General features: G+C 42.6%; 1 protein-coding gene and 1 long non-coding RNA gene across 3 annotated transcripts; one reads left to right on the plus strand and one right to left on the minus strand.

Annotated features, from left to right (window-relative positions):
- Window positions 1–4,037: 4,037 nt before the first annotated feature.
- VCAN (versican) lies at window positions 4,038–100,785 on the minus strand. Of its 2 annotated transcripts, XM_083151839.1 has the most exons (15): window positions 100,444–100,785; window positions 89,626–89,701; window positions 69,551–69,928; window positions 68,964–69,138; window positions 65,620–65,747; window positions 58,611–58,904; window positions 51,770–54,052; window positions 34,490–40,360; window positions 32,692–32,808; window positions 31,314–31,427; window positions 27,504–27,662; window positions 27,337–27,419; window positions 11,764–11,908; window positions 9,786–9,968; window positions 4,038–6,772 (listed from the first exon to the last, which is right to left on the minus strand). In XM_083151839.1, the coding sequence occupies exons 2-15, from the start codon at window positions 89,693–89,695 to the stop codon at window positions 6,639–6,641; spliced, it is 10,134 nt and encodes a 3,377-aa protein (XP_083007965.1). In that variant the 5' UTR covers window positions 89,696–89,701; window positions 100,444–100,785; the 3' UTR covers window positions 4,038–6,638. The 2 variants fall into 2 exon arrangements, with proteins under 2 accessions (XP_083007965.1, XP_083007966.1); XM_083151840.1 differs by lacking the exon at window positions 34,490–40,360 and having other exon boundaries at window positions 100,444–100,783.
- On the plus strand, window positions 98,923–113,062 carry LOC146017978 (uncharacterized). The gene is made up of 3 exons (XR_014450521.1): window positions 98,923–99,420; window positions 103,655–104,070; window positions 111,544–113,062. It is a non-coding gene; the product is annotated as an uncharacterized LOC146017978 (long non-coding RNA).
- Window positions 113,063–144,179: the final 31,117 nt, after the last annotated feature.

Consider the following 144,179-nt stretch of genomic DNA (forward strand, 5'->3'; position numbering starts at 1 on the left):
GTAACTATGTAACATTCCATCACAAAGAGATTTGACTGCACATCTTTGTGTTCTGAAATACAGTATGGATGCACCCATGGCCATGCACTAAACCAGTGGTTCCCAAACTTTTTTGATTCACGGCACCCTACAGTATCAGAGTTTGTTACCAAGAATAAAAAATAATAATAAGTTAAATAAGTTGTGCCTAAATGTCATCCTTAGGTTATGTGTGGTGAGGAACATGATTCACTTCTGTTTATCCACATATTTGCCCATTACATTGACCATAAACAATTTGAATTGGTTCTGGACCACCAACCTGAGGCACCCCTGCAAGTGCTCCGAGGCACCCCAGGGAGCATAGGCGCACAGTTTGGGAACCAGTGCACTAAACATATTTTTACTCAGAACTACAGTATATGATTCCTATACAGAACGGCTCAGTACTTTGCATTCTGTCACTTGGTTTTTGCCAGGTTATTGCATAAACTTGCAAATTGTTATGCTAAGTATAACTTTTCGCTTTAACCATTGCCGTAACAAGGCTCTACGCTGTCCCCTCCCTCTAAATAATGACATAATTACATCATAAAGCAAGGGTGGGTCACCAAGGACCCAGATGTGCAGCACCACTAATAGCAACTGGAGGATCCTTTGAGACATTGTACAGATGACAAAATGCCAGCCTTGAGCGTCCAAAGGATTATTCAGAGGGCACTGCCATAGATACTGACTGCATCTCCTGATTTGCTGCCAGTCTGCCAGTTCCAATTGGGTCACAGCCACTGTGGCTCTGTCCTTTCATGGCTATTTGCCGGTGCACAGCTGATCCGATCTAAGCTGCACCCAGACCCACTCTCAACGGTAAGCTTCGGTCCTGCAGGGGGAGTGAAAGTAGAGGCTTGCAGCTTACCTAGTCCCAGAGTGACCGCCCCGTCGCCCCAACGAATCACTTCCCCCCTCACCCCCACCCTTGCCTTATCCCCCTGCAACCATGCGAGGCGATGTGTTAGGAAAACACGGCATGTGCTCGCTGCTGAAGAAATCATTCGATGATGGCCGACCACGGAATGATTTATCCAGGGAACACAAATATAAGTGAGTGGAGACTGATTTATATTTGCGGGCTTCTGGCCGAAGACATCATGTGACATCAGCCGCCCGACCCCGGCACCCCGCGTCATGCCGCAATTTACATAGGAATGCCCAGCATTTGCATGGGACCGCCCATGAAATGCTGGGCATTCCCATATCGGAGCACTGCACCGCCCCCATCCAGCCCACGTTCCCTATGCAAGCGCCACACCGACAGTGCAGGTCAGCAAGGGCGCTCGCACAGAAGTTCCGCCCGTGCGCATCTGACAATATGCACATGTGCAGAACTTCACCTTCGGTTATTAGAACGAGTGCCTGTGTGTGTCTATGGAGCATTGTATAGTAGCTAACTGGAGTGTGAGGGGGAGGGGGGGGGGCTACCTAATTTGTCTGTCCTCGGTCCCATAATTTCCAACTGCATGACAGGGTCTAGCTAAAGCACTGTTTCTCTAAGGTTTTGCAGCTGCTTTGAGCATGGTAAATTAGTGGTGTACAATCCTGGCAGAAGAATGATGTAATGCCACCGAAGCGGTTGTTTAGTAAATTTCCCACTTTCTGTCATTCTGCATTGAACGGCATATATATATATATATATATATATATATATATATATATATATATATATAGGTATAAACCTGAAACTCGTACTTGGCACAGTGACAGGTTTCTTTTTCTTTTGCAGACAGTTAAAAAAGAATCTGACAGTTTATGCTTTTATAATAATTCTTGCAAATGACTGACGTACTTTTAAACTTTGCAAACACGTTAGACTCTAAAAATAGTATTGAAGTTTTGTTTTTCTTTATTTAAAGCTTTAGTGACACCTAAAGTAATTTTTTTACTAACATTAAAGCCAGCTTAAGAGTACAAGGGACCCTAGGCAACATTTTGTGTTGGGTCCCAATTTGGGTCCCAGGTAGTGCTGTGCTGCTGTCAGTGAGGCAGGGATGTGCTGCTGTCAGTGAGGCAGGGATGTGCTGCTGTCAGTGAGGCAGGGATGTGCTTCTGTCAGTGAGGCAGGAATGTGCTGCTGTCAGTGAGGCTGTTATGGGCTGCTGTCAGTGAAGGGTGATGTGTTGCTGTCAGAGAGACAGTAATGTGCTGTTGTCAGTGATATGCTGCTGTCAGTGAAGAGTGATGTGCTGCTGTCAGTGAAGGGTGATAATGCGCTGTTGTCAGTGATGTGCTTCTGTCAGTAAAGGGGATGTGCTGCTGTCAGATAGGCAGTAATGTGCTGTTGTCAGTGATGTGCTGCTGTCAGTGAAGAGTGATGTGCTGCTGTCAGTGAAGGGTGATAATGTGCTGTTGTCAGTGATGTGCTGCTGACAGTAAAGGGGGATGTGCTGCTTTCAGATAGGCAGTAATGTGCTGTTGTAAGTGATGTGCTGCTGTCAGTGCGGCAGGGATACACTGCTGTCAGTGAGGCAGCAATGTATGATTACACTACCCAAACCCACCGACTGGGGCTGAGGAGATGTCTAGATGCTCCATAATGGCATTTGAGTACCTGCTGCAACTGGACATGCACAGCCATCTTCAGGGCTGCAGTGAAAGGGGAAAGCGGGTACTAAATACGCAGGGTATCCCGTCCATGTAAGGCGCTGAGGTGGAGGGCTGGAGGAGGACCCTAGGAGAGACCAGCCGCAGTTTCGAGTTCGCAGCCCCACACACAGACAGAGACTTTGTCAACTAGAAGGTACAGACTGGATGAGACGTTGGCAGTGTGTATTTTTTTTAAACCTAGACTTAGTTCTGTCTCCTTTTCTCCCCCTCCCTATATATATATATATATATATATATATATATAAAGTCCATAGGTACCGGCTCTCCTTCTGCGTCCTGTAATGCGCCGGGTGTCAGAACCAAACACTTGTTACACAAGTGTATATAAATATATATTACAGCCCTAACTAGCTAAGCACCCCATTTCCCCCCTTTGGTCAGTCCCGGGCCCTACAAATTGTGATGGCAGCCCTGGCAGTAGCAACCAATTTGTAGCAGTTGTATGATGCTGTCATACAGGAACATTTTAGAACTGATGTTGGGTCTGTGTGCAGATATACCTGGGCCCCTTCCACCTGAAGGAATATTATGCCAAGTCTTCTGTGCCTGCAGCATATTCCGGTCACTGTCTCCAGAGGCAGCACCATATTTCTGGTGATAACTTCAAAAGTATGGCACTATGGGGGAGAATCTTGAAGAGAAACAAACTGGAGAGAGACAAAGGACAAAGTACCAACCAACAATCAACTCCTCACTGCCATGGTACAGATTGTGTGTGAAGAATGACAGTTGGGAGCTGATTGGATGGCGCCTTATCTCTCTCCACTGTATCTCTCTATAAGCTATGAAAAATCTCCCCTAATATGTCTAAACAAATCTCTAAACTAATATCCCAGAGGACTGACAGAAACTAAATGTAACTGGGGCAGTGTTTGTCACGTGTGTGACCACAGGGACTTAGTTCAGCTTTGGCTACACCTCATGATTTCATACAATTGCTTTTAATTAGCCGGGAACAGACTATGGAACACATCAAGCAGCCATATAAGGACACCATAACTTAAAAAAAATGGATGTTTCCTCGAATTCTATCTTTACGATAAGACAACTACAGTCTAAATGCTAAATAATGTTAAGGTATATATTTAACCATTGTGTAACTAGACAGAGGCAGCCATTTTGTGTACCGGCCATTATACACAGAAGACATCTTAGAAACTCATTACAAATCTATGCCATTAGGGATGTATTCAGCAGATGGAGAGGCATGAGGCATTTTTGAGAGCTGTCACTCCAAAACACGCAGATATGAGATACGTTTACAGGCTTATGCTACCTGCATGAGACATTTGGACATTTGAGTGTTTATTGATGATTTTTTTTTAACTAGAATTATACATTTTTCTATTTAAAAAATAATAAAAAAATCGAATAAATAAAAACACTGTAAACCATAGTCTAGCAAACAAACAAAGTTTCTTTGGTGAAACAGAAGCAGATATAAAAGTTACAAAGATTTAGACTTTCATTCACAAATACCCAAAGGTTCACATTATATACTATACAAGTTATAATATAAATACAGGGAAAAAAAGTATTATGTGCATTGTAATAGTAGAAAAAAACATACAGGTCAACACTGTTGTGCATTGCTGTCAAGTACAAGTATGATAATAACACAAGGTGCAGCAGTCATAGGAATGCATCAATCACACTAGTAATAATAATGAGGACTGTTTGTTGAGAAGCTATACTAAAGATGTTTTACTTTACAGAGTGGCTATCCTTCAGCCTCAAAATAATCCCCAAATGTTCACCTTAATTGGCTGATTGTTATAAAATCTTCAACAATCGTGCCAGAGGAGCTTCCAGTGGGTCAAAGCGCCCTCTAGCGGTGACATTTTGAATTTCTAACATTTCGCTTAACAACCGTAATGGCTAACTAATACATTTACAATATATAACATATTTCCATTTTCATTTTGAATTCTACCTCATAACATCTCATTTTAATGATTATTCAGTGAAAGTATATAAATGTTTTTACATTTGTTCATTTGCTTGATAATATCAACAATATCTTCCTTTATTGATAAAATGAGACAATTACGATTTCTATAGATGATGCTGGTGTAGTTCCCCTAATTTAAAGTGCACCTGCCACCTACAGACTGTGGAGCCATGTTGTCGGCAATTATTAAGGAGAATATATAATGTCCAGAGTTATTTGGTGATGTCGCTGGTATCTCGTGAATTGGCTGCAGTCACCTAAATATTGGTTCAGTTCCCAAAATGTCTTCTTCCAGTGTGTGCAGGTGACAGGTCCACTCACTTTCAAACAGATTAATGCTTTGTTTCGATATAAAATCAAATTTCTAAGAGATGCTAAAACTTATTATGTGGATAACTTAAAGGATTCTCAAACAAAGCAAATACAATTATACTTAAAGATTGTTGGGTAGATTTACTGACACTCCCAAAAAAAAAGGTAAAATGTAGGTGTTGAGTTGCCCAGAGCAACCACACTGATTATAGCCATTATTTTCTAGAATGCTCAAGATAAATAAGAGGTAGAATCTGATTGGTCACTTTGGGCAAAACCTCCATTGTTTAGAAGTTTCTGTAAATCTGTCCCTGCTGTATGTGTCCTTCCAGGACTGCCCAGAAGCGCAAGGGATAATGTATAACCTATACTTAGTTCAAGTGAGCAGATATCCTGACTTTTTACATTTGTAAACCTACAGTATTTTCCACATAGTCATAGAACAAGAGGTGACATACTGTAGCCTCATGGACGGCATGTATGGCACAGAAGCACCCTATAAGCTAAAACGGTATGGCTTCCTACATTTATATCTGTACGCTTCACAGCTGCCGCATTCATCAATAAACATTCAGAATTTCATTAAAAAAGACCTAGAAAATGATTATATATACAAAATTATTTACTGTTTTTTTTATTTTTTTTACAAAAAAATTGTATAATGCACCTTCAAGATACACTATGTAGTGTTTTTGAAGACACTGAACAAAGCTCCCCCTCTATGTGAAAAGAAGGGGAGTGGTTTACCAGGTGCGAGTAGTATGACGCAAAATCAAAACTGACTCAGTTTGTATAACCTGTGTTGCATCTAATTGTGCAGCAGTTTTGACGTCATTTAAAAACTTGCATCAAAAAAACGATGCAACTTTATACATAATCTGATGCAAAAAAACAAAAAAGTGTGCATATACCGTATGTCAGGTGTGAGTTTGCATCAATGACCCTTACACATAGCTCTTTCCATGGATTTGCAGTATAATATTCTAAAAAGCTACACACTTAAACAATGAACGATCATTCATCCAACAAGTCCATTTTGTAGAGTGGTCGTGGATGAACAACATCGGAATTTTATTGCAGTCAACATTAAAAAAAAACTCCTTGATCCCAGTGGCGTGGAAATTTTGTTCCCCAAAAATCTTTTTTTTCCCGAAATCTCCCCCCCCCTCCCAAAAAAAAAAACAATAAAATATTATATGGCACAAGTGTCTTTATAATGCGCCAATGAAAAATTCTCTTCATCTGGCACTAACAGTATTCACATCAAGGTCTCACGGCTTATTTGCGTCCTTGATCAACTAATATCTTTTTAGTTAGTGATGTAACATTTATGCTGTATAGCAGTTATTAAATACGCCTGACTTTAGTTTAACTAGTTAAATTTTATATACATGATTAGAAAACATATTAAATCATCTTATTTACAAAAGTCAACTGAGCTAGGGTCAAGCCGCTTAAATATTAAAGTAAGCTTGCATTAATACAATATATTTGTTTGCCTTGGTGACACAATCTACTTTTTTCTAGTAGAAATCCATTTTATGCTTACATCTGGTTTAGTTCCCTATAACTTCTAACACTTAAATTAAAAATGAATTGTCATTTTCTGTATAACGCTATTGTCCAGAGTCCAAGAGCTGACCAGATAGGTAATATTTCTTATAACGCAAATAAAAGGCACTGTAATTTAGAAATTTGGCCGATGTGGTGTCCGTTGAAGAAAATGAGGGTACATTCAGCGTGGTGAATCCTGCCAGTTCCTGCTCCAGCGGTGTTGGTGGTGTTTAGAAGTGTTCAGAGGAGCCCTCATCTCAGGTGGACTGAATTTGTAGTAATATTTCTTGGAATAAGTCCGTTGGTAGAAAGAAGCTGAAAAAAAAGAGATTTATGTTGATTTATGATCAGGTCACAGTTTTACATAAAAAGATAGACACTAAAATGATTGTCGGATTGAAATAAATAGCCCATATTTACAGAAAAAAAATTTAAGCATTGCATGCATTTTTAATGTTCTGCTTTATAAACGTTTTCAACTGTTCAAATTGTAAATTTATGCAGTATTTGAATGTTGCATCAGTGTCATCCACTTGTTATACAGGAAGTGTTTGCTATATTGAGAGTGTTTATCATACAGGAGGAGTTTGTTACATGGGAAGTGTTTGTTAGACAGGAAGTATTTATTATAAAGGAAGTGTTTATAATATTGGAAGTGTGGAAGTATTTGTTACATCGGAAGTGTTTGTTACATCGGAAGTGTTTGTTAGACAGGAAGTATTTGATATATTGGAAGTGTTTATCATACAGGAGGAGTTTGTTACATGGGAAGTGTTTGGTAGACTGTAAGTATTTATTATACAGGAAGTGTTTATAATACTGGAATTGTGGAAGTGTTTGTTACATTGGAAGTGTTTGTTAGACAGGAAGTGTTTGATATATTGGAAGTGTTTATCATACAGGAGGAGTTTGTTACATGGGAAGTGTTTGTTAGACTGGAAGTGATTATTATACAGGAAGTGTTTATTATACTGGAAGTGTGAAAGTTTTTGTTACATAGGAAGTGTTTGTTAGACAGGAAGTGTTTGAAATACATGAAGGGTTTGTTACATAGGAAGTGTTTTGTTATACAGGAAGTGTTTATACATACAAAGTGTCAATTTGCACACAGACCACTTTACAAAAAATATTTGACACAAATAGGTCCAGTAATAAATGAATAGATATAACTACAATGTTATATGCCTTATAATTAAGGCAGATTCAAATTACAGACCCATTATTAACCTGAGAGCACCCCAGAGGCAGCAGTTACTCTAACACTCATTTCTGATTGCATCTTCGGATAGTACAGGCGTTACAGGCGTTAATTGCTGGTCATATGTATATAGTGGATCTCTAAATTAATAGCACTGGGCATTTTTCGTTGGAGAACATACCATGCCATTGAACACTGTGGCCAGAACTAGTTAGGCACTTTGATTGGCAGATTGTGGGTTGAGCTGCAGTCTGAGGCTGATAGGTGCTGTTCCATTGATTGTGCATAGAGTATACCATTTGTGGGTGTATAATTTAATGAATTTGTAGCTACTCTAATTTCATAAGCAATATTATACCTGCTGTACTATGCACTTTTTTCTTTTTACAATGCACTTTTTAGTTAATTAAATCTAATAGTAAATGTGTTTTTCACTAGCAAAGAAACTAGTAATAACATCTCTGTATGACCTGGGTGAGTGTGAGGGTGCCTGGGTGAATGTGATCCTCTTGTGATGCATCTGACTTATTTATTAGAGGTAAAATGCTTAGAATAAGAGATGTGCAGGTTTGGATTTACCCAGATCTCAAAATGGGATCTTATTGGCTCTCCGGCTTACACATGTTTCGGAGCCAAAACATGTGACAACCAATAGCAGTTTGGCTCCAAAACACTGCCATCTGTTGGCAGCAAGTGAATCGAGTGGGCTTACTTGTATTATATAAATAATATGAAAAAAAATATTATAAATACCAGAATGAATTATATTTTATACATTTTCTGTTTGCCCCATCAGCATATCACTTTAAATATTTGGGGCAACATTTAAGATAAAGAATGACCAATACATTTTATGGGTTTTGGGTGCAGTCTGAATGATTCTACAATAAAAAACAAATCTCATTATATTTTATAGGTCATTTACTTATAACAAAAACACAATTGTGGAGATTTGGCAAACCATGGCCGTCTTTTGTGAAGAGCAGAATCCAAGCAGGATCCCACCTTAAGCTGCTGCATGCATGGTGGCATTATCTCTGTGATTTCTATATTATGCGTGCACATATCTCCAGGGAAATGGTGCTGGGGCATTTTCCCAGATATTTATCCGTGGGTGGCTGCAACGTAAGTATATTTAAAGGGGTGCAGGGTGTGCACTTTGAGCCCATGGACCTTATTCTGGTTGACACACAAAGCTGCAAAACATTGCACTGGGGAGTGATCAAACAAGAATAAAGGTCCATGTGTACTTCAAACCTTGGGCCAGATGCACTAAGCTTCAAAAGTGATAAAATGGAGAATGATAAACAGCCAGCCAATCAGTTCTTACCTGCCATGTCACAGACTGTGTTTGAAAAATGTCAGGTAGGAGCTGAGTGGTTGGTTGTTTATATTTCTCCATTTTATAACTTTTGAAGCTTAGTGCATCTGGCCCCTTGTGCCCATGAAGATACACAAAGAAAAAGAAGTCTTGCGTTGGGGGCACTAATTAAGTGAAAATGGATGTATTGAAATTAAAACTTAACTTTTAATAGATTGATTAGAAAAAAGTCTTATATTTCCCCTACAGTAATAGACTGATCTGGGTGTAGGAACTAGACAAGGTGGTGTGTTCACAAATACATTAACCACTAAACAAGATACAGATACACCAGTATATGAAACCTTCTGATGAGGTTGCCCAGATCAGTCTATCTGATTCAAGCTCTCATTTTGCACTAGATAAGTGCTGTGATGTCCTGCTGTCCAGTGGTGGAACTTGTGGGTTGTGGGCCCTGGTGCAAAAATATAAATTGGGCCCTCCCTCCTCCACCCTAACCGACGTTAACAATATGTAATACGGCAGAGGATGACAGGGAGAGGCAGAGGGAGGCAAAGTGTGACAGGAAAAAACAGGAAGAGGGTGACAAGGGTAGCAGTGGGCCTCTGAGTCCTCAGGTGCCCCAGTGCACTGCACCTGCTACATCAATGGTAGTTCCACCCCTGCTGCTGTCAGTGAGTCAAGGATGTGCTGCTGTCAGTGAGTCAGGGATGTGCTGCTGTCAGTGAGTCAGGGATGGGTTTCTCTCAGTGAGGCAGAGATGGCAGCAGTAACATTATGATATATCTACAAAGTTGGTTTATACTTACGTTGCATGCATGTGACTTTAGGAAGATCCCACCTCCCATCACCCCGGCATCGTATAGTTGGCATATGTCGTTGAACGAAACCATCTTTGCAGTGGTAGCGGATCATGGAGTTTATTTCATATCGTGGTTTAGACTTCCCAAAGGTCTTCGCATTTTGAACAAGAGGAGGTTGTCCGCAAGCAACTAAAACAACAAAACCAAATGGCAAATATTATGCATTATATTTTGCTTACATTGATTACACTGATACACTTATAATTTTCAAAATTAATGAATTCTGGCAGGAAATGTATCAGGCTTTGGACAGAGAAAAGTAACTCAAAGCAACCAATCAGCTTCTGTCATTTATCTAACACTCCCACTATTATTAGTGGAGAAACAGGTTGGGAACATGTACTGTATGTTTGCTGGTCATTTTCGGTAAAGTTTAACTTATTGAATGTCAACCAAACTGATATGTTTAGATTTGGGTGGATTTCGTCTTTAAAGTAAGTTTATTTTTTTCATGCAGGTGCTTATAATGTTTAGGCATTAATAAATATTTTTCAGTTTAATACATAATTAAGTGAGTAAGTAAGGGGCTTATTCAGAGCACACAACAGCTGTGCTAGAACATGTAACAACTGTAGGTGTATTAAGTAAAAAGATGCCCATTGCCAGCTTCTTGGATCACTGGATCAACTGTTTGATCATCGGACATTCTATGCTGCAGCCACTGGCTTCAGCAAGCTCGGAAAAGGAGGCAGACATGCCACTGTGTTCTGGAATGCTTCTTGTCATTGCTCCAAATTGGCAGCACCATTTCAGTCATGCTGTGGCTTTGGGGTTCTGCGAGAAACAGGGCTGCAAGTGGTCCTGGAAAGGTGGTGCAACTCATTTCCCCTACCTCCTCATATTACACCACATATTAGTACTCCTTACTATGGCCCTTATTCTGTTCGGTGCGACCGGATCCGAATATGCGGCCAGGACCGTGCGTCCTAAACCCTGCCTTCCATACGGATCGCCAACTCCGTCCGAACGCGGTAAGAAGCTGTCCGAACGGACCGTACGTGTATTTCTCATGAATACACCTCATCCATCTCAGGGAACCTCCCCCATCATTTGATGGTCGCAGACCATCGAATGCAGGACCGAGTGGCCAGGCAGCTCCCGCAACCTCAGACCACACGGGCATTTCTCCGTGCAAAAGCAGGGATCTGGGCTGGCAGCTGACATCCGGCAATGTCATATGTCCGCCCCCTACACGTGCGTCACGGCCGCATTACCATACGTACACCCAGCGTTTTCATGGGAACGCCCATGAAATGCGGGGTGTAAACATATGGTAATGAGCCCAAACAGCCCTTCACACCCTTCTCCACCCCCTGTTCGTAGTGTATACATTTCATGCGGAATTTGGCCGTGCGTCCCGCTCGCACATGCGCAGAGACGCCTCTGCACATGCGCAGACACAAAACATCGGCAGCACGAACGCACACGGATATTACCGCACCAACCAGAATAAGGGCCTATGTTATGACACACAGTAGTGCCCCTTATTAACATTACATTGCTCAGTAGTGTCCCTTGTTTATGTTATGCTGCACAGTAGTCCTCCTCAACCATGTATGGGATGCAGTAGTGTTGCTTAGTACACAATACCCACTGTAGTAGTGCCCCTTACACATAATGACCACAGCAATAGTACCTTGTGATGGCATGACATCACATAAACTATGCCAGAAATGGAAGCTGCTGGGACAGGCTTACTGTTGGAATTGCTGTGTAGGGCTGTGGTGGAGGGTCAACTAGTTCCCCCTACCATTAAAGGTGGTGGAACTCAGTTCCACCCCATTACCGCCCACTTTAATCCCAGACATCGAATCCTAGATCTGTCACGTGTGCAATGCGGCCTCTGCACACGTGCAGATCTATGGATTCAGCGCCCACCTCTGAATCAGCCCTATAATTTATAAGAAGACTAGTGTGAAGGTACCTGTTCCCTTCTTGCAGGTGTAGGTGAGATGATAATTGCACGGCACATCATTCCATTGGCCATCCTCATGCCAAATGGTTACAACACAATCTTCTCCAGCAGAAAAGAAACTATCCGGTTGGTTTGGTCTCCAGTTTTCATATTGCTGAAAAAAAATATTTAAAAAGTTTATATTCCAGTTAATAAAAAGGTTCTAAAAATCGTATTCAGTTTTTATTATGATTCATGATGATGATTATTCAGAGGTGATAGCATCTATACCCTTTTAATCGCTATTGATGATACACTGACCTCTTATCAAAAGTTCAAATACAAATGAATAGTCAGCTCTATGGGGGGGGGGTCAATTGTTTTGCACACCAGTGGCCACTATGTGGCGCCTGACAGCAATTCACGCATTGCTCCATTTGGGGGGGTGCACAGCCGACATTACTGTTATGTTATTTCGTCATTTTGAAAGGCAGGTAAACAGTAATTAATATGACATATTATTTATTTTTGTATTTTACTTATACGGTTAAAAAAGTTCCAAAGTTCATGTTTTTTTCTGCACCTTCATCAGTGACATTGTGTTACCTCAGCTGATTACATCACCAAACACCTTTATCTTTCCTTAAGTTTTTCTCAAGGTTAATGCCAAAAAGCTTTTAAAGAACAAGTTCAGTTTATATCCCGTTGTTTTTGCATATTCTCTTAGCTCCTTGGCAGCTTTCCCGATACTTAGCCACGATCTTATAGATTCAAAAGCCCTCCCTCTCCCCTTCCCAAGACTTGGTGATTACATGCATGTTAGTTTTGTGACTCATGCTGAAGTTTAAGAGGTTTGTTATTTTTAATCATAATTTGCTTGTGAATTGCAAATATATTATGGTGGCTTAAAAATAAATGAACAAGCCCTCAAATTAGAAGACGTTTTCTCAGCCCTCAGAATGAATAATCGTGCATAATTACATTGTGCTTCTAGGTCTAATATAAGCAAATTGGTTCACATGGACAACTTCTCCAATATTTTCATTAATGATACATCAACCCTATAATGGAAGAGTGATATATGAAATATATAACATGCCAATAAAAATAAGGTGGGCTTTCAAATGTGTGTAGTCATTCTACGTTCAATAGCAGAAGTAGAATTAGTTTAGGCCAAGAGCAATTTGATGAGTGAAGACTTCTGTGCAGTGGCGGTTTTTACATATGAGCAGCCCCCCCACCCCAGACTGCATTGGCTTCACTGTGACTGACAATGACTTCCTATTGGAAGTCCAACCCGCCATTCACTCAAGACAGTCCCATCGGGAGTTGTCCCCTACCTCCGGGATGCCTCATTAAGTGCAGCTGCAGGGCAGCCCCTAAAAATGGTAATGTGCAGTACCGCAGACGATACTACACATGCGCCAGACCTGGGACCATCAATACAATTCTACAGGTCTGCTCCTGAAGCAGCCCCATTGAGGCTGGGGCCAGCGCATGCCCAGTAACGAAGAGGCTACTGCGCATATACCGGTCCCACGACAGTGATCAGGACAAAAAGATGGAGACAGGGACCAGCAGCGGCGGTACAGGAGGGGGTGGGGGCGGCATCTCAGCAGCCCCTCTCCTTCGACGAGGTAAGAGCCGCCACTGCTTCTGTAACATATATGGTTGCATGTATCAGATGCCGCTCTCCCGGGCCTCCCCGTTCCCTTATCTTCTTGGCACTACCAGTAGTTGCCTACATGTACCACTCACTAGTCCCTTTAAGCCTTCAAGTGGATGTTGTTTTAACATAAACAATATAACTTATGATTATTTGCAAGTTGCGCACTATTTAAAATTCCCTGGGCCTGTGTTTTACAATAATATTGAATATGGCACTTTTATGGATTCAGCTGTTTTATCAGCATATATTCTCCAATTTAAGCACGTAGCACACAGAAATCTCCTTGACACAGCATTTTTGGTTTTCGGCATAAAGTTATTTGAGTTTGTTAAATGTCAGCGCAGTCACTCTGCTTCAGAAAAAAGTTATATTTCATCAAATGGCAGAAAAATGTAATATTGAGCTGTTGAGGCCTTATTCTTTTTTTAACCAGTGTGTTCAAGATTAAATGGCACTCTTAGCATTTATTGTTAGAGATTAGATGTCAGGCAGCCGAAAGCATTGATCGGGATTCTGGGCGAGCTCCAGGAACTGTTTCATTTGATCATATTTGCCCTTGAATTTACTTTACAAAATTGTTTGTTACTAGGTGTTAACTTGGAAAAAAAAAATTCCAAGACCAGCAAATGTGGCAAGAAGCTTGTGGCTGGGTTTACGCAGATAACTCTACGGCATGCATCCTTTCACTAAAAAAATGGCACCAAGCAAGCAAACACATAAGATACAGTACCGGTGAATGTAGAGCTGAATGGCATTTAATATTAGATTAAGGTGGTATTCAATGTGGGATTCCAACTGTCGGAATGTCCCGACAGTTGGAATCCCGGGCCATTTTCGGTCAGCTCTCCTGCAACTCACTGGTGGAATGTTCATCGTTAGGCCTCTCGGGTGACGAAAATGGCCTTGGATTGTCGATAAACGGCCGTGAATTCGACAATCCACATTCGTTTCCGACAAAACAGGTCCGACTTGTTTTAAAGTTGGACCAGTTTTGTCTAAATTGTCCTTCAATGCTGTCGGGAACGGCAGCATTGAATACAGTAGGTGGTGGCAGCTTTTTCCCCTGTGGGAAATATCACCCGACATTGAATACCACCCTAAATTTTAGACGTGTTGGGATAAATTTACTAAAGCTTCTAAAAACAAAAGAGCAACCAATTACATTCTGCCTATCGTTTTCTAAGATTCAGTAGAGAAATGGTAGACCGAATCTTCTTGGTTGGTATGGGCAACATCACATAAATTTTTATTTTTAGAAACTTTCGTGGAAATATTGGCCATGTCAATCAATTAGCTTCTAAGTGGCATTAATCAAGCACAATGATAGGTAGTAGCTAATTGGTTTGTATAGGCAACTTCTCCACCTTTTAGGAGGTTTGATACATCTCTCCCTATATTACTGTTGCCTCCACTGACTGGTAGCTGTAATGATAATGTCACTCGGTAGCTGTAACTCTGTAACTTTTTTATACAAGTACAAAACCTTTTCTCTTAATGTCAGCTATTGTACAAGTGTGATGTATAAACATATATCTGTTAAAAATAACAGTTTAATGTACTTGGGGTTATCTCAGCCGAAATGCCCTGTTCTGCCAACCCAATCCTCCAATCTGATTATTGTGCAACAACGATCATCGCCCATTCATCAGGAAAACCGGTAAAGCCACATGGACCCACCGATTGAGATTTCAAAAATCCAAAACATGTTTTGGTTGGAATCGGCAAATTAAGAATTGTCAACATGTTGGATTTTCCCAATCCCCCAACTCTAGCCATCGCATAACTTGGAGTTGCCCTGATACTAGCCAGATGTATGTATTAGATGTATCAAACCTTGTAAAGAGCAAAGGTGGATATGTTGCCCATACAGAAACCACCATATTCTAGCTATCATTTGTATAATGCAATAGATACACGATAGGCAGAGACTTATTGGTTGCTTGAGCGCCTTCTCCACAACTTATTTTTTTAGAAGGTTTGGCTAAATCTCCCCCTTCATCGCTGACTATGCAGATAGCATCAATGTCTGCAGGACCAGATGTTTAACCTCCATTATCTGATGCATGTGTCATGGCAACAGGCACTTCTAAATACATTTATCATTTCCTAAAGCATAACTATTTAATTATAGAAGTTAATTAAGAAAGCACCATGCTTTCTCATTTACAATCCCTGCTAGTGCTGATCTTCGCTGCCTAATTTCTAGGTCTCTTGAAAGGTCCCTATATTATTTTTATATTATACACCTGCACGGTACAATTTCTGGTAATCTATAAGCTGAACACAACTGTCATATACAACATAGATATGGTCATATCTCTTTCCATTTACTTAATATCTATTGAATCAGAGCACGTTTCTGTTGAGGATTGTAGTATACAGAGGTCAATTTAGATAGCACCAGATGTAAAATAATTCAATAAAATGTGGACAAACCCAGGACCCAAAAGTTGACATTCCTCATCACCATATTTTATACCATAAAATATTCCATATTGTAGCAATATGGTATATTTCATGTCACCCATTTATCAATCCTGTGATCCTTTTGAATCCACTGTGAAAACCTATGAAATGTGGTTTATTAGAAAATATGTGCGATTGGGCCAATCCTGTGCCTAGGCTGCCAGGGAGGGATCTTAAGGATCCCCCCCCCCCCCCTGAAAAAAATGCTACATTTGTAGTCCGCAGGGCTTTATAAAGCAATTTTCTATTATTATAAGAAGCCATTTATTTGTGTGATAGGTTTTAAAATCATTATCTTTATTTAATTTCTTTACATCTGGATGTAAGTTCTCAGAGCTGATGGAAACATTGCTGTAGTTTCTTGCTATGCACAGATCACTTTGTCTGCTGCCACAATACTGCCACCTTGTGGCCTCACAATGCAGGACACTATAGTACTCATTTTATGCTTCTATAACTAAAGTTTTCGTTGATTATATTGATGATAACAATTATAATAATAATAATAATAATAATATGAACTGACAAGTACCTATTGTTGTGTGCAGTGCTATTTTTCAGCAGGAACCAGCAGGAACTCAGTTCCTGAACCTCTAATTAAATATGACATCATCAGGAACTGAAAATTTACTTTCCGTAAGATAAGTTTTATTTTAAAATCACCTGTGAGTAAATACAATATATACATCTATCTCTCCCTCTCTCTATTACATATATTTTTTTTATTTATTTAATTGATCCACCCCCAGATCTGGAGTTCCTGGACCTATTTTTCCAGAAAACTAGTACTGCTTGTGTGTATGTGTATTATATAGAATGCATCACTAACACTTTATATGTAGTCATAAATTGTATACCTTCTTGTCTTATAATATCTTTAGATGTCACAGTACAGAAAGTGTTTATCATATCACAGATTTATTACATTGGTGCATTCTGACAACAATACATTGCGTGGCTGTCACATTGTGTTTGGGAATCAATACTTATGTAGGCTGGTCCGAGTCAGTTCATGACCGTGGGAAAAGCTTTGTTGGAAAGTTTTGCACATCATATTATTAATGTTGTGGAGGAAAACATGACAAATAACAAAATAAATTGTTAGCCGTCAATGCCACCGCTTTTCCCATCTATGTTGTGCCACTTTTTGATTGGATATGTCTTGGGATTTGTTAACCTGATTATGGGAGTTATTCTGGATGATTAATTCGGATGCGCATTCACATCCTCCTTGCAAGTCAACCAAACCCCACCTTGCGAATGGGGGCCTGGCCGCCACCCATTCGCAGCATGTGTTCACACGCACTGGCTGCGACTGGATGTTTTACATAAACATTAATTCGCAGCCTGCGGTGGAACACCCACATCATTCGATGATTGCCGACCATCGAATGATGTGGAATGTGCACGCATATCTAAGGTTGCTCTGAGCGTGCACAGTGGTTCTCAACCTCGGTCCTCAGGACCCCCCAACAGTGCACATTTTCCAGGTCTCCACACAGAGGGCCTTATTCTAGTTCACTCTTAGAGGCAAATTCCTTGTCAAATGGACAAAACCATGTGCACTGCAGGTGGGGCAGATGTAACATGTGCAGAGAGAATTAGATTTGGGTGGGGTTTTTCTTCCAAGTGAGATCTATATTGCAGTGTAGATATAAAGCAGCCAGTATTTACCCTGCACAGAAACAAAATAACTCACCCAAATCTAATTCTATCTGCACCTGTTACATCTGCCTCTCCTGCAGTGCACATGGTTTTGTCCATCTGAGAAGGATTTTGCCTTTAACAGTGAACTAGAATAAGGCCCAGAATTGCAGGTGAAATAATTAGCTCCACATGTGATCTTTTAAAATGTGTCAGTGAATAATGTGTGCACCTGTGCACTTGCTGAGTGACCTGGAAAACGTGCACTGTTGGGGGGGGGTAATGAGGACCAAGGTTGAGAACCACTGTTCTAAATGATTTGGGGCATGTATTCTTACACTGAATGAAACCCCGCTGATCAGGAATTATTCTGTAAGCCATAAATAGACGCTATCTGGGTCAAACGTACCGGTTTCTCCGTACATCACAAATAAAACTCTTACATTTAGACAAGAGACACCTTTTATGAGGATTGCTCCCTGTGTACACAGATCTCTTGCCGGCTTTTAAACTGTTATATAAATACTATGTTAGACTTGGTTATAGTAAAAATGCCATATAAGGCCGGGGAGTCTCAACAGAAGAAATGACTCTAACAGATTACTCCTTTACACCTCCGAAACAAAATAAAGAAATGCCCAAGCAAAAGAACATGATTCTAAATCTAAAAGCTAGCTAATATCAATTTGTGTCTTTCATTTCTGGGGTAAATACAACACAAATAGGATTTGTTGATTTTCACAGAATGGTGTGATATAAATATAGATGTTTATGAGATTGCATTATTAACCCCTTCCCGACATATGACGTACATTTACGTCATATGTCGGTTGCGGGGGAATCAAGCCAGCTCACGGAGTGAGCTGGCTTGAAAGAGAGCAGGTAATGGCTGTATATTACAGCCAGGTACCTGCTCTCACGGCCACGAGCGGCGAGTTCGCCGATCGTGGCCGTTTAACCCTTTAAGCACCGCGGGCAAAGTGCCCGCAGTGCTTAAATAGCTGATCGGAGGGGGGGCGCCCCCCTCCGGCGCCGATCGGGGCCCCCCGCGGCGAGATCGGAGGGTGCCGATCGGTTGCCATGGTAGCCAGGGGTCTAATGTAGACCCCTGTGCTGGCCGTGTCAGCATTCCTATTACATCCTGCCTGAAGCAGGATGTAATAGAAAGTGCTGAAAATCACTATGTTCAGCCATAGAGCTCTATGGCTGAACCTAGTACAGGCGATCGCGCCCCCTAGTGGTCAAGTACACTAGGGGGCCTTGTAGTAAAAGTAAAAAAAAAAAAAATAAGTTTAAAAATAAAAAAAAATAAAAAAATATTAAAAGTTCAAATCACCCCCCTTTCCCCATTTCACAAATAAAAATAAATAAAAAATAAAAAAAAAACATATTTGGTATCGCCGCGTTCCTAAAAGTCCGATCTATTAAAATATAACATTAGTTATCCCGCACGGTTAAAGGCGTAAACGGAAAATAATTCCCAACGCCAAAACTACGTTTTTTGGTCGCATCGCCTACCCAAAAAAAAATAACTAAAAGAGATCAGAAAGTCGCCCATATCCCATAATGGTATTAATTAAAAAGTACACTTCAGCCCGCAAAAAATGAGCCCTCACCCAGGTCCGTAGGTGGAAAAATAAAAAAGTTATAAGCCGCAGAACATGGCGACGCGACGCAAATTAGAAAAAACGTAAAATTTTCTATTTTTTTTTAGTGGTAAAACATAACGAAAACTATATAAGTTTGGTATCACCGGAATCGTAACGACCCATAGAATAAAGATAACCCATCATTTTAAACGAACTATGAACTCCAAAAAAACCGTAACCAGCGCAAAATTGTGGAATTGCGTTTTTTTTCTTTTTTACCCCACATTGAATTATTTCCTGATTCCCCAGAATATTATACGGTATAGTAAATATATTATACGGTATAGTAAATAGTACCATTAGAAAGTACAACTTGTCCCGCAAAAAAAAAGCCCTCATGTGTCTATATAGCCGGAAAATTAAAAAAGTTACGCTTATTTGAACGCGAGGAGGAAAAAAAAAAAATTAACAAAAAAGGCCTCGTCGGGAAGGGGTTAATTTATATAGTGCAAACATAGTCCACTGTGTGTTAAAGAGAATGATTCATACAATCATCTCAATCTCTGCCCCAGTGGAGCTACTGTAACCATATAAATTCCTATTACATCGCCACAAAGATACACACTGGGGTTCATTTTGTGTCACAAGCCAGTTGTCATAAACTGGAGCACCCTGATTTTCTACACTCGCGGAAGATGCAGCAGGCTCCCGATTTTTGGGGTAGTCCGCTGCAGACTTGGAAGAGTAGTGAAGCACCAGGAATGTATATTACTCTCTGCAATCGTGGGAGCCATGGGAATTGGTATAAATGAGGCTTAATGACCAGATCACTCCCTCACCGGAGACCTGTAAAATGTGGGTGTTTCCCTGTTTTGGGGACGGAGCCCAATGAGGAGACCATTTAGCCTTGCTCCCTGAAGTGCGCTGCAGTATCTACTCTCCATGCTTCAGTAGGCATACTTACCTATAAAGTAGTACAAAGTAGGTAAGTATGCCCTGAGGAAACCTACACAAGCACTGTGAGAACGTGTAAACTCCACACAGATAGGACAAGACTGTAAATTAAATTTATGACCTAAGTGCTGGAGGCAGTAATGCTAACCCCTATGATCCATTCTCTTGTCATTCCCTACTGTGAACACAAACTTGATCTGCCCCCAACAGTCATCATATTTATAAGACAAAGGTCAGCCTCCAAAACTGGCCACAGCCATGGAGGACTAGAGGTCCTCCTGCTACCAAGAAATGCAAATTCTGGGAGCACTGTCACACTGTGCATCTACCCCTGGCAATGAGCATGTAACCCCTTGGGCAATCAGCATGTCATCTTCACAGGGCAACAAGCATGTAATTCCTCCTGGGCAATGAGCATGTAATCCCCCATAGCAACAAGCATTTAATCCCCCCATGGCAAGAAGCATGTAACCCCCTCTCCCTGACAACGAGCATGTAATCCCCCCTGGGAAACAATAATGTAATCCCCACTGGCAATGAACATGTAATCCCTCTTGGCAATGAGCATGTAATCTCCCTTGACAACTATCATGTAACTACCCATGGCAACAAGTATAAAACCCCTGGCAAGGAGCATCTAACCCCTGGTATCGAGCAAGAAACCCCTGGCAGGAGCATTTAACCACCAGCAAGGAGCATGTAACTCCTAGTAACACGCATGTGGATAAGCGGCACTTATGTGGAATAATATGTATTAGGCGTGTGGTATAATGTGTGATGGGCAATACGGCGTGTGGCATAATGTGTAATGAGCATTACGGTGTGTGGCATGATGTGGAATGGGCATTAACGTGTGTGGCATAATGTGTAATAGGCATTATGGTGGGGTATGAGTCATAGGGTCCACTGTATGAAGATCGACATACAATAGGTCAAGCACTAAAGGTTGACAGGGCTTAGGTTGACACACACATAAAATAGGTCGACATGGCTAAGGCCAACAGGGTAGGAAGGTCAACACAAGCATTAGGTCAACAATGGGAAGTTCTACATGAGTTTTACGCATTTTTATGTTCTGAACTTTGACGTAATTCGACATGGACACCATATCAGTGTACCGCATCCCCATGCTTCACCATGCATCGGGCACTCTATTATATTCTCCCGCCACACCCTAGGGGATGGTAGGGTATGAAATACCTCTGTCGGCACATGTCGGCTCAAAAAATGTGAAAAACTCATATTGACCTTTTGACTGTCGACCTACCCATTGTCAACCTAATGCTTATGTCGACCTTACAACCCCGTTGACCTTAGCCATTTTGACCTATTGCATGTGTCGACCTAAGCTCTGTGCCGACCTTTCATGGTCGACTTAATGTATGTTGACATTCATAGTGTTGACCTAGGGCCATATCCTTTACGGTGTGTGTGGTATAATATGCAATGGGTATTAAGGTGTGGGGCATAATGTGTAATAGGGAATACTGTGTGTGGCATGATGTGTACTGGGCATTATGGTGACATAATGTGTAATGGGCATTACGGTGTAAATTTTTTGAAGCGTGCCTTTCCTGCACTGTCCATGTTTTTAGTGGGGGTGGGGCACCAATTCCTTTTCTGGCACAGGACTAAAAAATATCTAGTTACAGCACTGCTGCTACTGTGCATATTATGTGTATGAGGCATGACTACAATAGGCATTATACATCCTATTTTTTTAGCGTGTGCCTTCGGCATGCGCTGCCTCTGTAAAGTATGGGAGAGCAATAATTTATAGTTCGTAAGTGGGCGCCAACACTGTGTGTAGGTATTCCATATTTACAGTAACAAGGGATACAGCAAAGATTTTTATTTGTCACTAATGTAAAAGTCCTACATTGTATTTTTTTATTAAGGCTTAACCAAATCATAACAAACAAATTAAACCTAATACCGGACAAATCCCATAAATGCAGAACTTTATCTTTTTATTTAATTATCTGTACATTGCACAATTATTGTATATTAAAAAAGGGCATTAGCCATTAACTCTACTTACAAAAATAGTTTTCCTGACTGTAATACAATAATGTCTCACAGCCACATGGTGGCGCTGTTTAATAATGACAGCATTCATGCTTGGGAAGTAGTTCTTTCACATTTATTTATAAAGTTGAAACATATTATTAGCCATTTATTTTAGAACCTGCTTTATCTATGTTATTTCGGAAATGTAGGTTCTAAGAATAGCATTGTTTTTTCTGCTAGACTAAAAAACATGGTATTTATACATAACCCTTATCTCTATTGTCCTATTTCTGACAGCTTATGGAATCATTTAAAGAAAAATCAAGAAAAACACTTTAATATGGTGTTTAAAATACACTCTGATTAATTTAAAACAAGGGACTAAACTAAGCAAATAATAAAAAGAAAGTGTAAAAGTTTAATGTGATGAAGAAGTAGCTATAAGAGTTGATTTGACAATTCAGCTGGGCAAACACGGTCTGAGAAAATATCTTTCATCTTAAGACATTTGACCTTATTCTTGTTGACTCGCAAGGCCGCCCCCCCCCAAGCCACCCCCCCACCCCCCCATTCGCACACCGTGCTCCTTTGCCCGGCAATACAAATAGATGTTTTACATAAACATTCATTCACAGGCCAGAGGGAAACTCTCACATATTTCGATGATCGGTGACCATCAAAAGATTTGGTGAGAGCACGTATATCAAAAGTGACTCTCAGATCACTCAGATATGCATGCACATTTGGGAGGAAATGGGAGGGCAGCTGACATTCAGTGTCAGTCAGCTGACCACTACTGGTGCCTACGTAACCGGGCGATTTCCATGGGAACCCCGGAATACCCCGACCCGCCGACATTTGTGTCCCCCCTCCGCCCACCACCAGGGGCGTAACTAAGTTTTTAGCGCCCCCCCGCCGGATGGTTTTTCAGCGCCCCCCTCCCCCCTCGAACACCCCCACCCCCCGCCCGCCACCCCCCCACCTAACCTGACCCCCCCTTCTTACACTTACCTGTCCCCGCAGTCTGCATCTCGCCCGGCTCTCTGCCGGGACCTGCCTGACGTCACGGTCCCGGCCGGCTCCTGCTGCTGCAATGAAAACTGACTCTTAGAAAATGGCTGCCCCCATACTGCAGACAGAAAACTGTCTGCAGTATGGGGGCAGCCATTTTATAATAGTCAGTTTTCATTGCAGCAGGAGCCGGCCGGGACCGTGACGTCAGGCAGGTCCCGGCAGAGAGCCGGGCGAGACGAAGACCACAGGTAACTATACCTCCGCAGCCCCCCGGCGGCGCCCCCAATTTCTCTGCGCCCCCCCGCCACCGCGGGGGCTGCGGAGGTATAGTTACGCCACTGCCCACCACCCGCAAAGTTGGGTGCGTGCACTCGGTGACCAGTCGGTTTGCCATGGATGCACGCACCCGGCGCATGCACAAGCGCAGAAATGCGCATTTGGAAAATATCAAGCTCGCATGCGAATTCTCATGCAAGCAAACTGACCTAAATGAGGTCCATAATGTACAAAACTGAAAGCAGCTCAGTTTTACTGTTTGAGAAGCTTTCAGATCAAAAGCCGCCCAGTGTGTACGACATGAGCATTGAGCGCTGATTCGTCTTTCTGCATCATCCCCGGCCACCGCCGCTCATCTGGAGAAAGTCTCAATCATCTAAAAATAGAGAAGTGTGGATCTGAAAACTGCTCCCCTCTGTCATCAATGCGTTTCAATCCTGCTGGATCTTCCACGGGGCAAGATCCAGCAGGATTGAAACATGTTGGAAAAGAGGGGAGCAGTTTCCAGATCCACATTTCCCCTCTATTTTTAGATGATTGAGACTTTTTCCCAACAAGGACTTATGGTAATTCCAGCACATGAGCGGCGGTGGTCAGGGATGATGCGGGAGCGCGCACAGAAACTGCCATCCAGTACTGCTGCCATGACTAAACAGCATGTTATTCCTCTGGTGCTGCCCACGTCAGACCACTTCTACAACATTTTCCAGGGCCACTGTAAAGCCCCCCATATACTTTTTCTGATTTGGTCAATTTTCACCTCTTTTCACCGCGGCCAAAACTTTGGGGGCATGACATATATGCGCTATACTCCCATGAGGCCACGGAAAGCGGGACAGTTGGGAGTTATGAAGGTTTAATGCTGAGAACTCTCAGAAAGACACACACACACACACACACTGCAGATGAAAGTGATCTCAGCGTAGGCTGCTGTTTACTGGAATTAAACGCTGTCACACAACTGAGAAGTTGCTCAAGCTATAACTTGCTAAAGGAGGTTCTGCAGCTCCCAGTGAAGTTGCCGCAGCCAGCTAATCATCAGCCTGCACACTTCCTTCCTATGGGCATTCTTTCAGCTATAGACAATGTGATGCAGGACAGAAACCAGCCCCCTGATAGGAGACTAATCTGACAATATACCAGTGACTTCACTGCTATACAAAGTGGCAATTATCAACAGCATTTTTCCAGGGCATTTGAATAGTTCTTTGTGTGACCTCTGGTAGCATGTTACACTTATATAATCATTACACAATATAGCGTACATGGGGTAATTATACGGCTAAAACAATTATGCACTAACTACAAGTTAAGTTGACTACTCGTAATATAATATTTAAATTCCAGTTATTGTTATTAAAATGATTCAGTGGGTAAATATTTAAATATAATATTATGCAAATAACATTATTTATTCTAGGTCTTTTGTATGCCCAGTACTTCAGACTGAGGGAACGTCTGATCTAACTATTTCCTTAATTCCTATAGATTGTAAGCTTGCGAGCAGGGCCCTCATACCTTCTACGGTCTGTACATACTCAGTTTGTTGTATAACTGTTGTAAAGCGCAACAGAACATGCTGCGCTTTATTAGAAACTGTTAATAAATAAACAAATCTGTGGTATCTACTGTACTTATAGACATGGCAGAGGCGGGGCTGCCGAGAGGGTGGGGGTGGGTACTAATTTCTGGAGGCGCCCGGCGGGGGCCCTTGTTCCAACCCCCCCTTCCCCCTCCGTCCCTCCTGGGCGGGAGCAGGAGCACACACCTACAGTATATGCTGTGCAGTGCATTGCTGACAGCAGGCTCAGCATGAGCGTCTCACTGACAGCTTAAGAGCTCATGCTGAGCCTGCTGTCAGCACATGCTATAGATGTGTGCTGCTACCGCTGCTGCTGCTGAGGGGAGGGGGGGACACACAATAACACTGCACCCTCAACTTTAGTGTTTTTTCACCCTCCCCTAAACATTTTGGGGGTGTGACCTAATCATGGGAGGTGGCCACGCCCCAGCAATTAGGCCATGCCCCCCCTTTTTTTACCGGGGCCCGGCATACCTCTTGGCTGCACTGGGCAGAGGGCAGGATGCGCATTAACTAATGCTGTACAAGGGAGTACGGCAGAGACTGACAGACATGTTAGCATAATAATGTAACTTGTTAAGCTGTAGGTGACATAACGAAAAGCAAAGAAAAGAATGTAGGAGTTGAACAATAACAACCATGCAACATCGTCTAAAAGCTGATTGGTTGCTTTGGACAACTGTTCCACTGGTCCACTTCGCCATTCTTTTCACTGCCTGAAACATCAACCCCTCGGCATTAAATGTGTATGATGGCAATGTGGTGTAACACTGCCAAAATACATCCCGTAAAATAAAAAAATGAGGTGGCTAATGAATTAATTTTGCATTAAATGTCATTTTTTTGTAAAGAAAATATTTAATTTATCTTTCCAGTTCTAATCTCAGGTATCTGGGCCTCGTGTTGGACGGAATCATCTGTTATGTAGTGAAGTTGAGCAACTTTAGCTGTAGCTAGGCAAGTAATTAAAATGAACTATTTCCAAACCTCAAGTTTGCCTTGTTTCCAAATATCTCGAGTTTGGTTTCTAAGTGAGTCTGACAGAATGGCAGCGTGCCTGTGCGTAATACATGTACAAAATGCTGAGCTGTGAGGACCAGCTAGTCTGGTGCAATGCATTCCCTGTGCCAGGTATCCTGGCATCACATATACTAAGTCCTGTAAAATGTTAGGATAATTAAATATTAGGATATGCTGTTTATGGAAAAGTGGCACTTGGCGCACCACGGCTATAACCTCAGTACAGATTAAGTGATCTCACTAAACAATTTTATGGCTTGCCTCTTGAGGTTTTACAGCTGCGACTTTGTCTGTTTTTGCCGTCCATTTATTTACTGGCAATAATCAATTTTGCCCGGCAAATAATGCAGTTATCTGATATATTGATATTCGGCATTTAAAATATAATGCAATAAGTCATTAGAAATCCATTTAAAATATACTGTTTAAGTGCAATGAAATGAAAACTAATTTCCCTGCTTCCTTTGTTGATTTTCCTGCTGTTACTAATACTTAGAAAGTTATTTTAAAAGAGTTTACAAAGTTAGTTTAGCAAAACGGTCCAAGGTTATACTGCAGATCCAATCACACTTAGAAATTCAAAGTAAAGAAAAGCAATTCCAAACTCCATATACATAAATTAGGTACTACTATTTGGTTTGTTTAACAATTGTACTTGGTCTGTTGATTTTTCTTCGTATATTCACATCATCTGTGCCTTAGATTCATTAAAAGTGATATTAATGTCACAAATGACTTTTCATTCACATAATAAAGGCTGAAACATACCAAGGTGCGTAGTACAAGTCAAACTGAAAACCATGCCAATGGCATGGCCAAGCTTAAAACACTATTATTCTCAATTTATATTGAACTATTTTCTTTGTATATTCTGTATGACTGATATTACCTTGACAAGGATGCAAATTTGTAAATCACAGGAGTCAAGGCCCAGTTTATTAGTATAACTAGATCCAGTGTAGAATACTGTAGAAACTGACAATAGCCATGATCAGCAGTGTCTATCTGTCATTACTGGAGTAGATGACCTGGTGATGTCATCTGTGTGACATCACCATGTCATGTGAGAGAACACACCTCCCCCAGGGAACACCTCTCCAGCTTTGATTAGCAGGAAGCGCCTCCATTAGGAAGCCACTGCCACTGTCTGTCACTGGGGTGTAGAATTTTATAGCCCAGGTAAAAATCTGGACCAGATAATGTGATATTATTTATTAATGATGATTTACATGGATGGGTCAAGTGAGGGAAGGGTCCGTGTGCAGCCTTTATGCACCCTCCCCATTCAGTGTCTAAAGCCTACTGGTGTATTTTTGTTCTCTGCTAATAGGATAACATATTTGAATGGCAAGTAAGCATGTACATAGGAGCAGGCTTACCAGTGTGGTCCCATCAGTCCAGCGGAAATCATTCTCAAACATCTTATCATTCAGACCAATCCATTGGTAGTCGTGGCCCAAGCCTTTCAGAGAGATGAGAGAAGGATGTAATAAATAGAGTTTGAAAAGTAATTGTGCCTGATATCCAACCATTCCAGTGTACTTACGGTTGACAAATTGCTGCTCGTCCTGTGACAAGATGCTGGTCAGGTGACCTCCCTGTACGCGGCACTCTCTCTCTGCAGCATCCCAGGTGCGTCGGTGAGCAAAGTACTTGTAGCACTGGCCTTGAAATTTGTGCCAACCGTAATCACAGACTTCCGTGTCTAAAATGGATTAAGACAAATGGCAAGATTATATTACCACGTGATATATTTATATAGTAAATAAAGCATCAGTCTAATTTCTATAACCTTTTAATAGTCTGTCTAATTTAATTTGAATGTTTGAATCACAGAAGAAGATGCCACCGAGGCCATTTTTTTCGTACATGTTCAGTAGGAAAATCAATGGGAAAATGGCAGTCACGCCATTTTCCCAGAGACTAGACTCTGGCAGAATGCCAGTGTCACCTAATGACCCTAGTGCTCTGAGTTTATTGGGTGCTAATAGGGAGGAGGGGGCCTGGACGGAGACTGCACATGGGCCCCCTTCTCTCTTAACACACCCCTGACCTGACGCCAAGGCATCTTAGGCATTACTACTTCTTTGAATTGACATTAAAGCTGTACCGTCTTCCCTATGTGCGTATACGATAAACATTCTATGCATTCTGCTACAAGTACATTCTAAATTTGGAAACAGATATGAGCGGCTTGTGTATTATCTGCTGTATTTAATATCTCACATTTGGCTTGTCAACCTGCTTCTTAGACCAATATGGTTATAGCGTGTTATATCATGTCTATTAATGTATGTCCATCCAAATACATAACCATTAAAGGAAGTTCTAGGTATTGAAAGAAGTTCTATTTTTTACGTATGTGTGTAATTTTTTTGCTCTCTTAAGGTAACTGATGGCTTAAGCAATATCATTGTGCAACTGTAGCATTTAAATCAGCAAACACAGCGACCATCTGCAGCAGTGCGCTCAGCTGGCAATGTGTGATTACATTCTGCAAGCGTGCAAATCTTTTTAAAAACACATTAAATATATAGCAAAAAAAAAAAAGGTTGTCATGCCCCGGCATATTTATCCTGCAGTAAGTATAACTTCATGAAATAATATCACAAACGGGCAACATAATATTTTTTAAAATAGACGTAAATAGCGGGAATTATTCACTGTTTTATAGAGCAGATCATTAAAAGGGAGTTTTCAAGGCAGGAGTGCATTCTACAAGCTTAAAGCCTATATTGTTATAGGTGAAAGACAGAATTTGACAAACTGCGAGCAGTAAAACTTAATCTCCGCATTAACCCACACCCATCCTGTGGTACAACGTGGTACATGATCAATCTACTTGGCAGCTCTTTAAGTCCAGTGAATTTAAGTCTGACGCGGCAAATTTTAGTCTCCTGCCAGACGCAAGTGTCTACATCGCTAATACGGTTTTATTTTGTCTGGCAGAATGGAAATTTGGCTGGGGATACTTTTTCCCAGCTCCCAAACCACTGCATAGCCCTCAGCTAAGGGGGGAAATGAAATCCAGAGAGGAGGAACCAAAAAATCTGTTACTTACTGATATAACAGAAAACTTTTAACCACTTGCGGAAGCAGCCTGGCTGATATTGGCTATCTGCTTACCGGCAGGCGGGAGTTAGTAATATTGCTATTATGATGATTGCCAAATCAAATCTGCTTTAGCAACCCAGCAACCAATCAGCAAGTTCGGCATAAAACAAGTGGCTACGGATTTGGTACAGAATTTATACCTTTGAACAATGTTAGTAATTAATAGTATGAGGGCTTTATCCACAACATTGCTGGGCTTTGTACTCTTTCAGTTGCTATTGGTGCATGTTACCATCAGAGATTCTCATGTGACAGCACTTATACTTCAAACAGAACATGTCTAAAACAAGTTTGCATTAAAGTCTGCTTCCTTAATCAAGTGTAATTATCCATTAAGTGAAACATTGCAAATTAAATTAAGATGTTCTTTCTTTTCAGCAGAGCCGCTAAAGTATACAAAGTTGTCTGCTTACTGTGGCTTTCACCCTCTAACCATATGGTATGACTATAATTATGGATTGTGTACAAGACCTAAGGCACAACGCCTGTGTTAGAAAATGCACTTTGAAATAAACACAGGGTTAAGAACCAAAGTGTCCTGAGTGCAAGGCTGAAGCTAAGTAGTGTAACGCAATATCACCAAGACAGCGCAGATGTTCAGCAGAAAACAATGGCAGAAAGTGGCTTTTTTACAAAACAACATTTTGTAATATACACAAAGATTTCACCTTTTGATAAATGTTATAAAAATGTTAAGTAACGGGGTCCTGAGTTTTCAGCTAAATAGCTTTTCTTAAAATGATATCCTACTTTCAGAATTAAATGTATTGGCTAGTAATATACATACCCATCCCATAAAACCTTTACTGTATTCAATACACTTGTCTGACTTGCTGTGTGCTTCAGACATTACTTTATATCATCAAGCAGAATGTTTTGTTGTAATAGCTCTGAGATATGGGGCCAAATGTAATAGGGTGAGAGTTTCAGAAAGTGAGAGATTTTGGGAGAGTTTTCCCCTGTTTTTTAAAGCAGCAATCATTTACATGGCAAAATCAACCTGGTTTTGCAGTATAATTGATTGCTGCTTTAAAAAACATGGGAAAACTCTCCCAAAATCTCTTACTTTCTGAAACTCTCACCCTATTACATTTGGCCCATGGTGCCTAATTCAGAACTGACGAAGGGCAATTTGATCTCAAAATGGGAAAAACTATGTGCACTTCGACATACCCTTCAATATCTGATGAGCAAGGAGCGGTACAAATTCAGAATGGGGGTGTGGCCACAGGTTAAATGTGCATGGCCACACCCCCTTTCTTAAACTTACAATGGGCACCTAAATCTAACACTCTGTGCACATGTTGCATCTGCCCCACCTGCAGTGCACATGGTTTTTCCCATTTTAAAAACACATTTGCCTTGCGATCAGATCTGAATTAGGCCTATGATGTACTGATCTTCTCATTATTTATAATTTATGTAAACTGATATAAGTAATGTACAATATGAAAATATAACATATACAGAATATTCATGCATATACACACAAACCCCCCCCCCCCCCCAAAAAATAATATATATTTAATTACATATATTTAATTAGTATCCTAAATAATTTGGTTCAGGACAATCTGCCCATGTTAAAAAGGTTCAAATGAGATGAAAAGTGTCTCTATGGGGTCAAGGCACTGAAACATTGGGCGGCTCCAGCACAACTCCACACAGTTAGGGCCATGGTGGGAATCGAACCCATGACCTCAGTGCTGTGAGGCAGTAATGTTATCCATTGCACCATCCGTGCTGCCCGTTGAGGCATCTCTGGCGGTTTAAGCCCATGTACATTGTGCCTTTACCTTCCTATGATTTTGAAATCCACCAATTGTAAGCTGTTTAGGATATGTGCATTTATATGGCAATATTGTTACATTCAAACTAAGCATGTTTTGCATTTTTGCGTTTTAAACCCTGCTGCCAGAATTACCAAGAACTGGTGCCTTTAAAATGCTGCCACTTAGTAAATACGTCCCTGTGTTTCTTTACTCACAAATAAGTAATCAATGGAAAAGCATCTGCTGCTTCCACCTCAAGCTGACATAAGCTGTACTCCAGCAGTTGCTGACCTGTCACCCCTGATACTCAGGCACATGGGAAAAGCTGTCCACACCTGCACATACACATCAGCTGTCTAATGGCATCTCAGTAATACTTCAAAAGACAGTGGGTCAAACTTTGTGACCCTTTCAGGTCAAGTGACCTGTCTCACCTGTGAAATAATTGCATTGCCATTTTGTTATTTTACCTTGTTCACAAACGGCGCCTGAGTAACTGGGCAGACAGATGCACATGAATGAATTGATGCCATCAACACAAGCAGCTCCATTCCTACACGGGTTTGATTGGCATTCATCAATATCTGCAGAAAAGATGCTGAGTTAGGGTTTGGGCATAAAAACAGTATAATGAAAACGGCAAAACTTGCTCATGTTATTAAGGTGCATAAAACATAAGGTAAATCCATTCATTGTTCAATTATGAACAAGGATTCAACTGTCAATTCTCAACTTGCAACTAGAACACATTTTTGGTTTCATTGGCAGGGGTCAGGGAACTATTTTCCATTTTTACCCCAAAATATATTTAGATATGCCGACGTTACCCCATTGATTTGGAAGGAAATCATATAAATGTGAAACACACACTGTACCCCCAGAACTTGATGATATATCCTTCTAGTATGGTACACAGCCTGGTAGCAATTAATGATGATGATTATTACTATGTATAGCTGCGTGTGGTACAAGATTTGTACCACATGCAGCCATACATGGTCATCATCCTCATCATCATCATCAATGGATGCCAGGCTGTGTGTGGTATAGCCATTGATAATGTGACATCCAGGTAGCTATTAATGTCAGTATTTAATGATGATATAGTGACAGTCTGTGCAATGTTTTTCCCTAGACTAGAGATAGGTATACCTTGACAGGTGCCTATAACCAGGCAAAGTAACTTGGCGCCACAGCGGCAGTACAGATTGCGCACTGCCAAAATGGCGCATCAACTAGTCGACTCTACTGAAGAAGCTGGCGGACTTGGAGGCAGGGCCTGGGGCATCATGCAGTGTGTTATACACAAGGTCTGACGCACTGCACTGTGTCAGGTCCTTGAACACTACAGTACTGTAACACACACAGCTGAGCATGCAGATAGAATCTACTGTATATATAGATTCTATATGCAATTAAATGAAATTTCTGGGGGGGGTAATGGACAGTCACGCTGCCAAGACACAGCTGGGCCACATGTATATAGATCCATATGTATGCCCGGCTGTGTCTCGGCAGCGCGACAGTCCATTACCCCTAGGAATTTCATTTTTACCCCATTCGGCGTACACAAGTGTGATTTGGTCACTTTTTATCCAATTACGACAGATCGGTCAGATAGATCAGATGAAAAAGTGTCAAAATCACATGTTTCTCTTCTCCGATTCCAATCTGATGCGCAGCATCGGATAGGAACCAGAGATAGCGAGGCCTGTGCTATAGATTTAGGAAGACATTCAGGAATACATGAATAAGGCATAATGCACAACTGGCACAGAAAAGATATAGTACTTGGAAAAGTTACAGATGATGGAGATTTGACAAAAAGCGTTTGTTTATTTAACTTACCGAATTCACAGAGTTCTCCGCTGAAGCCGGGCATACATGTGCAGACGTAGGAAGAGGCACCACGTGCATAGCACGTACCTCCCTGCTGACAGGGATTTACCCGGCATGGATCCTGGGCTGAAATAGAGCAAATATATAGTCGATAAGATAACATATTAACATTATTTAAACTCTATCTAACCATTCAGTATACTTATATTAGCATTTACTGTATATTCCTATATGGATAGTTGGTACAAACATGTTGAAAGTAACACTTCGATATATATGTTATTTTAGGAACACCTGTTTTCAAGAACAGATATGTTTCTTGATATTTATGACTAGGGGCGTGATTCAGAAGTGGACTCAGTGCCGATGTTTGTGCGGTTGAGCAATTATTAGCATGCATGAAAAGTTCTGAAAACTGTCCAAACCAATAGTGTTCCTGGGTGTCGAACGGGACATGAGAGCAAAATGGCCGACTCATGGGAATGTTACGGGAGTATCGCAGACATGTCAATGCAAGCAGTTGCGTTCTCACATGCAGTACTGCAGCTACGGAGGCCATGTTTAGCTTAAATTAAAAAAGAAACACTGAGCCTGCCACAGGCTAATGCAAGTGACCATGATAGGAACATAGAATTTGATGGCAAATAAGAACCACTTGGTCCATCGAGTCTACCCTTAGTCTACTCTATGATGACTGCAATGATGTACTGATGGTGGATACTGAAGTACCACCGGTGGAATGACACTATCCATGACCAATAAAAGTGGGCATCGCAGGGCTTGCACATAGCCCAATCAAGCATGTGCATATTACCACAGCCGCAAAACCAGTGATTAATCACAATTACTGCTGCATTTGTGTCCACCTCTGAAGCAGACCCTATGGGTTTTTTATTTTTATTTTACATATGCATACTTTTATATCTGCGGTTGACCAAAACATTTGAGAACTGATCAACAAAAAGTCATCCTATACCAAGGTATGACTTATTATTAAGCACATAAGGAGATAACCATGTGGGAAAGATTTCTCAATTTGCAGTTAACAAACGTCTGTGTGGTAGACCAATATTGGACCAATCCCCTTAAACCATGGACAATCTAAGTCCATGTCCAGGAAACAAGCACACTATAGTTTGTCCTTAGGTCTATAAAGGAATAGTGAGGCCAGTCCGTGACTGCATTGCATTCTATTCAGTGGCTGACTATGGTAAAGAATACATTTCTTGCCTGTACTGGCCGTAAATTGTACACCAGTGTGTAATTTTATTTACTAAAGGTTCTAAAAGCGAAAAGAGGTGATTTTTAGCTATAATTTGGGGACTAACATAGTAATACAATAAGACATTATTATTATTATAATTATTAATATTAGGACAAATCAGTGAGTGGGCTGTGCTCATTTTAGCCTAAGGTGTGAGAAATTTTTAAAACATCAAATTTTATGAAACACATTGAGCAAACAGGAATAATGGAGAACATTGTGACAAACTGCTGACAGTGCCATGCAGACATCAACATGTGACTTTAGGATTAAAACCATTAGAACAAACTAGAAGAATACATTATATTGACAGCTAAACAGGTAAGGACAGGCACACATTATGATGGTAATGAGTGATGAACACATTATATATATATATATATATATATATATATATATATATATATATACTTTATACTGTGTGTGTATATATATATATATATATATATATATATATATATATATATATACACACGCACACACACATAATATATATCACTAAATGATTTAATAAATGAGGACAGCAGCATGCTTATGCCTTACTTGGTATTTGTAGCTCGGCTTCATCGACGTTATTGCTAGTGGAAATGTGGATATCAATATCTGGCAGTGGTGTGATGCCTTCAGCAACGCTTCCTTTTCCTTCCCTTTCACTTTCCCTTATTGGATCAAAAACATAGCCTGGTGCAACCGATGCCTCTTTCTGTATAATTATAGCCACTTGAGTTTCGGCAGGCTCGTCAACTGACTGAGTGGGTTCTGGCGTCTCAGGCTGAGGAACAGCAGGAGCATCTGTTGCAGCTGGTATTTCCACCACACTTGAACCTTCTGTTGAGACACCTAGTAGTAAAGGACCAACAGTGGTATCTGTCTCACCGGCTATTTCCTCTGTGGCTTCAGATTCCACTGAAACTATTTCCCCTTCAGTAACCTGTGGTGTGGTAGTGGATTCCAGGATTGCATCTTCTGTACTAACTGGGATTTGCTCGGTAAAATCTTCTTCTTTATCAGTGGGTTCTAGTGAATCTGTTGCATCGATTGATTCAATACCTGTTGGCTTGTATGTGGCTGTAATGTCTGCACTAGCTTCTTGTCCGGTGATAACATGATGAGTTCCAGAACCAGTGGATGGCAAAGTACTGGGAATAATTCTTCCTGTGTAGTCAATTGCACCATTGACAAGAATAACAGTCACGGGAGCTTTAGGTTCCTCAGTAACTACTGCAACACTTTCCTGCTCTGTTAGATCAATACCTAAATATGCGGTCTTATCTTCATAACTTGGGCTGCTTGGATCAGAATAAACTATTTCACTTGCACCTTCAGTTACGTATTCTTGTGCCTGGCTAGATATTTCAACTGGGGTATTGGTAGCTTCTGGTGAGTATTCAGTGCTAATTAGTCCACCTTCGAGTTTCTCAGTGGTGTCTTTGGGACTGGGGGAAGATACCGATGCCAAACTAGGCTGATCTGTGACTAATTTCTCCTGTGAGGATACAGACAAATCAAACTCTGAGTCTGCGCTTGAGGTAGACCCTTCCTGTGGTTTATAAGTATCTGCAAGGATGGTTGATGCAAGATACAGCTCTGTGTCTGTTGTTTCTTGAGCTGCTTTAGACGTATCTACATCTATGATGTTTGCTGCATCAGATGTGCTTACTGTTCCAGAAGACTTGATTATTGTTATGTCAGTTGTTACTGTGTCACCCAAATCCTTGACATCAATTATAGGCACTGTTGTCGTTTGTTGTTCATCAATTACTTTTCCTGTGATTTCATCATATTGAAGCCTATCTACACTTGTTACACTTGTCTCTTCCATGTCTTCCTGGGTGGGAACAGTAACCACTGGAACAGAGGCACTTGGTTCAACTTGTGGCTGCAAAGGTTCTATTGTTGTATCAGCAGATGTTTCTAGTCCAGAGCCCTCTGCTGAAGCCTCAACTATGTCAATGAAGGATGTTGTAGATGTCTTTTTGACAGAGGAACTAAGAGTTTCAGCCGTTGTGAATGGGATGACAATAGTTTCCCTTGCTGGTGCTTCTGTGGTCTCTTGCAGGAAAATATTTTCACTTGTGACTGTTTCGGATTCTGTCACAGTGACACCATCCTCAGTTACTTCTGTTAATTTAGAAGCTTCAGAACCTATGACATCAGTTTCTGAATGTACCTCAGTTTCCTGTGGAGTAGAAAGCTCAGTTACAGTCAATGGTTCTGGTGTCTCTCGAGCTATTGTTGTTGAGTCAGCATCTGTTGTAATAGAAATCACAGCAGGGATTGTAGTAAAAGTAGAATCATCAGTAATTTCTTCCCCAGAACCCTGTCCCGAAAACAACTCTGTAAAATCTTTTATGTCTGGTTTGGTTGTGGATTTTATTATTCTGTAGGTATCTAAAACAGTGGTTTGTGCAATGGACTCAAAATCACTGCTGTCTGTTTCTGCAATAATGAAAGTATCTGCTGCCCCAGAGGAAACTTCTTGGGGGGCCAGTGACAAATCATCTGTTTGTTGTGAAGTTGATGTAGATTCAGGGAGCAGTGTTTGTGGGCTCTCAGTAGACTGCACATCTACAAAATGGGCAAAGTCAGATGCACTAACATCTTCTGTATATTTTCTAGAAGTTGCAGTAGATTCAACAAAGATTTGATCTACTGGTTCAGAAGTGTGGACTTTTATTGTACTTGTAGTGCTGATATCATCAAATCCTTCTCCAGATCCTTCCATATATGCTTTCTCTGTGGGCACAACTTTCTCTGTCTCTCGAGGGGTAGCAAAAGTTGACTTTAATGCCAATCCCTCCTCTGGTTCCTGAGTTAATGACTGAAGCTCTTCTGCAATTATTGTGCTAGATTTCTTATCCAGAATAAATTCAGAAGTGATGGTTGTGGGACTAATAACTTCACTTATGGTGTCATTTGTTTGAGACAGATCCCAAATGCTGCTGATAGTGCTTTCCTCGATGACTTCCAACGCAGGTGTTTCAGTACCAATTAAGTCATCTTTTTCATCTACAACACTTATAGGAGAAGCTGTTATCACTTTTGGTTGCAAAACTTCTTCTGTAAATGACTTTGTTTCATCTGTCAATAACTGTGATGAGCTAGAGCTAAAACTAATGTCTGTTTTTTGGGTCAAGCTTTCTAAATCACTAACAATGTCAATCTTTTCTGTAGATGAAATGACAGTACTGATGTGTTCTTCTAACTGATCTCTTGACATAGTAATGCTAATAGGGGAATCTGTGTATGGCTTATCAGTCTCACCTGAACCTTCTTCAATGATTGTCAGTGCTGGTATGACAGTGCTGATAAGCTCTTGGGGTATAAAAGCTGAACTTTCCACTGGCAATATGCTGTCGTCAGATTTTAGTGTTTCAGATTCTTCAGATATAAACTGACTTACGTGTATGGTTTCAGTACTAATATCATAGCTTACTGTAGATGCTTGTTCAGATTTAATCTCTGATGGTGGTCCTGGGCTTGTAATTAAACTATCAATGGAAATGTCAGCTTCTGCTGTATCTACAGACTCAGTAGTTGGCAGGTCAACAACATGTGACAGTACTGTTTTTTGTGTTTCGGTTAGTGAAATAGGTGTACTGAACAAAGGTTCTTGGTCTGTACCATCACCTGAGCTTTCATCAACAAATGGTGACTGAGTACTGATTTGTTCTGTTAACAGTAGAGGACCTGTTTGAGTTTCCACACTTCCCACAGATTCTTCAACTAAGGATATGGTAGTCAGATCTTCACTGGGTTCTTTTGACTCTATCTCAGGTTTTATTGTAGAAGTTGTAAAAAGGTCTTCTGTGTCTCCTGAGCCTTGATCAGTAAATGAAGAAATAGTGCTGATTTCTTCCTTTAATTCTGCCTGGCTGGTCTCTGTTTTTAAGCTTAATATAGATTCTTCAGTTATAGAAGGACTAACATATCTGTCATAGGGTTTAGATGTTACTACAGTTTTTGTTTCAGTTGAAGAAGTTGTAAATAATCCATCTTGATCTCCTGAACCTTGTTCTGGAAAAGAGGTGTCACTGATGACAGCTTGTTGAGAAGTGACCTCTGTGATTGGTTCCTCCGTGCTGATGGAGGTCGCCTCTGTTACTTCTGAGTCTACAGTTTCAAGGATAATTTCTTCAGGCTCCTCTGTGCTTAAAATTGCAGATTCTGTTGTCGCTGTGAAAGATATTTCCAGTTCAGATTTTATTTCAGTTGTCAATACTTCTATACTCTCTGAGACTTTTATAGTTGGTAAAACTGTAGTAATATCCACATATTTTGGATCTGTTTGGGATTCAGAGCTCATAACAACTGAGTCTGTTGTCAATTTACCTTCATCGCCTGAGCCTTCCTCAACAAATTGTATCTGAGTGCTAGGATGGATAGGAAGAGCTGTGACCTGTTTAAGTTCAGATTCAGTTGATGATGGTAATGGTGAACTGGTACCTGCTTCACTCAGTTTGTCTGCATCAGTTAGAAACAGGAGAGGTTTCGCAGTGATGGATGTAACAGGATCAGCTGTAGACTCATAGTCACCAGAGCCAAAAATATCATCTTTTTTATCAGGTGAAAGTGTTTTTGCTTCTTCTACAGAAATTGAAGAAGTAGCTGTGATGAGTTCACTTTCTGCATATTCAAAAGACTTAGAAGTAACTAGGATCTCACTTCCTGAGCCTTCCTCCACGATAGGTGATAAAGTGCTTATTTTTTCTGAGGATCCGGGTAAAGAGCTCTGGTCAACTGATGTGAGTTGTGCCGCTGAGGTACTAAGATCTTTGGTGTCTTCTATGCTCTCTGAAGAAATAGCAGCAGTAGAAAAGACTGAAGATGAAATAGTTGGCTCAGTCTTTTCCTCTTGCTCTGTTGTTCTTTCTTTTTCTGGCAATTCAGACTTGATGCCTGATGGTGGCAGTTGGGATGTAATTACTAGATCAGGACTTGTGCTGACCAGGTCTCCGGAGCCTTCATAAATCAGAGGTGTTTCAACACTAGTCAGTTTTTTAGGTGGAGAGTCCGTTGTTTCCTCTGTAATTATGATAAGTTCTTCTGTGGTTTCTTGTATCTCAGATATTTCTTCTTTTATTTCTTCAACACTCTCTGGAGTTATAACTGGAGCACTCGTTTTCCCAGCTATATGTTCCTCTTCCTTTGAGCTGTAAGGTGCAGTGGCAGGTTCTACTGTAACAGTATACTTTAATTCAGGCACATCTGTCTTGGAATCTGTGTGGATCTGTTCAAGGTCTACTTGGGTTTGTGTGCTTTCTTCAGCTGTATCTTCTGAATCAGTTTGTAGTAACTGGGTACCTGTGGAGACTGGGGTCTCTGTTGACACATATGATTTTGTTGTTGTCTGTATTGCTCCTGTAGAATATAACTTAGAAGTAGTTAGTTCGCTAGTAATATCTGCTGTACCTGACCCTTCAACCTCCTCAATCACCAGTTTTTCTGCTGGCTTTTCAGTTATTTCAGGTTGTAAAGTAGTGGTTTCTGTCCCCTCTGCAAAGAATGATGGAATAGATGGAGATTGAGATTCTGATGGTGCAACAGTCCTATCAAACACAATGGTTTGTGTTGACTCTTCAACAGTAGCTGTTGCATTAATAATGGCTTCTGTTTCAGGTTCCCCAGAGCCTTCTGGGAGAAAAAATGCAGTTGATCCGAGTGCAAGCATCAACGGACCAGTTGTTGTTACTCCAAGTTCCACTTGAGAATCAAAAATTGATGAATCCTCTTCTGTTAAGGCTAGTTTTGTTGTAGGTAGTACGGTCACTCTGCTGGAATCTTGGGTAATCGTTTCAAGCAGTACATGGGTTGGAATGGACTGACTAGCTTCTGTTGCTGTGTCAGGATCAGAGATGTTAGTAATTATAATAGTTGGTTTAGGAGTGCCTGTAATATGAACAGCATAAGCTGCATCTCCAGAGGATTCTATTGTAGTCAAGTGTTCTTCTGTTTCAGCAGCACTGGGTTCTTGTGTTGTTGACTTTTCAGCTTCTAGTGATGTCTGGGTCATATGAAGGTCTGTATCACCACTTGATTCTGGTTCTTGTACTTCAATAGGAGTATGGTACGATACTTCTGTTAGCAGTGTGCCTTGCTCAGTAACCTCAGTAACCTCACTCAACTGAGTAACTGATGCATTTTCTGATGGTGTTACACTTTCGACCAAGTCCCCCTTAGCCTCCTCAGCTTTTATATCCTTTGGTTCTGGAGTAATTTCTTGTTTCCCATTAATAAACTGTAAGGACGGTGATGTCGCCACAGCAGTAGAAGTGTCACAATCGGTTTCCTCCTCTGAAGAGCTCGAAACTGGGGGTAAAATTTCAAAAATGTCTAGTGGGTGACCTTCTCCAGCCTCATCAGTTGTATCATTCGAATGTATACCCAACCTAATTAGAAGTTGTTCCACTGGGCCTGATAAGAAACAAATAATGATTTTTTTAGCTTGTGAATGTGTTAACATTTACACACAAATGACAGCATTCAGTAATATATGATTGCAATATTGGTAACGATCTGTAACTATTACTAATATAGTGACTACAAAAATGATTTTTCTTTTATGAATGAACATGATAGACAAAGACAAGTAGCAAAGCAGACAACGTCATCAAACAATGAAGTGGAATGTCTGGTGCAAGCAACATGGTTTGCTCTTACAGCAGCTTTCATAGCAAAGTATATTGTGTTTTTCTTTTCTTTTATTATTTTTAATTTAGAGGAAAGGGGCACAGGAAAATACATACAAACAGGTTCAACACATTATTTTAATTTTCTAATCAAAATCACCACTACAAAATGTGGTTTCTATGTGGCCATAGAAATCTCATTTTGGTATTTCTAATTCTTGTGTTCTCTGGTACAAATTTACCGATCTTATGAATCAAAATGATGCCTCCATGCAAATTACTGAGCAGGATCCAGAGGGGAAGATGTATGAAGCAGTGATAAGGGAGGAGAAGTGAGCCAGAGGAGAAGTGGCCCATGGCAACCAATCAGCACTGAAGTAACCTTTATAATTTGCATAACATAGAATTATACAGAGCAGCTGATTGGTTGACATGGGCCACATCTTCTCTGGCTCGCTTCTCCTCCCTTATCACTGCTTCATACAACTGGATTGTGATTTAGATACTATGATCAGGCTTCCATAAGGCAATGTATCATTTTTTAGAGTGATGTATTGTGTTATGATATATTTACGCAATTGTTAATACACATTGTTTTAGAATCCTATGAAATTATAAACATTTATCACACTATAACAATAGTTTGCACATCAGGAAACCTGCTTATCTAATCCCTTTACACAATTTTCTCATGAGCGGAGAACTCCATAGACCTTGGTATGTTTGCAGTATGTTTGCAGATTATGACTTGTGGACTGTAAACTTAGACAATAGCTGAGTACGGTGATCAGACAACAGCTGAATATCACACACAGTGGGTGGGCATCCCCCTTATTATTTCTCAGTTGCTCGGCTAATCCACTAGAGTGTCTCTATTAAACAGAGTAACCCTTACTCTCTTCTTGCAGAATGTTTTTTAAATTACACTCTTCCCACAGGCACCGGACTGAGCAGATTATTGGCACGGAAGGGAAAAAAGACACCTGTGTGAGTAGATATAACACATGCAGACATCTGTTTTCCATAGGGGTTTTTATAACCTGGGAAACACTTTATTTAGTAGATGGACAGGCTAGCGCTATTTTATGAAGTGGGATTTTGCATTCAAGAGATCACATTACTAATTGTTCAGTGTATGCTCATGTCTCTTAGGAAGGTCTACTTGTCAGGTAACCACCGCCCCAAATGTTGACAGAGACCTCTGGGAGATACAGCGCTCAGAAACTGCATATAACACTCATACAGACTTAGACACCACCTAGTATATCCCTGGAGCCCCGGCAATGCCAGCAGGCAGGACACTGAGAGAAAGGCACCTTCTTGATCTGCACAGCATGTTTTTATTTTGAGCCAGGGGTGGCTTTAGGGTTTATTCACTGACTTTAAGTTGCTGGGAGACTAGTATTGTATTCTGAAGACCTTTGGATAAGTTCCTGAGTACCAAAATTACAGACCCTCCATCATGACCCCTTTTTTTATAGTACAAAATGCTCTGCTTCCAAAACATCCCACTTAATTTCCTACTTCAGTAACCAGGGCTGAATTAATTAATCGCAGAGAAGAGTGTTTTAAAACATGAATTAATTAGTCCGGCACAAGTAGCTGCAGTAAGAAATCAAGTGGGAAGTTCAGCAGCGGAACATTTTGTAATAGGCAGAAGGGGTCAGGTTGGAGAGACTGAAATTAGAGTGTAAGCTTGACTGGGCAGGGACATGACTTAGATGAGTGTCCAGTGATAAATAAAGCAGTATAGTATTAAATGATATAGTATCAAATGTATAACATTATTTGGACTCTTTCCTTAGCACATCAAATACTGTATCAGTGCGGACAAGTATCCTCATAAATGTATATAATATTGTCATTACACAGACACCCAGGAGGTGGCGCTGCTGCAACTTGAAAACGATGACAGCATTCCGAAGTCACATTCACCCGCTATCTTGAATCAGACTAAACTATAAGGGGTCAATTTACTAAGATGGGAGTTCTATTGAAGATGGGATGTTGCCCATAGCAACCAATCAGATTCTACTTTTTATTTATATAGCACCTTTTAGAAGATAATAGATCTATTATCTTCTGAAAGGTGCTAAATTAATAAAAAGTAGAATCTGATTGGTTGCTATGGGTAACATCCCATCTTCAATAAAACTCCCATCTTAGTAAACTTACCCCTATCCCTCCATAGCAGCAAATGATCTAGGACAACAAATATTACTAGGAAGTGGGTGGGGTGGTGACCAGCTCTCCCACTAGTCTGTTAGGGCACTCCGAAATTCAAAAGTCTCCCAGACATTCCAAAAAGAGCAGACAAACAAATACTTGCACTCTCGGAATGGTTGGGAGGCTCCCAAAAATCCTGTGGCACTACTGGCCCCCTTCGAAAGTAGGCAAGGCCCCACAAATCCAAATCCTCCCACACACCCCATTCAATCCATACCTCCCAACTTCTGTGTCCCTCATACTCGTGAGGCCACACTCCCGTGAGCTGGGCTATGCCCCCAGCCCCTCCAGCTGCAGGAATAGCGTCTATTTCATAGTGACAGGGGGAACTTCCAACTGCCCCCCCCCCGCCCCCCCAAGGGACACTGCCGGCCCGCGGGAACGTCCCAAAGAACCGGGACGTTCCTGCAAAAAGCGGGACAGTTGGGAGATATGGCCAATCAACCCTGTCTCCATCCACTCAGGCGGAAGAAGGGAGGGAGCGATGAAAGAAATTGCGCTGTCGCATCATCGTGTCCCAGCCCCCTGCTTTACAATGCCAGTAATGTGGGCATGAATGTGCCCCCTCCCCTCCACCGAGCACCTAGTCCATGCCCCCTCCTGTGAAACATGGCTGCTCCCTCACAGAACAACATCGGGCAAGCATGATACGTATACAAACTCAAGCTCTATAAACAGTTTAGCTGTTGAGTTTCTCAGCTTCAGAGGGCTGCTAGCCGCACAAATCACTTCTAACAGCCACAAGCAGCTGGTTTTCTATCACTTTCATGTTTTCTTTTTAATTTTGTCTCTATTTGCTTATAATAGTAGCATACTTTCTGTTGACAAGCTGATAGTAAGTGTAAAGTACAGACTAATAGTGCATTTGCACTGTAATGACTTGTAAAAAACAAGGTCTATCTCTAAAAAAACGATGTTACACCAAGCAAACAGCAGTTAAACATATGTAATAGCTCTCTGATTTCAAAGGAAAACTCACATCTGTATTTCCCATCCTCCAGGCTAAAGGCTGGGACATGGTAATTGCTTTTGAGAAGCTTACCTCAGAGTTATCACCTGAACATGAATATTAAAAGAAGTATCTCAAGCATGAAAAGCTGTGGGAAAATGTGAGATGAAAGCCAGCACTGTGTACTCCCAGGAAGACCCTCACCCTAGGCATGACTTCATCCACGTTTACTATAAATTTACCCTAAAGTAGATAAATATTTCCTAATGAACAAAGTAGTAACCTCCTAGTAACAAAAAGCACGTCATTCAAAATGTGCTCCATAGGTTGCATAGATCAGGGGTCCTCAAACTATTTTGCTCTGGGACCCCATGAGACAATAAAAATAATTATGGGACCCCAGCAAGTGACTGCAGGTGGTCATCACATCACATGTGTAGTCAGCAGACAGCACATACATGGCAGCATTGTGGAGGCACAAAATGATGGGAGGAGTCTAAATAACAGATAATGCAACAGATTTCTCAGACTCCTTGAATCCCTGACTGAGATTTGAAAAGTCATCAGCCTGATGGTCAGCAACATGGAGTCGCGACCCCATGATGAAGGTCAGGACTCACTTTGGGGTCCGGACTCACAGTTTGAGAACCACTTGTTTAGATGAACGATTTCTCTACGTTTGTGCTGCAAGGACAATGCTGACTGCTGGGACATGTAGTGTCACAACAGCTACACAGGCATAGGTTGCTTCAACTTTCTGTAAAATAATGATGATTCGTATAGGCATTTGGTGTACGAGGAACTAAAGAATACTTCAAGTGTGTAATCATTGTGTCAAAGTGAGATGTTTCCTTGGCGACAAACAAAAGACTGGAAGGATTGTGTATGTTTCCTAAGAACTGTATGTTATAGAACAGCTACACATCCTTGTATCTAAGGAAGTGTACAAAAGACGTTAAAATATGGGAAACCATCAAAATTGAAAAACCCCTAAATTGTGAATGGAGACGGGTGATCTAATAAAAGGAGATTCAGCTTGTTAAGCATTCTCAATACTGCTGAGAAGAGAATAGAATTAGTCTATTCAAACCATTTTATGAAAGATTTTTTCTAAGCTGTAAATCCACTCTGGTGTCCTAGTGAAATCTATTCTGTTGTGGGAGAGTCAGTAAAATCCAGTAGTGACAAGTTTCTAAATACCCCTCAGACGCCAAGACTACATGAAGTATGCCAGCAACATAACTCCCAGCCATGTAAAACCTTTTTTCACTTTAACAGTTATTTCAAAGGTTTATTAGTTCTTATATTCTTAAATGGAGCACTTAACAGAACAAGTAAAAATCTAATGTGCAATTTGGGCAGACTAACTTTTAATACTCAGTTACCACCAGGAGGCATATTCAACTGAACGTCATATTGGAACGGCACGTGTATCTATGCACATGACCGTTAATTATGGTTGCCCAGCATCACTTATTTTACTGAGCACCCCTACAAGGTAAAATGAGCTGTGATACAGGGGTGCACTAGGGCATTATAAAGGCACTACGCAAATGATTGACCCCAGACTATGTTATCCACAGCAGTAAGACTTACTCTAGGCCAGTGATTTTCAACCTTTTTACCTTGCGGCACACTAAATAAGATTTTAAAATTGCCAAGGCACACCATGAGATCCCCACAGGGCAAAACACATTGGCCCCCACAGGAAAAAAACAAACCTATTGCCCCCCATATAAAAAAAAAACAATCACACTGGTCCCCACAGGTAACACAAATAAAATACATTGGCCCTTTAAATGAAAAGAAGAGACCAGTAAATAACATTTGAACTGGTGGTGGCTGTAAACTAGTTTGGGCATCTCTAGATCTGGAGGCACACTTGAGAACAGCTCAAGGCACACTAGTGTGCCACGGCACAGTGGTTGAAAAACACTTCTCTAGGCAGTCTTACATCTCGGGTATGCGGCAGAAGTAACCTGCTACATATGGTAAGGTCCATATACAGTATATTTGGACACTGACACTAGTAAATTCCATACTGAATTAAGAAGAGGATTATTCACCATTAGAGCAGTAAAATTCTGGAACTCATTGCCGGTGGGGTTGGATACAGCAACTACTGTTAGTGATTTTAAATCAAAACTGGATGCATTTTTGGCCACTAAGGGAATCCTATAGATATGACTTATTCAAGTCAGTAGTTACAAGTTAGATAGGTTGAACTCGATGGACTAACGTCTTTTTTCAGCCTTAATTACTATATTACTATGCAGAGTAAGGTTAGACTTAAGGTGACCATACACTAGTACGATTTGGACCTTTTCTACATGAATTCCACACATCAAGCTGATAAATCATGTGAAAACTGTTGAATCATATGCCATATATGATCCGATTCTGAGCGCCGTATGTCATCTACAGAGACTGCCACCGCTGCATCAAGGATTTATCGTACCCAGAGATGTGATTGATCAATGGTTATTATGTTCCTCTTATAATGTGATCGCATTCCAGTTTCATGCGATCCTGCATTTTCACTGCTTATGGATTGCATAGGCTACGCTGCAGCAAACAGCTTATCATATGCGATTCTTACTGAATTAGGCCCTTAGTCTTCTGAGATATTTTGCCCTTTAAACCTTTTTGATCTTTGAAATCAATGTAAAAGTCATCATACAACATCTCAGTCTTTGAACATTGACTCGTAGAACAATCAAACTGATTTGTAAGTGACTCAGCCATTGACTGGATCTCTCAGACGTTCAGCAGATGTTCTCTCAGAGCTACTTGTAAAGCAGAGATAGGAAGCTGTGACTCTTCAGCTGTTGTGGAGCTACAAATGTTCCACATATTGCCTGGTAGGGCATGCTGGGACATATCTATATGTATAAAAGTCAAAGTTGTGTTTGTTCTTTATAGTTTTCTACATGCTTGATGGATCTGTACCATATTTTTGGTACACATAACCTTCATTATCCAACTTATAATACTTGTGGGGTTTCTAGTGAAAAAATCTTGCAGGGCCCCAATCACAAAAATGTATATAGAAAATGTATTGGTCTGTCTGTAACGGTGTCCATACACAAGTGCGATTTCTCACAGCAGTGTATGGGCATCCAATCTCCTGTGAGCCGCTCAGGACCTTCCCCGGCAGCAGGATCACATGCGGTACATCGCATGGGGTCCATCTGCATGTGATGTATAGCATGCGATTCCGCTACCTGCTGCCTGGGAGATGGGGGCCGAGTCGGAGGTTGGACGTGCAACAGGTCCGACCTCCAACTCTGATACGATGCGCATCGGATGGGATCGGATGTCAACACCAATCCCCGATTGGGATGAAATTACTATAATGTGTTGATGTTAGATACTGACCAGGTTTAAGGGGGTTAGGGACTCAATAGGACTTCATGGAGGAATGCGCCTTGGCGAAATTTCACCCAGCAAGCCTGTTAATGGCCTTCCACTGGATGAATTTGGAAGAAAACTTCACAAAGTGGTAACATTGCATCCAAATGATGACATAGTAAGGGGTTGGGGTCCTTAGGTATTGTAGTCAGTCAGACCTCATGGCAAAATGCGCTGGGTGTTCCAGGCTTTCTACTGGATGGCTTTGAAAGAAAACTTGACAAAGGGATAACTTTGGATCCCAGATAAAATATTAGGGGGTTGGGACCCAGGAGGTCCATGGGGATACTAGCTCATCCCCCCAAACCAAGACATGGGTGTGTGGTAAGAGCTACTAAGCTACTAATTATTTTTAATATGTTGACAGTTACAGATAGAGCCATCCTCATCTAGCCCTTTAATAGGATTAAGTGACCCAGAGCTGACAGACCTAATCCTCTGCTAATCTCCTTCTGTATTGTTCTGTGTATTGTATTGCAGCTGAGAAAAATAGATGATAATAAGCGTTGGTGAGCCATGGCTCACCATGGCTCTCCAGAGAAGGCTAGATGAAGAAGGCTCCATCTGTACATCCAACTCATTGATAACTCAATAACTGGAAAATATAAACTCGGGCAACATAGTTCTATAAACACCAGGAAGGTACAATATGATAACTGTTTTATATTGTAGAGCTAGCAGGTTCCTGTGGTAGGTTTGATATTTTGTTATTTGACCAGTTTCTGGATCAGTGTTCTAGTAGCATCAGAGTCATACTTGCTTTTTCTAACAGAAGATTCTGAGGACTCCCTATTTTTTGAGAGTCCCCAGAGATTCCAGGGAAAGTATGTAACACTTGAATGTAGACGGGCCTGGGACATGAATCTATGATTCTCAGAGAACTACTTCATCATAGATCTGCCCGCTCTTCTTCAACCCATAATTTCTGGCAATATGCCACTAGGGATGGGGTTTAAAGATGTAAATCACCAAGCCCTGTCCTCATAGTAATCAAATACATCAGAGAGGGTATTATTAAAAGGTGCCAAGTATGCCACTGCAAAGTAATCTACATTTTCAAACGCTATTTTTCCCCTACAGGTAGTAAAGAGGCAAATTGTTGGATTCACTGGGCCTGATGCAACCTTGATGCATCCTGTGGCTGGCTCGTCTTCTCACAAACACTCAGTTTTATACATATTATCATCATCAATGAGCAATTACATGCTTACATAAACTGCATTGTCCTCCCTTCTACCACCAAGGTTGGAACATTGCCTGCAAAGAATAGCCAATTTACAATCCAGTTCCAATTCTCTGGTCACAAATGAGGATGCAACTAATGTGATGAATCTGTATCACCTGTACTTGTACCAGCAAATCATCAGTTCTGGGACATTAATATGTTCTACAGTCATTATAGGGTCCTTTTACTAAGCCTTGGAAAGAGATTAAGTACCAACAAATCAGCTTCTAACTTCCATGTCGAGGCTGTGTTTGCAAAATTACAGTTAGTTGCTGGATGATGGGTACATTATTTCTCTCCACCTTTTCACTCTCCAATTGTTAATAAATAGTTTTCCGGTGCTTTTACTAGTCCTGCTATAATGCCCATCCTAGTCATCCATGTTTACATGCACTGCACTTGCATTAAGAACGTTAGCAAAATAAGTCTAAAAAATATCAGAGGTTTCGAGGCCTTAAATTACATGGCAAAAAGTTCTGCTTAGTATGGAAGGACCTGTTTGCTAAGGAATCAAGGGCGTAACTACCATAGGCGCAAGGGGTGCAGCTGCTATGGGGCCCAGAGCTGAAGGGGGACCATCTTTTCTGCCTAAGTCAGTGATTCCCAAACTGTGCTCCTAGGCTCCCTGGGGTGCCTCGGGAGACTTGCAGGGGTGCCTCGGGTTGGTTGTCTAGGACCAATTCAAATTATTTATGATCAATTATTTATGGACTGGTATTTACAGTGCTGGTTGATGCCAATCTTAAAATATATGTACAATCAGAAGCACATCCTATCCTTTAACACATAACTGAACCTAAGAAGCACATTTAAACACAATCTACTTAATTTAATATACATTTTTTGGGGCCTAGGGGTGCCTTGGAAAAATTCTGATACTCTAGGGTGCCGTGATTAGAAAAAGATTGGGAACCCTGGCCTAAGTAATATGTTTTACATACATTTATCACCATCGGTCGCTAAATAGGGGGCCCTTACAAACTTTTGCTATGGTGCCTACAAATATCTAGTTACGCCCGTGCCAAGGACTTTCAATTGTTTTGAATCTGAGTGATCTGATTATTTCCTTTCATTTTTCTATTATTGTTTTTATTTTATTTGTGTTAACTATACATGAATTATATAATGCAGGGCACTTTGTGACTTCGTGTTAGCAAAGCATTTTTTTTTTTTATATTTGTACACCTGCATTAAACCTGCTCCTGCCACACTGGAAAATGTGTGTCATTTATTTGGCTTATTAATATATGCACCTGCACCCACTGCCAGGTTTTATACTGAGACTATAAATGTACACATAAAAAAATATATAATTTATAGGAGCAGATTAACATGCACTCACTTTCAGATGTGTTCTGTTCTATGTGTTCCATTTTTTCGTCTAATTAATAATAACATCCTAAAGTCTAGCACATTTGAAGTCATACAACAATACTGCCATTAAAAAAAAAAACAAAAAAAAACGAATAACTCTCAGGACTGCTAATGCCAAAATTCTTCAAAAAATGTCATTAACAAAGTTTAAAGGTTTGAATGAAAAGCAACGTAGGGTTATAGCGACTTTGGTTTAGGTTAACAATATACAGTAGGTTCCTGTATTTGTTTATCATAACCAGGGTCGTCCTAACAGAATTGTAGGAAAAGCAGTGCATTGGGATACCTACACACCCGATAATGAGATAGCATGCACCTCCTGCAGTCATGTGACATCTCTCCACATGCTTCCATATAGTGAATGGCTGTCAGCACTATGAGTGGTGTATAGCTCCAGTCACCCACCAATAAGGAGGCTGAGAGCCATTCACTATTTGGCTGCTGACTGAGAGGCAAGTAGAGAAGCTGCCTCATCGCCCTGATTGTGTGACCTCCACTCACCCCTGCTTGGAGTTCCCTAGAATTGAGACACTGGGTAGCTGCCTAGTTTTCTTTTATATTAAGATGGTCCTAACCATAACTAAGGAACACTCAGACAAGGATGCTTGGAGCCTAAAGGCCCATATACAATAGGCTGACTTCTCCTAAGGACAAGTCGGACCTGATTTCCCCTAAACTTACCCAGCAGCTGCCCGGGAGGGCTCACATACAATTTGCCACTTGATGTGCCATTTTTACATCCGATAATTTGCATGCGATTAATCACATGTAAAAAGTGCCCCCAGGGGAGCTGCCGGGGAAGATGAATGTTCAAATGAATGGGTGGCATCTGATTGGCTGAGAGAGCTCTTTCAGCCAATCAGCAGCCACCCATTCATTTAATTGAGAGTTTTGAAATCTCATGTCCGCCCACCGCTAACGCTATGCAGTTTGTTACCCGGAGGATGCAGAGTGGGGAGAGTGCCTCTCCTGCCTGGTGCTTCCCTGTTCTGCAGACTATAGATGTGTGCCAGGGGTGGCTACCTATGGACCTCATTGGGTGTGATACATCGTGGGTGCTAAAAAGTACCGCTGATAGGATTGATTACTACCCATCTTATGGACTGCCCATCTGACCTCCGGCTCTGATGCGCATGGTACCGCTCATTGGATCGGTTGTCAAACATATCCAATTTGGGAAGATTTCTGTCAGAACTGGTTGAAATCGGGACCAAATTAGACAAGTGTATGGGAGCCTGCTGCAGAGATTAATGTATGTTAGTTGTAATTATTCTTCATTATGTGGATGCAGCTAATTGTATGTTTACAACCATATGCAGATTTATAAACAACTACGTGGCCAGTCCACTCCAATCCCTAGTTTTGGTGCAAAAGATATGTCTGAAACAGTCATACTGTGTATATAGGTGTATGCACAGCTGGACCAACCCTCGCAATGCACTATGATCACTTATTGCAGGCAGAAGGCCAGAGATAAGGCTTTGCACTAGATCAGTGGTTTCCATTCCCGGTCCTCAAGTACCAACAGTTCACATTTTCCAGGTCACCCGTGGATCTTAAAGAAGTACAAAGCTTGTATAGTCGGTTGCAGATGAGGGAGTTAGAGGGACAACAGGAAATTATTACTCAAGTAGAGGTGGTTGAGAGATGAGCTACAAGGGGGTAGGAGAGAGTACTAGAGAAAGGGACCAAATTGCACAGTTGGGGTGAAATTAAGTACAGTCAAGAGGTATTTTTTGGTGTCCAATGTTTTACAAGGGAGATTGGAGGTACCACTTGGTTACAGTCTCAGTCACTCCAGACTAACCATGCCCCTTTTCCCTAACTTATTTATCCTGGTGCATAGCCATTCCCTTTCAAATACAAATGAAGAACTATAGACAGGCCCTAAATGTTCTAGATAACCCTCTGTTGGGTGGAGGTGTTCAACAATACATTTTCCCAATCACATAAGTACAGTGATTGGTTATAGCATATACAGAAAATAACGAGAGAAGGTAAAAGTGTACCTGTTTCATTTTCTGGAATGTTGACAATAATAACATTGATAACTGAAGAATCAGTTGGAGACACACTTGTGTTATCGCAGGGTTCTTTTGCTTGTTCTTCTGTACTTCCACTTGTGATGAACTCCGAATCAATTTCCCCCTCTGATTTTTGACTTGTCATATCATATTCAGTTGTGGATTTTATAGGAGAAACAGATTCATCGATGACTATTGTTCCTGTACTAGTTTCCTCGCCAGGTTCCACATCAATTAAGACTGCTTTCTGAGTAGAAATGGGTGGTGGCAATAGTGTTTTAAGCACTTGTACAGTCTCTTTTGGGATTATAGTTATGTCTCCTGGAGTCTCCTGTTTGTCTGTCACCGCAGATAATTCAACATCCGTTACTTGTTGGGCTTCAGTTATGCCAGAGCTTTCAGTGACCTCTCTGGCTTGAGTTGTAGCTGCTAGTGTGGCAACAGGAGGTGAATACAGCACAGAATCAGTCACAGGTTCCAGAGGACTGGGTTGACGTTCTGTTACTGCTACCGTTACTTCGGCTTCTGCTGATCCTTCAATTTCTAAATCTGTAATAGCTTTTTTGGTTTCTGAAGTCTCCCCCAATGAAGAGCTGATGGTAATGGCAGATGCTGGAGAGGCTATATCTACAATGGGTCGAGTTACATAATCTGTGTCTTGCGGAGTAATAGTTGCTACTTGCTCCTGTTCCTCTGTCACATCTCTGGTTGGCAAGTCAGTCCCAGTAATCAGTTTAAATCCCTCTTGTGTTTCACCTTCTCCAGTAGGGACAGCAGTAATTGCACTGTCTGTCCTTCCTGTAACATCCTGAACAGCACCCATTATAGTTGATGTGATTTCTGTTTCCTGGTCTATTCCACTTTTATCAGAAACCAATGGATGACTTGATACCAAGGCTTCTTCTGTAACTGATATGGAAGTCTCAGATGCTGTAGGTGAAACAGGATATAATTCTGTGCTCTCTGATACTTTGTCTGCCTCACTCTCTTGTGCAGATTCAGTTGCAATTGTGATCTGTTTTTCTATTTCAGAATCTTCAGGAGCTACAGAGATATCACCTGATGTTTTATCAAAATATGCTTGTGTAGTCAGATCTTTTGGAGCCAATGAAAATGGTTCGTCAGTTTTGTCCAAAGCAGTCACTTTAGACTGAATATATTCTTGAGACACCCCTGAGCCCTCTGATGTATCAACAGGATAAAAAGTAGATGTCAGAACATCTCCGGTCACTATATCTTTCAATTGTGATGATGATGTTGTCTTATCAGTGCCCTCAACTGATATATCAGGTACATCTGGTATCGAAGTAGGACCTGTCACAGCTAATGTGACACTTTCTACACCTGGGGTTTCCACAGCTTTATCTGCAGATGTCACTATCTTGTCTGTTGCTGTGATCTCATCTAGTAAGGATGGACTGCTGGTGTCCAGAGCAGGTTTGAATACGGTGAACACATCCAATTCGGGCTGGAGACTTGAAGCCTCCTCTTTTAGCGAGGTGAGTGATTCGCTGGTAGTCACGACAGCCTGTTCAACACTTTCTCTTGGTGCACTGTAAGACTCTGGACTGCTGGAAAAGACTGGAGCTGATATATCTTGAGTAAGGTCTTGTGGAATAATTACTGTTGGAATAATTTCTGCACTTTTGGCTTCCATGGATTCTTTGGGAGACTGAGAACTTTGATATAATACTTCTTTAGTCAGAGTAACAGAACTGATTGTTTCCGGCAACTCTTGTTCTGGTTGGAGAGTTGGAACTTGAGAATCTGTTGAGATTGCTGTTGTTATATCATAGGATACTGACCCATCTTTTATATCATCACTTGGTTGAGTACTTTTACTGTCAGTAATATCCTCTGCAGAAGGGCCCTGTGAAGGAACCGGTTTATCCGTGGCACCTGAAGATTCATCTGTTAAAGGAGGAAGAGAAGTGTCTTGGACGGTGACCCTTGAAGTTGAACTTACGCCGCTGTCCTCTGGAGCTCCAGCCTCTTCTGATGTGATAGCCACAGGATCCAGTGTAGTTTCTGCTTGTACTAACAATACTGGTCCCCTTTCTGTTGCAGACTCTGTTGGTTGGCCACTTTCCACCTGTATATCAATCTCTTGTACAACAGTTTCTTGTACAGTTGGCAGCGTTGTAGGTAGACTTGGTTTTGGGGTGACTTTCACAGGTTGAATTTCCAATGTCTTTATGCTGCTTTCAGTAACAGCTTCTGTGGGTATTATCAGTTTGACAGAAACGGATTCTGTTATATTTTTTTTGCCTGAAAAGCAAAAATAAAAATGTAATTAAAAGCAAATCAAACTCGTACTGTTTATTGTGTTTTATTTTCCAGTCATATAGTCCTTTTTAGGAATAAAAAAATCTGTATGTGGAAAGTTTTGCAATAGATGCTAAATAAAATCAGATTTTATTATGTTGTTTCAGTAGCTTGTAAAGGCCTCATGCCAAATTATTACTCAAAAAAATATACAATTTTCAATGGTTTCCTTCTTCTCAGGCGTTATTGCCAAACAATTATAGTTTTATACTACATTTCTTAGTTTTAAACAGTAATTTCCTGTTCTTGTAAATTGTCTCAAATCATGTGGTAAATACCTGTGCCACTTACGGATAGACTTATTTTGTTTTTGCTTCAATATCTGTTGGCTGATTTTTTTTTTATGCACAATAAATTAGTTGTACCATAAATGTTGTGGATGTTATTTCAGGTTTCAGCTTAACATACAATTCAAATGCAGTAGATTTGGTAAGAAAATATTACTTTAATATATACACAGTGAGCACAGAAATTCTTTTTAGACAGGCAAGTTTTGAAAGGAACAGAAGCTTTTAGAGGTGTGAAATTATATATATATATATATATATATATATATATATATATATATATATATATATATATATATATATATATATATATATATATATATATAAAGATCTCATGCAATATTAGGCCTCACTTGGGTGGTTAAACACGGAAATGTCTGGTGCCATTTGGTCCTTGTGTTCTGCTACAAAATTAGGTTTGTGCAGGATTCCACCAAGAACCCTTTCATCTGCATACCTTCCAACTGTCCCGATTACAGCAGGATAGTCCCGCTAATTGCAAATGATGCCGCTGTCCCTCCTGCAGGTCACATGGAAAGATTTGGGGGTGTCCAGCACCCCGGTAAGCACTGGACCCCCCCCCCCCCCAAATTAATGTAAATAGGTGCTGTGGTGCTAGGCTATGCCCCCTCTACTGGAGGTCACGCCCAGTAGGTTTGAAGCCCTACCTCCTTTTCGCGTCAGTCACTTCTTTGGCATGGCTGGTCCCGATACAGGAATGAATAAAGTTGGGAGGTATGCATTTGTGCTATCCCTGTATCAGTATCTAGTATAAATGCCCAATGTGCTAATTCATTGGTTCCCAAAAAAGGTTTTCACCCATGGATAGGGTATGCTAAGCGTTTGTATGGGCATGCCCAGTGTTCCCCTGCATCTGCCCCATGCCTGCCCCCTTCCCAACCACCATTGAGCGAGCGGCTCAGAGAGGCGTTCGCTCCCAGAGTATGTACATGTGCAGTTTTGTGTATGCGCAAGCCCCGGCCATTGGATAGGGGAGTGAATTTGGCCCCGAGCAAATGGGTCTGAATCTCCCCCTACACTGTTCATCACTCTCACTGTTTCCCTGCTGGTACCCTGGTGTGAGTTATGTCATCCCGTTACTGCAATGCTCTAACTAAAGCTAGGTGTGTATGTACAATTTATTGCTAAAGAGTCAGACTATAGATAAATGATTAATCTCCTCAGCAATAACGCAATTATACATTATGATTATTATTTGGGATAACTACTTAGTTCTGGGAAATAAATCACAAAAGATACATTTAAATTAATTGCAGGTGTTGTTGCTGAGATAAATGAGCACATGCTACCTGCGACAGGCAGGCCTCATATCTATATCCCAGACAGGAAGTGATGCGGTCAGAGGAATGTAGGCGACATGAGGTCAAAGAGATTTATCTGTTTTTCTATGTAAAACTGCTCAACACTTATTTTTTAGTCTGTGGGAAATTAATCTCAATTGTCTTCCAAACATATTTTTGTAATTATGCAGTCATGCTTGTCCTTATGTGGAAGTAATATGTAACAAGAAAAAAGGCTAGACGTAGCTATGATGACACGTAGAGCAGGGCCAGATTGACAATGGGGAGGATGGAGCTATAGCTCCAAGCCTTTACATAAAAATAGGCCCATCAACATGGCAGAATGATAAGAACAGCTGGCCTAGCTGGCCACACAGTCGGCCATAAATCATAAGTATTCAAATAGTTTTTCCCACAGATCACTTTTTATTTTTAAGTATTTAGCATGGCATTGGGGTTGATAGTGTAGGGGGTGCACATACATATTTGGCTTCAGCCACACCCACACAGCATTGGTCACAGCTCCACCCCTTCTAAGTATAAGTCCTTATTTTCAGTAAAGGCCCATGTGGCCTCTTTTGAAACCCCTGATGTAGAGACCCTTGGGTTTATTTTATAAAGTCATTTGAGTATAATACAACTTCACTTGACTTATTCTAGTGAGCAGTGCTCAGTTTCCCCACAGCGGTCCTAATGTCTCCCTCAGAATAGTCAATGGTTGAGTGGAAGAGACCTTGTTTGGGTGTGGCATATTGTTGCCTAGACTACTGGAGTTTTTAGTGAACTGTGAGAATACTCTACCTAAGGTGGTACAGGGACTTAGGGGGTTATTTTGGTTCACTCTTTCTGACAAAATCCTTCTTAGATGGACAAAACTATGTGCACTGCAGGGGGGCAGATGTCAAATGTGCAGAGATAATTAGATTTGGGTGTTATTTTGTTTCTATGCAGGGAAAATATGGACTGCTTTATTTTTACACTGCAATATAGATCTCACTTTGAAGTAAAACCCCACCCAAATCTAATTCTATCTGCACAAGTTACATCTGCCCCACCTGCAGAGCACATGGTTTTGTCCATCTAAGAAGGAATTTGTCAGAAAGAGTGAACCAAAATAACCCACTTAATGACGTTATTTGTGGCACTGTGGTCGCCCCAGCTATACAATGCCAAAATATCAGCACTGTACATCAGTGGGATCAAGGCAAAAATAATGCCTATTACAGCACCGCATACCTCCCTCCTAGTCTACCCCATCCGGCGCCTCCCTGCAAGTATGATGTAACTTTCTATTTCATGATAATGAAAACCAAAAACCTAATAATGATTGTTCTGGGGAGTTGGTTTGATGATTTAATGGAGTCAGGAAGAGATAATTATGTTTACCTCTGTTATGTTTAATTGAAAATTGTCTCATAGCGGAGTTTGTTTTGCCTTTGTTTATATCGATGCAATTAGACATTATAAAACATGATGGGTCTATATAAATCCCTTCCCTTCATTATAATAGCAATACATGAATTGGGCCTTCGTTGTATCTGATCTAGGCAATATTCTACAGGTGGAACATCATTTTTACAATTTATATTTTTGCAATTTGCAAATGACCCTTTTAATATGTATCCGAGCATAAAAGTTATGACTTGGAAAATGAGAAGTCCTTGAAAACGGTGCGGATTAGTGTCTGTAACTAATATTTCAGCTGAACAGAATTTCAAATACTAAAATTAAAGGTCACAGGGATCCGTTTATTCATCAAGGGAGGAGTAGAGGAGTTTTACTGTTAACAGCTGCAAAAGGTGACATCATCTTGTTAACATCTGGATCACAGACCTTAAGTATAACTTGTGTAACTTATAGCATGAAATCGCATTTTTATGCCATTGTTCTATCCATGTACTGTACTGTAAACAAGAATACAAATTCTGATCTTATCAATATTCAAGTATGAAAATATTTTACTAAAACCCTGATGAAAGCAATACCGATGGTTTAGATATTTTCCAATCAAAGTGAAACTGACAAAGTATGGATATAAATTAAGTTGACTATGGGACAATGGAATAGATTTATTAAAACTTCTAAAAATGAAAAGTGGTGATGTTACCCAAAAGACAGTGACAGTTGGGAGCTGATTGGCTGGTGCTATATCTCCTTTTACCTTATCTCCACTTTATCTCCAGTTTATCTCTTCTCCAGGCTTAATATATCTGCCCCATTGATTCTAAAAGCAAATTACCTACTGTATGCTATGTGCCAAGGCTCTATGTTAGCTTGGAGCCCTGCTGAACAATTTATAAACTTTATATATGGGGTGCAAACATTTACCGACATTGAATATAAATTGATTTTTATAAAGAGAAGATTGGGAACAGGGCCACCAATAGGGGGGTGCTGTGGGTACAGCTGTCCTGGGCCCCAGCCTCTGGAAGGGCCCAGGCAGCTCATTTTGCCCGCCACCCCCGACTGCCTCTGCTGCGCTCAGTGAGCTGAACAAAGCAGGTCCTGGAGCACAGGCTTATTCAACTCTGGACCTGGGCGGCCAATTAAAATGCTGCACCAGCTTTTGAGCCAATCAGAGCTCGCATACCGGCAGCCAATCAGAGCAGTTGATGGTATGCGAGCTCTTATTGGCTCACCAGCTGGTGCTGCATTTTAATTGGCCACCAGCATCCTGAGTTGAACAAGTCTGCGCTCCGGGACCTCCAGGCTGCAGCTCAGCGGAAGAGGAGATGGGGAGCAGGAGCCAGGTTACGGTAAGTCAAGTAAGGAAGGGGGGGCTGGGGCCCGTACTGGATATGCTTCCCAGGCCCCAGAATTCCTGATGGCAGCCCTGAGTAGGAACAGCTGAAAAGATTGAAGCTGTAAAGAGAGCAAACTTAAAACTTGATATGGTGATTATATCTTACTTACTTTGTACGCAGTATGCATCATATTTCTCTTTTGGCTGTGGGAAGAAAGTCTGATTGCTAAAACGATATTTAGTCCGCACACCAAGTAGTCCTCCTCCACACTGCGGCCTCGCCAGAGACACCGGATAACGAACACTGCCATCTGCCAGCCAGCCATAATCACACTGGTCAAAACCTTTCCTCCATGCAGAATACAAGTCACCAACAGTTGCAAGCACTGCGTTCCTGTCCTCGCACTCTTTTTTAGCCTCTTCAAATGTCAACTTTTTGGGAAGAGACAGATGGAATAGGTCACCTGAAGAACAAAATGTAATTATTGGAACATTCCGTCTCACTACTAAGCAAGTGGGCAATAAAAACAAATAGAATTTGTCATTTTGTGCTGCAACTTTACATGACATTTTAAGTTGAAAACATAAAAGATAAATAAGATTACTTAGCAGTTTGCTGAGAACAAACATGACCTCAGAATTGTACCTCATGTACAAACCATCGATAATTTATGAAAATATGTATTCCCATTTGGTAACCATCAGTCTAGGTGACACAGATATCAGGCTGTTTCCTAGGGTAACATAACGATCTGAGCAATGCAGAGAAACAACCAAAAAGTCATTTTTCCTTTTGCTTGCTCTGCTGCCTCACTCACAGCTTTAATCATCGAATAAACCACCGCTTCTAAGCTTTTCTGAAACCACCGGCCCACCACACAAATACCAACAATGAGGTATTTTGCTTCTGAGGGATTCTCTCCAGGAACTGTTGGTAACTGTGACTGGTGCACTCATGTGTAAACACACGGTTACACCTTCATCTTCTGAAATAAGATTCAGACAAAAAGAAGCAGTAAAAAGAAAACAATAATTAAAGAATCAGCTCGATTCTTATTTTTATTAGAGTCTGCAGCATTATGCTACCTCTGTAAAACAAGGAATGGCCCCCTCTAAGTCCAGTTTTTAATGGATTAATTTAGAGGTGTCAAGCATTTACTGCCTCTGAGACAAAAGCAATACGGCTTGTTAAAACGCCAAGACATTTAGCGAATTTCCATAGACGATTTTTTTTCTTCCACTGAAATGTGATGGCACTAAACCTGCCAATAACCTAATATTAATCAATATGTCACTTACATACTGTATCACTATGCTAAAGTGTTTTAATAAGGAAAATAATTACATTGTGCTACTGTATGCCATTTGAAAATAAATAATTTAGCTGTGTCTTCTTAAGGTTAGATTGTGATAGATAATAGTAATGCACTTGTTACATTATTGAAAGGTATGCGACACTGAATTTGTTTTGTGTGGTTTTATTGTATTAGTATTGTACACTATTGTAGGTAGAGGGAAGCATCATGCTGTTTTGTTTGTTTTCAATAAAGTTAGTTCACTTAAAAGAGAAAAAAAACAGCTAGACTGACCAAGAAATCTGTATTAGTATAAGTGTGTACAGTTCTGTGTAAAACATAATATAAATATAATTTTCCTTTCTTTCTCTCTTGGGAAAATTTTTAGTTGATATGACATCACATCACTGTTTTAGCTACTGGGACCATACACACAACTTTCTACAGTAGTATATGCTAGCCATGAACAGGTACCATACATGTTTGAAAGAGTTACAGATGTCAGTAGCATGATAAAAAACAGCCACCTTCTAGAAGCAATTCAGGTTTACAGACCTCTGCACCTCTCTATTGTACCCCCATATGAGTGAAACCTACCCATTTTTTAAATGCAGGAGCTGCTGTGGCCAAGTGCAATGTGACGATGCTCCATAGAATAAGAGAAACATGTAACTTCCTCTCTGTTGGAAGGCCCAGTGTAGAGACTACCCTATTTCCCACAACCAGATTTGTGCGTGTGTATGCGTGTGTGTGTGTGTGTGTGTGTGTGTGTGTGTGTGTGTGTGTGTGTGTGTGTGTGTGTGGTGGGGGGTTAGAAATTCATTGGGTCACTATCATTAAAGTGTATGCTTTCATATGTACTGGTCATTGTTAATTAGCCATACTTCTTTTTCTTTGGCAATTAGTAAACCCCAACTCTGGTCATTTAAGAATAAAATAATAATCAGCTGACAATACAATCATCAAATACCAATGATTTGGCCAATAACTCTAATATTGCTTTCTCTGTGTGGACCCCCCCCCAAAAAAAAAAAAAAAAAAAAGTTCTACACTGAATAATAACTGCAATATATTGGATCATTATTGGGAATATTCAAAGATGTGGTCATAAAATTGTCTGTGTGTGTGTGTGGTCTATACCCAACAGCATTAATGGGACCTGGTATTTTCTAGAAACCCTTCAGTGCTGGGGCCGACTTGGCCACCCACGTGTATGTCAAAGCTAGATTCTCAAGCTGTCACTTTGCAGATGTTGCAACCCAGGTACATTTCCTCAACCACATATATGGGCAGATGTATTATGCCTGGCAAAGTGGAGATATAGTGAAAGGAGATAGCGCATAAGCCAATGAGCTGTGTTTGAAATATGACAGTTGGGAGTTGATTGGCTGGTGCATTACCTCCTTCCACTTTATCTCTTTGCCAGGCTTAATACCTCTGCCCCATAATGAGATGTGGTATTACTTCCTGTAAGTGGAATATAGGCTTACTACGGCTGTGATGTCATCTCATATCTGACGGCTGTTGTGGATTGTAATCCAATAAGCAGACACCATGTTAACACATGGTGTAAAAAAAAAAGCCGTGGAGGGAATGTTTTTTATTTTCTTTTTTTAAATGTAATCACTGCTTTTAGCAGAATGAGCACGGTACAACAAAGCTTGGAGCACAGATGCAATGGAACCTCACGTTGTAACTCTGTCATTGCAGGCCAGAAAATGGAAACCATGAGTGTGTTTATGTTACAGACAATAATGCAGTGTGTGTTAACCTTGGCAGCCTTTTCCAACCAGGTTGAAGTCAGCGCTCAAAGAATTGACAGGATTTTCCTGTTCTGTGTATATGTCTATGCGCTATAGAACTGAAAAAAAAAAAACACCTGACTATTTAAGGTTTCTATTTTATGGCTGCTACATACCACAGACTAGACGTATGAGCCAGGCTCTCTACTCCAGACAAAGGCTGATTCAGAATCATCTCTGGAAATCACTAGACGCTGTCTTATTAGCCTGTTCTTCAAAAGTATGTCAAGTCATAAGCTCCCGGTGTTCCATTCTACTTTCATGTTTCCTATTAATATTATCCCACCTGTTTAGCTTGCCACTTTATTTATCCCCAAGCATATATATATGCATTTTATGAAGCCAAGAGAATATTAAGTAGACGGCTTGCAAAATGGCACATGCCCCACAGTTTATAATATCAGTGCTAGTTTCTGTGCATTTTCCACTTCCCTTTAGTAAAACGTATGACACGAGATGAGCTAAAAAACAGAAAAATTCATCTTATTACACATTTAACTGTGAAATTCAGGGTCAGACTGGTCGACGTCTGTACAGGAGAAACCTCGGGCAGGCCCTACTGCTTGAGCGCCCATCGTCTCCTCTAAGGAACAGGTTCCAGATTTTGGTTTTCAATTTTACATTTTATATATATATATATATATATATATATATATAACAGTATACTGCTCATAAAGTAGTTCAACATTACACATGTTATATAATACAGGCCTATGGTGTATTTCCTACAGTGTGTTGCTGTTATTAAACTGATACATTATTATGACTGGACTAGCAGTATTTGCTACTGTATATATATATATATATATATATATATATATATATATATATATATATATATATTTATCTAAGAACCTAGACCAGTGGTTCACAAGCTCAGTCTTCAAGGACCTCCATCAGTGCACGCATTCCAGGTCTCCCCACAGAGTCGCAAGTGAAATAATTAGTTCCGCCTGTGGATCTTTTAAAATGTGTCAGTGAGTAACAAGTACACCTGTGCACCTGCCGGTTGACCTGGAAACCATGAACTGTAAGGGTCCATGAAGACTGAGTCTGGGAACCACTGGCGTAGACCACGCACTTTCTAATTGTTATTAAAGTCTCTGTTGGGATTGTCCACACACCCTACAGAGGCTGGCCCAACCATTAAGCATGGGTCCTATCACTGCTTTACCCTATTGGGCCCTTCATGACTCATGTCATATATTGCATTGCGTGTTCCCAGTCCTACCCACGTTGTCACCTCAGATTTAATCATAGGGAGTAATTACTACAAAATAGGAATTACACTGTAAAATGACTTTGCAGAATAACTTTCCATGCAAAGTAGAACCCAAAGATTGTACCTTTGGAACATCACACCTCTGTCCGTGCCCTTGTTTTGTCAGGACAATTGATTCCCGCAACATGTAACAAACTAGTCACTCATCTCTACTATATCCAGTTTTTGTGGATTGGAACCTTATTTGGGATCTTAAGATCAGTTTCTGGGATCCCATCATTTTCAGGTATATAATATATTATTTTGAGAATAGCCTTTTCAGGTATCCAGAACTATGGAAAACCATTGATTTAGACTATAAGGCATAGTTATAATTATTAAGTCCTAAATTCAATAATTACATTTTCTTTTCACTGCTATTCACAGCAATAAGAAATCGATGATAGCCTGGATGTATAGTTGAAAACACCAGCATGGTAGTAGAAGTGCAGTTACCACTACTGCTCTGTAGTAAAGTAGGTGGAGCCATGATGATTACATGCTCATGCACCCTCCCTTCCCCGCCCCCTTTCATCCCCTACACTGAAATCGGTACTTATGTAGTAACTGGGCTGCCGATTTTGAAATCGGGTCCATCGCATCGCATCGCACCCGACCAAATCGCATGCGATGCGATGCGATGCGATGCGATGGACCCGATTTTTCCATAGGATTCAATGTTAAAATGGACTGAGTCCATTTTAACATGGAATTCAATGGGAAAAAGGGGTCCTTTTCATACCCCTACTATCCAAGTGGGCATGGAGTTGGATATAAACCTGTGGCGAGCGTAGCGAGCCACCGAGCCCGAAGCGTGGCGAGCGTAGCGAGCCCCGCGAGGGGACACAGAATACCGTCCCCTCGCGGGGCTCGCTTCGCTCGCCACGCTTCGGGCTCGGTGGCTCGCTACGCTCGCCACAGGTTTATATCCAACTCCATGCCCACTTGGATAGTAGGGGTATGAAAAGGACCCCTTTTTCCCATTGAATTCCATGTTAAAATGGACTCAGTCCATTTTAACATTGAATCCTATGGAAAAATCGGGTCATCGCATCGCATCGCATCTGATTGTATGCCTTAACTTAAGGCATACAATCAAAAAATCGGCAGCCCAGATACTACATAAGTACCCTGAAATCTGAATTGTGCAGCAGGAGTTCATACTGATGTAATTGTTAAGGACAATCCTTGGAAAGTCGGACATGTAGAAATCCTGTGTTTTTCAAATAAACAGATGTATTAATTTTAACAATGCAATTTAGTAGGTGCTTGTTTCAAAAGTTTAGTTGAACCAGCTTTTAGCTGTCAAATGTAATGTAAACTCCAATTTCCTTCTGCCAGGTTCTTGAGGCCTTTTTCAATAAAGGTTTTAGTTAGCTTTTAAAACCTTACTTGACCTCCCACATTGGGTTAGACGAACCTAGCTTTAAATAGTGTTGTGTACATTGAATGCTAGTATTATGGGCCTGATTCATATTTGTACAAAAACTTGATAGTTTGCATACAAATACGATGTTTGTCCCATGCAGCCTTGTCAACCACAGCAAAATTGACATGCTATGGCTGATGTACCCCCGTTTGTAGGGCAGAATGGGGATAGCACCTAACGCCATTCTTCAAAAAGCCAACGTGTCGTCTCCTCCTCATACCCAGTCCTGAGAACATTCTGTAGAGCTCTCTGTTGCAACCACTCTGCGACCGCGGTTTGTGCTTAGAACGAGACACAACGGTCTCTGTCAAAATAAATAACACTTTCTTTCACATGCTGAGGGCCTGCGATCATAATCTAATTGCAATTGCATCACAGAAATCACTGCTGTCAGAGTAATTAGGTTTGCCTCCTGCCTTCGCACTGACACCTTGTTTCAAGTCGCAGCAGCGGCTACTTGTGACATCATGCAGTCACCCACAAAATGGTCTGGACAAGCCAGCGTTGTCCGGACAGCACCCCCTAAATATTGCTGCCTCCTTATTGGCCACCTATGTCACTCAAACTGCGATCGCGCTTCAACACTCGCACACACGCTCTGCAGATGCTGAGCATGCACTGAAGTGCAAAAAATTTTGTTTACAATGTTCGCACTTCTGCATTCAATACTGAATTAGCCACATCGTTTTCTAATACAGGTAGTTAACACTTTTATCTGGTACACTGCAACACATTTTGGCCACAAGAAACCCTATGTGTCATTGGTACTGTTAACCATGATGAATAAAGAAGCGGTTCTTAATTCTGGAGATGTTCGTTGCCCACTTAAGTGGACGTAACAGAATTCTGTGGTTGTTTGGATTTCCCCTTTAAGAGGAAATGTCAAATTTCACGGTTCAATTAAACATAGTCATACTGGACCATGGTCAGTGGAAAGTGGAGGTAACAGATTTAGGAAATGCTATTTAGGTTGGTTGCCTTTTATAGCTTGGGAGGAGAGACAAACTGGTCATTACTGTATGAGAGTCATATTGCATGACGGGCACTGGGGATCAGTACATACTGTAAGCAATGCACATACTACTGATTAATTTGCCTGCTCTCTGATAAGTATACTACATATAATAATACGTATAATAAAATGTACAAATGCAGCAAACAAGGGGTCTAGTAATTCCCCTTTACTTTAAAAGCATCAAACCTGAATGGTCTTTTCTAAATCCACTACCTCCACATTGTGCTGTAATTGAGACCTAGCGAACCACATAACTATAGGGTTGGGTCAGCTGTTGTTTTTCATGTCATATAAATGTAATGCACTAAAATGCAAGGACTTCCTGACCTTCATATAACATTGGGGTGAAAATAACGCACGCTATTTTAGAATCTCACCTTCTAGTTCATCCGCAAAGCAGTACACATCATATTTCTCCTCCGCTGGACGTCTCCCGTAGGTTCGTATTCCTTCTTTTCCCTTTTTGTCACCATAGCAGCCAGCTCTTGGGTTGCGGATTGGATATCTTTAAAAAAAAGCACCAACAGTAAAACATTATTTATACTGGCAAACATCCACAGACTGGAACCAGTGTGAGATTAATATTTATACTGCTACTTAATAATATGCAACTATATGGGTTATTATAATTCAGACCTAAGCAGCCCACCTGCTGTTGGCCTATAACTCCAAGTATCATGTGCCAGTAAGTTTGTTTAACTGTCGAAACAGCATGTGTGCCGATTACAAAATGGCTAGAAATAGCTGCTGTACCACTATCTTAAATCAAAAGTAGGGCAAGTAATTAATTTCCTTCAAAGCAATACAGTATGGCTTAGGTGTTGCAGAAATGCGCTGCACTGGGCAGCTTATGTATAAAGTGATTAGCAGTAACGGGTTACCGAGACTGAAAACTTTATGGAGCTTAATACATTTCCCACTACCCATCCAATCACGTGCAACTACCCATCCAATCACGTGCAACTACCCATCCAATCACTTGCAACTACCCATCCACTCACGTGCAATCTTATTTAGAATTCTGCTGAAAATCCCATGAAAAAAGATGTGTACTGTAACTACAAAAACTAAAGGAGGGAATGTGATGTATTCTAAGGATTGTCCTGTGCATGTTACAGTAGTCAAATGTAAATACTCCACTAGCTCCATCATCAAACAAAAATTGTCAGATTATATTGCTCATTCATAGATATTATACCAAAAATATACCAAAAAAGAATAAACACATTTAGGGATAATCAATTAGGGTTTACCCCACGGCTAATTGCTGTAAAAAATCCCCATGGCACAGGAAAAGGCTATTCAACTAAATAACTTTTTTCCCCACACCAGTAAATCAGTATTCAAGCAAGGAAACAAACTGGTTCCATCTAAACTCTAGAATCAGTGGAGTGACGCTAGTCCATTAGCTGCAAGGATCAGTGTGACTATGGGAACTTTATTAATTCTCCACTCAATGGATATCTTCAGCATGGAAAAAAATGTATATTGCCTCTAATATAATTAACATTGTGGTGTATAAGAACAAATTAATTTTGATATAGTATATATGAGCAAAAAAAAAAAAAGAGAAGGACCCCATCATCCCTACTAATACCTAGACCATAAGGTCCCTTATAAGGAAAGGGTCTTCAGGTCTCCATTTCCTAAAGCTAATGTACAGCACTGTAACAAGCACTCCCGGTGCCCTGTGCTGGCCCCACCTCTCTAACGTGTGATGTTAACCAATGGGTCCATGTCACCGGTAGGGTGGCCAATCCATTGATCAGGATCAGCAGGTTTCTGGGATTTTGTCCTAAAATTGCTGGGATTCTAATCCCAAGAAACTCTAATCCTGGGATTTCAGGATTAGTCTAATGCTGGGCAGCATCTGAGTACCCCGCACTGCTGCCTTCTGCTCCACTCCCGACCGCTCATGTAAGTAAATGTGTTGGGCAGCCAGTTTGGGGGAAGGGGGGTCTTTTTTTTATTAGGGAGGCCATTCCTGGAAATCTCTCAATCCCGAATCCTGATATTAAATAAAAATGCCCCGGGATTGGCATCATTATTCACAGGCATCTGGAAACTATAGAAGTCTATGGAGTCTGGTCTGGGCTGCTGTAGGTGCACTACTGCTGTGCTACTGACTGCAGGGTGCCATTCCATGCACCCTGCAAACCAGAAGCGACGGCAATGGGGCGGGAGACAGTGCACCTACAAAGCCTCTGCACTTAGTGCGGCGCCGCTAGTTACGGCACTGCTCATGTAGGACAAATCAACTAAAACTTAAAGTACGTGAGATACAGTGGAGTCTATGTTTCTAGATACAAAATATACCAAGCCAGGAGAAAGTAAAATGGGGAGCCTAAAACAATTACCAAAATTACATTTGTAGTGCACATGCCCCACATTCCATGAGCTGCTAAGGGTTGCCAATACTCACACTTTGTAGGCATGTTATACTTAATGATTGCAATTAGAACAAAACTTTGTTAAACAAAGGCAGAAAAGTTCAGTTTCCTTGTTTTATGTTGTTTTGTTAAAAGTGCTTAACTTGCATATCTGAGACTCATGGTACATCCAGCAATGTGTTATTATATGGAATTTTTTGTGATGCCACAGATGATGCTAAAACTATTTGCATCTTAGTTCTTTGTGTCAGTAGAAGTCCAGGTCATGCTCTGAGCAAGTGATGGTGCTTTTTTATGTAAGTGCCATTTTCTGGAAGTCCATCCTCCATTTGTAGGTTTTTATTCAATATTTATTCTAATTTACATAAAGTTAGCTCCACTTCTAGTGTGGTTGCTACTATGGGTCTTCATACTGCTACACAGAACAACCATGTCACTGCTCTAATAAGATGGACGTGTCTGTACTTAGACTGGGTGTTCTATGTAATGACTAATGGGAGGGCCATTTACCTATAGGAGTGTGAATTGCATTTTTTATGGCCTACTCATTTCCAAAAGGCTTATTTGAATACATTAAAATTAACATGATGCAACATATTAGCTTTCTATAACTGAAACCTCTATGGGACTTACAAATACGTTTTTGGTGGATTCTTGGAACCACATCAGGTCATGTACATTTTACAATTTGTCTTTAGGAATAATAATAGCTATTAATAGCCAATAGTAAAACATGTTTAAAAACATAATAACAAACTGTAATAAACAATTCACCATATTGCCTACAAAGAATGGAGGAAGCTATTTTGACTATAGGTTTACAAGAAACCACTGCCTTGTGAATATTGGTCATGACCCATGAAAACTGGTCATACGGACTATGCTTCTTGCATACTGGCCATGATGTTCCTGAGAAATGTAGCTAGATCCTAGAGAATTTATAGGCTACGTTTCATGAATACTGATTCAGCCTACTAAATGAATGAATCACTCAATGTTCATAGGTGAAAGGTGTTCTTGAAAACAATGGTGGTGTTCAAAAGTTGTTTTAAACTTTGACTTAAAGTGTCAGAGTTCCATTGTTATGGCTTGTGTCAGTTACAAGTAGAATGGATTGAATTTCCGACAGTCAGGGAAAAAAATTGATCCTAGAAACTCAACTTGATGTACAGAGTGCAGATTTCTGCTAGAAAGTATAAAAAGCACATAGAACTCACCAATTTCATTATTTAGTGTTAAATGCTAGCTTGAACTTTATATCAATAGAGGTCTATGTATGCTAGATAAAGACAATGACAAAGTAAAAGTAGTCACAATTACTAGCAGTTTACCTAACACTTTGATCAGATAGCCAACCAGCATCACACTGCTCAAAACCATCTTCATAGGCAGCTCTCAATTGTCCAGGAGTTGCGATTTTGGCACCATTGTCTATGCAAGCCTTCTGGGCACTTTCATAATCTAAGATGTACTTGTCTACTGATGCTCGATAGTGAAACACGACTCCTACAAAATCAGGAAATCCATATCAATACAGTCTAATATCACTTACATTTGCTGGGTTCATTAGATACAATACTTTAACATTAATCATCCTTAAACTCTGTGTCAAAACTCAAACACTTGTGTCCATGTAAAAAAAGCTACAACAATGTGAAGTCATGGCTGGTTATTACTCTCAATGTTGACTACCAGTGTTTTACGTTGACTATGTTCAATCTGTATGGGCAGCCAAATTGACCCAATGTATTAACATTCCTAATAATATCCTTACTAAAAATTAGCAATGAGTAACACAAAAAGAAAGAGTAGTTAGCGGTACATGTGGGCCACAATTTCTAAAGGCTAAAAACAATAATGAAGTACTGTATAACAAATTAATTCTGAGTCACCACCTGAGATAAAACTTAGATCTTACCTGAAACATCCAATGAAATGGTATCTTGAGTATCTTCAATGCCAAATAGTACCTCGCAACGGTAAACACCACCATCACTGGCACGGAGTTTGACCATTGTTAATGAAGCATCACCAATGTCCTCTGGGTGGCTGGGCACAGACACTCTACCCCTGTAATTTGGTCCAATTTTGATACCACCACTTTGGGCAACTAGAACTGTAGTTTCCTTTGGATCTTTCCCATCTCGGCTTTTCTCGATTTTTGTCCATTTTATCCTCAAAAATTCAGTTGTAATGTTGTAACTAGGTGGTAATGTAGGTATTGTTGAGAAATAGCATGGTAACGTCACTCTTCCAGCCAGGGATCCTTTAACTGGAGGACTTTTTTCCAATTTAACTGAAAAGAAAAGAGAAAAAAATATCAATGTCACGCCTTCATTTCTATATATTATGTATGTAATATATATATGTGCCATGAATATGCTTATCAGAAGGTGAAGGTCGGATTTGGAGCTCTAAATCCAGAATATGTAGAACTTTTACATATTGCCACAAACTGTTTTACATAAAGAATCAAAATGATCATCTGCAAATTGCTTTGTATACTTTTTTTTTTACATTTTAGATGTTTTTAGACATTCTGTAATTTCCATGAGCTTACTCCAATTCTTTCATTGAATTAAGTTATTATTGAGCAGTTTGGGACTCCGCTTTTAAAAGTGATAAAGTGGAGAGTAATTAATCACCAACCAATCAGCCCAAACTGTCATTTTCCAAACACAGTCCATTTCATGACAGTTAGGGGCTGATTGGGTAGTACTTTATCACTCACCATTTTATCAAGGATTAGTAATTCTGGCCCATAATGCGATATTGCCAGCTTAATGAATTACCCTAAATAGTCCAGTATTCAAATAGGTATTAGTGACAAATACTCTACTTGAGAACATGCAAAACAAAAAGCCCCTGAACTTTGCACTATGGCCGTTATTCTGGTTGACTCGCTCGGGTGCGAATCCGCACCCTTATGAGTCATCCAGAACCCGCCCGGGGAATGGTGGTACACCCACCCCAATTCGCATGCGGGGTTCGTTCGTCCGGCACGCGAATGGATGTTTTGCATAAACCATTGAATGATGGGAAAGGCACACGCATATGTACGGGTGGTCCAGACCATTCGTACATATGAACAAAGAAAAGCAGTAATATGGGCGGGCAGCTGACATCCGGTTACGACCGCATTACCATATGTACGCCCAGGGTTTTCTTGGGAACGCCCATGAAATGCTGGGCGTATTCTAATGCCCCTGGCCAGAACCCCACACCCCTCTCCGCCCCTGCTCGAAAAGGCAAGTTTGCATGCTCCCAGCGTATGCACATGCGCAGAAATGCAGCTGCCCATGCACATACGCAAAAATCGGTCCTGGTGCAAATTCGCGGATGACCGAATCAATCTGAATAAGGGCCTATGTACTGTAACTTGTGCAGTGCCCATTTTCAATGACCCCAAGTATACATGCAGTACATTTAAAATCCTTTTACACTGCATAAATCAAAAGAAAGCAGTTCCTTTATTTTACCACTTTGCTTCAACAAATGACATCATATTTGTCTGGAATGTATAGGAAGTAAGAAAGAGTTGCCAAGTGATTTGGATAATGGTTTAACTACTCTGCACAGTGTAATCGCATGAAACAATAATCCTTATTGTCGTCTACCAAAATCTTTGTGAAAATTATTTCCTCTATAGCCTCAGGACTCAAAGTAGTCCACAAGGAGAACAACGGTACTGCAAATGGTTCATGTGGACGATCTATCCTGCTTCAGCTGAAACGTGTGTCTACAAGACTTTTTATCCATGTCTGCAAATACAGCCAGCTGCAGATCTGCTATCCTTATGCGAACTCTGTATAATTCATGTACTTTTTCCATACCACAGAAAGTTCATATAGGCGGAGGTAGCGGCTCCAAATATGATTTTCAGTTTGTGAAATACATGAAATATGAACTATACAAAGATGAACTATACGAATATATTTCCATAAGAGAAACCTTTGTTACTAATGCCCCTCTTTCAACCAAAATCCAGGGTCTGAGCTGGGATTTGGAATATAATTAGCCAAGTCAGTTCTGCGATAGGGAATGCATTGTTTTTTCTATAAACATATTGTATTCATTCATAGACTCAATGCAGAAAATCATAGCCAGATACAAACCTCCCAACTGTCCTGATTTTTGCGGGACTGTCCCTTTAATTTCCTGTGCGCATGTAAATGGGATGGGAGCATGGCCAGTAGGTCACACAGTATTGGCCATGCCCCCCCCCCCTCCCAGCGGCAAAAAATGGGGGGGGTGGCATCACGGGAGTTATGGCATTTGTAGACCACGCCCCATGGTCATTAGGCCATGACCCCAAATTTCGGAGGAGTACCTTTGGCACATACGGAGGTCATGGTCTGACCATTTCGAAAGTTGGGAGGTATCCAGATATGCACAGGTTAGGTCATGAAGTATAAATACGGTATATTCTGTCCAAAGCATCATTGTTTTCCCATCATACTCATGGCTGGAAATAAACCTTGATAAAGTAACTGAAGATAGTCTGTATATAAGAGGAGTTGTATCCAACCTTTTAAAAAGGACAAGTAAAGGTGTTCTCACAGAAACCAATCATTTTGTAGCTATCAAAATAGCTGATTGTTGCTATGCCCTCTTCCGATGATACTTAATCTCAATTATTTTTATTTCAACATCTCCTAACTTCCCATAATCTATCCCATGCACTACCTCACTAAGAGGCCTATTCGTAATCGAGAGACAACTAGACCCGATAATTAAGTATCTAACTCACTATGAGCTGTACAGTGGTTTTGGAGTTTAGTGAATGCTAATTAAAAACCCTGTCAAAATGAGTCCTTTTCTGCTCCTACCACCAATCTCTGTCTTCACAGCTCCCTCTCTCCATATACAGCAAGTTTGAAACAGATCATTTTGCTTTCACTTTCTGTTAAGCAGTAATTTGGTCCAGCAAATTGCCTGCAGTGGTCACTGGTGGTACTTCACCTCAGAGGTGAGGAGTATTTAGCCTTTTATATAAAGAGATACAGCACTCATATCAGGTTCCTAATGGTGAATGGGCGCGTTACATATGGAAACATGTGGAAACTAATGCTTCCGTATGTGTAAAAGAACCATTGAGCTTAGTTAATAGGCCTGTACATAATATTTGATGATCCCCAAACACTACACACATCTTTGTAGATGTGCATTCAACACCTGTTATTGATGGTGTATGTAAATACATCATATGCAAAGGATCATTTATGACAGGGGTGGCCAAACCCCTGTCATATACGATCAAGATCTACCTCAAGTTCATGTTTTCAGGCAACCTGTGGATCTATAGTAGGAATGAATGCAGCAGGTTTGAAAATGTGACAGTTAGTAATGACTACAACTGTGCGCAACCTTGGTGATTTAGAAAATGTGGACTGTAGGTACAGCTTGAGGGCCAGTTTGGCCGCCCCTGGTATACAATGTTTAATATGCGATCCTGCGGCCCAGAAAGCTGCCAGGCAGTTCAAAGGAAATCTAATTTGACTTCTACATCCGAGAAGTCGCATAAGTGTATGGGGTCCCTTCCCCTACTCATTAGTGATCTATCTACTAATAGGATGCATAGTCCATTTAGCTTGTGTCATGTTTCTCCACTTACATTTGAAGCCAGAACACAAATGTTTATGTTGAGTAAAACATCTGAATTTACACAAGCAGGAGCTTGGTACTTACACCAAATGCGCATATGTATTACAGCACATAATCCAACAATCCAACTGCCACATGTGTTTTTTATTCTGCAATATACTTAATGATGTAGTATCTTTAAAAAAAAATGTAAGACAGAGCTGAGAGAATCATTAGCAAAACCCACAATTTTATGTTCACATTACACTTCTATTCCTTAAAGCCCTAAAATAGTTGATTCTCAGACAAAAGACAAATACTGTTTCCACAACAAATGCTACACATATTTAATATAATTGAATTAGTGACTCGGCTTATTCTTTCATTTTTAAACTAGCCTCCTAGTTTCTTTTCAACTCAACATTAGCAGATGTATAAACAGTAATTTAAACAATAATACCGCATTTTCTTTAAGTAGCAAGTTAAGCAGCATCTGATAATAATTGTTTCATGGCTATCTTCCTGCAAATCATTACCTCCTTTTATTACCTCTCTGGAGGGCAACCAAATATGGCTGCCACTCCATCACAGCTCTACTGTGATGGCAGAGGAGTAAGCATAAGTAGGCAGATATTACAGTACATATTGTAGACATAAACCATTCCCTTGGCTCCAGACACAGAAAATATATACTACACGGATAATGATTTACAGCTCTCAGCAAATCAATGCCAGAGATGGAGAAGAATGGGCAAGATGTTGCAGTAAGTTCAGAGGGGCATTCCAAAGTATCTCTGCTCACTATATCATGTGCCATATGACTGTCATTGGTAGTTACATAACACTGTAAAAAAACATTAATCATTTGAATAATTCTTTAACATTATAGACCATTGTTGTGATCTCATTAATAATTCATTATTCCATTTTCAACTTTTTCAAGCTGAAGGAAAACGTTTGTTAGTACCCACTGGATTTATATAAATGTATGTTTGTGGTTTAATACATCTGCATTCCAAAGGACTTTCTACCAGTGGCTGGCGTGTCCCCATCATATGTATTTCTCAGCCAACCATTCTGATTTGTGCCAACTGTTAGGAATTACACAATGTTGCCAATAATTCAATGTTACGTAAAATAATCATAATGAGGTATTGGCAGAGGGTTGGATGGAAGTACAGAACCATCATCTTAAAGGGGCAGATGTACTAAGCCTAAAGTACCACCACCTTTCATTTTTAAAACACTGGGGGGATGCTCTAACATCGGCGCCCCCTTACCACCGCACATCGCCTACATAATTATCGCATATGCGCTAACATATGCAATAATTATGGCAAAGGACAGCTCTTGTGTTAAGAGCTGTCCATTGTGGTGAGAGACAGTGGGTCGCATCGGGACCCGGCGGCTCTCCCCTCCCTCCCTTACCCGGCGCTGCTGCTGCCCCGGGCTCTCCTCCTCCCTGCACCCGGAAAAGGATCATAGTGCAGGGAGGAGGAGGTCACAGGTCCGGGCAGCACAGCACTGTGCTGCCCGGACACAGGTGAGGGGGGGGTCGATGAGGGGGGGGTCGATGCAGGGCGGCGATGAGTTGGTGCGGGGTGGCGGTGGGTCGCGGTAGAAGCCCACAGGCTTCTATGGGGCATCACCAGATTATTGTGATGCCACCCGTTGCAATAACCCGGCGGGGGATGCTTAGAGCATCCCAAAATGCGGTAAAAACCCTGATAACGGGGTTTTTACGCATTTTTTAGTTTAGAGAATCTCCCCCACAGCCTGTAGCATGGCAGTTAGGATCTGATTGGCTAGCACTTTATCTTTCTCCATTTATCTCTCTAAGGGGAAAATTCTAACAATCAATCAGATTCTGTCTATAATTTATTTATTGCATCCTAGAAAATAATAGACAGAATCTGATTGGTTGCTATGGGCAACTTCTCCATTTATCTCTCTAAGGGGAAAATTCTAACAATCAATCAGATTCTGTCTATAATTTATTTATTGCATCCTAGAAAATAATAGACAGAATCTGATTGGTTGCTATGGGCAACTTCTCCATTTATCTCTCTAAGGGGAAAATTCTAACAATCAATCAGATTCTGTCTATAATTTATTTATTGCATCCTAGAAAATAATAGACAGAATCTGATTGGTTGCTATGGGCAACATCACCTCTTTCATTTGAGTTTTAGTAAATTTACCCCTAAATGCTTAGTACATCTCCCCTAAATCTGTTACCTAAACACAGTGGAAACAGACATCATGGCAAAGAATATGTAGTCAATTGGGTATAAAAAACTTGTTGCCCTTGGCAAACCACAACCAATAAATACATGTGGAGCGATAGCTAAAATCTGATTGGTTTGCAATGACAACACCTTTAATTTTGTTTCTTAAGGCCACCATATATTACTGCAACTTTTCAGAGGGAAGAAGTCACATCCGATCCCCTTTCAGGCGTCCGGGACCTTCCCCGGGGGCAGGATCGCATGCGATATATCACATGCAGTCCTTTTGCATGCAATACATCACATGTGATCCCATTTTCAGCTGCTGGGAGGCTGTCCAAATTAGAGGTCAGATGTGCATGCAGGTCCGATCCCCAACTTCCATCGATTTCACACTGGACCGCAAATCGGATCGGATCTAATGTCAAACATATGCAATGTGGCCACTTTTCAACTGATTTCTCATCCCGATCCGTCAGAATCAGGTGAAAAGTGGTCAAATTACACAAGTGTATGGCCAGCATTAGATATGTTACTCCTAGGGAGTCAGACGTGATAGCTATCATCTCCCTAGGTCAATTCTCCTAGAGATAAAGAAGAGTACAAACATGCCTTCATGTAACCAGGGACATAACTAGATATTCATAGGCCCCCTCAGCAAAAGGGGCCCCTATTTAGCAACTGATGGTGAAAAATGTATATAAAGCATTAATTAGACAGTAAAGATGGCCCCCATAGCATCTGCACCCCTTGCACCTATGGTAGTTACGCCCTTGCCTGTAAAAGTTGTAAATTGTCCAAAATATGGTTTTTTTTTTTCACATAACTAGGTAGGATTATGGAGTGGCGAGACTTGCTTGAGTTAGCTGAGTTTAAAGGAACAAATGGTATGTATGTACTCTATAACACAAATGGCGAGAAAGTATACAAGAATTTGCAACCTATCCAATCAAATCATTTCCCTAGAACGATGAAGGTGATGTAATCTACTCATGATCGCCGATAATAGAGACATAATAGTGGTAGTATCCATGGAATGAAATATTGTGCCCTCAGTTCACCTTTACTTCTGTAACCAAACTCGGCAACGAAACAAACCTTTTAAAAAATGATCTTCAGTATAGAAGACAAACCATCAAAAGAACCATTTGTTCTCTGTTATTATCATAAATGATCTGCAAAGCAATTCCAATTTTTAGGGGGGGGGGGGGGGAGTTAGCAAAAGTTTAGTGCAACAGAAATGTTTTAAGCTTCGTCTTAATGTTTAAAATACTTTGGCAACAAAAGCTTGCTATTGTTAGATAGAGCTGATGAAATACTAAATTCTTTATAAGTGAGTGGGGTTTTTTTTTCTAACAAAACCAGCTTATAAATCACTTTCGGTCTGCTAGTGAGCCTGTTCGAGATTTCCAAGCATTAATAGCACTCACTGGCAAAGTAGAAGCCTCCCATAATAGCACTTCCCTAGAGACTGCAAACAAATGTTGGTATGGACTGCTGCAATAGCTGAAGTTATTTCCATAAAAAGTAACATAGGGGCTTGTGGTATCTATGTGGAGACAACCTAGAGATTCAGTGTTTGTCTATAATCACAATATCACACATGGGCAACAGGGAAATAGCTGTCAAACTGTTTAGTGTTTAGAATAATGGGGCAGATGAACTGGGGGAATTAAGTTATTTTTTTTAAATGTGTTAACAATGCACCTTACATGCGCTAGGGACAGCCCGTCGAGTAGCGCTCAGTGGGGTTGTCCCCTGTAATTCCCCCAGCAATCAGCGGCCGGGGCGATGTATTGACAGCCACCTAGGCGTTAAACCGTCCCGGTCACTTCGCCAGCCCAGGGTTAGTGTTGTCCACTGCAGGGGCAATGCTAGCCCTGCTCCTGGCTCCGGGCTGCACTTGAGGGCTTGCAATAATAGAGAGATGCCCAGAGAGCCGGCCGGAGCTATGAGGCTTGGTGAAGAGTTTGTAATATTAACTGCAGATTAACATTGGACCAGGGACCTACCCAGCCTCAGCCTTTGGAGCCTAGCAGGATGCATGCTTACTCCAGAGGCACTCTGCATATATCCGACCTGTGGCTCCATTCCTAGGTCTGGGTAAGGCATACCCCTTTTTAACCCATTCTGACTTCATTCATTGTCAGTCCATAGTTGATGTTTTTCATCTGTCCAGTTTGGTGTTTTTATACAAAATAAATTGTTTTTATATGTGCGATTAGCCGAGTGCCTGTGGTCGCAACTTATACAGGATCTAGCAGATGATCTGGTGAATACTTCTACAGGATCGAGCAGATGATCTGGTGAATACTACCACAGGATCTAGTAGATGATCTGGTGTATATTTCTGGTGAATACTACTACAGGATCTAGCAGATGATCTGGTGAATACTACCACAGGATCTAGTAGATGATCTGGTGTATATTTCTGGTGAATACTACCACAGGATCTAGTAGATGATCTGGTGTATATTTCTGGTGAATACTACTACAGGATCTAGCAGATGATCTGGTGAACACTTCTACAGCATCTAGCAGATCATCCGGTGAATACTCATATAGCAGATAATCTGGTAATCGCTTCTACACAATTTAGCAGATGATCTGGTGAATATTTTTACAGGTGTTATCACAGTGATGAGAATATGAAAGTACTAATAGTTAAGGCTCTTATACAGTTATCTGAGATATCACATGCAGGCTTGCAACTGCCAAGGTATTGCATGCCTCTGAGCTCCCCGGTGGCTGAACCGCATATGATACACTTTATGTGGTCCTTTAGCACAACATGTATCAAGTGCTGCTGGATCCAATAAATCTTGCGATCACTTGCGATCTCTGGATCCATTCTGATGCTCATGAGACCATGAATCGGACGTTAGGCACATACGGATTTGCCACTTTTCACCTGATTTCTCAGCCCGATCGGGTGAAAGGGGCACCTTTACTTTGATATTTTGATATCATTCCACAATAAGTTTATTGCAATTATTACATGAATGAAACACAACTAGATTGGGAATGTGGATTTTTTTTCTGCATTTGGCAACATACAAGTAAAAAAAAAAAAATTACATAAAAAATAACATAAGCTTTTTTTGCCTCTGGAAAATGGAAGACAATCACTCGTTGCTTACTTGATGTTCCATATGCAAGTAAGATGGGACAGAGCAGCCCCACCCACTCAAACAGGCTGGGCCAAAATGAATGAATCAAAATATGTACAGGAGGTTTTACTTCATATAAACAACTTATTTATAAAATGACCTAAGAAACCACTCTGTTTCTGATGAAAAGCATACACTGCTGTTATTTCTTGGAAGCCCACTGCAGATGGAGCCCTTTTTCAAACAGCTTGATTTAAATCAAAGTTTTTGTTACTTAACAAAATAACTTAATAGGTGGAATAACCTAAAGTTGTTCCACCTGTTTTGAATTCACAAAGTAGTGTCCCCACCACCACCACCACCACCACCACCACCACCACCACCACCACCACCACCACCGTTACCTTACAGCTGTGACATATTGAGAACCTGTAACTTTATTAACATCTGCTCGAAACAAACTTGGTGTCATAACTGATCCTGCTTCAAGCTCACTATTGTAAGGGTTCTGGCAGGAATCATTACTCTCCTTTATTACCAACATTGGATTCTATTGGGTTTATGTACTAAGATGGGAGTTCTATTGAAGATGGGATGTTGCTATGCGCAACCAATCAGATGCTATCTATTATCTTCTAGAAGGCTATAAATAAACAAGAAGTAGATTTTGATTGGTTGCTATGGGCATCATCCCATCTTCAAGAGAACTCCCACTTTAGTAAATAAACCCATATCACACCATATTTTATGCTGTTAGTAAAATTTTAATTTTTTTTTTATCTAACTAATGACTGGCCAATGGACCTTTATTTTTTGCCCTAATTCTTATTTATTTTGCACCTTCTAGAAGATAATAGAGAGGATCTGTTGGTTGCCCATAGCAACATCCCATGTGAAATAGAACTCTAATCTTAGTACATTCCCCCTAAGATTGGTCAGGAAGATAGGAAAGTGAGATACACTTTATTTATGCATTTGGAGAAAGCCTTGTAATTACACTGCCAGGAACACTGTCGGAGTAATTGCTGAATGACGGGAGGAGAATGGGAGGAGCCACCCGCAGGGACTGATAGGAACAGATCCTTTTGCACCTGTAGTTTTCAGCTGAGTTTCCTCTTATGACACCATTATCAGATGGATACCAGAAAATGTTCAGTGTGGAGAGCAACGACTGGAAGATAATTGTGTCCTCTTCTCTGCTGACCCATTCCTACATAGCTGTGATACTTAAATCATACAGAATTGTTTCACTTGCCAAAAAGACATCTTTGACCCATCACTAGTCAGTTATATAGACATGGCTAGTAGGTTCCTTCCTCTCTACTGCTCAACGTCCGCGTTCTGTTGCTCCCCTCCGCCTTTCCCCAGCCATGAACTTGCCCCAGTCATCACAACAGCAATACACATTCCTTTTAAAAATCTGGGTATTAGAATGTGATGCCCTGTACTGGCACAAATAGTACTCTGGGTTCTGGGCATACCGGGCCTGGTTTAGATGTGGTTGGAGCTGTACCCATCATTGAAAAGTACTGATATTCGGTACTTTGTGCATGCTCAGAACCTAAGAGCAGAGTGGCATCTGACTACTAGTGACTGACAAACTGCTGCTATCTGGTAGGCGGGAGGGGGGCGGTGACAGCCACCATTTGTGAAAACGGAGTCATGTCATTGCCAAGAGAAGGCCAGGGCCTCTGTGACTGGCGCCGTAAGCCGCATGCTGACAGAGCCAATCCTGTGCAGCAGGAGGTGTCTGTTTGTAATAGGCGCCTCCTGCTGCATCACCTGACATGGCTATCACTGTGGCTTCCCACTAAGCAGCATTGATAGCAACTCCAACTTTATCTGAATTAGGCCAGTTGTACCGTCAAGTAAGATATTTGTGCCATGGTCTGCTGATGGCTACGCTTGTACCCCCGCTCTTCAGAATTGACCTCTACACTGTAAAAATAAATCATCTACAAAAAGAAAATGGCCAGCTCCTTTCCAGAGTTTCCCCAAGCTCTATAACATAACCCCGCAGTGACTAACCTCTGCTTAAATCCGGCATTACTCAGTTATAGTTTGCATGAACATGTCTGACTAATCTCTACTCTGTTTTAATCAAATATCCTTTTCACGCACATATTTATTGCTTCATGAAAATAAGAAATGACGCCAGTAACGTGTTCTTTCTGGAAATGGTTCAATCCCGCCAGCTAAATACACAGCCGTTCACTATTTTCAAATAATGGGGAATTGAATTTTCACACTTCAGAATGTAACAATTTGTCAATTGCGTTGGGAGAGAGAGCACATAACTGGGGTTTGGTCTTGTAGGTAATAAATAGTTATCAGAACAAAAGCCTCAGTGTTTTCACCAGATGGATTGTGGCGCAGGTACTATACTGTAAGGGGGAGAATGTTAAACAGGTATTAGGTGCTGAGGGATCAATTACTTGATGTAGACTCTCTATAAATCATTGAAAACCAAGCTAATTGAAATTCCATCTGCACACTTCATTCTACCTTTAGACCATTAACTAGTCCTAGAAAGACACAGCCGTGTACTGCTACTGGATGGATAATCTACAGCCTAATTTATGCACGTCATTTTACCACCAACTCTGAAACTTGGATAGGGCTTTACAAACTGTGAACTTTATGTTATGTTACAAAAACATTGTGTGAAACTTTTCATGTGTTCGTGACTTTACACTGCATAGAAAATAAAAGGTTTAGAATGGTATTGCCCTACATCCCCCAGAAGCCTTTGCCAGCCAGTGGGTGGTCTTTCTGTGGGACCAGAATTGCCTTTTCTGGAGTTGTAGTTTAATATCTGCTCAAAAGATTAGGGTTGCAGTAAACGATTCATTTACAATTCTTTCAACTGTTATTATTGAAATCATTAGTACATATTATAGAATAATATATGGGACTCGAACAGTTAAGGAAAGGTCATAATTGTTTTGAATACAGTAAATCTAAGCTAGAGAATGATGTAAAATGAATATTGTAAATGATTTATTTTGATAGTTCTCCTTAATCCTTTCATTTGTTGGTGCTAACTACAGAAATGTGTTAAAAACGTAGCAATATTTTCTCACTTGACTGCAAGTACAGTACAAAAATGTATAGACATTAAATGACACTATATCAAATAGTATTAGACTCAACGGGATACGCTCATTTGGTCTACAGTATGTTGGTCGACAAGTATTGGGTCAACACCATTAGGTCGACATGGTTCTAGGTCAACATGGGTCAACTCAAGGTCGACATGAGTCTAGGTCGACATGGGTTTAGGTTGACAGGACATTAGGTCGACACAAGCATTAGGTCAACAGTCAACATGGGGTTTTTCACAGTGTTTTTGAGCCGACATGTGCCGACAGGCGGTATTTCATGCCCTACCATCCACTAGGGCATGGTAGGAGAATAAAATAGTGTGCCGAGTGCAGCGAGGCACCGTGCACGAAGCATTGCGAGTGAAGCAAGCGATGTGAGGGGATGTGGTGCACTTCAAACTGTGTCGACATTCGGGTAAAAAAAACAACAGTTAAAAACCCCATGTCGACCTTTTGACTGTCGACCTAGACACTGTCAACCTAATGCTTGTGTCGACCCAGACCCATGTCTAAGTCTCTGCACATGTTACATCTGCCCCACCTGCAGTGCACATGGGTTTGTCCATCTAAGAAGGAATCTTTCAGAAAGAGTGAACCAAAATAATCCCCATAGTAACATAGTAATCAACCTATCTAACTTGTAACTACTGACTTGAATAAGTCATATCTATAGGATTCCCTTTTTTTATTCATTAACAGTAGTTGCTGTAATCACCCCCACCGGCAATGAGTTCCAGAATTGTACTGCTCTAATGATGAAGAATCCTCTTCTTAATTCAGTACGGAATTTATTTTCCTCGAGCCTCGTGTCCTAAGTATAGGCCTGTTAGTGAACAAATCATCTCCTAGTTCCATATGATTCCCAATCCGGTATTTGAACATACCAATCATATCACCTCTCAACCTCCGTTTCTCCAGTGAAAACATATTCAGCCTGGTTAACCTATCTTTGTATTCTAGTGATTCAAGACCTTTTACTAGCTTAGTCGCCCTTCTCTGTACCTGTTCCAAATCATTTATGTCCTTTTTACGGTGCGGTGCCCAGAATTGAACACAATACTCCAAGTGGTCTCACCAATGCCTTGTAGAGAGGCACTATCACATTGGCACCCCTTGAATCCATACCCCTTTTAATGAATGCCAGTGTCCGGTTTGCTTTTGCTGCTGCACTTCAGCTGTGTGCACTATTACGCAATATTTCATCTATGATGACCCCCAAGTCCTTCTCTAAGGCAGAATTTCCTATAATAACTCCATTTAGCCTATAAGTAGCTTGTTCATTTTTTGCTTCCCATAATGAATTACTTTACATTTTTCAACGTTAAACTGCATTTTCCACCTTTCCGCCCACCTTTCCAGTTTATTTAAGTCACTTGTAGTGTTGCCACATCCTCTCCTGAGATAATTTCCTTACTCAATTTCGTGTCATTTGCAAATATTGAAATTTTAATATGTCACTTCCATTATCATTAATGAATATATTAAAACAAATTTTTTTATATTATTTATTTATTTACTGTTAAAAACTGAGCAAACAAAGAAGATCATTCATGTACTAACGCGAGGGATTACAATCACTTTTCACTAAGGACTGTCGTTCAGGATAATGACACCTGCCACAAATTAAGTGGAGAAGGAAATCCACCGCCATAAGGCAATGAATTGTTTAGACATAAGAGATAGTAATTGTGGCAAAAGAGAGATAAGACTCCTGATAATGAACAGACAGAGTCTGGTGAACACAAAGAAACATGCTTACTGGGAGTGCTTCCTACGATTAGCCCTTAATGTCCATGACCATAGGCCCTTATTATGCCTTTTAAAGGGACAATAATTTCAATTACATTTTAGATGAAACACTCAAACAGATGTTACACTATTTACAAAACACAAGTGATTTGTGAAGCAACAATTAGATTATACAGTATCTCCAATATGAGAATTTAAATGAAGACAAACTGAGCCAGAATACAACAGATTTACATTACACTTGGAGCCAAAACATTAACATTTTATGTTAAAGTTCAGGTCCATCAGACCAATTATTCTGATTGGCAGTTGGATATTGTCTTGAAAACCATAGCTGTACAAATTTAAAACTAACAATAAATTGTAATTACTGTAAGGTACTGATAACACATCAAATCGGATATCATAATAAATAATAAGTATGTTGCAAATATATATTGAAATAAGTTAACTGGACAGGTTGAGGTGTGAGATCCAATATGCTAATTAGATGGATTGTAATTTTTGTAATAGTTAATTAGCTCTTGCTTAGTGCAACAGAATCGATAGTGTAAGTTGTATCCTGTACTGCGCCTCTGTGCTGGATATTGCCACTAGCCAAGTGATTGTATTGTATTATCTGGCTCAAAAGGACACAGAGGAGGATTCTGGGAGAAGTCCAAGAATGGCAACTGTACTGAAATGTAGTCAATGGCGAGAATCCTTATTAGCCATCACTGAAAATAGGCAAACCTGTATAACAAGAATCTATTTATATAAACAGCACTTCAGAAAGTGTTGTAAATTTGCAGGCTAACCCTAACCCTTTGCAGGCTAACCCTAACCCAACCAGAGACAAACCCTAACCCACCGCATTAGTGCCTGGCCCTAACTGAAACCACACACAGCCTTACCCTAACTATACCCATTTAGTGACTAACCCTATCCCTCCCTCCTTAGAGAATAAGCCTAACCCTCCCTCCAATGTGTCAATGAATAATAAGTGCATCTGATAAGTCTCAACTCACCTCACAAGTCACAGAGAGTGACATTTACAGACACCTTTCCCTAGAACAGGAGAAGGTCCAAACCTGTCCTCAAGATCTACCAACAGTTTATGTTTGTCAGGCAACCTGTGGATCTATAGTAGGAATGAATGCAGCAGGTTTGAAAATGTGACAGCAATGACTACAGCTGTGCACCAGCTAGGTGATATGGAAAACGTGGATCGTTGGTAGATCTTGAGGACCGGTTTGGCCATCCCTGCCCTTAATGACTGTCAGGGGCTGTAGTCTCATTCCATTACTCTGCAGAGTACAGATATGTGCCCGTTATTGCTCTTTGCAGGCTAACATTCCATGTTCTGCGACTGGCCTTATCCTACGGGGGCATATCTCCAGTGCCCATCTCCACACATTTAAAAAGCATTATAAGCATGTTTATTCAGCAACAACCCAGAATTATGACAAAATATCCTGTAGCGACATAAGGGGATTAAAATGACATGGCTTTTGTGTTAGCTAATACTCAGACTAATACTGGGCGTAACCTTATTTTATTCAGTAAGAAGAGATGTAGTGCTGCCTGTTTATAACAGCACTGGAAACTCAGGGCAAAAACGGCTTTTACTGTGATTTTACAGAAAATGTGCCTTACAATGTAATGAATGCAATACTTAAAAGCAAACACACAGCAGAGGGTGTGGTGGTGTAAGAAGGGTTGGTGCAATTGTAATTGGAAAAATCATATTTTTTAAAAACAGTTGACATTACCCTCTTAATATCTTACCCCAAGTGTAACAAATAGTTGGTTTTGTCCTTATGGCTGAGTACACACAATACCAATGAATTCTAACCTGCCGTTCCACCAAAATAGCATCCTACTTGGTAGCGCTGAGGTAGCGCTTGGTAAACTGAGGAAGCCGCCGAGCGTGTTTACAGGCGGAGAAACGCGTTTTTGGAGTGAGTCCCATATTGCCTGATCCTGCATCTTTGTTTTCAAAGTCACCAGCGCTATATGTGGATTACAAATACCCGTATTGGGTGCCTGGAAGCAGGAATAAAACTCCCACTGGAAAACATATCTGGATACATATCTGGTAATTGGAAAGACTGATCCTGTCCTATACCCCACAAGCGTCTGACCCAATAAAAGGGTCTCTATCCAAGTGCAGGACTGGTAACTATTAATGCTTCTTAGCCTCAAGTACTGTGAATTGCAGATACAGCCTCAAAGCAAAAATATATGCAAAACTGCAGTTTATATATGTTATTTGTTGTATGTCTAGTCTGTCTATGTTAATATTGTGCACAATTCTACAATGAAATAATAATATATCCTTCTGATATTTTAATAAATATTTTTCATTTTTTATTAAATCTCACTGTGTCATAATTACTGAGCAGAACTGCGCTTCTTAAAGCAACATACACCTAGGTGTCGGTTGCTTATTCTCTGTTTGTTTCTTTTAAAAAAAAAAGGCCACACACCTTTTGATAAGAAGCTGCAAACCTGTCTCAGTAATTAACAATTGATGTGTAAACATTACACTGTGAATTCTTTTAAGAGTATATATTAATTCGGTGTGACTCTGTGACCCTGCTTAGCTAGCGCTCTTCAGTAGCCCTAGAGCTACTAATCTTTTCCTTTTACCAGGGAGCTCACTCGTTAATTGGCAGCTAGCTATGTCTGTGCAGACATCACAACTACCCGCCCAGTTGTGATGTCAGTCCCAGCATCCAAATCTATCTGTGTGTACCCGGTCAGTCCCTGCAGCCATATCTATCAAAAGTGAAATGTTCCACCCTGCCCACTGTAATAAAGATGGCACTTTTAAAAAACAAAAGTAAAATAGCACTTGATTACCGAGACTGAGTTGGACAATGAAAGAACTTAAACAATGACATCCTCTTGCGTTCTATTGGGAATGTGATAAAGCAGCCTCTCTTCTCTTGCAACTAATTAAGATATATTTTTTCCGACAGCCTTCCCAATTTCTCAGTCTCTTACTGGCTTTTCTTAAGAAATATCTTTTGCTTTTCTTGATCAGTACTAAAGACTCTTTTTTGGAAAAGATTTTCCCATTTATTTCCAGTGTGCACTGGCTTTTTTTAATCTATTTCTCTGTTATTGTTTAATTATGGATCGGATTGTGTGTTTTGTTTTCTGGCAAATGGAATTATACTCACAATCCAGAAACTGAGGAACTATTGTAGTTTATTCCATTGATGTGGTTAAACTGCTATGTTAAGTGTCTTTTACAAGGCCTCTGCATATTATTATATTCCAAAATTGGTCCTCATTCATTATTCAGTCAGTTACAAATATGACGAGATTCTTGTTTCACTCAATTGCACTACTAACGTTTATTTCTTAGCTAACTAAATAATTTTAAATACAGAGATGATTTTAGGAAAGTGCTGCAAATGGAGCGCCTGTCAGCCAGCCTGAAATATCGCCAGATCTCCTGAGCTGGCGCAGGCAGGCGGACAGGAGGACCATCTGACTGGGATGCGTGAGCGCCTCACAAGCTTGCGTGTCCCAGCATGGTGGCGGGGAGCGGATTCCCTGCCCGTCTCCGCTTCAGGGAGTCGAGCGCAAAGAAGCCCCTTGCAGGCTTGCTGCGCTCGCCATGCTGCGGGCTCGGTGGTACGCTTCGCTCGCCACATGTTCTATTCTCCCTCTTTGGTGGTCGTGGACCCCCACAAGGGAGAATAGTCCCTATCAGTCAGGATCCCGACTGTCGGGCATTTCAACAGTCAGGATTCCAATGTCAGAGTACTGACCGTCGGAATCCCAACTGTCGGACAGTCATCCGGCACCTTCTGGTGGAAATCCTATTCTTTTATCGAGAGAATAAAACAGAATTGATTATTATATCCTGTATTGTTATGTCCTCCGAACATATTTTCAATTACAAGGGCTAATCCTCTCCAATCCTCTTTTCTTTGTGTTGTTTCAAAGTTTTCATCCACATTTATATAAAATAAATAATAAAGCTCTCTACCTAATTTCCCCTTCGCCACTTCTTGCTCTTACATATGCGGCTTGTTTAAGCCTTGTGATCTGCTGTGTGTAATGCGAGGTGGAAAAATATAAAACATATAAAACTGGAAATAGTGTGTCTGCTACTGTACCGTTTGCTCAAACAATCAATTTATTTTTCCAGATACCAAGAGAGAATTTTTTTATTTCCCCTGGCATGAACTTGAAAAACTTTCTGTATTTGCCAGGGCTCAAGCCATGGAATAGTTTACTAATTGTACATTCTCATAGAATTATAACATTTTAATCCTGTTCCAAGTGTCACACTAGATCACAATTACTGTATAAGCCATACTGAAGGTACAAAAAATTCTGGGAATATAAAGTTGTAAATGCATAAAATTCTGCAGACGGGTGACCTCTGTCATTGTTTTTCAAGTATCGCCTCAAAAGCCTCAAAGTTACCATTATTTTAAAGAACCACTAAACTGAATACACAGGTTTGGTTAGAAAAAAAAACAGCAGTGACAGTTGTACAGTACATTTATCTCAGTACGGCAGGGCTGTGCTGTGCTGCTGTCAGTGAGGCGGTAATGTGCTGCTGTCAGTGAGGAAGGGATGTGCTGCTGTCAGTGAGGTGGTAATGGGCTGCTGTCAGTGAGGAAGGGATGTGCTGCTGTCAGTGAGGTGGTAACATGCTGCTGTCGTGGGCTGCTGTCATTGAGGAAGGGCTGATGTCATTAAAGCTGGCCATACTCTTGTCCGACTTGGTCAGTTTTCACCTGGTTCCAATGGATTAGGCTGGTCAAGTAGCCAAATTGAACGTGTTTAACATCTGATCTGATCCAATGCGCACGATCAGTGTTGGAGGTTTGTCCTGCTTGCACGTCTGACCTCCGACTTGGCCAGCCTCCCGGCAGCAGGGGGAAGGGATAGCATGCGATATATCACATGCAAAAATGTAATATAGCACATGCAATCCTGCCGCCCGTGAAGGCCCCAGGTGGTTTAAGGGTGATCGGCAGTGACTTCTCCAAGGGGAGAAGTTGCAGTAATGTATGGGCACCATAAGGCAGGGATGTGCTGCTGTCAGTGAGGCAGGAATGCATTGCTGTCAGTGAGGCAGGGATGTACTGCTGTCAGTGAGACAGGGATGTGCTGCTGTCAGTGAGGCAGAGATGTGCTGTTGTCAGTGAGGCAGGTATGTGCTGCTGTCAGTGAGGCAGAGATGTGCTGCTGTCAGTGAGGCAGGGATGTGCTGCTGTCAGTGAGGCAGGGATGCGCTACTGTCAGTAAGGCAGTGATAACACACTATTTCTCCCAACAATTTCAGGAAAATTGCTGTTTTTCTGGTGTAATTTAAAATGTAACACCACCGTGGGTACAGCACCTTCTTGTAGCTACATCTGCATATGTTTGCATATACCCCATTAACATCGCAAAGCCGGGTTGCCCATTAAACAGATGATGACAGAGTTAAACCATTCTTATAACATAAATTGAATTGCTGGGTTGGTTGACCCAGGTTATAAACTGTGATGCTTTCAGACCACACCTTGACCCGTGTCCATACATCACCAATCCCGCAAAAACGTGGGCCTGAGGTGCGATGTGAAAGGAGTAATAGTTTTCCCCCAAGGTGTTTATTTAAAATTGTTTTAAAATTGCAATGTTAGCAACAGTTCTACAGAACATCACCCAGAATCCCCCAAGCAATACTTGTTCTAAAAGCAGGCACAGCTGAGCTGTAAATTACCCCAGGACCAAGATAAGCCATACTTTTATATCAGGAGAGTAGACCAACCTCCCCGATCCTGCCCACTTCTACAATGAAATGGATGGTATAAGGGGGCTTTATGGTGCAATTATGGCCACGTCTCCACCATGGATGGTGCAAATCACCAGCATTGTAAAAGCAAGAAGATAGGCATCGCTCCATAGCTATGCATCTTCCACCTGGACCTCCCCTCTGAGACCTCCCAAAAGTTAGGATTAAAACAGAATTAAGGATGGATAAAGCATGTCTGAAACACCCAGGAGGGGGATAATGGGAGAAGCCATGTATTGAGTACATTTAAGAAAATGTGAAAACTAATACATTTACATTATTAAACTTTTTCCCAAATCCTTTAATACCTTAATGCCTACTCTGCGATAATGACATATTAAGTGTTAGAGCACCAAAATGCCTTCAAACGTTGGTCTTTAAAATCCAAACATGTTTTTTGAAGTTATTTCAAAGACGGAGAAGCTTACCTGCACGGAATGCATAGGAAATAGGGAATGCTGAGCATATCCAAAAGATATATTTCAAATCTAACAACATGTTGACCTGAAAAGAAACAACAGAAAAGTATGTATGAAGTAATGTATCATAGACCCAGATGTTCCATTTCACCAACAAATAGTCACAAAACTGTTATAGATTTATTTTGTCTGAAAGGATGCAATTTTTTTCTCTCCTATAAACACCAGCCTGTGGGAGCTCTAGACTCCTTGACAATCAGCTGCTCTGGCCTAGTTCTTGGAATGATGTCAGAGGAGTGAAAATGAACCAAGGGTGCGTACGGCTGAGAACCTCATGTTCTGCGCATTGATGGTAAACAGATGTGAAGAAAGGAAACACCTTGAAAAAAAAAAATACTATTGAAGTCAAAGACTGGGCAATGAGCTGTGTTTCATTAATAATGGGCTCTAGACTGGGCTTATTAATGTATCAGATTTAATAATAATAATAATAATAATAATAATAATAATAATAATAATAATATAAAACACATACTATAGATTCAATCTTATCAATATTAGTTTACCATTTATACTGTGTGACTTGTAAAATAGTACTCTGCTAATTGAAAGGGTATTCACGTAAAATAGAATGGTGAAAGTAAATCTATCCAAACACATTTTTTAGAAATGACCTACAATATTTATCGTAGATTCTATCTGTCATTTTGCAGTCTATCTACACACTGTACACTGATATATTTGATGAGATCTGGAGGAAATGAATCAAACCTTCTCAAAATGAACAGTGAAAGATTTTCCCATAGCAACCGATAAGAACTGTGATCACATTGCAGGTTTTAGCAATTGCGAATACAGGCAGGGGATGGTATACACCTCCTCCTGTATTTGTATGGCTAAATATCGCGTACGCTATACTGCTGTGAGCGGCTTAAAATATAGGATCTAAGATGAATTAGGACAGATGAGAATAAAAAAGCTGCAGAGGGCCCTGCTTGTGAGAAGTTACAATCTAGATTTTAGACTACTTTGAAGAACCACTAATAACAAACTGTTCAGGTTTTTTTTTTGCAGTCCAATTATTTACTGCTTGGTTAAATGGCTTCTACCAAAATGGACCCTACTGTGTCGGATTTTGGGGTGATGGTATTGGACAGAGGAAATATTTTGCAGTTACTGCTACATTTTGGACTGACAGTGCCAATACAAGAACCCAAGTGCCTCCGCTAGGAAGGGACCGCATGTGTAATGGGAAATTCACCACCAATGAAATGACCAGATAAAGCTAAGGTAGAGGATCTGTACATTTGTACGATTGTAAAGCTCAATGGAATCTGCTGCGCTATATAAGAAAGTGTAAATAAATAAATAAAAGAATCTGTAATTACATTGTAACTCCAACTAATGGTTATGAACAGTACAGCAGAAACAGTGATTTCTCATTTTAATGGATTATTCCATGGCTCCATCCCCACCTGTGCATTAAATCCACATTTTATCTACGTCACTTTAAATTAGCTCAGTGATCATTATATTACATGAATACAAACTTGTTCCAAGCCATAGAGATAAGAGAAAGATGGGTACTTATATGTTAGTTGGGCGCCCACTAAGCTATTTGCTTAGTTTTCCGCGTCCCCTAGCGGGGCACACTACGCTCGCCACGCTTCGGGCTCGGTGGCTCGCTGCGCTTGCCACACTATATAAAATCAACGCCATGCCAACATGGATAGTGGGGGTATGAGCGTACTAACTATAGTGGGCGCCCAACTAACATATAAGTACCGAAAGATGTCCTGTGACTACTGTGCAAGGCCAGAACATCTCAGAGACCATTCATGAAACCTCAGCACATACAGACAGCACCAAAATCTGATAACTAATTATTTGGCTTTAGAATATCACACAGTGGTATGGGTATAGGACATGTAAAGGTCAACATGGTTTTTTTTACATTTTTTGTGACTGTGTCGACTTAAGTTGTCATGGACACCGTAAAGGTGTACCGCTTTGCGCACCATGTGTTGTGCATGGTGGCTCGTTACGTGTGGCACACTATTATATTTCCCCTCTATGTCCACTTGTACAGCGAAGAATGAAAAAAACACCTGTTTTGGGTAAATAAAAAAATGAAAAACTCATGTTGTCTTTTTTTCATGTCGACCTTTTCCATGTTGACCTATTGTATGTGTCAACCTTTTGATCAAGGTATGTTGACCTTTTCCATGTGTCAACCTATTGGTATAGACCAATAGTGGTCGACCTATTGACTTTTGACTTTTTTATTAAGAAACATAAAAGTAACATAAAAGTGTAAAAATAGTCAAGATCAATGGTAACTGTAGCTGCTCGATGAATGGTTTGCAAAAGGGTTTCTAAAAAAAACAAATAAATGTTTTTATTGTTTATTTGCACATTTAGGGATTTATTTACTAAGATAAGAGTTCTATTGAAGATAGGATGTTGCTATGGGCAACCAATCAGAATCTACTTCTTATTTAGCACATTCTAGAAGATAATAGATAGAATATGATTGGCTGACCATAGCAACACCTTATCTTCAATAGAACTCCTTAAAGTTAAAATAATTTCTCTTTAAAAAAAAAAAAAAGTGTTACGGATGATCCCCAGACATGCTGGGACATGTCATTTTGGAAACATAATCGTTCAACAGCATCAGTGCACGGGTATGGTATAGCTCATTAGGTCAACAGCAAAATGTTGACATGCAGACGGTCGACATTGGCGAAAGGTCCATACAATTGAAAGGTCATCATGGACATTTTCTGTGTCACTGTCAACTGAGTACATTGTCTCCTAATTCGTGTACCGATGGATGGTAAAGTATGAAAGAGGGTTTTCAAAAAATTAAAAACAATAAAAATCAAAAATCTGATGTCCACTTTTTCATGCATCGACCTTTTTCATGTTGACCTTTTGCTGAGTCGACCTTTTTTCAATATTAACCTTATGCATGTTGACCCCTTGGTGCCAACCTTTTGACTGTCAGCCTTGAATTGGGGCGCTGTTGATTTTAATGCCAATGGGCCTAATTCAGCATGTATCACTACAGTGAGAAGATGCAGCGGACTGCGTTGAGACAGCTGCCGCCCAGACAGAAAGAGAAAATGGCCTTTGCTACATTGCTATCCACATGCAAATCTATTTGTAACTCCTGAAACATCGAAAGGTTTTTGCAGTCTAAGGCTTCCACTATTCTGAAACTGAGACAGGGTGAAAGGTGTCATCGCTGATGTCACAGACCCTCCTCACAAACACATGGGTACACCTGTGTTTTTTCAGACACACCCAGAAAACGTCAGGGTTCCTTTCAGTCAAAGTCCGACCACAGGACCTTATTCTAGTTCACTCTTTCTGACAAAATCCTTCTTAGATGGATAAAACCATGTGCACTGCAGGTGGGGCAGATGTAACTTGTGCAGAGAGAGTTAGATTTGGGTGGGGTTTTACTTCAAAGTGAGATCTATATTGCAGTGTAAAAATAAAGCAGCCAGTATTTACCCTGCACAGAAACAAAATAACTCACCCAAAGCTAAATCTCTCTGTACATTTTACATCTACCCCCCCCCCCCCTGCAGTGCACATGGTTTTGTCCATCTAAGAAGGATTTTGTCAGAAAGAGTGAACTAGAATAAGGCCCACAGTGCGTTTACGATCTGTATGCATTCTTCTTTCACTATTCATCTTCGCCCATGCGCAATGCTTACTGTACATTTTGACCCAGTGGAAGTACACTGATCACACATAGAAACTCTGTTCCTTAGAAACTTTTTTATCTGTATTATAAAATCCCAAAAGGCATGTTCTTAGTGCACATACGATACACTCTGATCTGCCCTTATAAGGGGAATTCAACAAAACTCTAAAAATAAAAAAAAATGAATAATAATTATGGATGGCTTCCTTGGTTTTGCAGATTTGCAGACAATGCAAAAAAAAAAGTTTTTTTCTGATCCACATCCAGCTGAAAATAGAGAATTATCATACAACATATAGTATTCAATTTATCAAGTTTGTGGCATAGAACTGGCAGAATGCCTCAAATCACTTTCTAATTGTTGCTAACAACACAAAAGGCATATCCATTTCATTTCCATAATGAGCACCCAATATGCAGAGCCACTGCTACCAAACATAGCACTTCATTACATCGCAAGCCCTCAGCGGTTCTTCTCTTGTGCCTGTAATGTGAATGCATATATTGTGTATAATCAGAGCTACAATTAGATTATACAGTAACAACTACTAAAGGGCATCTTATTATTATTATTATTATTATTATTATTATTATTATAAAAGAGTATTATTAAATAATTATTATCAGACTTGTGCACCCGGTGACTTTCCATATTTTGTGGCATAATATGACACAGCTGATATAGAATTAACAGTCCTTTTGTTCCATATATACAATGTAATAAAACTGTTTGAATTGAAGATAATTATTTAAGTGGTCAACATTGTGGCTCGAGAAGGATACTTAATTGTCAGCCATTGATTGTAGACCATATTAGCACTGTCTATGGTGCTGATACACAGGATCATTGGGGGAAAAACACCAGTAGATCTTGCTAACCATGTGCTCCACTCTCACTCTGAGGAGTCAAGGAATTTTGGGTACTTATATGTTAGTTGGGCGCCCACTAAGCTATTTGCTTAGTTTTCGGCGTCCGCTCGCCACACTTCGGGCTCGGTAGCTCGCTGCACTCGCCACACTATATACACTATATAAAATCAACTCCATGCCGACATGGATAGTGAGGGTAGAGCGTACTAACTATAGTGGGCACCCAACTAAAATATAAGTACCGAATTTTGTCCAACCTCACATCAACTTAGACAGGCATGTCTAAACTATGGCCCTTCAGCTGTTGTGAAACTACAAGTCCCATCATGCCTTGCCACAGCTTTGCTATTAGGGAATGCTAAAACTATGGCAAGGCATGATGGGACTTGTAGTTTCACAACAGCTGGAGGACCATAGTTTGGACATGCCTGCACTAAGGTAAGGAACAACAAAGGAAGCATAATATCCAAGGTGGTGTTGGGGGTTTGGACACTACCTAAGGACCAATCTCATCATTACTTCTCTATTAATAATAATATTAAGAGGGTGATAAGGTATTTCCTTAGCAACCTCATCCACTGAAGCTTGCAGTTCACACCAGAAACTCTGTCCTCCCCCTCTGTGTCCACAAATGGCAATATTTAGTTTGCAGCCTCAAGAGATCACTCACTTGTAGCTCACTGTTCCTGTGTGTTTTGTTACACAACCTACTTTAATTACTTTGTAGTGTCATCGGATGGGCGTTACCACAATTACATTGCGAAAGATCAGAAATCAATCTTTTTTTACAAGGTTTAATAAAATAAGGCATTAATCGCTTATTTGGGAGATTTGGGGCCTTAGTCATTAAGTACTGCCTGCTAATGTAGCCCCCAACTTGTTGCAAGCAGCGGTGGATACTAAAGCACTGGAGCATTCAACATTGCTTCAGTTCAGAGACAGCTAATACAAAGATCAGGTGCCCCCACTATCCTTGCTACCTTACATAGCAGTGAAACTTAGCAGGTGATGTGCAGGCAAGAACTTGGGTGCTCAAAGAACCCACAGCTGCCGGTGGGGTCCAAACAAGGTTGGATGGTTCCCAATAGATCCCTCTTTGCAACCTAGGACTCCATTAGGAATAGAGAATGGACAACATCTGAATATGTCTTTTATAACAGGTGGCAGACTCAGCTAGGAGCAGGGTGCCATATGACCCCCCGGGGCAGAACAATTTCAGTGTTCTGTGGCTGGTAGTCTGTTCCACATGCGTCTGGTGGATGCAAGTCATGCTTCAGCCTCTGATATAAGAATAATCAGCACAGCCAATCAGCCTTGTAGCATAGGCTGGTGGCCGTGAGTCATGCTTCAGCCTCTGTTATATAAGGTTAATAAGAAAAATCTGCACAGCCAATCAGTCTTGTAGTAGTGGCTGGTGGCCATGAGTCATGCAAAGGATGTGCTCCAGCCGCTTAGCCTCTGCTACAAAGCTGATTGGCTGCACTGATTATTCTTATAAAACTTGTAAAAACGGAGCGGCCAGGGAGGGGTGTGTTGTTGCGAGGGCTGGTGGCAGGCCAACTATGCCAGCAATCAGAAGCAACAATTGCCCCCAACCCGGCCAGCTGCATCAACTACAGCACCACTGCTGCTACTGTATGTGCAGGCTGTGTACATGGCGGCTGCTGAGTCATAGGTGCGGCGGCCCCTCTCCTGCACATACTCCGGCTTATGCAAGCTTATGTGTTAGCATTGTCCTGTTCCTGTTTAGGCTGTATTGTGGCCTGTCTTCCCTTTATTATAATCTCCTACTCTTACCTTTATTTCCATTTAGGTTAAGGGTGATCTTGAGAGAGGAATCTGGAAAGATGCTATTGGTGTGTGGGTGGTGTTTGGAGCAGTAAGCTGAAAATTTGCTTACGGTCCTGGACAAACCTTGCACCAGCCCTGCCCATAAGCCATACAGAAACACACTTCCAGCACAAATCAGCAATTTTGGGCCAGATTCTCTAAGCTTCAAAAGTGATAAAATGGAGAGTGATAAAGAGCCAGCCAATCAGCTCCTGTCTGACATTTTTCAAACACAGTCTGTGACATGGCAGGTAGGAGCTGATTGGCTGGCTGTTTATCACTCTCCATTTTATCACTTTTGAAGCTTAGAGAATCTGGCCCTTTGAGAGGTGTAGCGAACAATTCATTTCTCTAGATCAGGGGTCCTCAAACTATTTTTCTCTGGGGCCCCATCAGACAATCAAAATAATTACAAGACCCCAGCAAGTTACTGCAAAAGGTCATCACGTCACATGTGTAGTCAGCAGACAGCACATACATGGCAGCATTGTGGAGGCACAAAATGATGGGAGGAGTCTAAATAACAGACAATTCAACAGATTTCTCAGACTCCTTCAATCACTGACTGAGATTAGAAAAGTCATCAGCCTGATGGTCAGTAACATGGAGTCGCGACCCCATGCTGAGAAGGTCGGGACCCACTTTGGGGTCAGGACCCAGTTTGAGAACCGCTGCTCTAGACTGTGCATAACAGTTGCAGCGGTAATCCAGTAACAGTGTACTAGAGAAGCTGGACTGTACTGGGGCCCATTCAAGATGTTGCACAATGCCCAGTTTCCATAATATTTTTTTTTTTGTAGAAATCTGGGGCCACTTGCTTGTGTTGCCCCCACCCCAGGCTGAAAGTTGCCAGCCAGAGCCCGCTTCCAACAATCACATTTTGAAAATGCAGCATATTCCGAGTTTGATAGATTAGGAAATGCATTCTGTTGCAGGGATGACAGGTAAGCAGGAGATAAGTGAAATCTCTTGTGTTCTCCCTAATAAATGATAAATGGAACCAGAACTTAAATTGCACAAAAGTAGGTGCACATTTTATTTCCACCAACTTGCAAGGCTAATGAATAGGCCCCTTTATGTGATTTTGGGCAGGAAATGCTCACTGACTGGAATAAAGAACACAGATGAGTTAAATACACAGATCTGCAGAGTGTTTTCTTAACTGGTTTATCTCAAGACATTATTCACAGAGGCTGAAAATCCCCTGTGTATCCCTGACCTATGTGGGTGGTGATAATATGGCTTTAAACAGGCATCATATATGTTCCTTCCACAGTAACTTTGTATCTTGCTGACAATATTCTGTAATGAGTGAGAGTGATTCTCTATTGCCATCATGATTCACAGGAAAAAGTACTTCTGAGTAAACAAATATAAGTGGGGGAGGGGCTGAGTGAATTATCCCATATTCCTTGGTGGTCTTACTGGTGGCTTCCCCTGAGAAAGCCTTGTGAAAAGACTTGGGGTATATTTTTGGCAAAGCTAGGGAGAGATAAAATTGTGAGAAATAAAGTACCAGCCAATCAACTTCTCCCTAACAAGTTATATGCTGTGTTTGTAAAAATGGTAGAAGTTGATTGGTTAGTACTTTATCTCGCACAATTTTATCTCTCTGGAAGCTTTGATAAGTAGCATTCACCACAGTACATACATACCTTATAGCAATATTTCCCCACAGCTAATTGGAGTAGGTTTTATTACATTAAAAGGTATTGATCATAACTGCCCACCAGGTATAACTGTAAAGCAGTTCCTTCGGCCCTCCAGCTGTTGTGGAACTACACATCCCAGCATGCCTTGTTACAGTTTTGCTATGTGGTCATGTTACAACTGTTGCAGGGCATGCTGGGATGTGTAGTTCAACAACAGCCGGAGGGCAGAAGGTTCCCCATCCCTGCGTGTAAAGGCATTTGGTAAATCGGTGTGGGCGGGCGTAAGACACACTGTACTACAAAGCAGCGGGGTTTGTCCGAGGGTTTTATACGGCACATGCTGATGAGATAATGAAATAAACCTATACGGTGCTCCCATAGTCCACGTGGCGACTGATAAAACGGATCTTCCCCGGACATTGCCCGTCTCTACAAAGCAATTCTCCCTCCCAACTCTCTTTGCAGTCACCGCCCTAACCGTGGCTCATGGAGACAGCTGGCTTTTGTTATGTGAGCCTGCCTGATCTGGGACTGCATCTTCCCAGAGGTGAAACCAGAGCCAGGCAAGGGGGCTCCCCAGAAGACCCCCTCTGCATTCACAGGACAGCCCTGCTACATCCATCGCCTTCCTGGGAAATCTGCTTGCTTTAGTCACCCAGCTTGTCATTAAACATCCCCACATTTGTTTTCTAGCAAACACAGGTTTCATTGAGCCACATGCAGTTTCTATACATGCATAGGGTCACAGGAAACATAAGCCACGCTTGGGCAACATGTGGTTATGCAGCAGCTGTGGAACTACAAGTTAAAGCATGCCCAGTGCTACCCTAGTGCTGTAAAAACCTATAGCCCTCTGTCTACATAGAGTTCACTCCTTCACAGCTATCAGCTAACAGGATGGATCACAATTTGAAACATAGTCATCAGTATCATAATAACTGTATCCGCTGCCTCCATGTAATTCCAGTATAAATCAATGAAAGGCTATATAAAACGAAACATTTTTTTTCCTGCTTGCCAACATTTAACAGCAGATTAGTAATATTGTGCATAGGCTGACAATGTTGTAGCGCAGATCACTAGGCAGATGCAATGGAAGATGTGAGCCAGAGATAGGACACAAAGGGGGTGTGTGAACCTCGTGTACAAGCGCTTTGCAGCAAGATGCTGCGGAAAGAAATTCCCCTTTCCTCCGGCAGAGGTCGCGCTTCTCCCTCTTGGAGCACAAGACATTCCTAGACATCCCATTGCCAGGCTCTGAATCAGAACAATACCTTCTTCTGCACTCTCATAAAACACATCAGCCCAGATAGCAGTGATTAGCCGGAGAATGGACACAGCAGGTTCATTTACAGCATCTTCTGCACTACATTCACGTGACACATGCAGAAAGGTTGTGACTTTCTTTGTTTGGGAACTGTCCTTTGCTGCCTGCACAGAGTAATCCTTAACCGCATAAAGTCACACAGTATGTTTCTGCTTAACTGCCACACTTGAATTGACTCGCATTACTTTACACAGCCCCATTGAAAAATGCAACAATACAGTGTAACATCTGGGATGTAAATGTTGCTTCTTAGGATAAACATTGTTCACACAGCAAGGCCAATGTACTTAGTGTTGGGGGATCTGCAGACCTAGAGCATGAGAAATGTACTTATTAACTTTGTAACGGGAGCTGGTCATTCCCTGTATGTTATCCACGCTGGACTTTGAGCTGGGATCCCTAACCTGGTGAGTAATGAGACATCATATCCTCACTTGAAATGAATACAATGCTACATAGTCCATCCTTTACAAATAATCGATTATTGCTACATAATGCATTTGCTTATACAGCGCATATGTATGCATGACTGTATATATATATATATATATATATATATATATATATACACACAATTATATTCTGCTTATTTAGGGTTTTGTCTGCTTTTGCATTTATCAGAACCCCAGCCTCACCTTGTAAGTACTGTATCCCCCCTCCCTCCCCTCCAGTTTTCAGTCTTTGTGTAACATAGAGGCTTACACAGATATCTCACGGGACTATAAGCTTGTCCACTGACCACCTTCCTTTTGGGGGGACCAGTTAGACTGTGGCCATCCCTGAACACCGTTTGCTCCCTGCCACAGATCCTGAGACTTCCTTGGGGTTCCCAGGCTTTGCACAAAAGCTAATTCTCTGCATGTGTATAGAAAGGGAATGAGCTTTCCAGGAACAGCACGAGCAGAGGGCTAGCTGTATCAGATAGAGCTGGCAGATGTCATCAGCAGCACCGAGATCCTCTACATTCATCCTTAGCAGCGCTGCACATCTCTGATCACTCCTTAGCAGCGCTGCACATCTCTGATCACACCTTAGCAGCGCTGCACATCTCTGATCACACCTTAGCAGCGCTGCACATCTCTGAGCACACCTTAGCAGCGCTGCACATCTCTGAGCACACCTTAGCAGCGCTGCACATCTCTGAGCACACCTTAGCAGCGCTGCACATCTCTGATCACACCTTAGCAGCGCTGCACACATTGCCCATTGTACCACACAAGAATACGCTCGTGTTTAGGGAATACAAAAGTAGTGGCCAGCAATCAGCAAGGTTATCCATATGTCACTATGAATACCTTTCCTCACTGGGTCTCCAAGCATTGGTCATTTGATATATATATATATATATATATATATATATATATATATATTCATCACTTACGCTATTGCTGAAACACCCAATAATATATAGAAATATTGCAGCATATTACCTTGAAAGGTGACCTAGTAATGTCATGAAGTCCAGTAGTGTGATACAGAGATGGGTTGTAGAGTTTCCTGTGGATGATGTATTAGTATATCCCAGTGTCAGAGGGTCTGGCTGATGATTTGGGCTTGCACTGTTTCTGAGCTGTTATCCCCCTGTAGGTTCCCCCGTTGGAGACCAGACCTCTCCCCAGCGTGTGTCTGATTGGAGTCCTTGTGAAAGAAGAACTAGAGTCTCTTTGGCTGCAAGTTCAAATGCGGGATCTGACACCCCTCATGATTATATCATTACACCGTCAGCACAGTGAGAAGGAGGGGCACTCAGTGTAAGAGGAGGGCTCACTCACCCTCCCTGACTCCAAGGAGATCCCAACTACAGCCCCTGCCCCCCCTCCACCCCCTACCCCCCTATGCATTATACAGCACTTTACACTTTCAGTACCAGAAACCCCCTGCACACTAACTCACTCAGGAGACTGGAATTGCAACATATGAGTTCTTACATATTAATTGTTCAGCTTCTGTATAGATATGATTCCTCCACTTCTAGTAACTGTTATCCCCCCCCCCCCCCTCACACACTAGTTATATCCACAGTATATCCCGAGAAAATGGATTGTGAGTGTGTGCCATCTACACAATAACTAATACATATATTACAGTTACAGCTGTGCATTCAATTGTTCCCTTTAACCTCTTATTGTCCGTCTCCAATTCCTTGCTGTGATGTCACGCACCCCAGCTTATCCCTATAATATCCTGCAATAGTCATGTAGTTTATCTAACTGCGCACATACAATAGGTCATATCACAGGAATCCTCTTGTACACTGTCATGATTCCAGCGAATTTCCCAACTCACAGCCCCCATTGCTGACTATCAGCTCCATCGACGCCCCACTGCCCTATTTGGAATAAGATTTTCTATCATCCCCTGTGAAATGGTCCAAGAAAACGCCTAAGCACTGAGCCTAGAGCCAGGACTATTATGTCCCCACATCCCTTTTGGCCTAGATTATTATTCAGATTGTAATAAACATTTGTGTTTTTGTTTTTGTACATCTGCTGATTAAAACTCCTGGCAGCCCCCAGATCACAGCACTGACATACTGGCTGCAATGGGTGCAGATGACAAAGGATACAAGCAAAGGAGAACGACTCCCCATGATATAAGTATTGGCAGGCATGGGGTACTGGCAACCTGGCACTGGCATTTCGGTGGGCACGCCTCTCATGAGAGACATGCGGTATATGAATGGGATGATATTGCCTATAGACCTAATGTGTTTTTAATGAAATAAGAGTCTTTTCATCTGTCACCTAGATAAGCCAATGTGCTTGTAGTAAGAGAGAAAAAAGGAGTTCGTGTAACCACAAAGAGACTGGGAAGGGAGCCAGGATAGTATAATCGCTTTGGATTCATTTACAAGAGACATCTCAGCTTTAGATGTGATCAGGACAGTGTGCAATGAACATGACTGTAGAGGAATCTTCTGCTTTGTGTACAGTAGATTAGCTGCAGCACTCACCAGGGGGCAATGCTGTTTGTCTATATACACTTCACATGAAACACCTTCAGCCCCAGTTACACATGGGAGCTGTGTTCACACCTGTGGGAGTCAAAATACTGCAAACAAATAAATGAATTTAGTGGTCCATGTAAGCAGCCAGCCTTCCTCTGGCTAATGCTTATAGAGCAATAAAGCACTCAGTGTCCTCTTACAGGCTTATACATTAATGATTGCACACAGAGGTTAAGCAAGCACTGCTGCTCACAAATACCTGGAAGTAAACACACAAGGAATGTCTGGTGGCCATTGTCCCATTCAGGTCTGCACAATGCGACAGTCACAGTCAGGCAATCAGAGGCATGGGATAGTTCAGGCTCCCCAGATGTTGATCTCCAACTGGAACATCAATCTGGGATTTGTAGCCCCTCCCCTATTGTTCAGCTGGATTTAATTGGTGAGTTTATATAAATAATTATTACAAGGTGCTATCATGTCTTCAGATTTACTTGGAAATCACATCCATTTATCCACTTATAATTCTCCTTTTAACATGCAATTTGAATGTCACTGACTGATGAGATTGACAGATGTCAAATAGCAGACAATAGTGTCACATAAAACAGCTACCTCCCATGTGGGATCTCTGTGACCAACTGGTTTCTCACAATCCCACCAAAGACCACCAAGCACAGTGGTCTCACACCCTCTCCAGCGTATAAAGGGAAAAATGCCAGCCCTCATTCCCAAAATAGAGTCCTCTAGCGAGAGTGACAGCTAAATATAGCAGGGACAGCGTCATTGTCTGTGTGTAGCCTAGGTGGCTTCTGCCCTAGCAAATCATTTTACTCATATCAGTGTCCTATTTCCCTATCCTGGGCTGATTCCTGTAATTATATCTTCACCCTTGTGATAGAGCAAGCTGAGCATGCCAGCAATTCACAGGTGGAGGTGTCCTAGGAGCAGTCTTATCTGCCACATATTAGATTAGATAAGACTGCTCCTAGGACACCTTTAGATAAGGGTTTGACATTGCCTGTGTTATTCCAGCTATGATTGCCGCAGATCAATGCAACACAAGGGCAAAATCAATAGGAGGAGAGGAGAAGGGTGGTTATAGGACACAGTGACAGCAGGGAAACTCCATACAGATCATACTGTGGGCTTCTGAATTCTGCTGCACTACAAATATCCCCAGTGACAGCAGCATAGTAGCTGGGAGTACAATGACAAAAGTATCCATCCATCCATCCACCCATCCCAATTAACGTGCCAGTGATTACACACTATCTATCTATCTATCTATCTATCTATCTATCTATCTATCTATCTATCTATGTATCATCTATCTATCTATCTATCTATCTATCTATCTATCCATCCATCCATCCATCCCAATTAATGTGCCAGTGATTACACACACCATCTATCTATCTATCTATCTATCTATCTATCTATCTATCTATCTATCTATCCATCCATCTATCCATACCAATGAATGTCCCTGATTACAGTCCATCAAAATACATACATAATATGAAATAATAATAATAATTATTATTATTAATAATAATAATATTAATAATAATAATAATTATATGCAGTTTTTCCCATTAAGGCTGATAAGGCATATCTGGTTATAGGCATATATGGTAAAGTTCATTCATTGGATATTGTAACTAGAAGTGACATATCATTTTGTATTTCAGATCATTTATAACTGCTGCCTCGTTACCCTGCACTGAATGCGCACAATAATAATCCATGTATCAGTGCTGGCTTTAATGACACCTCTCCCTCCGGTCCTGCTACTGTACATTGCTGGCTGAGCACGGATTACTGAGCGGTGTGAGTTACACTTACATCTGAACACAAGGAAGCAGCAGAGATCTTAAAACAGAAGATTCAGTCCCATTGTGAGACACCACAGCCTACTTGGCTCTCTCTGTACTGCTGATATTAACTGTACACTTCCCTGCTGCTGGAGAACCACGTACACTGACACATACACCGCTGCAGAGAGAGAACATTCACTCCAGAGCAGCGATCAGCAGCGGAAATAACGCATTTGTCTATTTATCACCAGTCAGCTCATGAGTGGCCAAGTTGCTGACGTTACGGCCAGGTACCGCTGGCTCCTAAAGAGTTAATGCATAGAAATTCAGAATCCTCACCATTCCCTCTTTTCCCTCTCCATAGCCTTTGTTGTCTGTTAATCTCCCTTATGCACAAATCCCAACACACCCTGGGCTCAGGGTTTTATCTTCCCTGTTCCCCTTGTTGAATCAAGTCATCCAGTCACATCAATCACATACTATTGTGTCTCCTAAAGCACTAATTGCTTCCTATTAACTTCTGCTGCAAACTACAATGACACAGCCAGAGGAGAAGGGTTGTGTATTATGTACAATGAGTTGTAAAAAACTTGCTCAGATTAGAACTGGGAAATCGGTTAAGATCCCTGGAAATGCAAATCACTCACTACAAAGCCGTTCCTATTGTGCAGCTGTATGCTGTGCTATGCCCCTTCTGCTATACAGATGTACCATAACAATTCCCCTTCTCACACAATAGATATATACAGTATAGGACTGTCACTAGTAAGAGGCACCAGCTTGGAGAACAAACAAGGCACCTCCATGCTGACCCTTACCCATTTATCAGTAACCCAGCACACTTTCTTTGAAGCAACTCATTATTATGAATAGCACCTATACCATTAGACTCCCAACTGACCAGATCACACTGTGCCTTACTGATGTCTGATATCAATTCCCAAAGCACCCATTGGCTCATTTTATGTGCTTCTGAAATATAGGTAGAATGCTAAAGATAAATAAATGACAAACATTCCACAGCAATCCATTAATCAGTGCCATGGTAGTATGTGCTATTCAGAATTTTACATCTAGAACAATGTACAGTAAGTTATATCAATCAATAATATGGGTAGGTACTGTATATATATATATATATACTAGGTGATTCATCGCGCCCTACGGGCGCTCTTCACACCGTCGTAAGGGGCTGCGCCCCCTTAATTTGTGAACGTTTGTATATGAGAAATATGGTTAGAATTGTATGAAAGATGCCCTGTATTGCAACTTAGGTGTCCGCGAATCGCGGGAGGGGGGGTCGCGGAGGGTGCCGCGAATTGCAGGAGGGGGGGTCGCGGGGGGTGCCGCGAATTACAGGAGGGGGGGTTGTGGGGGGGTGGATGCTGCGAATCGCGGGAGGGGAGGGATTGCAGAGAATCGCGGGAGGGGGGGTCGCGGGGTGGGTTGCCGCAAATCGCGGGAGGGGGGTTACGGGGGCGGGGGTTGCGGCGAATCATGGTAGGGGGGGTCGCGGGGGGTGTGCCGTGAATCACGGGAGGGGGGGTCACGGGGTGGGGTGCCGAGAATCGCGGGGGGGGTGTGTGTGTGCCGTGAATCGCGGGAGTGGGGGTTGCGGGGGAGGGTGGGGGGGTGTGACGCGAATCGCCACAAGAAAAAATCAACACAGAAAGGTCAACACATGTAAATGTTGACATAAGTGTGGCACTTCATTGGTGTCCATGTCGACACATGAGAATGAATATGAAAACATTCAAAAAATGAAAAAAAAACTTCAAAAACTCATGTCAACCTTTTTCATTGTCGACCATAGCCATGTCAGTGTTTTCCATGTGCAATTTAATGCTGGAGCTGCCGCGAATCGCGGGGGGGTGCCGCGAATTGCGGGAGGGGGGGTCACGTGGGTGCCGCGAATCGCGGGAGGGGGGTTACGGGGCGGGGGTTGCGGCGAATCATGGGAGGGGGGGGCGCGGGGGTGTGCCGTGAATCACGGGAGGGGGAGTCACGGGGTGGGGTGCCGAGAATCGCGGGGGAGGTGTGTGTGTGTGTGCCGTGAATCGCGGGAGTGGGGGTTGTGGGGGGGGGGGGGGGGTGTGACGCAAATCGCCACAAGAAAAAATCAACACAGAAAGGTCAACACATGTAAATGTTGACATAAGTGTGGCACTTCATTGGTGTCCATGTCGACACATGAGAATGAATATGAAAATATTCAAAAAATTAAAAAAAAACCTTCAAAAACTCATGTCAACCTTTTTCATTGTCGACCATAGCCATGTCAGTGTTTTCCATGTGCAATTTAATTCTGGAGCTGCCGCGAATCACTGGGGGTGCCGCGAATTGCGGGAGGGGGGGTCGCGGGGTTGGGTGCCGCGAATCGCGGGAGGGCAGGGTTCACAGGGGTTCCGGTGGGGGGTTGCCGCGAATTGCGGGAGGTGGGGGGTCACGGGGGGTGCCGCGAATCGCGGGGGGGTTGCGGGGGGTGTGACGCGAATCGCCACAAGAAAAAATCAACACAGAAAGGTCAACACATGTAAATGTTGACATAAGTGTGCCACTTCATTGGTGTCCATGTTGACACATGACAATGAATATGAAAATATTCAAAAAATGAAAAAAAAAACTTCAAAAACTCATGTCAACCTTTTTCATTGTCGACCATAGCCATGTCAGTGTTTTCCATGTGCAATTTAATTCTGGAGCTGCCGCGAATCACGGGGGGTGCCGCGAATTGCGGGAGGGGGGGGGGTCGCGGGGTTGGGTGCCGCGAATCGCGGGAGGGCGGGGTTCACAGGGGTTCCGGTGGGGGGTTGCCGCGAAATGCGGGAGGTGGGGGGTCACGGGGGGTGCCGCGAATCGCGGGGGGGGGGGTTTGCGGGGGGGGGTGTGACGTGAATCGCCACAAGAAAAAATCAACACAGAAAGGTCAACACATGTAAATGTTGACATAAGTGTGCCACTTCATTGGTGTCCATGTTGACACATGACAATGAATATGAAAACATTCAAAAAATGTAATAAATCTTCAAAAACTCATGTCAACCTTTTTTATTGTCGACCATAGCCGTGCCAGTGTTTTGCATGTGCCATTTAATCCTGGGGCTGCCGCGAATCGCGGGGGGTGCCGCGATTTGCGGGAGGGGGGGTTGCGGGGGGTGGGTGCCGCGAATCGCGGGAGAGCAGGGTTCATGAGGGTTCCGGTGGGGGGTTGCCGCGAATTGCGGGAGGTGGGGGGGTTGCAGGGGGGTGCCGCGAATCGCTGGAGGGGGGGTTGCGGGGGTGTGACGCGATTCGCCACAAGAAAAAAATCAACACAGAAAGGTCAACACATGTAAATGTTGACATAAGTGTGGCACTTCATTGGTGTCCATGTCGACACATGAGAATGAATATGAAAATATTCAAAAAATGACAAAAAAACTTCAAAAACTCATATCAACCTTTTTCATTGTCGACCATAGCCATGTCAGTGTTTTCCATGTGCAATTTAATTCTGGAGCTGCCGCGAATCACGGGGGGGTGCCGCGAATTGCGGGAGGGGGGGTCGCGGGGGTGGGTGCCGCGAATCGCGGGAGGGCGGGGTTCACAGGGGTTCCGGTGGGGGGTTGCCGCGAATTGCGGGAGGTGGGGGGTCACGGGGGGTGCCGCGAATCGCGGGAGGGGGGGTTGCGGGGGGGTGTGACGTGAATCGCCACAAGAAAAAATCAACACAGAAAGGTCAACACATGTAAATGTTGACATAAGTGTGCCACTTCATTGGTGTCCATGTCGACACATGACAATGAATATGAAAAATGAATACGAATTGCGCGGGGGGGTGGTGCCGCGAATCGCGGGAGGGGGGTCGCAGGGGGGGTGCCGCCAATCGTGCAAGGGGGGGTCGCGGGGGGGTTCTTTTTGCAGCGAATCGCGGGAGGGAGGTCACGGGGGGGTGTTTTTTCCGCAAATCGGGGGGGGTCACGGGGGAGGGTTTGCCGCGATTCGCGGGAGGGGGGGTCGCGGGGTGGTGGTTATGCCGCGAATTGCGGGAGGGGTCGTGGGGGGGTTCTTTTTGCAGCAAATCGCGGGAGGGGGGGTCGCGGGGGTGTTTTTGCTGCGAATGGCGGTAGGGGGGGTCGCGGGGGAGCGGGTGTTTTTGCCGCGAATCGCGGGAGGGGGGGGCGCGCGGGGGGGGGAGGTTTTGCCGCAAATCGTGGGAGGGGGGCGCTCACCTGGTGGCTGTGGAGTAGCAGTGCTGGGCAACATGGGAAGGCAGTGGGTGTCTGGAGTGGCACTGTCTGTGGGCTCACTGGGCTGGTTCTCTGTCACATACCTCCCAACATGACCCTCTCCAGGAGGGACACAATGCTCTGTTTCTAGACTTCCCCTTAATGTATGATTGCCATCACCTGTTTTAAACAGGTTAATTTCTCAGAAAGGTGTTCAGCACAGATGAAGGCAATCACACATTAAGAGGAAAGTCCAGGAACAGAGCGTTATAGACACAGACACCCACTTTGAGTGACAGATGTAGCCAAATATATAGGAGATATATATATATATATATATATATATATATATATATACACAACACTAATAGATATAGCACAACTGTGAACAGCCAGATAAATTATATATATATAGATAGATACTAGAAAGATAGATAGATAGATAGATAGATAGATAGATAGATAGATACTAGAAAGATAGATAGATAGATACTAGATAGATAGATAGATAGATAGATAGATAGATAGATAGATAGATACTAGATAGATAGATAGACAGACAGACAGACAGACAGACAGATAGATAGATAGATAGATAGATAGATAGATAGATAGATAGATATGGATAGATAGATACTAGATAGATAGATCTATAGATAGATATATAGGGGGAGATTCTCTAAGAATCTCCGCCCCCCTTCGCCGCCCATCGCATATTTAATTATCGCATATGCTGTAACGTATGCGACAATTAAGGCAAAGGACAGCTCTTGCGTTAAGAGCTGTCCTTTGCGGTGAGAGTCACCGGGTCCCAGCAGGTCCCGGCGGCTCTCCCCTCCCTCCCTCGCAGCAGCGCCGGGCTCTCCTCCTCCCTGCACCCGGAAGAGGATCAGTGCAGGGAGGAGGTCACAGGTCCGGGCAGCACTGCGCTGTGCTGCCCGGACACAGGTGAGGGGGCGATGCAGGGCGGCGGGGGGTCGGCGCGGGGCGGCGGAGGGTTGCGATAGAAGCCCATTGGCTTCTATGGGGCATCGCCAGATTTTTCTGGCGATGCCCCCCGCCGCGGTAACCCGGCAGGGGATGCTAACAGCATCCCAAAATGCGGTAAAAACCCCGATAACGGGGTTTTTACCGCATTTTTAGCTTAGAGAATCTCCCCCATAGATAGAAAGATACTAGATAGATAGATATATAAATAGAAAGATACTAGATAGATAGATACTAGATAGGTATATAAATAATGGTGTTACGTATGATAAGTCATCCCATTATACTGTACTGCCCTATTCATGGGAAACCATTATGTTTTCTAAGTGGTAGCACTTTCCCTAGTGTAAAGTATTAGGATATTTGAAGTCACCTCGGACTTGTTTTGGGTTCCTCTTTTTGTAATCACGAACCACATTAATGACAGTTAATTTCCTGGTCATTTGTTATAAGGAGGATATTAGGAGTTTGTGGATCTCCTGCACCTTTAACCCTGTGTTGTATATTTTATCTCTCCTTAGCTGTGAGAAACAGAACTTGTTACTACAACAATAGCGATGTCTGATGTGATCACAGACTGGGCCTATTTATTAAACCTTTTTCCCATGACATTCCTAAGGAAACAGCTCATAACTCACATATAAGTAAGAGGGACATATAATACAGATATCTCCTATGGGGCTCTATTCACGACGTTCCTTTTCTCATTAAAAATGCAGAAAGGAGTGTTTCCGCATTTCTAAAGCAAACCCCGATATCCTGCAAAGGGTTAATGGAGAAGATAGCGCTATTATTTTGTCTGTTCATACACTGGGGCAGAGGGCCATTTTCCCATCAGTCCCTTCAGGATCTTATAAAGAGCAGTAATTGTATGCCAAGCTCTAGCCTACCAAATAGATTAGGCTGTATGTAGGCTTTATATTATTCTGTATACAATTATATTTATGTGGTTTATATATTTATTATTATTTATTTATTAACAGTTTCTTATATAGCGCACACATATTCCGCAGCGCTTTATAGAGAATATTTGAACATTCACATCAGTCCCTGCCCCAGTGGAGCTTACAATCTATATTCCCTACCACATGTACACGCACACAGACATTGTAGGGTTATTTTTTTTTGGGAGGGGGACCAATTAGCCTACCAGTATATTTTTGGATTGTGGGAGGAAACCAGAGTACCCGGAGTAAACCCACGCAAGTACGGAGAGAATATACAAAGTCTGCACAGTTAGAGCCAGGGCTATTTTTCAGCAGGCTCCAGCAGGAACTGAGGCCCTTATACTAGTTCACTCTTTCTGACAAAATATTTCTTAGATGGACAAAACCATGTGCACTGCAGGTGAGGCAGGTGTTACTTGTGCAGAGATAATTAGATTTGGGTGGGTTTTTACACCTGCCTCACCTGCAGTGCACATGGTTTTGTCCATCTAATGCCCCCCATACACGGTCCGTTTTTTCGGTCCGTTCTGTACTTTTAAAGTACACATCGGATCGGATCGTATCCCTAGTGCATGCAGTGTGCATGCACTGTGATCCATTCCGATGTGTACCTAGTACAAAAAGTATGTGCAGCACATACTTTTTGTACCGTACTATGTGATGCGCGGGAGCGCGCATCGCATAGTACAGAACGGAGCCCTACACAACGGACCGTGTATGGGCTCCTTAAGAAATATTTTGTCAGATAGAGTGAACTAGAATAAGGGCCTCAGTTCCTGCTGGAGCCTGCTGAAAAATAGCCCTGGTTAGAGCCATGGTGGGAATCGAACCCGTGTCCTCAGCGCTGTGAGACAGTAATGGTAACCATTGCACCGTCCATACTGCCCCCGTACTTCCCTATATAAATGTTCCCCTTTGTCACCTCTACATACCTGTGTTAAATACTCACTTTAGCTATGTATTTATGTGGATTACAATCCAGTATGTATTAGTCTGTGTTCAATATTAGAGAAGAGAGAGGGGGGAGTCGGGGGAGGGGTACCTGATGACTGGCTGGTGGTGGGGATCCCAGTGGGCAGTATACCGATGTCGAAATCTTGACTGTTTTACTGCCCGACAATTGGGATCCCAACCAACAGGGGATATTCTCACTGTGGGGGGGGGGGGGGTCCACAACCCCCACAGATGGAGTATAGAACCAGTCATGAGCGCAGCAAGCCACTGAGCCAGCAGTGCTGTGAGTGCACCATGCCTGCAAAGGGCTTTTTTGTCATCGTCCCCTGCTGGAGTACCGGCGGCCGGGATTGCTATGTCTGTATAATGAGCGTCGGGATCACGACCGTCGGCCAGCCATACCACACCCGTTGTGGGATAGAGAGTTGTATACCACCACAACATGCCTTATTCTCCCGCTGCATTGTAACACCTTCATTTACATAGTACCCTGTATATTTCCACTTAGGTCATTGTTCAACTGTTCCATGGATGGTGTTGCTGATAACCCTTCATTAACCTACATAGCCAAATAAACCTTTCCTATCTAACTGCATCTCCACTGTACAGTCCAAACATATCCTCACTTATTTTCTCTTTCTTCACTTTCCCATTCGTCTGACCCCAGGGCAACATTGCTGAGAGAAAAAAGGTCTCCCCCAAAACAAGGACCAGTGGGGAGCTTGGACACCGGCTGTTACACAAAGCTTCTGCTAAATGATAGGGAGATATTACACTGCACCCCACTGAGACCCCCCAGTTGGAATCACTACCCGACCAGCCCTGGAAGATCCATTCACTGCATCTTGGTATTTGGAAGCCCTTCAATGCCGTATACCAGCGCCAACATACGCATGAGGAGTGAAGGCACAAGGCTCTGCTAATAATTCTACCTCTAGAGGTTTACAGGAATTAATACATCAGCAGCTACCGATACCGCAATGCATGAGGCACAGATACTATCAGCCCCACTCCTATATACTATATACTTTTCCTCATTAGCTACCGGAGACTCTATTGAAAAATACAGAGGCATGATGGGAACAGACAATTTTTGGTACTTGTATAGTTTCACGGCGGCATTTACGTAGTCAGTGTAGTGTCCCTGTCAGAATCAGTGTAGTGTTCCCGCAGCCTGCATAGTTAGAGTAGTCAGCGTCCCTGTTAGAATCAGCGCAGTGTTCCCGCGGCCCCTGACAGAATCAGCGTAGTGTTCCCACGGCCAGCGTAGTTATAGTAGAGAGTCAGCGCTTATTACATTGTGTGGGAACCATTGACCATTTTAACCTGCCTGACCTGTTCCTGAAACACCCCCACTATCCATGTCAGCCTGAAGTGTGGCGAGTGGATGTGTTATGCGTCCTCCCGACATGTTCATACCCCCACTATCCACATCAGCATGGAGTTTATTTTATAAAATGTGGTGAGTGTAATGAGACACTGAGCCCAAAACATGGATTGAGCCAGAGATTAGATGGTGGGGGGCAAAGGGTAGGTGGGAGTCAAGAGTGACACCCAAGCAACAGAGTTGTAGAAAAGGATAGATGATGATATTGCCAACAGTGATGGACATATTAGGGGGAGGGTGGAGACTTTAGATGAAGGAAAGATGATGAGTTCAGTTTTGTCCAGGTTGTGCTTCAAACAGGCAGCTGGATACCGGGAGAAGACAGAGGGGGAGAGGTCAAGAGATGAGAAGTATAGGTGCATGTCATTGGCATAAAGGTGCTATTGAAGGGCAATAAACTTATGAGCTCACTCAAAGAAGAGTTGTACAGGGAGAAGAGAAGGGGGTCTAGGGCAGAACCCTGGGGACTCCAACAGCAGCGGTTAGTGAGGTAAGAGGTCAATAGTCTGGAGGGTGTGGAGAAGAAACGGATGATCCACAGTGTCAAAAGCAACAGAAGTATGAGAAGTGACTGGACTTGGCTAAGGGCAGGTCATTGGTGACTTTGACTAGGGCAGTTTCAGTGTAGTGGACCCACAAAAAAACTTAGCAATCTGGTGGACCGTTGTGCAATAGATAAATTGTGTATCAATTCCTTTTTCTCTATAGCTTGTAAGCTTGCGACCATTCCTTCCTACCTCTATGTGTATTACCCAGCTTTGTACTATCACTGTTGTTTTGAACTGTAAAGTGCAACATAATTTGCTACACTATGTAAGATACTGTTAATAAATAAAATAAATAAAAATCCTTCCCATTTCTTGTATTTGGATGAGTGTTGTGATGACATATTTTCCAGTCTGGTTTGTGTGCTTGGAGACATTGTTAAATTTTTACTCTCTATGGGCCAGATGTACTAAGCTTCAAAAGTGATAAAATGCAAAGTGATAAACCACCAGCCAATCATCTCTTAACTGCCATACTCCTTGCTGTCTTTGAAAAATGATAGGCAGGAGCTGATTGGTTGGTGGTTTTTCACTCTCCATTTTATCACTTTTCAAGGCTTAGTAAATCTCGCCCTATATATGAAGTCTCTCTCTCTCTCTCTCTCTCTCTCTCTCTCTCTCTCTCTCTCTCTCTCTCTCTCTTTCTCTCTCTATATATATACAGTATATACAGACTGATATTTTCAAATTATCGAGATGTGTAATCTGGCTGCTTGTGGCTGAGGGATCTACACCAATGGATTGTACTTTCTCTAGGTTGGTAGGAGTTTATGCCTTATCACCAATTAGGCCCTCCTTTTTAGACTGTTTGTGACAGAAACCCTGCCAGTATGGTAACTAACAAGCTCAGCTTACAGTATATGATGCATAGATAACCCTTGACATTAATGATGGCTCTAGGTGACACTCAAGTGTATTTCAGTGGCACGCCATACAGTATGTCCTTCTTCCATTGCACTGTTCTTCTCTCATACATCATCTTCTTCCTTTGCAGAGACATTTTGCCATCTTAAAACCTCTACAATCTATATAACCCAAGCATTGCCTGCACACCCAGGAAAGCCTGTGAGTCTGGTTATTAAATCCTGGGAGTCCCAATAACATAACATTTTAAAGCATGTAATTGTCTCAAGCAAGAGGGTAACTTCCAGAGGCAATGGAGACTCCTGCCTCTGGGCTCCAAGCTCTAAAGGGGCACCTGCTGGTTCATAGTGGGATCCAAGTGTGACCGTAGCTATTCCAATAGAGTATTGTGACGCACTTGCTGCTGCTGCATAGTTAATCAGTTCTGTCCTAGGAGCCCTGCAATAAGGGACAGGACAGCTCCTGGCTGGTACCGGTCAGCCTGCGCTGCAGCAAGCAAAGGTGTACCCTCCACTGCTGCTGGACTGTTAGATGGGACCCACCAGTGAAAGCTGATGGCTGAATCTTTTGAGTCTGACCCTGACCCAATGACCATTGTTAGACTTTTTTTTAAGGGGAAAGGTGCACCAAATCTCAACTTGCCTCGGGGCAACTGCCATGAACTTACTCTTTTGGTCTCAGGACTTCAAATGATCAACCTATAATAACAGACTAGCTTAAAAAAATGAAAGGACATGGAAAACTGTTTTATCAATGGTTCTGGGTGACAAAGAGGTGGTGTTGTGCTGCATGATATGACAGAGGGGTGCTGTGCTGGGTGACGGAGTGGGAGCTGTGCTACTGTAGCTGAAACAGAGGGAGAGCTGTCCAGGATACTGTGATAGAGTGGGAACTATCCTGAGTGATACAGAGGGAGAGCTGTCCTGGGTGACACAGAGGGGGTGTTGTCCTGGGTGACACAGAGGGGGTGCTGTGCTGCATGCTGTAATATAGAGGGTGATGTATTGGGTGACACAGAGGAAGTGCTACAGTATGCTGGGCGCTGTGACAGAGGTGGTGCTGTGCTAGGTGGGGGTGCTGTGCTGGGTAACACAGTAGTACTGCTGTGTTGGTTTCTATAACAGAGGGGTTGCTATGCTGGGTTATACATAGGGGGTGCTGTGCTAGGTGGGGGTGCTGTGCTGGGTAACACAGTGGGACTGCTGTGTTAGATGCTGTAACAGATGAGTTGCTATGTGCTGGGTAATAGAGTGGGGATGCTGTATTGGATGTTGTGACAGAGGAGTTGCTCTGCTGGGTGACAGTGGGTGCTGTGCTTGGTGACACCGAAGAGATGCTCTGCTAGATACTGGGTGGCACAGGAGTTTCTGGGATGGGGGTGGTTATATACTGGCAAGGTGAGTGTGCATAGTCCCTGAATAGAAGCTAATAGAGGGGTACACAGTAACTATGGATAGCAGACTTGGGGGTCATGTTTTTAGTAAATGCTGCAGATGTACTGTGTGTCTTTTGACTGTCGACATTCCCCATGTCGACGCAATGCTTGTGTCGACCTAATGACCCTGTTGACATAACCCATGTTGACATTCAGTCACGTCGACCTTCCTGCATGTCATACTTGAGTCATGTCGACCTTAATGCATGTCGACCTAGTGGTTTCGACCTAATGCTTGTCGACCTACATGCTGTAGAACTAGTGGCCGTATCCCCTTTCCTGCAAAATGCTTATTCTTGGATCCATACAATGTCTGCGTCATTTTCACATCCTTCAGGAGAGCTGTTATTCCCTTTGTTGCAGGCCTTAATTTATTTGAAAGTACTTTTTTTCCCGCTGATATCATATCAAAGATTATCAATCAATAATTTATAGTGTTTCTAGAAGTCCCATTTAAAGATGACCAAACTCTGTAGCCTTTGTGTGTAAGATCTTATTAAAGAGAAGTTCTGTTCAGCTGAAAAGCCCTCATTAAACATAGGTTGTGGTAAATGGTTATCACTCCTAATTCTGCCCTGGAGTACTTTCCCTCCCACGTTAATATACGTATAATTTCAGCATACTATCAGCTGTTACGACAACTGTTTCACAAGACAATTCCCACAACCATGGTGGTAATTTTAACACACACAAATAATGGGAAAATAAACATATCACAGAGTACAGGTCTAAGATATTGTTTGTTCTAGTTACAAAAATGCCATTAGCAGATTGCATTTGTTAGGAGGAGGCTCTTCTGTTCTTAGGTTCTTGTTAAAGAAAGATACTGTAATTAGATCTTTGAATTAGCCTATACTATACACAGATATTGGGCCTAAATTAGTAAGCATTGCAAATTACCAAAAATAGCTCATTGCGATTTTCGGCAATCTGCGCATGTTTACACGTGCCAGCATTGCCAAAAATGTGACTGCAGTCTTAGGAACAAGGGGAAAAGAGATATTAAGATATCGTGAAAAGGTGCTTTTGTTTTGGTAAATAAAAATGGGGTAGTCGATCCCAATGTAATGAAAAAAAAAGGACAGGAAGAGGTGTACCTGCGCTAAAATATCCAGTCGTCAGGCAAGTGGCATATAAAACTCAATATTTATATGATATAATTTATATACAATAATAACACTGTAAAATAATATTAAAAACAATTCATTGTAATGTATCCTTAAATAATGATAATAATTAGGACAGTTAGTCACCCTTATTGACCCGCCAGTCCGCAAACAGCCATAATTATAATTCACCCATTTCTGGGATAGTAATATGATGTTAGATGGAGATGTCCTCACCCACTTGTGTTGACAGGGTGGCGTGTGCCCCAGAAAAGTAGGGGATCAAATGTTGGTAGAGGATGTAATTCCCCAGAGTTGGAGGTGGTAGTTATAGAAACTCCTGGCTGAAGAGGATAGCCACAGTGGGTCTCATAGTGTGATGAAGTGACTCCTTGTTGTAAGTCCTCAAACAGGCAGAGGATGGACGAACTGAATTGGAGCTTTCTGGATCACCTGTAACACCTTACGCGTTTCGCTGCTGTCGGCAGCTTTTTCAGAGGTGACTTACTCTTTGTAAAGTCAGGGTTTAAATACCCTGCAGACTGACATTATGCCAAACACCTGATCACTGTGATTGAGATTCAATTAACTTTCAGAATTATAAAAACCATGTATAAGAATTATACTTCAAAGTTAGGAGACAGACTTAAATGTAGCCAATAAGTGGCTAATGGTTATATCAATGAACTATAAACAAATACAACCCTTACCAACCTAAACTGACAAAGAATAGACCATTCTAGTGATCCCTACAAAATAAAACCCTATAGTGACAAATATATATATAGATCAATATAGAGATCATTCTAGTGGCATCACTAGAGTTGGTATAACCGAGTGACGAAATGCCTGGTTTCACCCCAAAGGACATCCTAAGTAAGAAGCAGGGCTGTGGAAGAGATCTATACCTGTTTCTTTAGTTACACCCCTGCATAGCGTGGATATGAATGACAGCCAGTCAGTGAGCAGAGAGGGCGCTGGAAGAATGCTATAATTTTGCTATAAATATAATACCATAGCTATGGGGCTCTCTCATGTTCACAGCCAAGCTGTCACTGGTATGTGAGTGCAGTTTGTGCTGGGGGCCCTAATTGCAGATATGTGTACTAGCCCGGGGGGCAGAGGGCATCCTGCCCCCTGGCCCAGCCTACCACTCGGGAGTGACAACGGAGTGTTACAGGGGAGTGCTCTGGACAACACAGGCATGTCCGGACAGTTTTTTTTTGGAGGGAGGCCATGCCGACACAGAATATGGTGGCCCTACGTCTGACTTCATAGGCTACGAAGCCAGGGGAGAATCGGTGATATGAAAGCTCACATAGTAGCGATTCAATCACTACAGTGTGCAATTATTTATGTATTACCTTCTATAAAAGATAAAGGGCCAGGTGCACTAAGCTTCAAAAGTGATAAAATGGAGAGTGATAAATAACCAACCAATCAGCTCCTAACTTCCATGTCACAGACTGTGTTTGAAAAATGTCAGACAGGAGCTGATTGGCTGGTTGTTTATCACTCTCCATTTTATCACTTTTGAATCTTAGTGCATCTGGCCCAGAATCTGATTGGTTGCTATGAGCAACATCCCATTGTCAATAGAACACCCATCTTAAGGTAAATACAACAAAACGGGATTTCCAAGTCCTTGGCGCAACACTTGAATCAGGTAAGTCTGGAGATCTTTTTTTCTCAGAGGTTTTCTTACTTTTCAAGGATATTTTCAACAGTAAATAAAAAGAGTAAATAAAAAGAGAGGGGGAATAACTGGTTAGAAATATCTCTTCCCCAATACGAGGAAACAACAGTGAAGGAGATGTAGGTATAAGCGTACCCCCACTCACGGTAAGTAAGATGATGTATAGGCCCGTAGCGGTTTCTTTGTGATTCTCTTCCTTTGATTTTCTGTTTTCTTTGTCGAGGTTCTTGTTCTCCGTTCAAGACGTGGGAATGAAGACAAGGGGGGAAGGTTAGTAAGTGGATCTTATGGTGTAATAAACACCCCGTGCGGATTTAGATGTGCGAAAGATGTGATTATCGTACCTTACTCACCCCAAGATAGAGCAAGATACACATATAAAGGTTTCTTTGTGAACAAGATAACAGGTTCCTACAGTAGAAGGTGGATATGCGTACCGCACTCACGTGAGTAGGTGCGGGGTATATACCCGTAGCGTTTTCTTTGTCTGTGTGAATTTCTGTTAGTCCGTGAAAAACGATGTTTCTCCCAAATGGACGAGTGGAAGTAAATAATGGAGTGTGTAGATAAACACCCAGAAAGGTTTCTTTTATGGAAGAAAATACAGCTTCACCACGTGATGTATATAAGTATATAACAGTATATACCCAAGAATGGACCAATAGGAAATCTGCGTACCCAAACTTACAGTGATGTAAGTTTTTTCACCGCCTATAATGGTTTCTTTACACTCTGGATGGAAATCAATTAGCGAGGATGCTTTTTCTCCCAGATATAACCAAAAGTTGTTTAAAAAAGTTAGTCCTTTATTCCATAGTAAAAAAAATTAATTAGATAAAAAATCCTCCATCCCAACAATGGTAGGATTATACAGGAGTCCAAGAATTGTCCACAGGTATCCACATTACATCCGAAAAGGATAGTAAGAAGTACAAAAATACAAAAATAAAAATAAAAAACCGATAAAAAATACAATGTTTAAAATACATACAGTGTATCCGAGATGGAAAGGATGATGGCTGCTCACTCTCCACAGAACTGGTCCGTACATACACGTTGCGATTTTAACATGCGTTTTAAACTTTTAAAGTTCAAAACGCATCGCATTGGTTAGAATCGCACCGTGTACCTGCGGGGATGCGATGTGGTGCGCGTCCCCACGGGTACAATATTGTATAGCACAAAAAGTATCTGCAGGCAGTACTTATGTGCTACATCGCATCGCATCACTTTTGCGATGCGATGTCCATTAGGTAACTATAAACTTTAAAATAAAATAAAAAAACTGCAAAAATCACATGGCATCGCAACAGTACAGTACTGTACATCGCATCGCATCGCATTCCCTACAAGTGCCAAAATCGCAGGGCACCTTGAAGTTCAAAATGCACAGCACGTTAAAATCGAAGCGTGTATGGGCACCTTTAGTAAATTTATCCTGATAATCAAATATAAAATCACTAACAGATAATTTAATCATGACAACAGTTATTGCCGTCTTTCTGCTACTGTTGTGGTTTTCATGCAGAAGAAGAAGAGCTGAATACAGTATATAACGTTACAGCGGGAATGACATAGTAGCATATAGCAGACTGTTTATCTGTAACCATGGTGATATAACAATGAAGCATTGATGCTGCACAAGTTACTAATAAAGGATATGAATGGATAGGTCACTTATACCCGAGCTGCACTTAGCAACAAATATACATTTTATGAGAACATCGTAAACTAACTCCAAATAAACACAATGGGCTCTAAATATTCTAAAATACAAATAAAAATAAAATCCAAATCATTTACAACTGCACTTACTGACATGTCCAAATAGCCGAGGTCTTTTACTTGCACAAAATGTGATACTATTGCAAAACCCTTAAATACAAATTATGCAGATAAAGTACCAATTAATTAAGAAGAATTATAAAGGCAGCTGATGGGAAGAAATCATTTAATGTTTTTTTCCAAATCTGCTATAAAATGAAATACAGGTACTTAAAGAACATTAAAATAAATAATTAACTGGAATAAAATGTATAACATATTTCAGCGGCCATCTACGGTACAATTATACAAAAAAAAGATAAATACAGGAATGATTGTTCTGATTTCTGTGAAACCCTAATTCTAAAATGAACTATAATTTCAGCGACACATCAAGTCATACATTAAAGAAAACAATACTTTCCACTATGAGAAGCTGCCGTAAGGCTCAGTGGTGTCACTATGGGTGTGCAGTCAGGGCCGGCAACAGAAATCTTGGGGCCCCATGCACTGATATCTCTGGGGTCGTACTCCCTCACCCTGCAGCCTGGGCGTACTCTGGGGACGTACTCCCTCACCCTGCAGCCTGGGCTATATCACACTAATGCAGTCCCTCACCCTACAGGTTCCGTTCTATCACACCAATGAACATCCTCACCCAGCGCTACAGTATATCACATTGCGCTCCCTCAATCTGCCACCTGTGATCTATCACACTGACACGCTCCCTCACCCTGCGGCCTTCTCTCTATCACACTGACAAGCTCCCTCACCCTGCTGCCTGCTCTCCATCCCACTGGTGCATTCCCTCACCATGCGGCCTGCTCTCTATCGCACGGACGCCTTCCTTTACCCTGCGGCTTGTGATCTATCACACTGACAAACTCCCTCACCCTACGGCCTTCACTCTATCACACTGACGCACTCCCACAACCTGCACCCTGCGCTCTATTATACTGATGTGCATCTTCACCCTGTGGCTTGCTCTCTCTCAGACTGACGCACTTCCTCACCCCACGGCCTGCTCTCTATCATACTGATACGCTTCCTCAACCTGCGGCCTGCTCTCTATCACACAGACACGCTCCCTCAACCTACGGCCTGCACTCTCTCACAATTACTCGCTCCCTCAGCCCACGGCCTGCGCTCTATCACATTGACACACACCCTCACCCCACGACCTGCTCACTATCATACTGAAGCACTTCCTCACCCCGCAGCATGCGCTCTATCACACTGACAAGCTCCCTCACCCTATGGCCCTCGCTCTATCACACTGATGCACTTCCATACCCCGTGGCCTGCGCTCTATCACACTGACACACTCCCTCACCCCACGACCTGCGCACTATCTACTGAAGCACTTCCTCGCCCCCGCAGCCTGTGCTCTATCACACTGACAAGCTCCCTCACTCTACGGCCCTCGCTATATCACACTGATGCACTTCCATACCCCACGGCCTGTGCTCTATCATACTGATGCGCTTTCTCACCCTGCGGCCTGCTCTCTATCACACTCCCTCACCCTGCTCTCTATTATACTGTCGCACTTCATCAGCCTCCAGCCCGCTCTCTATCACGCTGACACAATCCCTCACCCCATGACCTGAGCACTATCATACTGAAACACTCCCTAACCCCGCGGCCTGCACTTTATCACTATTACTTGCTCCCTTAACCCTGCAGCCTTTGCTATATCACACTGATGCATACCCTCATGCAACGGCCTGCACTCTATCATACTGACGCTCTTCCTCGCCCTGCGGCCTGCTCTCTATCAAATTGATGCACTTTCTCAGCCCGCGGCCTGTGCTCTATCATACTGATGCACTTCCTCAGCCGGCAGCCTGCTCTCTATCACACAGACGTGCTCCCTAACCAACGGCCTGCACTCTATCACAATTAATCGTTCCCTCATCCCGAAACATGTGCTCTATCACACTGACACACTCCCTTAACCTGCGGCCTGCGCTCTATCACAGTGATGTGCTCCCTCACCCTGTGGCCTGCGCTTTATTACACTGACATGCTCCCCCCCGCAGGCTAATCCTGACCCTCCCCACTAGTGCTTAACCCTCATACCTTGCTGCCTACCCCCCCTAGCCTAACCCTAACCCCACATATATGCACATACCACTCACTCTTACTTTTGAAGCATCTGCAGAGTGCAGTCCAGGCCCACACTGGCTGTGTGGGCCTGGAACTCCAGCAGCCTCTCCTCTCCCTCTTTATCAGGAAGCAGCAGCAGCAATCACCTGAAACTGAAATCCATGTGGCCCAGCCCCCTTAGCCCCACCCCCACTGGGACCCATATAGCTCCGTCCACCTGCCGAGGGAGCAGCTGAGTCAATGGCCAGGCATCGAGAGGAGAGAGTTGGGGGATCAATGCTGAGTGGCCGGACAATTGAGGGGGGCTGTTTTGGGGTATCTCAGAATGGTGAGGACTGGGTCAGCTGTCCCCTTTGACCTCCATGTTGCCGGTCTTGGACTAGAAAAAGCACTTAATTCACTCAGAGAAAACTAGAGGAAGCTCTTTATTCACTCAGAGATGACAAGGGAAATCACTTCATTCATTTAGAGACAACTAGGGAAAGCTCACATGCACTCAGGACAAATATGGGAAGCTCTTCCTTCACTCAAAGACAACTAGGGGAAGTTCTTCATTCACTCAGAGACCACTAGGAGAAGCTCATCAGACAACTACGGAAAGCTTTTCATTCACTCAGAGACAACATGGGGAAGCTCTTCATTCCCTCAGAGACAACTACGGAAAGCTCTTCATTCACTCAGAGACAACTAGGGGAAGATCTTCATTCACTCACAGACAACTACGGAAAGCTCTTCATTCACTCAGAGACAACATGGGGAAGCTCTTCATTCACTCACAGACAACTACGGAAAGCTCTTCATTCACTCAGAGACAACTAGGGGAAGATCTTCATTCACTCAGAGACAACTACGGAAAGTTCTTCATTCACTCAGAGACAACTACGGAAAGCTCTTCATTCACTCACAGACAACTACGGAAAGCTTTTCATTCACTCAGAGACAACTAGGGGAAGCTCTTTATTCATTCAGAGACAACTAGAGAAAGTTCTTCTTTAATTCAGGGACAACTAAGGGAAGATCTTCATTCACTCACAGACAACTAGGAGAAGCTCATCATTCACTCAGAGACAACTACTGTAGGGGAAGATTCACTCAGAGACAACTACGGAAAGCTCTTCATTCACTCACAGACAACTAAGAAAAGCTTTTCATTCACTCAGAGACAACTAGGGAAAGCTCTTCATTCATTCAGGGACAACCAGAGAAAGTTCTTCATTAATTCAGGGACAACTAAGGGAAACTCATCATTCACACAGCGACTAGGGAAAGCTCTTCATTCATTCATAGACAACTAAAGAAGACTCTTAACTCACTGAGAGACAACAAGAGAAAGTTTTTCACTCATTCAGAGACAACTAGTGGAAGCTTTCCCTCAGAGACAATGAGGGAAAGCTCAATGGGCCTTATTCTGGTTCCATCGCTCCCCCGCACGTTCACAATGGGGAGCAACGTTTTGCTTAGGCAACCCTTATATAAACTGCAGATGAAAATCTCGGTAACCTGGGGGCTACTAAGATGACATGGTCACAGAGTGTGATCTGATGGTTCATCTTGAGATGCAACAGCAGATCATGGAAGCTGGCAAGAGGCATCTATTTACACTAGACACCTCCTGCTGCATATCGTTTTTCAGCCAGCACTAAACCAGGCCCTTAACCTTAAGATTTAAGACAATTATTGTGTGCCTTTTTTCTCTTTGTTTCTGTCTGTCTAGTTTGATTTAATTTGCTGTATTTTAAAGAGTTGTTTAATTGCACCAACCGAACAATTATGTTTATTTTAAAAGTGTTCTGATAGGGTTTTTTGTAATGAGCCCTTTCTTGGCATTTCTCGAATGTTCTGCTAAACACATTTTTACAGATCTGGAAGTTCTTCCTATATATAAAAGGCTGCAATTGCATTTTATTAGATAAACATCATTAGCATTGTGGTATACTGTATGATAAATGGCTTTATCTGGTATCCTTTGTTGTTTACTGTAAATGAAGTGTACTCTGAAGTTTTGCTGGAAATATGTTTGCTGGCCATGCAATTTCCACATCAGTGGAATCGCTTGTTACTTATTGGATTACTGGTTCTGACGTGAGAACGCTTCTGAGCAGATGTTATTTTATTATCATTATTGTCTGCCAGTCTGTAGAATAACCTTTGGGTTGACAGCAGGATATTTTGGAGTACAGGGTCTTTGTGTAAAAGATACCATTGATTTTTTTTATTTTTGTACACAGATCCGTAATTATTGATAAATGCTAGTTCTCCTTTAGTAAAATGCTTACATGCACTTCTGCCTTGGTGGTCACTATGGGCCTGATTCGGACCCACTAGGCAGTTTCCACTGGCCATTCGCACATGCTCAAATTTGTGCATGTGCGGACCCCCACCTTTGGCTCCTCCTGAATGGGTATGTATTAGGCCCTATATTTTGGGCTCATATCCCTGGGCGATGAATACCTGACTCATTTTTGTGAAGTACAATTTCTTTTTCCGAAATAAATTGACTAGTAGGTATCCCTTTTAGCCAATTAGGGTGATGCTTGCTCTTTTTGTGAATAGACAGGGGTGGATCAAGGGAAGGGGATAAATAATTGCCCTCCACCTTCTACCCCAGTAACACTTTGCTCCTTCTCACTGGCTACTATATACTGTTGCAGTATGGTGGCATTTTATGCAGGGGGAGAGCTGAGAGTGCACCTGGGGAGGCTGCTACCAATGGTAATAGTCTTGGTTCTCTCCCTGCCTTATGTGACACCATATAGTGGCTAGCAGTAGTTTGAAGAATAGAAGTGTCTTAGGGGGTGATCACCCTGATTCCCCCTCCCCCGGATCCTCCACTGTGTACGACAACATAAAATCTTGCTAATCTGTATGTTTTATAGGGCAGCAACATAGAAAGCCCTGACAGAAGGAGTGGCTGGTAGAGGTGGAGTAAATGAAAACCAAAGAGAATGAGGAAAAACCAATAGATGAGGGGCCATTTGATGCTGTGAGGAGGAGGAAGGAATGGTGGAGGACACGTCACACTAGGCTCTGGCTGTAGGGAAAATTAGTAAAGGCCCCCATACACTACGCAAGTTCTTCGAGGGTAGAAGTCATATTTGATCTCTGGCTCCCATCCTATGCATACAGGACCTTCGATCTTAGTAAATATCCCCCAAGAAGTGTTTCTAAATTCACTGATGAGTATCAGGGGATTGGTGGACAACACAGAGGTGCGGAGTCTAAACCCACCAGTGGTCTTCTCCGGGGACTCCCATAAGTAAGGGGTTATCCTTATTTTATTTCTGCCAATAGGCAGGTCGCGGTCCTCTGCTTGGGTTACCCTGCCAGATGTCAGTGAGCTAGGACTTATAATATGATCTGAATTCATTGGGAAGTATCAGGGAATTGACAGAAACCCAAGTCAGAGGTGGGGAGTCTAATCCCTTTGATGGTCTTCTCCAGGGACCCACAAGGGTCTGAAACCGATTGTATGACTACCGTGCTTGAACTGATGATGCGGTTGTTGGGCTTAAACCAATGATGCTACTAACAGGCTGGAACCAATGATGATGATTATTGGACTTAAACTGAAGGAAAAGAGTGTCAGCTTGAACTGAAGGACAGGCTAAGTACTTCCACACGAGGTAGTAGTCCTGAGCTAGACTTTCTTACCCGGGGGAGGGTGAGAAGGCACATGTGTAATAGCAAAGACCATAAGACCGAGATTGTGGATCTATCCCCTTCAGTTAATGAATGGGATAAGGAATCCGTCTTTACATTTTGAGATAGTGGATGATAAGCAATTTTGAATTTAAATATGGAAAAGAACAACGCCCAACCAGCCTGGTGAGGATTAAGACACTAAGCTGATTTGGCCTAGAGTAAGTTCTTATAGTTGGTGAAGTGATTGGGAATTTAACGCCCTACAAAATATACCTTCATTCTTCTAAATCAAATTTGACAGCCAGCAGTTCCTGTCACTGTGGAGGAATTTTTCTCTACTGGTTGGAACTTACCAGAAAGAAACCCACTGCGGAAGCATCTGCTTCAAGAGTGAAGGTTCAGGCTGATGAAGACCTGTGGAAAAGATGAATGCTTGCTTCAGCAACTGAAAGGTATTAAGGGCCTAATTCAGTACTGCTCGCTAAGGAGCGTCCGTTTGCGGCTTAGCGAGCGGCTAAGCGCAGCCAAAGGGAAGAGAAATTCAATGGTCATTTCCACCCCGGCCCTCCCACCCTGCAAGGAACGGCCCGTAACTCACCAAAGCCGTTCACTGCTGGGGTTTGCACATGCGCAGAAATGCGCATGCGCAAACCCTGACCATAGGGGCTGGGACCGAATTCGGATCACTACGAATGATGCTGAATCGACCCCTAAGTGCTTCCTGAGACCGCTCAGCAGGAACTGCACCTATTCAGGTAAGGGCCATTATCGGAGCGATGAGGGTAGAAAATACACAAATACATTTTCTGTAGTAATTAACTAGGATAATACATCATTGAACTGCCTTGAGCTTGTGGCTAAGGACCAACCGGTAATCAACTAAATTTTTTCAGGATCCAGAGTCGGAAAGCATATACCCCAAGTAGGGTATTAAGGAAATCTCAAAAGGGCTATTTGCCATACAAATGATTACTACTTTGACTAGAATGTTGTTTGTACTGAGTGCTGCATTGACTGAGACACACTGTACAAGTTCTGCTATATATGTCTCATCCTACCTGTCACATGACACTAGTGGCTTTATTAGATGTTTGGGTATGCCAATAACATTTCAGTAAGCATCACGAAGGTAGCATAACACCTCTGTCAGTACCTGGGAATTCTGTGGACCCGGGTGACGACCAGGAACCGGAGTAGCTTGCAGGGTAGCAGGGCGAATGTAAGTCCTTCTCATACGGGACCTGGGAGGAGCCCGGAGCTGGAGGACACTGACGTGTAGAAATTAGCCACGGGGTAGATGATGAAGGAACGGGTGACATACAGGAATCAGGAAACAGTTGTAGCAAGACCAGGATACACAGGTGACTGCAGTAGGTAGCACCCAGGTAGGAGGTGCGCAGGAGACTGTGGCAGGCTGCAGCCAGGCAGAAGGTATACTGGAGACTGGTGTAGATTGTATCCAAACGGAAGGTGCACAGGAGGTTGCTTGCAGAATGCACCCAGACTGAAGCTACACAGGTGATAGCAGGAGTTGTACCCAAACGGAAGGTGCACATGAGGTTGCTTGCAGGTTGCACCCAGACAGAAGGTACACAGGTGATAGCAGGAGTTGTACCCAACTGGAAGTTGCACATGAGGTTGTTTGCAGATTGCACCCAGGCAGAAGGTACACAGGTGATAGCAGGAGTTGTACCCAAACGGAAGGTGCACAGGAGGTTGCTTGCAGATTGCACCCAGGCAGAAGGTACACAGGTGATAGCAGGAGTTGTACCCAAACGGAAGGTGCACAGGAGGTTGTTTGCAGATTGTACCCAGGCAGATGGTACACAGGTGATAGCAGGAGTTGTACCCAAACGGAAGGTGCACAGGAGGTTGCTTGCAGGTTGCACCCAGGCTGAAGGTACACAGGTGATAGCAGGAGTTGTACCCAAATGGAAGGTGCACAGGAGGTTGTTTGCAGATTGCACCCAGGCAGATGGTACACAGGTGATCAGGACTGATTGCACCTTGGAGCAGAATGCTGGAGGTGCACAGATGATCAAAGGCTGATTGCACTTGGAGCCAGACGCTGGAAGTGCACAGGTGATCCGGACTGACTGAGCTCAGGACACTGGTGTTCCCTAAGGATTGACAAGCGAAGAACTGGCGCCAGCTTGGTTCAAACATGAGTCTTTTATCCCCCTTGAGAGTCTCTGATAGGCTGCTGACTTCAGCCCGGATTGCATTGGCTGGCTTCACCAAGATGGCGCCTGCTGCGCAGACGCTGCGGCAAAGGTAGTGTGCCTTGTGTCAGTGAAGTCCCCACAGGCGGCCGGAAGCACTGCAGCTGCCGCTCCGCCGGTGCTCGCATCCAGGGTGAGGGGACAGAGCCGGGAACCAGGCCAGGACACTCCGCGCCAGCACAAGGCAACCAGTCAGAGCGGGCAGCGTCACCCACACATAATGGTGACTGCCCACGTCCTCCTGGCGCTCTGCTCACACGCCCGAGACCACGCACCTGGACCAGATCCCGCCGCACTACCCGGACTGGTAAGCGACACACGTGGACCCAGGGGCGTAGCTAAGGGTTCATGGGCCCTGGTGCGAAAGGTCAGCTTGGGGCCCCCCTACATACATGCTATTTTTAATTAAGTCTCCCACTGGACCGCTAGCCAATAGATGCTTGCGGTCCAGCAGCCATCAATGCTGCTTCTGATTGGCTGCTGGACCGCAAGTACTAATTGGCTAGCAGTCCAGCGGGAGACTTAATAGCGGCGAACAGGGCAGTTACGCTCAGCCATGCAGAGCAGGGAGTGGGTGGCATAGATGCTGGTGGGTGCTCAAGCCAAAAATATAGGAAATGGCTTCATGGGGAAGGGACGTGGCCACAAAATAAGGCAAGCAATGTTCACTGGGTTTAGTTAACCTTTTATGACCTCCCATGAGCCTTTGTCAGTGCATGGCCAGACACCAGGCAGGCACCCCAAGAAAATAAAAGCTGACAAGCCTGACAGGACTGGAGTCAGTGCTGTTGTGGAACTACACGTCCCAGCATGCCCTGCCACAGATTTTAGATAATGGATTTCTAAAACTGTGACAGGGCATGCTGGGACGTGTAGTTCCACTGTAACAGTGGAACTACACATCCCAGCAGTTTTAGCAATTTTTCACATAAACTCATAAGCCTGACAGGACTCACTGTAGTCCGATACAGGGCGCCGGGCGGTCCTGCTCCTGGCAGCCTACTCCACTCTATGCTGCATCAGCTGGCTCAGCCCAGGCTGTGTCGGGCGCCGACGTGCTGTGTGATGGCGCGGAAGCGGAGGGAGAGGGAGGTTGGAGCCCGCGTGCGTCGCGCTGACGTCACGCGGCAAGGGGTCCCCTTCCTATTGGCTGCCTGCGGCTGGGGACGGGACACGGTGGCCGTATCTGAGCTGTGATTGGCTGCAGCAGGGGGATTCAGAGCCGCTGCAGCCAATCACAGCTCAGATACGGCCACTGTGTCCCGTCCCCAGCCGCAGGCAGCCAATAGGAAGGGGACCCCTTGCCGCGTGATGTCAGCGCGACGCACGCGGGCCCGCAAAGCAGCACTGGCAGGGGCGGATTGGGGACTAAAAGTGGCCCTGGAAAATTTCTGGAAGTGGCCTCATGGCGGCACCAAATCAAAAATGGGCAGAGTCAGCATAGCAGTAGGTGAGATTCCTACATCACTGTACCTAGAGACATCAGTGACAGGCAAGGCTAAAGCATCGGCCGGTGGGGAAGGGGTGCAGCGGTGTCCATGCTGTGCAGCATCGCCCTCCTGAGATATAGTAGAAATAAATTGTGCTGCACAGTCTATTTCTACTTGGGATACTAAATGCACGGAGCCGCGCATTGGTATCACAAGCCCCCTTAACACTGTGCGATTTTGGCTAACTTTCCTTACGATTTTGACTAAATGTAGGTAAAAATGTAGGGTGTGGGGAAGGGGCAATATCACATATTAGTACCAATTCACATTACACTACACACTGCACCAGGTAGAGCCCCTTAGACACAATGCACCAGTTACTCATTGTCACACACAGCAATGCCCATTACATATTTTACCACAAACCATAATACCTATTACAAATTATGCAACATACTGCTGCTTACCTACAAGCTTGCTGCAAGGCGTTACATGCTTGTTGCCAGGGTTTTCCTGCTCGATGCCAAGGGTTTCTTGATTGATGCCAAGGATTATATGCTCTTTACCAGCGTTTACAAGCTCCTTGCCATGGGGGTAGGGGGATTTAAATGCTCATTGCCAGCGGGTTTAGTCCTCCTCGTCATGAGTTTCTTGCGCGTTGCCACATGGGAATTCGTGCTCCTTGCCAGTGGGAGTTACATGCTCATTTCCCAGGGTGAGATACAGGATCGTTGCCCAGGGCGAATTTTATGCTCATGGCCCAGGGGGAGTTACATGCTCATTTCCCAGGGGGAGATACAGGATCATTGCCCAGGGCAAATTTTATGCTCATGGCCAAGGGGGAGTTACATGTTTGTTGCCCAGTGGGATTTGCATTATCATTGTCCAGGGGGAGTTGCATGCTCATTGTCCAGGGGGAGTTACATGCCATTGACCAGGGGAAGTTTCTTGCTCGTTGCACAGGCAGAGTTACATGCACATTGCCCAGGGGCCGTGGCGTAACTATAAATTTTGCTCCCTTTGCCCCATGATATTTTGGCAAAACAACAGGGATGCGTCTAGACAGTTGGCCCCCACTCCCCATAGACATTTTAAAAATAAAGACTTTGACCCACATAGCCGCACATACTACACTACCGCCGCTAACCTGCACCCGACTCCCCGCATATACTGTTGGAGAAAGTGCGCTATATAAATTAAACTTACTCACATACTAAACTATTACTGATACCCTGCACCCCATCCCCACACACTACACTACTGCCGGTACCCTGCACCCCACTGCTTGAACACACTATATTACCGCCACTACCCTGCACACACTACTCTATCGCTGATACCCTGCACCCCCTCCCGCACACTACAATACCACTGCTACCCTGCACCCCACTGCCTGAACACACTATATCACCGCCACTACAGTACACACAATACTGCTGCTACCCTGCACTATCGCTGCTACACTATCGCTAATACCCTGCACCCCCTCCCTGCGCACTACACATTACCCTGCACACACTACACTACTGCCGCAACCCTGCATCCCACTCTCAGAACATACTACACTACTGCTGCTACGCTACACCCTCCCCCCACACACACTACTGCTGCTACCCTGTACCCCACACCTTGCACACATTATACTATCGCCACTACACCCCCCTCCTCGCACATACTACACTACTGCTGTTACCTTACACCTTGTACCCTACACTACACCCGTTCCCGCACATATATCACTACTGATGCTACCCTGCACCCCACTCCCCGCACACACTATACAACTGCCACTATGCTACACATCCTACCCTACCCCCTGTCAGCACACACACAAACACACTGTAGTGTTGCAGGCTTCTCCCCTGCCCATGCCTGCTCGCTCCTCCAGTGCACCATGCTCAGCAGAGCATAGAAATGTCTGTTGGCCGGCTTCTGCTACGAGGGAAGGGGGGGGGGGTGTAATGGAGAGGGGATGAGGGCAGTTGAGGGGGAGAGGAGAGGGACGGTATGAGGCACTGAAGATCGTGTGCTGTCAGGAAGGGCCCTAACACAGATCACCGTGCCACCTCTACCGGTCACACAGTGTGCGGCAGGCCGGCAGCTGTCAGTCTGCACATCAGCGGGGCTGCAGAGCGTACAGCAGCTCTCCACAGACTCAGCCTGCCCCAAGCCACCAACAGGTCTGCGGGCGGCGGGACCATAGTTAGGTCGCTGCCAGGAGGTGCGTATCACCTGCTCATTACCAATGCCCAGGGGTGCGCACTGCGCACTTCCGGGAAGCGCTGAAAGCCCTGCGCTCCCCTTTCAGATGCTAGAGGTACAGGAGCGCCTCTAGCTTCTGTCCACAATCAGGCGGTGGCCATCTTTGGAGGGGCACAGGGTCTCTGTATGCGGACAGAGACACTGAGCCCCTGAGGCGCCGCTCTCCACTGCAAAGGCTGTGACTGTGAGTTTTAAAAAATTTTTATTAAAATGTAGGAGACAGTCGCCTCCAGGGTGAGCGGCCTCCCGGGATTCTTCCCGGTAATTTCAGTGGCCAATCCACCACTGAGCACTGGGAACGGGTGCGACTGCGTCCTGTTCGCTTCCCTCTTCCAGGACAGTGGCGGGGGTTGGGCCCCCCTGGCTCAGGGGCCCGGTCGCATCTGCGACCGCTGCGACCCCTGTAGCTACGCCACTGCGTGGACCGTGACAACCTGATTTCTGGCCCTTTTTTTTTGTGACAGACTTGCCGGACTGTTCGTTGAGGGGAGGGAGGACCAGAGGCGGAGAGCTGTGGAAACAGGGCTTGACCATGGGAATGCCAAGCATATTATGGGTGTTCCTATGAAAAAGCTGGGAATTCCCATGGGAACGCAGGCGGATCGATGCCTGCCGGGGGCGGGCGGCTGACATTGCGGGATGGACACCGAAGGAAATAAAAGTCAGTTCAGACTGACTTTTATTTCCAAAGGCAGGAGCAATCGTTTACATGGTAAAGGAGCAGGGGCGTGCAGTCAGGGGAGGCAGTGCTTCCACTGTAATTTTGTCTAAAATAATACAGAGAATATACCTATAACACATATTCCAGGTCATAAGTATTTCCTTTATATTATTTTATCAGTTTATAGTATTTAAAATAGTTTGAGAGGCACCGATAAGGATGCCTCCCCCTAACAACTGCAAGGGGATAAAGCAGGGGGGGGGGCATGGCTAAGCAGTGGGCTAAAAAAGCTCATTCAAAATAATGCCGAAAGCTGCATCTCTAGAAGTTCTTCATTGACAGGGGCTGCTGTGATTGGACAATCCGGCGGTGCTGCTTTGGCTCTCCCCTCCCCTGTGACCAGTACTTCGGCTCCCTGTCCCCGTGTGCCTGCTCCCCTCTCCCCTGCCTGGCGAGTATAATTTTTTTCTTGTGGAGGTTGTTTCAACTGCGGCAGACAGAGGGGGGCTGTGTGGGGGTTTGATTGCCGGCGGCGGCAGTGGATGGGGGGGTTAGGTTGGGTGTTGGCAGCAGCCAGGCACAGGGGGGGTGTGGTGATGGCTGTGACAGTTCCTCTCTGTTCACAGCCACCACCGCATGTCACTGGTACCCAGGGGATTTGGCAGCCGGGGGGGGGGGGGGAGCGTTTCGGCAAGGCGACATTTCAGCGCTCGGTAAGCAGCGAACTTCGCTGCTTACCGATCCTTACAGAATCACCTCCTCGGATTCAGGACCACATATCATGATTCACAGCTATTCAAGTCCTCACGACTGCACGCACTTCTCTGCAGGAGTGGACAGGACACAGAAAGGTTTTCTGCTCTCCCGGGAGGCTGATAAAGCTCCTGCGAATCTCCCAGACATTCTGGGACACTACTCAAATGCTCTTTCATATATTTTTTGGGATAAATAATTGCTTGCACTTGCAATAGGCGAAAGTGAGCCTTATAATTGGTTCAGGTTCTCGCAAGTTTTTATCACTGGTCTTTTGAAATGAAAAAGCTCTGCACCTAATAATAATGGCCCTGATTTCATCCAGAACAGTGATGTGATGAAAGGGTGGTTTCTGCGGGCACAGTACAGTACATGACTCACATTCTTCTGACTGCTCAGCTGAGACTGCAGAGCCACTTGGAGCGCCAGGAAAGTGACCTGTCTTACCACACACGTGTTTGGCAGATAGTAACAGCAGCAGCTGCTAAGTGCGTTTCCTGGGGCGTGAGCCTGTTGCATTGGATGGGCAAGTGGAAGCAACCAGCTTTCAGCCAATTAGTTAAAATACTGAAAAGTGAGACCACTGTCTAATCGGAGCACTGGAATAGTCTCAGCCCAGATGTTAGAAAAAGCAAAAAAATACACCTTGCTCCATAATAAAGGTCATATTCAATCATCATTCAGTTTTTTTGGACATACAAAGGCAATTTCCTTCCCAAATGGATAAAACCATGTGCACTGCAGGACGGGGGGGGGGGGCAGATGTAACATGTGTAGAGAGAGTTAGATCTGGGTAAGTTGTTTTGTTTCTGTGCAGGGAAATACTGACTGCTTTAGTTTTACATTGCAATATATCACTATGATGTAAAACTCCACCCAAATCTAACTCTCTCTGCACAAGTTACATCTGCCCCACCTGCAGTGCACATGGTTTTGTCCATTTGAGAAGGAATTTACCTTTGAGAGTGAGCCAGAATAAGGGCCATACTGTATATAAATTAAATGTTGTGTACACTGAGTTTTATCTATGTGTCCTGGAAAAAAAAAATCCCCTGTGGGGGGGAAAAGAAGGTGGCGCTACGACGTGAGGTGGTGCACTAGCAGCTGCTGGGATTTCAGGTTAGTCAGACCTGAAGTGTAGCCTATTCAAAATGGAATAGGTTGACAGGGTCAAATGGTCAACATGGGAAAGGTCAGCAGTGCCAAAATGTTGACAAGGAAAATGTAATATAAAGGTCAACACATGTGAAGACCCACAAATATATAACGGGTACCCTCACATGGCTCGGTTTGGGTCGCCATGCTTGAGGCTCTGTGCCTCACTAAGCACGGCACACTATTATATTCAACCTCTATGCTGACATGGATTGTGAAGCCGGTTCAAAAAAGACAAAAACTGTGTGTCGTCTTTTTCATGTCGACCTTTTCACACTGTTGACCTATTGGGGTAGTAATAGTTTTTACCTTGCCTACAATTTATTTTTATTGCATATATGAAATTAAAATATATTATGACTGTCTCCTGTGCACCGTTATATATGTAATATTGTTTTGAAGCATATGATTTGTGCCTTGATCAAACATGCCTGCATCAAGTGCGATTATTTGAGAGGGTAAATATAGAGGATCTGTGGAACTCCCAATTCATTCAGCTCCTGAAAGTGTGAACAACACAGAAACGCGTTGTGCAGCTTTTCCTGTATCCTTATTCCAGATCGGCGACCGCATCCAGAGGCTCATTCCACCAATGTCTCAGGTGAGATTATTTGAGAGGGTAAATATAGAGGATCTGTGGAACTCCCAATTCATTCAACTCCTGAAGAAGGTGTAAACAACCCCGAAACGCGTTGTGAAGCTTTTCCTGTATCCTAATTCCAGATCGGCGACCGCATCCAGAGGCTCATTCCACCAATGTCTCAGGTGAGATTATTTGAGAGGGTAAATATAGAGGATCTTCGGAACTCCTAATTCATTCAGCTCCTGAAAGTGTGAACAACACAGAAACGCGTTGTCCAACTTTTCCTGTATCAAAGTTCCAGATAGGTGACCGCATCCAGAGGCTCATTCCACCAACGTCTCCGTGCCACTTCAACTTGCTGCAAGGATGTCTTGCTAAATTATGGCCCATTGGACGGACAACCATCATTTGTGGGTAATTATTAGTCTCCAGCTGGGCAATAGACTGGGACTTTATTTTCCAAGGAATCAGTGTTCCCTTACCCAATGTATAGACCAGGGGTTGCCAAATCAATTCTCGAGATCTATGAACAATTTATGTTTTCCAGGCCACCTGTGGATCTGTAGAATGTGTCAGTTACAAATACATGCAGCACATGTTTGAAAATGTGGGATACCACTAACTACACCTGTGCATCAACTAGGTGGTCTGCAAAATGTAGACTGTTAGTATAGGCTGAGGATCGGTTTTGGCCAGCACTGGTATAGACCCTCAAACAAACTCTAGGCAAAGTTTTAAATAGACATTAATAGATTGTATTTGCCTGAACTGCTTTCCTGTTTAAATACATAAAAGGCAGCCAAAGATAGACATGTCATAATATTCCTTTACACTGGCACACCTATGATTTGCACAGGGTCTGTCACTCATTGGCTAAATATAAGCCTACTTGTCACCTGTTTTTAATCAGTGACGAAAACTGTGTAAATCCTAGGTGTCCTGAATTATAGTGATATTATAGCAAGCCTATCCCTTTAATAGTCCCTTGGTATTCAGTTCCGATATTACTTATTCGACTTCATGGTGCAAGTGTGAGTTGCCCAGAAAAGAACTTTCTCAGATCGACTACAGATAAAAAGCTGTGAAACTACACATCCCAGCATGCCTTGCCATAGTTTTAGCATTCCCTAATAGCAAAACTGTGATAAGGCATGATGGGACTTGTAGTTTCCCCACAGCTGGCGGGCCATAGTTTGGACAAGCATGTTCTAGGCTGTCTCTTAATTTACTATTAGACATCTATGAACCAAATCAATGGTATCAGCTGCCTGGTAATAGAGTTAGATCAAATTGGTCTCTGCTGAGTGTGAGTCCGTAGTGCTCTGTAGGTCTTTCCCGTTGGCATGTAACCAGTAGTTATTACTTTGCTTTTATTTATTCTGTACCACAAAGTAAGTCATTGGCAGTCTGTAAAATATATGCCTGGCACCCATTCAGGATCTACTCTTAATTGCGACTGGAGAATACATCGAAGGCCAAAAATTTCAAATTTTATAATATATGACTGGACTGAAGCATATTTCTTTGTAATCCATTACAGATCTGGTAGGATGCATCTGACACAACGCATACATCTCCCTATAAGCAGAGTATTGTACAGTTAGAATTTATAATAGAACAATGAAAAAATGTTTGCAGGTCATCTGTTCCCAGCTGAAGTCCATGGTTCCTGTTTGATGATCACGGAAGGGGTAAAATACTGTATGAGAGCTGTCAATGTTATTAACATGGATAACTAGACCCCTCACCACACTCAATAGCAGCCTATACAAATAATTGCTTGTTTTTGGTTCGCTGCCATGCTGTTTCTCTAACCGCAAACAGCAATAATCGTAGGCTGTGGGTTACACTGAATGATTACACATTTGTTAAACTGGGCCAAAAAAAAAAAAGGTAGAGACAGATGTTAGAAAGGCTTTCCCCAATATCAAATCTGTTAATAACCAGTTGTGTTTTAGTATTATGGGGGTGAGACCGGCCTGAAATTGCTAACCTGGCCGATTGTTGGGGTTTGCGCATGTGCAAACCCCCAGAGCGTACGCCTTTGGCAAGTTTCACACTCGCCAGGGTGTCCGCTCCAGGATGGGCGGACAGGGGGGATCGGCCAGCATTTTATGGGCAGCCCACAAAAATGCTGGGCATACCCCTGCGACCGCAGTTGTGTCAATGCCATGCTTGGGGAGGGCAGCTGATGTCACATGATGTCAGCGCCCACCCCCATTTCACCCCTCTCCATCCAGTATAATAGTAAGTATAGGAAAAATCCTTCAAAGGTGAGCGACCATCTAATGATTTTTACTCCGTGAGGCCGCATGCGAGTGGATTTGTAAGCGTGCACACTCAATGCCACAACAAGGGGGGGTTGTATGGCGAGGATGGCTTATTTTTGGCGAGGAAAAGCCATCCTCGCCGTCCAACCCCCTCGCCGTATTCAAACGGTGAGGTTCGTCACAAATGCCGTGAGTCTGTTACATTTTGTGGCAAGCCCCACCGTTTCAATGGGCACACTCACCGTTTCCACCTCGCTGAATGAAACCAGCGAGGTGGAAACGGTGAGTGAAGGGAGTAGAATACTCTGATGGGGAGCTATTGCCACTGGTTGCCGTCATAGCTTGCCATCAGAGCATTGAAGACCCCTCTATTTCTGACTCCCCTCACATTCTTCTTCATAATTCTAGACCATACTACTCCATACCAAAACAATACAAAAGGAAATGAAAACAAAATATACATATGAGTGCATGATCACCTTCTATTAAAATACACAGTATACAGCTGTTAGGAAATCAAAATCCAGACCACCACAGCCAGACATTTCATTTGTGAGTTCTCCATAATTCTGTTGATTTTATCACCCTTTTTGTATATAAACCGAATGCCCTGTAGGAGATTTGAGCCCCAGACCTCCTGGACCATATTAAAATGCTTAACGCATAAACTGTTTGCAACTCTGTGCTGGTTATTCAGGTTCACACGCAAAGCTGCAAAATTTGCATGCAAATGGTTGTTTAGCCTTTAGCCACCCTTCCCCCCCCCCCAACCGCACTGCTAAGTGCGAACAGGATGGAGAATAAGCAATTCGCCGTTCCCGCTCACACCAAGCGGCTGCACATGCGCATCAATGTCCCCATAGATCTATGTATTATTTGACTGCAGGTTTCTAGCCCTCTCACTCTCTGGAGCTACAGTACCCCTGGTAAGTGTCTGCATGACATGATATGTATTGGATGGATATGTGTGACATGATATATAAACTGACGGTAAGGGGTCTATGTGTTATACTTTGGAGGTTATATTTTGTACATGGGGATATATTGTGCATGCAACCTCATACCTCCAAACTGCCTTCAACACAGGACACTGTCGGACCTGGGAAGGATGTGGGAACGTCACCATAAATGGGACATTCTCGCAAAAAGGGGGACAGTTGGGAGGTATACAACATACTGTAGCCTTGTTATTAAACAAAATGTTGTGTAGAGGTGTACTCAGAGAGGGTAGGAGCAGTGGATAAAGTGGGTGGAGAATGGGGTGCAACTGAGGTCCACCACCTCTAATGGTAGGGGGAACTGGGTTCCACCACCACCGCAGCTCTGCACAGTAATTCCAACAGAAAATCCTATCCCAACAGCTTCCTTTTCTGGCACAGCACCGCTGAAGTGAAGAAGACGCTGGGCGATCAGGACTGAATTGGCCGATTATTGCTGCATCTAGAAGTAGCGTCTTAAAGGATAACAATTATTTAACATTGTTTGTGTATACATCCTGTAATCCATCAGAACTATTTCAACAAAAAATGATTTTGGAGAGTAACCTTTTATTTTCAGTTTATGCAGCAATTACTTACCTACTGTAGGTAACTAGACTGGCGATCTCTTTGTCAAGGTACCATGAATACATTTTGTATTATTTATAGTGTTTGTCCTTATTATTTTATATTTTTTAAACAACTTTGTGTTTCTGTGAATTAGTTGATAAAACTATCATAGATGGTGGATATTTCTAATCTGTAGTGCTAGAATAGATGTGTTGTTCCCTGGCAACAAGAGCTGGAACCTGTCTTTCATAAATTAGTTTTAAAAACAGTATCTTTTTTTCCATTATTTCTGCCTGAAAATGTCATGTCCTTACTTTTCCTGTTAAGGGAAAACAAGCAGAGCACATGATGCACAGTAGTAGTAGTAGTACGTTTATTTATAAGGCGCCGCAAAGTGTCCGCAGCGCCGTACATAGCAAACAAAAAAAAACAAATTACAAGGTAACGTACAGGGTGTGTTGAAAGATACAGTATAAATAGGGGTATAGCTGGTAGAACTAAAATCAGCATCAGTTCAGAAGTAGGTGTCAAAATTGTCAAGGAGACTGAAGATGAAGTAGAGGAAGGGAAGAACAGGACAGGAGCACAGGTGAGGTAATGAGGTAGGGTGAATACGTGAGGAAGGAGGGCCCTGCTCATAAGAGTTAACATACTAAAAATAGGTGGGTGGACGAACGAAATACAATAGGATAAGTAGGAACGGAGGGGAACGGAGGCAGGATAGGAGGATCAAAAGAGGTTAGGAGGAGGGATAGGCTAGTCGAAAAAAGTGGGTTTTGAGGGAGCGCTTGAAGGAGGTAAGGGAATCAGATAGCCTGATGGGTGGCGGGAGGTTGTTCCAGTGCAGGGGGGCAGCGCGAGAGAAATCTTGGACACGGGAGTGGGAGGAGGTGATTAGGTGAGAGGTCAGTCGGCGGTCAGCGATGGAGCGAAGAGGACGGGAGGGAGTGTGGATAGAGATCAGTGAAGAGAGGTAGGGAGCTGTGGAGGAGGAGAGAGCATTGTAGGTGGTGGTGAGGAGTTTAAAGAGAACTCGGAAAGGAATGGGGAGCCAGTGAAGAGATAAACAGAGGGGGGAGGCGGAGGTAGAGCGGCGGGAGAGGAAGATGAGCCTAGCAGCAGCGTTAAGAATGGATTGGAGAGGTGCGAGGCGGGTGAGAGGTAGCCCAGAGAGAAGGATGTTGCAGTAGTCAAGGCGGGAGATGACAAGAGAGTGAATGAGAATTTTGGTCGCGTCAGTGGAGAGGAATGGTCTGATGCGTGAGATGTTGCGTAGGTGAAAGCGGCAAGACTGTGAGAGAGCACGAATGTGGGGGGTGAAAGAGAGGGAGGAGTCAATGATGACACCGAGGCAGCGCGTTTGGTCGGTGGACGTGATCTCGGTTTCACCAATGCTGATGGAAACAGTGTGGAGTTTGCATGATCTCACTGTGTTTATGCAGGTTTCCTCCTGATCCTATGGGGGGTCCTCAGACCTGATAGCTGTTGTGTGAATTCGCAAGCCGATTGATTCTAAAATGACAGGGCACGAACACGGATTGTAGGCAATGTCCTAATAATCATATTCCCTTCCATGTAAAGTTTAAGTGTATGCTGCTGACAACTGCATTCAGAATACCTTCCCAGCTGTTTGGGCTACAAATAAAAGGTTACTATAATAATTGGAGCAAGGAGTGGGAGGCCAAACAATGACAAGAATCAGACATTTCTTTTTTCACAATCCCCTCAGAACCTTGACTGACAGGAAGCCGGCATTTGGGGGTGGTAACGTTCTATTTCTGGTAGTGTCAGGAAAAACTCAGGGATGACCATGCGCTTTCAGGGAGGGCATTTGACATCATGTCTGGCCTCGGTCAGCCTGTCTGTCTCTGTGACTTGTGGAAAGGTCAGAGTTGGGCACACTTGTGGAAAGGTCAGAGTTGCGCACACTTGTGGAAAGGTCAGAGTTGGGCACACTTGTGGAAAGGTCAGAGTTGCGCACACTTGCACAGAATGAGAAAATATTTTGATGGTGGCCAATTAATTTGCAAATCAGTGATCCATTCGCCAGTCATTCATAGACTTGCACAGGGAGGGATTTCACTCTGTCTGGGCGGGGACTATCTGATCGCAAGCCTCCACAAATTGACACAAAAGGATCAGGTCCAGAACCGGATTTACCACTAGCAATGTAGGCGCCTGCCTAGGGCCCAGCGCAGAGGCGTAACTCTGGGAGGCAATAGAGTCATCTGCCGCCGGGATCCTTCTCTCAAGGGGGCACCTCTCCTCCCCAGCAAGTTTGAATCAGTTGTTTGAAAGCTGTCAATATCGCTTCTGTGGCTGGCTCCCCCTCATAGCAGTACCATAGACATCACATTTAAACATAATATAGATATCATGCATACATACATACATACATACACATGCATGCATACATATAATGATAGAAGGTGCTTTGTGTGTATTATGGGGGGGGGGCGCCAATGTTTATCTTGCCTCCGGGCAACTGGGACGAACTTACGCCACTGGCCCAGCAGGTCATAAGAGGCCCGTTGCCGGGCCCAAGAGATCCGGCCCTGACAGAGCCTGTCTCTCTGTATCAAGTGTGTAAGCTAGATGCTGCTGTGGAGCTGCACACACTGGCGGCACAGCTCTGTATTGTTGCTACTGCTGAATCAGGGAGAGAGACAGCAGCAGCACATGTCATCAAGCGGGGGGTAAAAGGGCTGTTGTCACTGGAGGACCCCATGGGGCAGGGGTGTATTAGTAATATCTGTCTCTTTGCCGCACTCTCCCCTGCCCCGCAGCAGTGGATGGCATGTCGGGGTGGATTCCAGCCCTACTATCTATCTCCTGTTTCCAGCCCTACTATCTATCTCCTGTCTCTGGGATGGAATGCTGTAGTTGCCGTTTGTACCCATACCCCATCAGACCACCTGTGAGCAGATCAACTCCCCCAGCGGGGCTCCTTCCAGGAAGTGCCCCAGCAGAACCCGACGTAGGAGCAGATAAGTTGGAGAGCCATCGGGAAGATTCAGATTACTCCAGAAGTAGCAGTAACTGTATGTGCACACCTACCACACATACACATGCAGGTCCCTGGTTCCCTCACAGATTATCTGTGGTCTATATGGATGGTTGTCACTACCAGCCCAACAGTTGTGCGCATAGGGGTGTGGGTCTTTCGTGTAGCCAGAAAGTGACTCTCAGTCACCTCTAAAGAATATTATTGTGTCCAGAAAGCAAGGGTGCAGTATCTGGTCAGCTCTTAATAAGGGGTGATGTAGGAGAGGGTGAGACGAGAGGAGCAGGGTGCTGGAGGAGAGGAGGGGCCATAATAACATTCAATAATTGTGTCATTGGGCCAGATGCACAAACTTCAAAAGTGTAAAAATGGAGAGCGATAAACAACCGACCAATCAGCTCCTGCCTGACATTTTTCTGTGACATGGCAGTTAGGATCTGATTGGCTGATGTTTAACAGTCTCCATTTTATCATCTTTTGAAGCTTAGTGCATCTGGCCCATTGTGAGTAATTAAAATTCCGCCAGACTCTCTCTACAGATCCCCCTTCCCATTGACGGCTTCATCAAAAATGTCTGGCCTGGTTTTACACCACCACCACCCCCGCGTAGCCATAGATGTTCCTGGCTTCTCTTGTCAATTACATAGGTTCAGATGATGTAATTAACACTGCAGTGCCAGGGCTGCTAGCTTCAAAGGAGTATTGGGGGATCTCCAGGCTGCTAGCTGTAGGGGAGGATTGCAGGGCCCTTGGGCTGTCACAGGGACTGGTCAGTTCTGGTGAGTCAGGAGTTTCCAGGGGATTGCTGAAGGCTATTATGGTGTGTGGGTAATGTCTTATGGGCATTATGTGTTACATTGTAATGGGCATCATAGAGTGTGGCATAATGTGTAAGACGCATTTCATCATGGTGCTTAATGTGTAAGGTTCATTGCAGTGTTAGATCTATTGTTTTAGGGGCATTACAGCGTGATACCTAATGTTTAAGGGGCTTTACGGTGTTTGTGGTGTAATGGGCATTACTATAAGGATGAACAATTACAAATAATATAAGGGGCATTAATCAGGAATTAAAAATGGGATTTTGGTACTGGTAAATCATTTTCTCTGAATCCACAGGGGCCACTGGAGGACTTTACAATGGGTATAGAGGTGTGGTTATTGGGAGCTGGGCACATACTAAATTTAGAAGTGTACGGCTCCTCCCCTCTACTACCCATCATCCTCCTATTAGGAAAATGTAGACCAAGAGGAGATGGGAATAGATAGAAACAAGAAACACATGAACAACCATGGAACTGAAACTGGCAGGTGACACAGAGCACGGAGGGCATCCAGTGGTCAAAATCCTGTTTTCTTTTTATCCAGCAGGGGCCACTTGAGGACAGTACAATGGGGAGGTTCAAAAGATATCCCTATGAGAGGGACAGCTCTGGGGATCCTACAATACCAAATGCCTGTCGAAGAGGTAAACGTGGCAAACATAAAATTTTACAAACGTATGAACAGAATCTGGCGACCCAAGACTTATCTCATAGAATGGGCCGAGAGGGAAGATGGAGGAGGTCTATAAGAGAAAACATAGGCCTGTTGAATAGTAAAATCGATCCACCTAGCCAACGTTTGTTTCAACGCCGGGCAAACTCGGCAAATAGCATCATAAAGGATAAAAAAGACAGTCTTGCTTAATGACGCAGTTCTAGTTACATAGATCCTCAAGGCACAGACCACGTCCAGAGTTGAAGAGGTACTTGAAGTGTCCTGCAGAGAAGGAACCACAATTGGCTGGTTAACAAGGAACGCCGGTTAACAAGGAAGCCTTCGTAAGGAGTTCTGCCTGATACTCATGAAATATCAAATAAGGTGATTTACATGAGAGTCCTCCTAGCTCAGATACCCGGCGAGCTGAAGGCGAGTAGCATGACCATCTTCAAAGTAAGGAATTTCAAATCCACTGATTCCAAAGGCTCAAAAGTTTATGATTGCAAAAATGACATTTATACATGAAATGTCCCATTGTTGATGAAAGCGCAGCAAACAGACACCTACTTGCTGAGCTCCCATGTGGGAGCGGCGTGCTGGTGACTGTGGGCGGGCACGACTTTGATCCCCTCTTGGTGGTCCAAATCCACCTCTTGAACAGCCCTGAAAGGACTGCTGAGGCCTAAAGTTTTAAAAGAGGGACCTGCATGTTTCCTTCTAGCTGGAGGAGCAGACGGTAGTAAGGCTGATTTTCCACCAGTGACCTGAGCAATCCACTTATCTAATTCTGGTCCAAATAAAATATCCCCAGTAAATGGGAGAGATTATGCAGCCTGGTACCGGCAATGTCATTGTGGATACGGAAGCATCCACTGGGGGGTGGAGTTTCCCATTTAGTTGTCATAGCAGTCAAAGGGATAGAGTGACCCAAAACGCCTAGGAATTTGGAACCGCTTATCTGGTTGTATCCAGGCAGCCGTAAACTGTTCCTGTTTTGGTGACAGGAACACCATGGTGGTCTTTCACAAACAAGTCAAATTCTTCTGGTTCAGGAGGTTTGTCCTCAGGCAGGTTTAGGACCTGCCTAATGGCCAGAATAAGGGCTTCAACCCGTAAAGAAGTTGGTTCAGGATCCTGAGGTGGTTGATCCAGATCATCTTCCCACTCTCCTTCCTACAAATATTCAGGAGGTAGGTCCTCCTCATCTGAGCCGCCATCCTGTAAAATAGTAGCGAACGTTCTCTTGGCTCTAAGAGACATAGGGAGTCATAGAAGTAGCTCCCATAGATGCAATTAAATTATTTACTGACCTAGAAAGACCCAAAGCCCAACCAGGTTAAGACCTGCGTCACTCCGCCAATTTGAACGAAAGATTTGTCATTGCCC

This window comes from Crinia signifera, chromosome 1 (genome assembly GCF_055691185.1).
Source record: "Crinia signifera chromosome 1, ASM5569118v1, whole genome shotgun sequence".
NCBI lineage: Eukaryota > Metazoa > Chordata > Amphibia > Anura > Myobatrachidae > Crinia > Crinia signifera.

Excerpts from the sequence above, each read along its gene's own strand:
- VCAN (XM_083151839.1), bottom strand. The coding sequence starts at position 89,695 with ATGTTGTTAGATTTGAAATATATCTTTTGGATATGCTCAGCATTCCCT. Across the intron at positions 54,053-58,610 it reads TGATGCATACTGCGTACAAA|GCAAAAAAAATATAACAGAA; the intron begins GTAAGTAAGATA and ends TTTGCTTTTCAG. Across the intron at positions 6,773-9,785 it reads TAAAGTCACATGCATGCAAC|CTTCTTTCTACCAACGGACT; the intron begins GTAAGTATAAAC and ends CTTTTTTTTCAG.